Genomic DNA, 144,179 nt, shown 5'->3' on the forward strand with positions numbered 1-144,179 from the left:
CAATCTGAGCCTCTCAAAAATATTTTCAAACTATTTTTAAAAAAAAAACCTTTTTTCCAAAAATATTCCTAAAAATCATTTGCAAAACATGTCGCCCTTTATTTAGTTATTTTACATTATATTAATTCACTAACATTCATTCTCTTATTTTGGGAGGTACTCTTTATGAAAGCACTTCAAAAGGACGATGCTCGAAAAAATCAAAGACATACCCCCGACAAACCCCGCTTCGTACTGTCATGATCCAAAATTTCAACGTAAGGGTCATGATGACGCCTAGTACCTAAGACTAGGTAATCCTATCACTTGACAATATTGAACATAATATAACTTCAAAATGTAAATAAGAGATATGAAAAGCCATAATGTAGCCAAAATAGAGATACAACAGTCATTATCCCAAAAAACGGTCATAGTGAGTCATAAGCTCTACATAGAATACACAGGAAGTCTCCAAAAATACATCATTGTTAGGGATACAATAAACAGTAGCTACAATGAAATAAAAGGGTGACTCTGAGGCCTGCGAGCTGAACAACAAGTATACCTTGAAGTCTCCAGCAGCTGGGGATCAACTCACTAACCACCAGCACGACCAGAGGTACCTGGATCTGCACAAAGAATATGCAGAAGAGTAGTATGAGTACACCACAGTCGGTACCCAGTAAGTATCAAGACTAACCTCGGTGGAGTGGTGATGAGATTCAAGTTAATACACTCACTAGTCAAATAATCTTGTGCAAGATATAAACATAAAATTGACAACGAAAACATAATAGCATAAATATCAACCAAGAGTGGGCATATGATAACGGGGCAATTCAGCCAATAACTCATGAATACACAAATGGATATCATTTAAGGGAAACAAATAATGTTCAAAACATCAACCCGTTCTAACACATGAGTAACATCAAGGATCACCCCGAAATACCACAACACATCATCAACAAGCCACCCTTATGACGCCGCGTGAGCTTCACAATAAAATATTTCCTCTTATATAGCTACACGCGTATAAGCCCCCTTATCTCGTCGCGTGCACATCACAATGAAGTGTTCCAATTATTTGCAACACGCGTATAAGCCCCCTTATCTCATCGCATGTGCATCAATAAACACCACCCTTATGTCGTAACATGCGAATCTCGCCACCCTTATACTCCACACAATAACAAATCAACCCACACAACACAACCACATGTGCCACAACATCATCACAAAAAACAATACCAAAGTGTCACGACCCCAAATTAACCCTCCATAAGGTGTCGTGATGGCACCTAGTCTTTACGACTAGGTAAGCCTACTATTACGAAAAATATAAAGGAAACACAATATTTTTAAGATAAACAGTATATTTTAAATAGCCAAGAGTAGTACCACTCTGCATACACAAAATAATTTCCCAAGACCCGAAATATCACTAAGTCACAAGCTGCTATAATCTATGTAGCTCTATATAAAATTCTGAGGATAATAAAGAAAGTATTTAGGCGATAGAGTCGAAGGGGACTCCGAAGATCTGCGGACGCAAGCAGAAGTACCTTAAAGTCTCCTAGAATCAACAGCACATACTAACCCCGAGGCTGATAGCTCGCACTTGGATCTGCACACGAAAGCATGTGCAGGGAATGGCATGAGTACACCACAATGGTACCCAGTAAGTGCCAAGCCTAACCTCGGTCGAGTAGTGACGAGGTCAGGTCAAGGCCCAACCGGAGTAAATATAATAAATTAAGCAGTAAAAGATATAAGTAGAATTTACGGTAACACAGTTAAAAAAAATTTCGAAAATTTAACAGTTAAGGGAGCCCTCGGCTCAAAACAAGGTAAACACAGTGGGAAATCTCTCGGATTACCGTCCCGTAGTTTAAAATGAATATGCAGAACAGGGGGATCTCTCGGAATATGTCTGTAGTCCCAAAGTAAATATGCAGTGCTGGGGGATCTCCTGGAATAGGTCCGTAGTCCTCCCGGAATACGTCCGTAGTCCCAAAGTAAATATGCAGTACAGGGGGATCTCCCGGAATACGTCTGTAGTCCCAAAGTAAATATGCAGTACAGGGGGATCTCCCGGAGTACGTCCATAGTCCCAACTTAAATATGCAACGCAAGATGAAATGACAGTTATGACATCCTTTTATACAGTTTATACTGGACACAGATAAGGCAAATAAGGACTTAACTGAACATGACGCACAGAATGTCAATTAGGCAGTTAAAACATGTAAGCATGCTTTTCTAGTCTAAACTACACAATTAAACATATTAGTACAATTAATAAGAGAAGCAATTTATGATTTAAAAAGGTTAAACATGATTTTTGAAATAATAGCCTGTGTACGTGCTCGTCACCTCACGTACACGGCGCCCACACACCAAATAATATCAAGATATCCTAAGGGGAAGTGCCCAACATAAGGTTAGGCAAGCCACTTACCTCGAACCGCTCAAATCAACCTGATAATTAAGGTCAAATTGGAGTTGTTCTTTCTGTTTAAAGGTAAGGAACCTCTTACTCTATATATATTTAAGATTATCCAAGTTGCAGCTAAGTCGTTGAAGCTAGAACTTGTGAAATATATATCGAAAGGCTTGGTAGTAAATTGTTGGTTGGTGGACTAATTTGGCGGCTCAATATGATTATTAATGATGTTGTTTGGGCTGTTTGGGGATTGTATTGACTTGTGGAAAGTCATATAAATAGGGGAGGTGCTGTCCGTTTCATCGTAAAATAGGTTGCGGTCGATACATAATAGTTACGACGCTTAAACGATAATGATAGTGTCATTCGTCTTATTGTAGACTAAGGAGTCATGACATTTGCATAGCTTGAGGTTGGGCAGTATATACAAGGTATGTGAGGCTATCCCCTTCATTCTTTTGCACGACTCCGATTGTACATAATGTAATGAACGAGCTCCCAAAGATACTCTACTCTTAGAAGCTAGCAGTACTTACATTGCTGCCCTTCTTATGAAACGATTGATATTGATGTTACTTCTCTTATTCTTATATTATCAATGTTGTTGGTAGTTCCTTATTCTTATAAGATTCTTGATGAAGAGTTAATCCTAATAACATGTACGAAGGATACCGACCTTACGTCACTCCGAAAGGTTCAAAATGTGATTCCAATGAGTCCAGCATGCATCATATATATGTATCTATTTTACTCTACCGAGCCGCGCTATAGTCGGCCGGGTATGGCACCTATTGTGCAACCACTGATCAGTTGGGTTTTACCGAGCTCCACATGGCCGGGTACGATTCTACCGAGCCCTATGATGGCCGGGTACGTTTTACCGAGCCTATTACGGCCGGGTACGATATGATGATGGTGATGCCCACAAAGGCGTATGTTTTAAAAGTTTATGTATATATATGTATGTATCATGTATTTCATGTCAGTAGCCCTCAGAGGTACCCAGATGTCACAGGTTGTATATTCTTTATCCCTGTTTACATTACTGTTCTCACTTATGCTTTCCTGCCTTACATACTCAGTACTTTATTCGTACTGACATCCTTTTTATTTGTGGACGCTGCATGTCGTGCTGCAGGTCCTGATAGACGGGTAGACGCAGCTCCCCCATCACAGTAGGCTATCCGGTTCAGCGGTTATTGGCGAGATCCCTTCTCCGGACTTGTCGTGATCTTGGTATGCATTTTTGTTATAGACATTATGGGTATGTCGGGGCCCTGTTCCGGCAATGTTGTAGCATTTATGTTCTTTTAGAGGCTCATAGACAGGTGTCGACTTATGTATGGTTTAGAATGCCTTGTCGGCTGATTTTTGTTGTATAGTCTTTCATGGCATCATGGTAGCTCGTACCTTATATATAGTTTCTTGACAGTCTTGTCGTCCCATATTATGTATGTTCATGACATTATCTTTCATTGTTGGATGTTCATGATCCATGTCTACTATTTATATTGATCTTGTCGGCCCTTAAAGATAATAAGGAAGGTTAGATAAAATGTACGTTGGTGCTCGGCAAGTATGGCCCGGGTGCTAGTCATGACCCTCCAGTTGGGTCATGACAGGGGCGACAACCAGTCCATGCCCAAGATAACCTCAAAATCTACCATGCTGAGTAATAATAAGTCGGCTCTGGTCTCAAAACTACTAAGAGCAATCAAACAAGACTGATACACGTGGTCCACAACAAGAGAATCTCCCACAGGAATAGACACATAAACAGGGGAACTCAAAGAATCCCAAGATACGCCCAAATGTGGGGAAAAATAAGAGGACACATATGAATACGTAGAGCCTGGATCAAATAATACCGACGTATCTCTATGATAGACTGGAACAATACCTATAATGACAAAGTCAGAAGCAACTGCCTCTGTTCGAGCCGAAAGAGCATAATACATGGCCTGGCCTCCCCGTTTAGGGCAACCTCGACCTCCCCGACCTCCACCTTGAGCTGGCTGAGTAGGTGGGGCGGTAGCTGGTGCTGGAATCATGGCCTGAGGACCCGGTGGAGCACGTGATGGCTGAGAAGTCTGTGGAGGTGCAACCCTCCTAAGTTTGGGGCAATCCCTCACCATATGGCCGGTGTCTCCACACTCAAAACAACCCCTCGGAGGGCGTGGCTGCTGCGACTGACTCGGGCCAGGTCTGTTGGACTGGCTACTAAAAGCACCCCAAGCAGGAGGCACACTAGATACTGGCAGTGCATAATAAGGCTCCTGGGGCCTAGAAGGGGCTGGAACACCACTGGAAGATGGAAGAGCTTAATGAACGGGGCGACCTATATAACCCCTACCATGGCGGGCTGCTGGGGCACGAGCTCCAAAATAAGAACCAGTCTCTCAAGACCTCTTGGCCTCTCTCTCCTCTCGGTCTCGGGCAAGCATGCCCTCCAATCTCCTAGCAATACTCATAACCTGCTGGTAAGGAATATCCATCTCCAGCTCTCTGACCATACTAATCCTGATACTAGGGTGGAGTCCCTCAATAAATCGTCGAACCCTCTCTCGAACTGTGGCAACCAAGGCTGGTGCATGTCGGGCCAAATCACTGAAGCGAACTGCATACTCTGACACAGTCATAGCACCCTGGCGCAGCTACTCAAAATCCGCACGCCATGAGTCCTTGAGGCTCTGAGGGACATACTCTCTCAAAAACATGTCTGAAAACTGAGTCCATGTAAGTGAAGCTGCCTCATCCGGACTACTAAACTCATAAGCACGCCACCACTGATAGGCTGCTCCTCTAAGCTGGAAAGTGGTAAAAGAAACCCCACTAGTCTCCACTACGCCCATAGTACGGAGAATACGATGACACTCCTCCAGAAAACCCTGAGCATCATTTGTAGCCAATCCGCTGAAGGTAGGTGGGTGGTACTTCTGGTACCTCTCAAGTCTGAGCTGCTCTGCCTCAGAAGCGGATGTCCTAGTCTCATGCTGAACCAAGGCTACCGGCGGTACAGGAATGAACTCTGGGGCCTGATCAACCTGGACCCTCTGCTCAAGAGTGTGGTCTACGGGAGTCTGTGCCCCTCCCTCGGCCTGAGATGTGGAGGGAGCTAACGGAATCAATCCAGCCTGAGCTATGGTGCTGAACATGCTCATGAACTGGGCTAGAGTTTCCTGGAGAGCTGGTGCAGCAATTGGAACCTCCGATGCCTACCCTCCAGCTGGAACTGCTGGGGGCTCCTCTGTCGCAGCTCGCGCGGGTGCTCTGGCTGCATCGCGTGGCCGTACTCTACCCCGGCCCCGGCCTCTGGCGGCTCTAATAGGGGCGCGGGTGCCTGGTCGTCAGATCCTCCGGTATGGGTCCTCACCATCTTCGAGAAAGAATAGAATAAAGAATTTTTTAGAATTTGATGCCAATAACTCGCACGACAAGGAATCAAAGAAGTATGTTTGTTCCTAACAGTTCCATAACCCCCCGAAGATAAGTACAGACGTCTCCGTACTAATCCGCGAGACTCTAATAAACCGGCTTGTGACTCACGACTCCTATGAACCTACAGCTCTGATACAAACTTGTCACGACCCAATTTCTTCCTCCATGAACCGTCCTGACGGCACCTAGTCTCTACGACTAGGTAAGCCTAACACTTTTGCGGAAGTGAAACTAAAGCATGAACATTAACTACTAACAGTAACAAATATCTAATAAGCATCTGAATGCCACTTAACATATACAATTAACACCTCTAAAAATGTACAAAACAATTTCCCAAAACTCGGAATACCGTAAGTCACAAGCTACTAAGAAGTTTTAACCGTTCTATCCATCATTTCTACAGAAAGAAGGAAAAATGAACATAGGGGGATAGAGGGGGACTCCGAGGAACTGCGGGCGCGAGCAGATGTACCTTGAAGTCTCCAATAAGCAGCAGCTACTGCAATTAGTGATAAGGCTAGTAAGATAAACCTGGATCTGCAGACGAAAAACATGTGCAGGAAAGGGCGTGAGTACACCATAATGGTAACCAGTAAGTGCCAAGCCTAACCTCGATCGAGTAGTGATGAGATCAGATCAGGGCCCTACGGTTATAAATATAATAAAATAAGACAGAATGAAATATCGCAGTAAACTAAATATGGAAATCTAACAGGAATAGAATCAATGAAAGACTACAGCTCAGAACACAGTGATAACAACAGGGGATCTCCCGAGATACCGTCTCGTAGTCCCAAATGTAAATGTGCAGGGGGATCTCCCGGAATACCGTTCCGTAGTCCCAAAATAAATATGCAAAATAGGGGGATCTCCCGGTATACCGTTCCGTAGTCCCAAAGTAAATATGCAGTACAGGGGGATCTCCCGGAATACTATTCCATAGTCCCAAAATAAATATACAGCGCAACCAACCGAAATAACAATTACAACAAGAAATCCTACAGTTTAGATTAAGTTCAAGTCAAGGAAAGCAGGTAATTTCACCTAACATGTTGCACAGAGTTCAAATAGGCAGTTAAACAAGTAGGCATGATATTCTTGTCTAAACAGGATAGTTACATATGCTAGTGTGTTTCAAATAAAAATAAAACAAGTTATGACTTAGTGAAAAATAGAGTTTTACCACAAATAGCATGTGTACGTACTCGTCACCTCACGTACACGGCGCTCACATATCAAACAGTACCAAATCCTAAGGGGAGTTTTCCCCACACAAGGTTAGGCAAGCGACTTACCTCGAACCAAGCTCAATCAATCAGTCACAACGCCTTTCTCATGAATATCCGGCTCCGAGTGGCCCAAATCTAGCCAAAATCAATTACATTGCATAAATATAACTACAAGAAAGTAATCTAGCTAATGAACAAAGCTAATGCAAGAAATTGAAAAATCACTTAAAAAGTCTCCCCGGGCCCACATCTCGGAATCGGGTAAAAGTCACAAAATACAATCATCCATTCACTCACGAGTTCACTCGTACCAAAGTTACTCAAATTCGATGCCATAATCTTGATCAAAACACCAAAATTCGGCCTAAGAATGTTTCTCAATGTTTTCCAAATTTTCACCCCAAATACGAAATTAAATGATAAAATTTATGATAGATTAGTGGGATATAACCATAAAGGAGTTAGGAATCATTACCCAATAACTTCCTCTGAAAATCTCTCGAAATTTTGTCTTCTACCGAGCTCCCAATTCAATTTTTGTGATAACTCAAAACCCTCATTTTTGAACTTTAAATTCTGCCTATGTATGCCCTTCTTCGAGAACGCGGTCAAAGCCTCACGTTCGCAAAGCACAAGCTGCTTCAGACCAAAAATATACTCATCGCAAACGCGTAGGCTATTATGCCTGGAACCCATCTGACCGTTGACTCTGCGCGAACGCGAGGTCCTTATCGCGAACGCGTAGCCTTAGTGTTCCATACCTTCGCGAACGTGGGAACAACATCACGAACATGAAGAACAACTCAGCTGCCTTTCCCAGATGCTCTATGCGATCGTGAGACCTCTCACGCAAACGCGATGAAGGATTGTCTGCAACAAAAACACCAGAAATCTGCTATCTTTCAAGTCTAAAAACTAGTCTGCTAAGCGCCCAAAACTCACTCGAGGTCCCCGAGACCTCAATTAAACATACAACCAATCCTAAAACACCATACAAACTTAGTCGAGCCCTCAAATCACATCAAAAAATGCTAAAATCACGAATAATCCTCCAATTCAAACTTAAAGAACTTGAAACTTCAAAATTCTACAACCGATGCCAAAACCTATCAAACCATGTCCGATTGACCCCAAATTTTGCACACAAGTCAAAATCAATACTACGGACCTACTCCAACTTCCAGAATCGGATTCCGACCCCGATATCAAAAATTTCACTACCGGTCCAAAACTTTAAAAATTTAACTTTGGCCATTTCAACCCTAAATGAGCTACAGACCTCCAAAACACAATATGGACACTCTCCTAAATCCAAAATCACCCAACGGAGCTAACTAAATCGACGGAACTCCATTCTGGAGTCGTCTTCACACAGTTCTGACTACGGTCTAAATTCTAAGGCTTAAACCTCCATTTAGGGACTAAGTGTCCCAAACACTCCCCAAAAACCAAAAATGAAACCTCCTGGCAAGTCACAATAGCATAAATAGATATGGGGAAAGCAGTTAATATGGTATCGGGACTCTAACTCTCAAAACGACCGGCTGAGTCGTTACATTATCGTGCGGCACTGATTCAGCTTGAAGCATACATATTATATTCCTTTACATCCACTCGTATATGATGATGCGCACTCAGTGTCAGCTATGCTCCGACATTTCAGAATGATGTGAATGGGCTATGAGGGGGCCATGGATGCTTGATCATTATCTCGAAGTGTTGTAAAGACTGAGGACGCAGACGCGTTGGTAGATCTTTAGTTGTTCAGGTGTGGGATGCAACAGGTTCTTGTATCTGATTGGTGATGTACGAGCTTATGAAGGTTGGTATTGTGGATCATCAGACGTTGTGTCCTATGGATTCGCGCCAAGTGGGGGATTTTACTATTGACAATCAGATTGCATGGGCAAGTGTTATATCAGCTTTAAGTTTGAGGTATATATGCGGTATATTTGAATTACTGCTAATTCTACATTTCTATATCATATAGGTTAGGGAAGCATCTTCAGATTCATAGAAGGTCTCTTCAGAGTGGGTATCTCGGTTGCAGCATTGTTGGGTGCTTCAGAGAAAATTCAGCAGTTTATGGGCCTTCGGACGACGTGGTTCATGCCAGGATCTCCCGCAATGAGCTTTGATTTGGAATCATTGTGTACCGGCGAGGATAAGTGTTAACTTGAAGACAAGTCGAGGAAGATTCGAGGAAATAGGTCAGCTTGGTAGTGTTGGGTTAGCAGGGTAATAAAAGTAATTGGTTCTTTTGGTATGGCAATGCCTTATCGGCATTTTTGTGGTAGTACTCTTGGGTTTGATGGCTTGCGTGACTTGGTTGAGTTGGGGAAGTTCAGTTCTGATGGCTTGGTGGTGGCGGACGGGTCTCAAAAAGTTCTTGATATGTCGACCATGGTATGAACTAGATGTCTGCTACCGGCATAAGGAACATGTTGCGTGTTAGGATTTTCTCTTGGATGGGGTCACAAGTTTTAGATAGCATGGACGATTTCAGATGTTTAGAAGAATGCTAGCATCATTTGGCACCACTTGAGAAGGGTGCGCACTCTAGAAGGCACATTGTGCTTCGACTTGCGGATGCCTAATTAGTATTAAGGTAATCGCCTGATGGATCAAACCGTTGATGTTCAGATTTTGCTATATGGCACGAAGGAATTATGGAAGTATTTATCATGGGATGATCGTGTATGAGGAAGGTGTCAATCATTTGAGTAGTGCAGTTGGGATTGGATATAGATATTCTGGCATCTTAAGGATCAGAAGACTAAAAAGTTTCTCAAAGGCAGCTTATTCCATGGTTGCGGACGATAAAGGTATACTAAGAGGTTGGAGACTAATGATATGTGCTATAGATATGCTATTATGGGCTTTACGGAGGCTATCCACCTATTTTAGAAGGATCGGAATTGATTTGGAGGTCGCTGGTAGGCCTAATGAGAATGTATATTCTACACCGAGTTAGACTTGTTTACTCAGCACAGTATTGTAGTTGGTGGTATCATCGGGTACAGTTGACCTTTTTCGTGTTCTAATGTGTTCTATGTGTTACTCTTTGACGCCACGACAAGTTATGAGACTGTTGACTATTTACATACGATGTGGTTATGTTTGGGCCTCGTAGCAAAATTCGAGCGAGATTGCTTTTGGGGTATTGAATGATTGATTGTGCCTTGGTTATGGTCTTCCTGTTTCTGGTATATAGTGATATCCGTATCTACATGGTTATGGTCACGCGCTTCGTATGTTTGTTGTTGATATGCTTATGGTTGTTGATTGTGAGTATCATAGCTCAACGTATTCCAAGTGGACCGGTGTCGGATTGGGTCATGCATCGCAGTGGCGTTATGTTAGGATATGATCCTTTATGCTTATTTCGTCTGTTATATTTCCCCTTGTGTGGTGTATTGATAGCATTGCACTTCGTGGTGGTATTTGTTGAGCTGGCGAGACGATTCCTTCATTTCCATTCTCTTTCCATCATTGGTATATCTGAGTTATTGTTCGTTGGTGCACGGATTGCATGGTATGTGGCTCTAAGTAGGTGTAAGGCCCTGTAAATATTTCCTGTTGATTTAAGATTTAAAAATTTCACCGGCGGTATTTAAGAATAACGTATTCGAGTATAAAAGGAGACCTATGGGATAGAACCACGTCATTTTGAAATAAGAATATATATTTAAGGAGTGTTGGATCATATTAAGGAGTTTTGTGAATGGGAAGAATTTGTGTGTAACATGTTGGATACATTAAATGGAAAGGATTTTATTATGTAAACATGGTTTCATACTTATATGAAGGTTTGGAAGCCAATTCGGGTCTATATCATAGCAAGGTATCAATTGAGGATGAGTAGATAAGCAAGAAATGGAAAAGAAAATAACTGGGAGCGTGCTAGGGACAGTGCAACGCGCGGATTGTGGCACGCCAGCCCTCTCAGCAACTTTGAAAACCAGTGAAGTATAGGCATTTGGTGCTGGCACTGGCATGCTGCCCCCACCTAAAGATTCTCCCTTAAGTACTCACCTTGGGGGTTCATTTCCCCCATTTCACTTGGACGGATTTGGGAGCTCTTCTCCACTCTCTCAAGACCACCAAATCCTCTCATCTTCAAGGTAAGCAATCCGCATTATCTTAATGTGAAATCCCATCATTTCTACACTAGTATTGATGAAATCTACACATAAAATACATAGATCTTCAAGAAATTTCTTCAAGAACTCAAAGGAGGGTTTTGCAAGATTTCTTCCAAAAGGTAATCCTACACCCTTAGACTTACATGTATGGATATATTATGGGAATATGAGTATGAATTAAGTATTGGAACTTATGGTATGGTAATTGGAAGCCATAAGTTCCTAATTTAAATACATAACAATTGTAGAGATTGAAAGGTGATTATTTTGTTGGTTGGGTGTGGATAGATGGTCATGTATGTGATGTTGGAAGTTATAAAATGTTTAAGAATGATGGTGGGGTAAATTATTAGTTAATTATGGTAGTTGAATGAACTAATTCTATGAATATGAGATGTAGAGATTCATGCCTACAAGGTGTTTGATAAAATGCCTAAATTATGAAATTTGTTACTAATATTTGTCCCATTGGATGTTGTTATTGTATATTGAAGTGGCTTAGTGTAGTGGATCATTTTAGTATCATTAAGGGACAAATTTGAGGTATGTTGGCTAAACTTTCTCTCTTAGAATCGAATTCCATAATGTTCCCGTAAGTTTCAAAGTATGGGTTGCATATTGATATGTTATGGCTTTAAGTCGTGTTTCAAATGAAAGCTAGTATGCCAAATTGTGTGAAAAAAACTCGATGTGTTTAAGGCTCTAAATTTCTCATATGTGTATCTAAAGTCTTGATTGAAAATATCTTGTTGTTGATAATCTATAAAGATGCTTGAAAATGAAATAATTGAATTGGGGATATAGAGTGTGGCCAACGTGCCAAGAATTTAAGTTATAATTGTGGCTATTGGTGCCAATGAAATGAGAGGGTGTGATAAAGATTATGATATGGGCCTCGACTCAACTGTTTAAAATGATTTCGAAAATAGAATTGCCTAAAAGCCTTTGTACTCAATTCATGCCCATAAGTGACTATTTTAACTAATGCTTTGCTTTATAAATATATCCAGTGTGATTCGAGTTCTCACGTACTCAGGTGTTGAAATTGTATATTGTCATTCTAGGAAAGAGTATTGCGAGAATAAATGGTGTATTGATTGTTTATGATTTTGATGTGTGTTTCTATTGCTGGTCGGTATGCCCCATTCTTTGGGAAGAAACCTTTTGTTTTTAAACTTTCCATTACTAATGAATTTAAGGTATATGATTGCTGAAATATTCTATATGTTGATAATTGATGGTGATCTTTGAAACTGAAAGAGGTGAAAGTGTGGAATATGAAATACAGCCACCGTGCCAGGAATAAAGAATCTTGTGGATGGCCAAATGAGCCAAAGGAATATTGTTGTTGTGAGTGACTGGAAATAATAATGAGAATTTATACAAAGTGAAAGATGTTGAGGCGAGTACAATTGTATTTATGTTACCTTTGTGTGCAAATCAAATCAAAAAAATATTTTTGGGAGCATCATTAGCAAAACTAGGGAAGGGTGGGTGATAAGGCCCACACCTGAAACTACACGTGCCGGTATAGGAGTGGATTATGATTATTTTCCTTATTTAGGATGAAATTGAAATATTGGTGAAATTGTGATTATTCCCCATTATTTGGTATGAAATTGAAATATTGGTGAAATTGTGATTATTCCCCTTAATTGGGATAAAACTGGTAATAGTTGTGAATTGGAAAAGTCAACCCACACGGCATATGTGGGAAGGCGGCTTAGCTGATCGGGTGGAGATCGGATGCCATGTTGCGCACATGGTGGTACAACTCTTGGTAACAACTTTATTTCACATCACATGTCAAACCACATTGTTCGTGGTGAGATGGCCTAGCCGATCGGGCGTGATCAGACTCTATGCTAACAAATATGGTGGTATATCGGTACTAATGATGTCCCAACCAAAAATATATATTATTTTCGTATTTTAAAAATTGTTATGTTGCAATTGGGCATTTGGATATAGTTGATTGTGACTTGCTGTTTCTATGGATTTCCTATTCTTATATGGTCATTCTATTTTGAAAGAGGACTTTTAGCTTTACATACTAGTACTATTCCATATGTACTAACACCCCTTTTGCCGGGGGCACTGCATCTTCAATGGATGCAGGTGGTTCATTAGCGAGCAGCTTTGGTCCTCGTTAGCAGTCACTCTCTTTTGGTGAGCCCTACTCTATTCCGGGCTTGTTGTCATTTGATGTTGTACATTATGTTTTGAGGTATAGCTGGGGCCTTGTTGCCGGCACTTTCATTCTTCACTTTTGTTGTACTTAGAGGCTTCGTAGACAGGTTGTGGGTGGTGTTTGATGTGGGGAATTGAACTAGAAAAGTTGGTATTTAGAAAATATGGTTTTTATTATATCTATAAACTTGTAATATTTTGGAAATTATGAAGGAAGTTGCTAATGGAAATTAAATGGGAGTTGTTAATGAAATCTTTTTAGTGTTTGATTAATGGAGTGCATCTCCTCTTTATTCATGGATGAGTTTGGGTAGAAGGAAATCTAACAGGCTTGCTCGGCCTGGTTATCTCAGTTGAGTGGCGGTCACGCTCCCTGATTTTGGGGCATGACAAACTTGGTATAAGAGCCTAAGGTTTTAAAGTGTCCTAGGATGTCTCGGAGCCGTGTCTAGTAGAGTCCTTCTTATTGGTGTGTTATCGACCACATCTATAATGAAGAGGTTGCTCGGACATTTAGGAATTTCACACTTCTTTGATACTCCATATCGTGCAATAGATCTCAAGATAGGAAGCTAATTTCCTCGCCATGTCTCATTTTCCAGATGAGTAATCCACGAGTTCGAAGTAGCGAGGAGGGAATGACCGCGCCATTGAATCTGGGGGAGATTAAACAAGAGTTTGTTGGGAGAATGCGTCGAGCCGTGGAGGGATTGGAAGAACGTGTTTCTAGGGGAAGTATCATTGTTCCTACCAATGTCACTGCACCCCCGGATCATGTGGTGAGTGTATCTGAGAAACAAAAAAGGGTTGTTGGTACTAATGAGCTGGACTGTTTGGTTTGCAAGAAGCATCACTTGGGGAGATGTTGGATGACTCTTGAAATATGTTACGATTGTGGAAAGAGGGGGCACAAGAAGAACAAATGCCCTAGGTTGGGTACACCCATCTCGGTCTGCCCGATGTGCGGGAAGGAACATTTAGCATCGTGTGGTGAGTATGCTCAGTGTTAGGGGTGGCAGGTTTGGGAAATTCCAAAGGCCCACACAACAAACCGGTACGGAGTTTGTTACTACTGCATTGGAATCTTGGAGGGAGGATAAGGGGGATGCTTATGATGTATGCAAAAAGGATAAATATCAGGTCAGTGGGACGAGTTAATTTAGTGGACCTCATCCCCGTTGTGTGAAGTGTGGGAGATGTCATCCGGGAGTATGTCACTATGGTACCAATGTATGTTAGAAGTGTGGTATGAGGGGTCACATTCAGATGAATTGTCACTCGTCTCGCCAAAGCATGGGCGGGGGTGCGACACAACCATACAGTCTTGTAGCTACTACATCCACAGCGCCTCCACCGGCTAGAGGCACTATACCGCTCGTAGGGCATGGAGCAGCTAGGGGTGGTATTCAGAGCTCGGGAGGGCCCAGCAGGTTTTATGCTATGAGGAGGCGTCAAAAGTCAGAGGCTTCTCCAGATGTGGTTACAGGTATATTGACTGTCCAATCTCATTATGTGTATGCTCTTATTGATCCCGGTTTCACTTTATTATATGTCACTCCTTATGTTGCTATGGAAGTTGAGATAGAACCGGAATAACTTTATGAGTCATTCTCTGTATCTACTCTTTGAACGAGACGCAGTATTCGTGAAACCTCTTTATCATAATTTCTTATATTTACAACCTCTTGAGAAATTGAGTTCTATAATGATTTCCTTGAATTGGGTTATAACCCTAGGTTAATACTTCCCACTGCTTCCCTAAATTCTCAACAAGGGACTATACTTGATGAATTTCTTACAGAACATTTTGATTCAAATAGATAACATCTGCTCACTTGCGCCTATGCATGCACCACCATAATATTTACCTATGTGGTATCAAATCTAATGTAAAGCACCCTAGTGTTGAGATCCTTCTTAAGCCACTCTTTTTCTCTTCGGTGTATGTAGCTCCTATGGTTGGAACAGTCACTTTACTCCTTTGTGAATATTATCATGAATCCTTTTCAGTGTCTAGTAACATGAGAGCATACCCCAGCACCTATCATATATGTACCTGTCAATTTAAAGGTGTCACCCTTCCGCATAAAGTTTCTGAGAAATTTGAGATTTTCACAAATTCGTCACAGGAAGATCTTTTTGTTCGCCCATCTCATTATGACTTTCATATCCACCTAGATCATGCCTCAGTGAGTAATTCACTTTGTTCCTAGTATTGTAGTTGCCCATGAAGTGGCCTGGTATTACAGCTTGAGAGTTGTTATGGTAGAAACATGTCTAGCTCATAGCAAAGTGTTCATTCTCTCTAACCAATACATGATTTCACCCCAATATTAGGATATCCTAGCTATATGGTTTCACTCGTGAATGCTTTTAGATTTTGGCACATATCATGAGCATATTGATTTGAAAGACAAAGTTGTTGTATCTCTAGTCCTCTCATATAGGATCAACTATTGTGAAGGGTTAAGCTGTCAGAATGATAATAATCTCACAAGTGTTCAACTTCCTTTTTCATCCTAATGGGCTTGTGGCATAGATTCCTTGTGCTAGTTACTGTTAAGAGCATAATGCAAGTTCATGTATTTTGAAACCCATATCACATTCAGGGTGCTAGAATATTCTCATTTCGAGTTAAACTGATTTTCCCAACATTCCAAGAGGTGACTGGTGTCACGTACTTGGCTATTTCTCTTTGAGGTCTACTATTGCCGAACAAGGTACATATGGAATGAAACAATTGTTGTTGACCTTTTCATAACTCATAGTCTTCCAAGAATAACTGATGCTAATGTCTCTATCCTCCCGATCATGCCTCTCATATGTCACTTGTCTAAAAGGACTCATTTTTTTTACATCTCCGGATCATGTATATGTTTCCATGTTATCAATGTGTACTAGGAAACTCTATGCCTAATTTTTCAAATTGATGATGTCATCACAATGATTAATCATGTCAGCACTATTGGTAGTAACCTTCGTGTATCTTAAAACATAACTTCCTGAAATACCCTTCTCGGCACGTTGATGGATTCTTGAATAATTCAAGCGAAAGCTCGAACCTCGATGTTCCTGTTTTTAGAAAATATATCGAGAGTTGTAGGTTCAAACATATCAAAGAATGAGCATTATCCCGTGATCAAATATATTGGATAGGAAGTTTTATGGTCATATTCAAGCTAGCACATCTTAGAGTGATTGTTGGAGGTCGCCAAAGGTTTTGTTTGGGTGTTCGGCGTAGGGATTTAGAGTTAAAGAAAGTGAACGGGTTATTCTCAAGATTTTCTCTATGAATATATTGGGTGAATTGTTAAGGAAGGTAAAGTATGTGTAGTCCCATTAGGCCTTATGAAATCTTGAAGGAGATATGTCGAACTATGGTGTTTCATGTGTCTATGTCTAAGAAGGTAGTTGGAAATCCTTTGTCTATCATTCCGGTGAAAGCTAGTGAAGGTGAAGTTATTCGATAATTGGCCTATGAGAGGTACTTAATTTTTATCCTTATTAGATAAGTTCGGAAGTTGAGATTGCCTCCGTTGTGTGTTATGGTAAAGTCCGTGAGTTGAGGAGGCCACCTCGAATGCCGAAAATGTTAAGGAAAGAAAATGTTCTCACTTGATTGTATAGTCAAATGATTGTGGATCGAAAAGCACTTTATATGTGTTATGATTTAAATATGAGCAGCTCATGTCCAGATATCACTCTTGATAATACGATGCCTGTAATGTAGAGATTAATGTTATTGATGTATATTGTAATGCTTGTTGAATTGCGGACGTATGGTTAGGACTAGTTTTGGGATTCTCTGGAAGGTGGATAGGCCCAATTACAGGGAAGACTCTGGCGAATTCTTTGAAAATTTAAGGAGTTAGTCAAAATTTGGAACTGCTTGTGTGTGAAGTAACAGTTGGGTCACATTGGATGCTAATGGCGGATCTTGACCCTCATTCGAGGATGAATGATCCTAAGTAGGGGAGAATGTAAGGCCCCGTAAAAATTTCCTAATGATTTAAGATCTTAAAATTTTCACCAGCGGTATTTGGGAATAACGCAGTCGAGTATTAAAGGAGACCTATGGGATAGAACCACGTCATTTTGAAATAAGAATATATGTTTAAGGCGTGTTGGATCATATTAAGGAGTTTTGTGAATGGGAAGAATTTGTGTGTAACATGTTGGATACATTAAATGGAAAGGATGTTATTATGTAAACATGGTTTCATACTTATATGAAGGTTTAGAAGTCAATTCGGGCCTATATCATAGCAAGGTATCAATTGAGGGTGAGTGGATAAGCAAGAAATGGAAAAGAAAATAACTGGGAGCGTGCTAGGGACAGTGCAACGCGCGGATTATGGCACGCCAGCCCTCTCAGCAACTTTGAAAACCAGTGAAGTATAGGCATTTGGCGCTGGCACTGGCACACTACCCCCACCTGAAGATTTTCCCTTAAGTACTCACCTTGGGGGGTTCATTTTCCCCATTTCACTTGGACGGATTTGGGAGCTCTTCTTCACTCTCTCAAGACCACCAACTCCTCCCATATTCAAGGTAAGAAATTCCCCATTATCTTGGTGTGAAATCCCATCATTTCTACACTAGTATTGATGAAATCTACACATAAAATACATAGATCTTCAAGAAATTTCTTCTAGAATTCAAAGGAGGGTTTTGCAAGATTTCTTTCAAAATGTAATCCTACACCCTTAGACTTACATGTATGGATATATTATGGTAATATGAGTATGAATAAGTATTGGAACTTATGGTATGGTGATTGGAAGCCATAAGTTCCCAATTTAAATACATAACCATTGTAGAGATTGAAAAGTGATTATTTTGTTGGTTGGGTGTGTATGGATGGTCATGTATGTGATGTTGGAAATTATAAAATGCTTAAGAATGATGGTGGGGTAAATTATTTGTAAATGGTGGTAGTGGATGAACTAATTCTATGACTATGAGATGTAGAGATTCATGCCTACAAGATGTTTGATAAAATGCTTAAAGGGCTTAAATTATGGAATTTGTTACTAATATTGGTCCATTGGATGTTGTTATTGTAGATTGAAGTGGCTTAGTGTAGTGGATCGTTTTAGTATCATTAAGGGACGAATTTGAGGTATGTTGGCTAAACTTTCTCTCTTAGAATCGAATTCCATAATGTTCCCGTAAGTTTCAAAGTATGGGTTGCGTATTGAAATGTTATGGCTTTGAGTTATGTTTCAAATGAAAGCTAGTGTGCCAAATTGTGTGAGAAAAACTCGATGTGCTTAAGGCTCTAAATTTCTCATATGTGTACCTAAAGTCTTGATTGAAAATGTCTTGTTGTTGATAATCTATAAAGATGCTTGAAAATGAAATAAGTGAATTGGGGATATAAAGTGTGGCCAACGTGCCAAGAATTTAAGTTATAATTGTGGCTATTGGTGCCAATGAAATGAGAGGGTGTGATAAAGATTATGAAATGGGCCTCGACTCAACTGTTTAAAATGATTTCGAAAATATAATTGCCTAAAAGCCTTTGTACTCAATTCATGCCCATAAGTGACTATTTTAACTAATGCTTTGCTTTATAAATATATTCAGTGTGATTCGAGTTCTCACGTACTCAGGTGTTGAAATTGTATATTGTCATTTCTGGGAAAGAGTATTGCAAGAATAAATGGTGTATTGATTGTTTATGATTTTGATGTGTGTTTCTATTGCTGGTCGGTATGCCCCATTCTTTGGGAAGAAACCTTTTGTGTTTAAACTTTCCATTACTAATGTATTTGAGGTATATGATTGCTGAAATATTCTATATGTTGATAATTGATGGTGATCTTTGAAACTGAAAGAAGTGAAAGTGTGGAATATGAAATACGGCCACCGTGCCAGAAATAAAGAATCGTGTGAATGGCCAAATGAGCCAAAGGAATATTGTTATTGTGAGTGACTGGAAATAATAATGAGAATTTATACAAAGTGAAAGATGTTGAGACGAGTACAATTGTATTTATGTTACCTTTGTGTACAAATCAAATCAAAAAAATATTTTTGGGAGCATCATTAGCAAAACCGGGGAAGGGTGGATCATAAGGCCCACACCTGAAACTACACGTGCCGGTGTAGGGGTGGACTGTGATTATTCCCCTTATTTGGGATGAAATTGAAATATTGTTGAAATTGTGATTATTCCCCATTATTTGGGATGAAATTGAAATATTGGCAAAATTGTGATTATTCCCCTTAATTGGGATGAAACTGGTAATAGTTGTGAATTGGAAAAGTCAACTCACACGGCATATATGGGAAGGTGGCCTAGCTGATCAGGTGGAGATCGGACCCCATGTTGCGCACATGGTGGTACTACTCTTGGTAACAACTTTATTTCGCATCACATGTCAAACCACATTGTTCGTGGTGAGATGGACTAGTCGATCGGGCGTGATCGGACTCCGTACTAAAAATACGGTATATCGGTGCTAATGATCTCCCAACCAAAAATATATATTATTTTCGTATTTTGAAAATTGTTATGTTGCAATTGGGCATTTGGATATAGTTGATTGTGACTTGTTGTTTCTATGGTTTTCCTTTTCTTATATGGTCATTCTATTTTGAAAGAGGACTTTTAGTTTTACATACTAGTACTATTCTATCACGACCCAATTTCCTCCTCCGTGAACCATTGTGACGGAACCTACTCTCTACGACTAGGTAAGCCTAATACTTTGCAGAAATGAAACAAAAGAACGAACATTAACTACTAACAGTAACAATTATCTAATAAGCAACTGAATGCCACTCGGCATATACAATTATTACCTCTGAAAATATACAAAACAATTTTCAAAACCCGGAATATCATAAGTCACAAGCTACTAAGAAGTCTTAACCGTTCTATACATCATTTCTATAGAAATAAGGCAAAATAAACATAAAGGGATAGAGGGGGACTCCGAGGATCTGCGGACGCAGGCAGATGTACCTTGAAGTCTCCAATAAGCAGCAACAACTGCAACTAGTGATAAGGCTGGTAAGATGAACCTGGATCTGCACACGAAAAATATGTGCAGGAAAGGGCGTGAGTATACCACAACAATACCCAGTAAGTGCCAAGCCTAACATCGGTCGAGTAGTGACGAGATCAGGTCAGGGCCCTACTGGTATAAAATAATGAAATAAGACAGAACGAGATATCACAGTCAAAATAAATACGGAAATCTAACGGGAATAGAATCATAGCAAAACAACAGCTCAGAATACAGAGATAACAACAGGGGATCTCCAGAGATACCGTCTCGTAGTCCCAAATGTAAATGTGCAGGGGGATCTCCCGGAATACCGTTCTGTAGTCCCAAAATAAATATGCAGAACAGGGGGATCTTCCGGAATACCGTTCTATAGTCCCAAAGAAAATATGCAGTATAGGAGGATCTCCCGGAATACCGTTCCGTAGTCCCAAAGTAAATATGCAGCGCAACCAACAAGAAATAACAATTACAGCAAGAAATCCTACAGTTTAGACTAAGCTCAAGTCAAGGAAAGCAGTTAATTTCACTAAACATGTTGCACAGAGTTCAAATAGGCAGTTAAACAAGTAGGCATGCTATTCTAATCTAAACAGGATAGTTACATATGCTAGTGTGTTTAAAATAAGGAGAAACAAGTTATGACTTAGTGAAAACAGAGTTTTACAACAAATAGCCTGTGTACGTACTCGTCACCTCACATACACGGCACTCACATATCAAACAGTACCAAATCCTAAGGGGAGTTCCCACACACAAGGATAGGCAAGCCACTTACCTTGAACCAAGCTCAATCAATCAGTCACAATGCCTTTCCCACCAATATCCGGCTTCGAGTGGCCCAAATCTAGCCAAAATCAATTACATAGCATAAATATAACTACAAGAAAGCACTATCAGATTTGATTACGGTATGTTTGGAATAATAATATCAGAAGTCGGCTTAGAATTTGAGCTATGGTTCTGGTTGGGGCGTGAGAGCTCCATGACTTGCTAATCTGATGGGTGGTTATTAGTTTCTGTATGTTTCTTTTATCATCGACAATGTAAGAAGGTTTTGAATGATGTTTTATTTAATATGAGATTTATTACCGGTATTAGGTTTGTTTTGAGCAGCTACTGTGATCGGGAATTACTGCTACGAGTATGCGAGTTATGTGGTATATCATGTGATTGCATCTTGGGTTATGCTAATGACTTGATGCAGCTAGTTCAGACTTTTACAGTGTGTAGATGTGAGATTCGGGTCTTGTAAGGAATTTTAGATGTTGGAAATTGGGTTCTAAGGCTTACAGACTAAGGTTAAAGTAATGATCTTCAGTTATATTGTGTTGTCAGGCTTACATAGATTGGGGTGGCGTGGGATCTCCCCCAGGGTACATGCATGGTAAGATTACACAGCGATTTGATGGCTTTGGAATGACTCTTGGAACGTTCGAGGACAAACGTATATTTAAGTGGGGGAGGATGTAACGACCCGACCAGTCGTTTTGAGTATTTGCAATCCGTTCAGCTATTTGAAGTCTTGAGTAGCTTTGTATGATGTATTATGACTTGGGTGAATCATCGGTTTTGATTTTCAGGTTATTCAAAATTGATTTGGAAGAATGATTCTCAACTAGGAAGCTTTAAGTTGGAAGAGTTGACCAAGTTTGACTTTTGTATATTTGACCCCGGATCGGAGTTTCGATGGTTCCGTTAGGTCCGGATGGTGATTTTGGACTTGGGCGTATGCCCGTATTTGCATTTGGATATTTCTAGAAGGTTTCGGCACTAATTGGCGAAAATTAAAAGTTGAAGGTTTGGAATGTTCATAAGTTTGACCGGGAATTGACTTTGATGATATCGGGTTCGGATAATGGTTCTGGGAATTAGAATAGCTTCGTTATGTCATTTGGTACTTGTGTGCAAAATTTGAGTCCATTCCGGATTTGACTTGATAAGGTTCAGTACGAGTTTTGGAAGTTGAAAGATTCAAAGTTCATTAAGTTCGATTTGAGGCGCGATGCGTGGTTTTGATGTTGTTACGAGTGATTTGAGGCCTCGAGTAGGTCCGTGTTATTTTATGAGACTTATTGGCATGTTCAGACGGGGTTCCGAGGGGCTCAGGCGTGTTTCGGATTGCTTTCAGACCATCTCTAGGCCATTTTAGCTGCTGGTTTTTGGCTATAGGGGTGTACATTGCGATCGCGAAGAGTAAAATGGGAAAAATAGTCATGTGAATCGCGATCGTGGAAGCATTTTCGCAATCGCGTAGAGGAAATTCTGCTGTCACTGACCCAACTTTGGAAACTTATATCTTGCAATCTATAAGGAACTTAGAGATGATCCAAATATGAAAGATGTAGCCCTTTGAGTCTAATTTTCGAAAAATTAAACCATTTATCATTTGGAGTTATGTACAAAAAAAGTTGGATATACTACAGGCTGTCGGAGAAGAGTTTGGGAAGGGTTATGGAAGTTTGTTCATCACGATCGCGGGGAAATGACCGCGATCGCATAGGGTAAAAATTGTCCTGGAAAATTTTGTAATCGCGATCACAAGGTTTGTGACTGCGATCGTGAAGGGTACCCCTGGAATAGTGTATAAAGTACTCTATTTCGAAGGTTTCAGACATTTTAGCATATTTTGAGCTATGGAGCATGGATTAAGGCGATTTTCACTACATGGATTGGGGTAAGTGTTTCATACTCGGTTTTGATTATATTTTATGAATCCATATTCGATTTTGGCATTTGATTGATGATTATGAAAGAGAAATTGGGGGGGGGGGGTTGCCTAAAATTTCATAAAGTGAATTTTTGAGTTTTGAACGTCGATTCGGAGACGGATTTGAGTGAAAGTAGTATGGTTGGACTCGTAATTGAATGGGTTGTCGGATTTTATGAATTTTATCAGGTTCAGAGGTGCGGGCCCGGGTTTGACCTTTTGGTTGACTTTGGGCTTTTGATTAAAGATTCGACCTTTATCGATTGGGTTTGTTTGCTTTGGCATTATTTGATGTTCTTGAGTTTCTTTTAGCTAGTTTCGAGCCGTTCGGAGGTCGGTACGCGCGAGATGGCATTTCTAGAGTATTGTTTGGCTTGCTTGGTATTGGATTCAGTTTGTTCGAGGTAAGTAACACTTCTAAACTTGGTGTTGAGGGTATGAACCCCTGAATATACGTGCTATGTGTTTGGTGTTGAGGTGACGCACATGCTAGGTGACGGGCGTGTGGGCATGCACCGTGTGAATTATGACTCGGTTTATTCTGTGGTACTGTGTAGTTACCTAACCTTATTTCTGTCCATGAAATTTCTACGTGCTAGAGTAATTGAGCTGTGATCCATGTTAGAAACCATGTTTAGGCTATATGCTTATTCTGTTGGGACCCACTGAGGTCATTTATGGTGTTGAGTTATTTGCTTAAATTGTAATTCCATACTCAGTCATATTCATTCATTTGCATATCATATCTCAACCTCTATTATCACTTGTTGTCACATCATGTTATCATTGTTGGGCTGACTGGCATGAGATTTGTGAGGCCGAGAGACTGGAGAGAATGATGATTGAGTGAGGCCGAAGGCCTGAATGTGAGTAATATTTATGGGATCGGGCTGCACGCCGCAGTGGGATTTATTGATTCATGCCATGATTGGCTTATATTAGCGCTTGGGCAAGATCCGCCCCTTCGGAGTCTAACATACCAATAGTGAACGCAGACCTACTGAGTGCGAGTGCCGAGTGATTGAGCATGCTGAGTGAGGTTGACTGCTCCAAGTGCATGAGCACATGAGTTTATCACTGTGGTGCATTACACTTGACATGCATACTTGGCATGTAGGCATAAAGATGCATTTCCTCATGCTGTACGGTATTGTGACATTCATGACTTCACATGCACATTGTCATGTAGGCATAGAGATGTACTTTCCTCATGTTATCTGATAATGAAACATCTTATCTATTGTTGAATGTTTTGGGAAAAATCACAATTTTCTGAAATACTCACATTTTTGGTGATTTCGGTGAAAGATTTGGGTTTTACTATTATACCTGAGAAGCATGCCTATTTTCCATAACTGTGAACGAGCTGAGCATCATATCTTTGAGTATTATTTGTACGGTTTTCATTATATTTTTACGCGTTGTTCCAGGCTGTTGGAGTTGAACTCTGACCGTTGTCCAAGCTCATCGCTGCTTTCAACCTAAGGTTAGGTTTGTTACTTATTGAGTACATGGGGTCAGTTGTACTCATACTACACTTCTGCACCTTGCGTGCAAATTTTGGAGCTGATGTTGCTGTGTATGGAGGGAGCTGACATTTAAAATGTACCTGCGTTTCGATTGTAGCTGTCTCTTATTCTATCTACTCTTGTTCTCTTATAAATGGTGATGACACACACTGCATCCACAGTCGAGCAGAAGCCGGAGCCCCAGGTTGTAGCCGCTACCAGGGGTAGAGGCTGAGGAAGAGCCAGAGCTCAGCATAGAGCCCGTGCAACAACACCTATTGCAGAGCCACAGATCGAGCAGGAGGAGGAGATCTCTGCTCCAGCCATTCCACTTGAACCAGCTCTGTAAGGCCCCGTAAAATTTCGCAAAGGAAAATAATGTTTCATCATGCCAGACTAGGCTTACGTGTTTGAGGATTCTAGAACTCGGACTTCTTGGGTCGAACTATGCATTGAGGTGTAAAGGAAAATTTTTGGCAGAGAAATGCATTTCTGCGGTCCATTATGCGACCGCAGAATCACTCTGTGGGCCGCATAATGGCCGTAGAGTGAGGCAGGTATGGGCTGGGTTGGATGCCATTCTGCGATCGACTATGCGACCGCAAAACTATTTTGCGGTTCATTATGTGACCGCAGAACATGTATATGGGCCCCATAAAGACCGCAGACCCATGCAATTTTTTTTCCAGTTTTTGGCACCAAATTGTGCGGCCAATGTGCGGACCACATATCCATTCTGCGGTCGCATATGTGACCGCATACCCTGTTCTACAGCTTCATTTTTGAGTTTTTATAACCCGACCCTACTTCGATTAAATAGATGCAATGGACCATTTTTGAGCAAAAATCTGATATTTTGAGAGTGAGAGAGTGCTCTAGAGTGGGAGAGTGATCTTAAACAAATTGTCCTTCAATTATTGCTCAAATCTTTGAAGACTAACAAGGAAAACTCACTAGGTCTTCATCCTAGAGGTAAGATTCTACACCCTAGCCCTTAATTTCGAAATTTAGCTAAGGATGGGTAATTAGCAAAATAATTCTTGGGTATGGGAGTTGTTTATTTTGCATGCACATGTTATCAAAGGGTGTAGGAAGATTGTGAGCTAAAAATGGTAAAGAGTGGGTTGTGGGGTGATGGAATCCTCCATAAAAGGACCTTGAAACCTTAATGCACACCTATTGTTTGATAAAATGCTCAAATGAGCTAGAACCATGATCATCCTCCTAATTTTTGGTTCAATTTGTTATATTTCTAAAATAGATTGAAGTTGCTAAGAATTCCGGAATATTTTATAGTTTAAGGAAGCTAAATTGAGGTATGTTGGCTAAACGCTTCTTTAAGAATTGGAACCCTAATATCCTTGTAAGTTCCAAGATATTTATTGCAACTTGAGTATTCCGAATAAGTTTTGTGACAAAGATATATGTTTAATTTGCATTTCAAATTCTCTCATGATATTATATTATAAATTGAGGATGTGTTCCAAACTATGGATTGTGTATCTACGTGTTATGATTCCAAGTCGTGATTTATATGGAAAACTATTTTGCCAAATTGTGTAGAGATTGTGATTGGAGTTACACCTCTACCTGCATATATTGGGGTGAGGCGGCATGACCGCTTTGTGTAGGTATTTGTATCGTTGATGCATTTCCATCCGCATATATTGGGGTGAGGCGGCAGGGCCGCTTTATGTGAAAATGGGTATTGTGTTTACACCTCCACTCGCAAACATTGGGGTGAGGCGGCTGGGCCGCTTGAGTAGAGTTTTGGTATTGTGATTACACCTCCACCCGCATACATTGGGGTGAGGCGGCGGGGCCGCTTTGTGTGAAAATGGTTACAGAGGATCTCATCTTGAATTCTATAAATGTTAATGACAACTCTTGATAAGCTTGTTTTGGTTTAACCGGCTATCTATGCTATTCTATTGTCGCCCTGGTTCATCATGTTCATATTGTATTTCCGAGTTCTTAAATTGGTGTTTGGTTTTCATACTAGTACGATTCGACATGTACTAACGTCCCTTTCGCTGGGGGCGCTGCAAATTTAATGGATGCAGGTGGTTCCACAACGGAGGTTATTGACCACTGATAGCAGTGCTCATTCTTCCCAACTGACTTGGTGAGCCCCATCTCATTCCGGGGTTGTGCATCTTTTGTTTCGTATGTGTTATCGTGTTTTGAGGTATAGCCGGAGCCTTGTTGCCGGCACTATCATTGTACTCTTTGGTATTTTAGAGGCTCCGTAGACTAAGTGTGGGTTGTGTATGGGTGTTGGGAATGTTAAACTAGTTGTGTTGTGATTAAATCACTTGTTCCACTTTGAACCATGAAGGTGTGTGCATTTTTTTTTTAAAATTATTAAATGAGGTAACTAATGAAATGGTTTAGTATTATGTACATGATCTCCCTATTGTCTAATTAACGAAAATATGTATTATCCTTATTCATGGATGAGGTTTGGGTAGAAGGAAATCTAATTGGCTTGCTCGGCCGGGTTCACTCGGTTGAGCGCCGGTCGCGCTCCCCGAGTTTGGGGCGTGACAAACTTTGTATCGTAGCCTAAAGTTTTAAAGTGTCCTAGGATGTCTCGAAGCCGTATTTAGTAGAGTCCTCCTTATCGGTGTGTTGTTGACCACATCTATAAGTTCGAGGCTACTTGTGCATTTAGGAATAATACCCTTCTTTCATGCTCTCGATCGTGCGTCAAAGCTGATTGTAAGATTGTTCTTCCTTTAACTCGTGTGTTGCTCTAATTTTCAGTACATGGCACCTAAGAAGAGGGCAAAAACTGGCCAAAGAGCCAATATCACCTCGGGAGTGGCAGTTGATCCTATATTTGATGATGCTGGTGAGCACCGGAGGGGTGAGGATATTCCCCAGTTACTACACTGCCTGATTCTACCATTGATGATCAGACCGCACCTATCCCTACACCTACTGAGGGTGAAACGGTTCCTCCAACTGATATTCCAGTTCCACCTCCAGCTCTAGCTTCCGATTATGGTGTTTCTGATGTTGATCTTAGGGGAGCCATACAGATGTTGGCATAGATAGTGGCTTCTCAGGCCCAGAGATCGAGTGTTGGGCCTACTTCTTCAAGTCAGCCAGGGGAATCTGATAGTTCCAGGGCGAACAAGTTTCTTCAGTTAGATCTTCCGGTGTTTACGGGTACTAATCCCGAGGAGGACCGCCATGTGACGCCCCAAAACCGAGGAGCGCGACCGGCGCTCAACCGAGTGAACCCAACCGAGTAAGCCTGTTAGATTTCATTCTACCCAAACTCATCCATGAATGGAGATAATACATATTTTTATTAATTAGACAAAAATGGTGTTCACGTCTACAATACCAATTCATTTCTAATAGCTTCATCATTTTTAATGTCTTAAATGAACAAGTAATAAAACCACAACATAACATATTTTTTTTCTGTCCCAGCATCAATACACAACCCACACTATGTCTACGGAGCCTCTATGGATAAAGAAGAGTACAACGATAATGCCGGCAACAAGGCCCCGGCTATACCTCAAACGGAATACACAAGGTACAAAAGATACATGACCCCGGAATGAAGTGCGGCTCACCAAGTCAGCTGGGAAGAAGGTGCACTGCTATCACTGATCAATATTTCCTGCTGTGGAACCACCTGCATCCATTGAAAGATGCAGCGCCCTCGGCAAAAGGGACGTTAGTACCGTCGAATAGTACTAGTATGAAAACTAAACACCAATTTAAGAATTTAGAAATACAAGATAATTATGATGAACTAGTGCGGCAATAGAATAATGTAGATAACTGCCTCAACCATAGCAAGCTTATTAAAAACTATCAACAACATTTATAGGATTTAAGATGAGATCCTATATAACCATCTTCACACAAAGCGGCCCCGCCGCCTCACCCGATGTAGGCAGGTGGAGGTGTACGTACAATACCACAACTCTAATCAAGCGGCCTTGCCGCCTCACCTCAATGTATGCGGGTGGATGTATAACCACAGTACCAAGAACCTACATAAAGTAGTTATGCCGCCTCACCCCAATGTATGCGGGTGGTGGTGCCACAACAATACTAAAATCATACACAAAGCAGTCGTACCGCCTCACCCCAATGTATGCGGGTGGTGGTGCCACAATAATACCAAAACCATACACAAAGCGGTCATACCGCCTCACCCCAATGTATGCGGGTGGAGGTGCAGTCCCACAATATCAAAATCCCTACACAAAGCGGTCATGCCACCTCACCCCAATATATATGAGGGTGGAGGTGTATCACAATCACAATCTCTATACCATAATCCCCTACACAAAGCGGTCATGCCGCCTCACCCCAATATATATGTGGGTAGAGGTATATCACAATCACAATCTCTATACCATAATCTCCACACAAAGCGGTCATGTCGCCTCACCCCAATATATGCGGGTGGAGGTGTATCACAATCACAATCTCTACACAACTTGGCATAATAACTTTCACATAAATCACGACTTGAAATTATAACATATGGATACACAATCCATAGTTTGGAACACATCCTCAATTTATGATGCAATATGATAGTTTATTTGAAGACATTAACCTAAATATCAATTTCAATTACAATTTCTAGCACAATCACCACCATGTGTGCGACATGGTGTCCGATCACGACCCGATCGGCTAGGTTATCTTATTCGAGACATCAACCCTTTTATATCAATCAATCTTATCCCAATTAAGAGGAATAATTTTATCACATCAATCTCATCCCAAATAAGGGGAATAATTCACAAAAATAACATAGGTACAAATGTATTTACCTCATCATCTTCCACATTGTATAAATCTCCACTAGTATTTTCAACCATTAATAACAGCAATATTTCCTTGGCTATTTTGGCCATTCACAAGATTCTTTATTCAAGGCACGGTGGCCATATTTGTTATTCCATACTTTTATTTCTTTCCTTTCATGTATCATCATCATAAATATCAACATACATATAATATTCCGGAAATCACAACTTTAAGTTCATTTGAAATGACCAATTTAAGCACCATAGATTTCTTTCCAAGAAGTGGAGTAAAATGATTGGCAATTGATGCGCAAGTTTAAATCATCAGCAAATAACACACCATTTATTCTTGACACATTTCCCCCCATAAAGGGCAATGCACAATTCCCACTCACGAATATGTAAGAACGCAAAACACATTGGAAATACTCACAAAGCATAGTATTTGTTAAAACAGCCACTTATGGCATGACTTGAGTATGAAAGCTTTTAGGCAATTCTAATTTCGAAGTCATTTTAAAACATTTGAGTCGAGACTCATTTAGATAACCTTTCTCACATCATTTCATTTCATTTCATTGGCACCATTGTCCACAAGTATAACTTTCACTCTTGCACATTGGCCACACTTTATATCCCAATTCACTTATTTCATTTCCAACCACCTTTATAGGCTATCAACAATAATACATTTCCAATCCAGACTTTAGATACACATATGAGCAATTTAGAGTCTAAGGCACATAGAGATATTTCACAAAATTTGGCATATTAGCCTTCATTTGAACTTGACTTAAAGTCGAAAGATTATTAATGCACAACCCATGTTTTAGCACATCCTCAATTGATAACATAACATGAATAAAGCATTTGGGATTCTTGTTGAATATATATCTTTCAACCCAATCTTACTTGCATGTTGCCTAGTTTCATAATGAATCACTCGGGACTTACATAATTTACATGAATATCGTAGGATTCAATTCTAAGAGAAGAGTTTAGCCAACATACCTTGCTTTGAGCTTTCCTTAAATTACTACAACGTTCTGGAAATTCTAGCAATCCCAATCTATTTTGAGACATAACAAAATTGAACCATTATTAGGAAGATACTCATGGTCACAGCTCATTTGAGCATTTTATCTAACAATATATGTGCAAATTAGTTACAATATTCTTCCACAAGGTTTCTTTCACTTCACAAACCAATCTTTACCCATTTGAGCTCAACAATCTCCCCATAAAACTTATTGGTACATGAATGTATAAATAATACTCTCACACCCAAGAATCATACTCTAAATCAACCATCTTTTATCCAAATTCGAAATTGAAAACTAGGGTATGGAACCTTACCTCTTAGATAAAGAACTTGAGGGATTTCTTGTTGGATTTCAAGGCTTGGACAAGATCTTGATGAACAAAGAACTTGAGCTTCTTCCTCTCTCTATAACCCTCTCACTTCTCTCTAAAAAAATCAGATTTTTGCTCCAAAATGAGCTTCAAGGATTATTTATCAAAGTTGGGTCGGGTTATAACAATAAAAGGATGGATACTCCAAAAATTCCAGACCAGGCTACAGACCTGGCCTCAACGGGCTAAAGCCTGGTCTTAGCGCGCGACAGGCCTGGGCTCGCCAGGCTAAAGCCTGGTATTACACCTGGCCTCGCCAGGCTAAAGCCTGGTGTTACACCTGGCCTCGCGAGCTCTGTAGCGAGCTACAGGACGGCCTTTGGGTGTTTGATCATAACTTCTTGTAGGAATCTCTGAATGACAAACGGTTTGAAGCGTTAGAAACTAGACCCAAAGAGCTTTAATTTGATAGGTACATCACCTCATAGGTCGTTATAGTTTGGTAGAAGCATACATTTGAGTTAGGATCTTGTGCAAATTGGGACATCCTTTCCACTTAATGTATCCTACTTGTTCCACACGAATTCTTTCCATTCACAAAACTCCTTATCATGTTTCAACACACCTTAAACATATACTTTTCATTTCGAAATAATGTGGTTCTATCCCATGGGTCTCCTTTAATACTCTAACACGTTATTCCCAAATACCATTGGCGTACTTTAAAATATTAAATCGTTAGAAATTTTTTTCCGGCGCCTTACATTTTCCCCCGCTTTGGATTATTCGTCCTCGAATGAGGAGTGGTGTCCGTCCCAAACACTTAACATAATTTATCTCTTTTCTTACATACCTCAAGTCCCCAAATTGACTAACTCCTAAATTGTTTTTCAGAAAGTTTGGCAGAGTCTCCCCTGTATTTGGGCCTAACCACCTGTCAGAGTAACACGAAAACCACCCTAACATCACTTCCATAACTCGACAAAGCATAGCAATATATATCAACAACATTAATCTCAATATTACATACATCATATTATCAAGAGTGATATCTGGACATGAGCTGCACATATTTAAATCATAACACATATAAAGTGCCTTTCGATCTATAATCATTTGACTATACGCTCAAGTGAAAAACATTTTATTTCCTTAACACTTTTGGACCTCAAGGTGGCCTCCTCGACTTATAGACTTCGTCATAACACATTAACGGAGGCAATCTCAACTCTCGAACTTATCTTACAAGGATGGCACATAGATACCCCTCATAATCCAATTATCCATTAATTTCATCTTTACTAGCTTTCATCGGAACGATAGAAAAAGGATTTACGACTACCTTAATAGACATAGACACATGATACACCGGGTACATGGAGAACAATAATAGGGAAACATCATACTCTTAGTTTCTAGTATCGTTGACCTTGTCATGTATATTGCCACGTACGAAGAATTTGCATTTCCTAACCTTCCACATTATTTCCGTACTAGTGGTTTATCATTTGCCTACCCTCTCAGAGAATCACATTACCCCTTACCACTTTTCTATACTACACATGTCTTAAACAAAATATCCAAACATCATAGCTACATGGTCTTACTCTTGTTTCATTGTATTTAAGTGTCCTCTCTATGGCCCTTCCTCCCCTACTTGGGGTGAATGATTCACATTTTGACACAAGTCTTGAATTTAGCAATTTGAGGGAGACATGTTTCACATCTCTAGTCCTATTATATATGATTGACTATTAGGGAGATTTAAGTCCCCATGGTATTAACCTCATAAGTTCTCTACTCTTATTCAGCCACATAGGCTTGGGATCCAAATCCCTCGTGTCAATATCCTTTTTGGAGTGTAACACCACTTCACACATTCCTGGGATTTTTATAACATTCATAGTGCTAGGGTCTTCTCATTGTGGGTTCAATCAACTCTCCTTTCATAACTTCTTGTCTCCCATGAGAGACCTACACATTTATCATTACTCTCCAGGCCATGCCTTTCATATATCACGTGCCTATGTAACATGTTTACATCTTAGAATCATATACATGGTTCCCACACTATCCACATGTACTAGTTAAGCTTAGGTCTTATTTATCACGTCAATGCGTCTTTGGAGGTGGGTAATCACTTCTAGCACTCTTCTCATATAAAATATGCTCATGGTACTATATACTTGTCTTATATGGCTATACCATTCATTCAATATTATACATGTTCCATCTGTTTAATATTCAGGCCTTTACCCATTTGTCATGTCATATGACAACATTACTTGGAATAAACCAAAAGAACATTTAAACTTACCTTGAACCTCAACGCACAGGTTGGAGGAAGAACAGTTTCACAACCAGTTTCATCGCATGATTTAGAATATTAAAGAAGGGTATTATTCCTAAATGTCCAAGTAGCCTCCAACTTATAGATGTGGTCGACAACACATCAATAAGAAGGACTCTACTAGACACGGCTCCGAGACATCCTAGGACACTTTAAAACCTTAAGCTCTGATACCAAGTTTGTCACGCCCCAAAACCGAGGAGCGCGACCGACGCTCAACCGAGTAAACCCGACCGAGCAAGCATGTTAGATTTCATTCTACCCAAACTCATCCACGAATGGAGATAATACATATTTTCATTAATTAGACAAAAATGGTGTTCACGTATACAATTCCAATTCATTTCCAATAGCTTCATCATTTTTAATGTCTCAAATGGACAAGTAATACAACCACAACATAACATATTTTGTCTTTCCCAGCACCAATACACAACCCACACTATGTCTACGGAGCCTCTATGGATAAAGAAGAGTACAATGATAATGCCGGCAACAAGGCCCCGGCTATACCTCAAACGGAATACACAAGGTACAAAAGATACATGACTCCGGGAATAAAGTGGGGCTCACCAAGTCAGCTGGGAAGAAGGTGCACTGCTATCACTGATCAATATCTCCTGCTGTGGAACCACCTGCATCCATTGAAAGATGCAGCGCCCCCGGCAAAAGGGACGTTAGTACCGTCGAATAGAACTAGTATGAAAACTAAACACCAATTTAAGAATTTAGAAATACAAGATAATTATGATGAACCAGTGTGGCAATAGAATAATATAGATAACTTCCTCAACCATATCAAGCTTATTAAAAGCTATCAACAACATTTATAGGATTTAAGATGAGATCCTATATAACCATCTTCACACAAAGTGGCCCCGCCACCTCACCCGATGTAGGCAGGTGGATGTGTACGTACAATACCACAACTCTTATCAAGCGGCCCTGCCGCCTCACCTCAATGTATGCGGGTGGATGTATAACCACAGTATCAAGAACCTACACAAAGCGGTTATGCCGCCTCACCCCAATGTATGCGGGTGGTGGTGCCACAACAATACCAAAACCATACACAAAGCGGTCGTACCGCCTCACCCCAATGTATGGGGGTGGTGGTGCCACAACAATGCCAAAATCATACACAAAGCGGTCATACCGCCTCACCCCAATCTATGCGGCTGGAGGTGCAGTCCCACAATATTAAAATCCCTACACAAAGCGGTCATGCCGCCTCACCCCAATATATATGAGGGTGGAGGTATATCACAATCACAATCTCTATACCATAATCCCCACACAAAGCGGTCATGCCGCCTCACCCCAATATATGCGGGTGAAGGTGTATCAACAATCACCATCTCTATACCATAATCCCCACACAAAGCGGTCATGCCGCCTCACCCCAATATATGCGGGTGGAGGTGTATCACAATCTCAATCTCTACACAACTTGGCATAATAACTTTCACATAAATCACGACTTGAAATTATAACATATGGATACACAATCCATAGTTTGAAACACATCCTCAATTTATAATGCAATATGATAACTGTCTTATTTGAAGACATCAACCAAAATCTCAATTTCAATTACAATTTCCAGCACAATCACCACCATGTGTGCGACATGGTGTCCGATCACGACCCAATCGGCTAGGCTGTCTTATTCGAGATATCAACCCTTTTATATCAATCAATCTTATCCCAATTAAGAGGAATAATTTTATCACATCAATCTCATCCCAAATAAGGGGAATAATTCACAAAAATAACATAGGTGCAAATGTATTTACCCCATCATCTTCCACATTGTATAAATCTCCACTAGTATTTTCAACCAATAATAACAGCAATATTTCCTTGGCTCTTTTGGCCATTCACAAGATTCTTTATTCAAGGCACGGTGGCCATATTTGTTATTCCACACTTTTATTTCTTCCCTTTCATGTATCATCATCATAAATATCAACATACATATAATATTCTAGAAATCACAACTTTAAGTTCATTTGAAATGACCAATTTAAGTACCATAGATTTCTTTCCGAGAAGTGGAGTAAAATGATTGGCAATTGATGCGCAAGTTTAAATCATCACCAAATAACACACCATTTATTCTTGACACATTTTCCCCCACAAAGGGCAATACACAATTCCCACTCACGAATATGTAAGAACGCAAAACATATTGGAAATACTCACAAAGTATAGTATTTGTTAAAACAACCACTTATTGCATGACTTGAGTACGAAAACTTTTAGGCAATTCTATTTTCGAAGTCATTTTAAAACATTTGAGTCGAGACTCATTTAGATAACCTTTCTCACATCATTTCATTTCATTTCATTGGCACCATTTGCCACAAGTATAACTTTCACTCTTGCACATTGGCCACACTTTATATCCCAATTCACTTATTTTATTTCCAACCACCTTTATAGGCTATCAACAATAATACATTTCCAATCTAGACTTTAGATACACATATGAGCAATTTAGAGTCTAAGGCACATAGAGATATTTCACAAAATTTGGCATATTAGCCTTCATTTGAACTTGACTTAAAGTCGAAACATTATTAATGCACAACCCATGTTTTAACACATCCTCAATGGGTAACATAACATGAATAAAGCATTTGGGATGCTTGTTGAACATATATCTTTCAACCCAATCTTACTTGGAATAGCTAGTTTCATAATGAATCACTCGGGACTTACATAATTTACATGAATATCGTGGGATTCAATTCTAAGAGAAGAGTTTAGCCAACATACCTTGCTTTGAGCTTTTCTTAAATTACTACAACGTTCTGGAAATTCTAGCAATCCCAATCTATTTTGAGACATAACAAAATTGAACCATTATTAGGAAGATACTCATGGTCACAACTCATTTGAGCATTTTATCTAACAATATATGTGCAAATTAGTTACAATATTCTTCCACAAGGTTTCTTTCACTTCACAACCCAATCTTTACCCATTTGAGCTCAACAATCTCCCCATAAAACTTATTGGTACATGAATGTATAAATAATACTCTCACACCCAAGAATCATACTCCAAATCAACCATCTTTTACCCAAATTCGAAATTGAAAACTAGGGTATGGAACCTTACCTCTTAGATGAAGAACTTGAGAGATTTCTTGTTGGATTTCAAGGCTTGGACAAGATCTTGATGAACAAAGCACTTGAGCTTCTTCCTCTCTCTATAACCCTCTCACTTCTCTCTAAAAATATCATATTTTTGCTCCAAAATGAGCTTCAAGGATTATTTATCGAAGTTGGGTCGGGTTATAACAATAAAAGGATGGATACTCCAAAAATTCCAGACTAGGCTACAGACCTGGCCTCGCCAGGCTAAAGCCTAGTCTTAGCGCGCGACAGGCCTGGCCTCGCCAGGCTAAAGCCTGGTATTACACCTGGCCTCGCGAGCTCTGTAGCGAGCTATATGACAGCCTTTGGGTGTTTGATCATAACTTCTTGTAGGAATCTCTGAATGACAAATGGTTTGAAGCGTTAGAAACTAGACCCAAAGGGCTTTAATTTGATAGGTACATCACCTCATAGGTCGTTATAGTTTGGTAGAAGCATATGTTTGAAGTAGGATCTTGTGCAAATTGGGACATCCCTTCCGCTTAATGTATCCTACTTGTTCCACACGAATTCTTTCCATTCACAAAACTCCTTATCATGTTTCAACACACCTTAAACATATACTTTTCATTTCAAAATAATGTGGTTCTATCCCATGGGTCTCCTTTAATACTCTAACACGTTATATTCCCAAATACCATTGGCGTACTTTAAAATATTAAATCGTTAGAAAAGTTTTTTCGGGGCCTTACATTCTCCCCAAGACTTCATTGATGAGATGCATAGGACTCTCCGGGTTATGCATGCTACAGAGACGGAGGAAGTAGAGTTGGCCTACTACCGCCTAAAAGGGGTGGCCTATTCTTGGTTTGAGTTGTGGGAGGAATCCCGCGAGGAGGGAAGCTCTCCGGCAAGGTGGGGTGAGTTCACAGAAGCCTTTATGGATCATTTCTTGCTTTCCAAAACTAAGACAGCCCATGCTGCTGAGTTTGAAAGCCTAAAGCAGGGTAGTATGAATGTGTGGGAGTATCATATAGAGTTTGCGCGCCTGTCAAAGTATGCCATTCACATGTTGCCTACTATGGAGGCTTTAGTGCACCGGTTTGTAAAGGGCCTTAGCCCCTTGGTTATTAATGAGGCCTCTACAACTGCCTTGAATTCCGATATGAACTATGGTAAGATGGTGGCATTTGCTCAAGCCACAGAGACCCATAAATTGAAGAATAGAATGGAGCACCAGAGTAACAGCAAGGCCCGGTCCGCTGGCAACTTGGGTGGTGGTAGGTCGGCATTCAGGGGAGGGTCATCAGGGCCAGCTCAATCATTCACTCAGTCTTTGATGAGTGCACAGTCATCTGAACCCAGTCAGGGCAACATGGGACCCCACCAGTAGGGTCGGCCCAACAGAAGGTTTTAGCAGCGGAGGCTGCCATGCCCTAAGTGTGGGAGGATGAACTTTGGGGCTTGCTTCGTGGACCTACCTATATGCTATGGGTGCGGTGTGAGGGGTCACATTCGAGGGATTGCCGCTCATCCCGCCGAAATATGGGCAGAGGTGCGGCGCAACCAGCTAATTTTGCAGCTACTACACCCACAACACCTCCAGCCTGAGGCACCCTAGCACCCGCAGGGCGTAGTGCAGCTAGGGGTGGTGCACAAAATTCGAGAGGGCCCGACAGATTTTATGCTATGCAGAGGCGGCGGGATTCAGAGGTGTCGGGATTCAGAGGTTTCTCCAAATGTTGTCACATGTATATTGTCTGTCCAATCCCATGATGTATATGCTCTTATTGATCCCGGTTCCACTTTGTCATATGTCACCCCTTATGTTGCTATGGAATTTGGGATAGAACCAGAATAACTTCATGAGCCGTTCTCTGTATCTACTCCGGTTGGTGAGTCTATTTTGGCCGTGCGAGTTTATAGGGATTGTGTTGTCACGTTGCGTGGTCGGGACACCGTGGCCGATCTTATTGAATTGAGAATGGTCAATTTTGATGTGATAATGGGGATGGATTGGCTTTATTTGTGTTTTGCCAAGCTTGATTGCCGAACCAGAACTGTTAGGTTCGAATTTCCAAATGAGCCAGTTATTGAGTGGAAGGGTGATGATGTAGTACCGAAGGGTAGGTTTATTTCTTACCTTAAGGCCACGAAAATGATCAACAAGGGGTGTATTTACCATTTGGTCCTGGTTACGGACACCGATGCTGAGGCACTTACACTTGAGTCCGTGCATGTTATGAATGAATTTACGGGAGCCTTTCCGGATGAACTCCCTGGGATCCCACCAGACAGGGAGATTGATTTTGGGATTGATGTTATACCAGACATGCACCCTATATCTATTCCACCCTCCAGGATGGCACCAGCAGAATTGAAGGAGCTGAAGGAACAATTGAAGGATTTGTTAGAGAAGGGTTTCATCCGACCGAGTGTGTCACCATGGGTCGCACCGGATCTTTGTGAGGAAGAAAGATGGATCACTAAGGATGTGTGTGGACTACTGGCAACTTAACAAAGTCACAATCAAAAACAAATACCCATTACCAAGAATAGATGATTTGTTTGATCAGTTACATGGTGCTAGATACTTCTCCAAAATTGATTTACGGTCCGGATACCACCAATTGAAGATCAGGGAGCAGGATATTCCGAAAACAGGTTTTAGGACCCGGTATGGGCACTTTGAATTTTTTATAATGTCTTTTGGGCTAACAAATGCCCCGGAGACTTTCATGGATCTTATGAATTGGGTTTTCAAGTCTTTTCTCAATTCCTTTGTGATAGTGTTCATTGACGATATTCTTGTGTATTTACAAGGTCGAGAGGACCATGCCGATCATCTCAGGGCAGTTTTACAGACTCTTCATCAGCACCAATTGTATGTGAAATTTTCAAAATGTGAATTCTAGCTCGAATCTGTCACCTTCTTGGGTCATGTTGTCTCTAGAGAAGGAATTAAGGCCGATCCTCAAAAGATTGCAGTGGTGAAGAATTGTCCTAGACCTACAACGCCAACCGAGATTCACAGTTTCTTGGGATTAGCAGGGTATTACAGGAAGTTTGTGGAGGGGTTCTCTACTCTTGGTTCTCCGTTAACTAAATTGACTCAGAAAGCGGTTAAGTTCCAGTGGTCCGATGCTTGTGAAAGGAGCTTTCAGGAGTTGAAATCAAGATTGACTACGGCACCGGTGTTGACCTTACGAGAGGGTGCAGATGGATTTGTAGTATATTGTGATGCTTCAAGAATTGGGCTTGGTATGTATTAATGCACCAGGGCAAGGTGATAGCTTATGCTTCCAGGTAACTCAAGAATCATGAAAAGAATTATCCAACACATGACTTAGAATTTGCGGCGGTGGTTTTTGCATTAAAGATTTGGCATCATTATTTGTATGGGGTCCATATGGATGTATTCACGGACCACAAGAGTCTTCAATATATTTTCAAACAGAAGGAGCTGAATCTGAGGTAGAGAAGATGGCTTGAGTTACTTAAGGATTACGACATCGATATTCTGTATCACCCAGGGAAATCCAATATTGTGGCGGATGCTCTAAGCCGGAAATCTATGGGTAGTTTGGCTCACTTGGAGGCATGTGAAAGGCCGTTGGCCAAGGAAGTTGATCGATTGGCTAGCTTGGGAGTTCGTCTTGCGGACTCTAATGAAGGAGGGGTAATTGTACAAGATAGGGCTGAATCATCGCTTGTTGTGGAAGTCAAAGAGAAGCAATACAACGATCCATTTTTGGTGCAATTGAAGGAGGGGATTCAAAAACATAAAACTATGGATTTTACTCTTGGCATGGATGATGGTACACTAAGGTACCAAGGGTGGCTATGTGTTCCAAATGTAGATGATCTCCGGGAAAGAATCATGACCGAGGCTCACACTTCTAGGTATTCTGTGTGCCCAGGGTCTACGAAGATGTGTCATGATCTCAAGGAAGTCTATTGGTGGAATGACATGAAAAGGAATGTGGAGGACTTTGTGGCAAGGTGTCCGAATTGTCAGCAAGTAAAGGCCGAACACCAACAGCCTGGTGGGTTGGCACAAAACATAGAAATTCCAATGTGGAAGTGGGAAATGATTACTATGGATTTTTAGCAGGACTACCACGCACTCCGCGCAAGTTTGACTCAATTTGGGTGGTTGTGGATCGACTCATGAAATCAGCACACTTTTGCCGGTTAAGGCTACCGACACAGCAGAACAGTATGCTCAGTTGTATATCAAAGAAATAGTCAGGTTGCATGGCACTCCAGTTTCCATCATTTCTGATCGAGGGGCTCAGTTCACGGCAAATATTTGGAAGAAATTTCAGCAAGGTTTGGGTACGCAGGTGAATCTTAGTACAACCTTCCATCCACAGACCGACGGGCAAGCAGAGCGGACTATTCAAACGCTTGAGGACATGTTGTGTGCTTGTGTTCTCGACTTCAAGGGTAGCTGGGATGTTCATTTGCCACTCATAGAGTTTGCTTTTAACAACAACATTCATCCTAGTATTCAAATGGCACCATTTAAGGCATTATATGGTAGGAGATGTGGATCTCCCATTGGGTGGTTCGAGATTGGGGAAGCAGAGTTGATAGGGCCAGACCTTGTGTATCAGGCTATGGAAAAAGTTAAGATCATTAAGGAGCGGTTGAAGATTGTTCAGAGTCGTCAGAAGTCCTATTCGGATGTTCGTCGTAGGGATTTGGAGTTCAAAGAAGATGATTGGTTATTCTTGAAAATTTCCCCCATGAAAGGTGTAATGTGATTTGGTAAGAAAGGGACATTGAGTCCGAGGTATGTCGGACCGTACAGAATCATTTAGAGGATCGGTGAGGTGGCGTACAAGCTTGAGCTACCACCTGAGATGTCATTAGTGCACCCGGTATTCCATGTGTCTATGTTGAAGAAGGTAGTTAGAGATCCGTCAGCTATTGTGCCGGTTGAGACCATTGAGGTTAATGAAGAACTGTCATATGAAGAAATTCCAGTTGCCATTCTTGATAGCAAGTCCGAAAGTTGAGGAATAAAGAAATTGCCTCCGTGAAGGTGTTGTGGCGAAACCAACAGGTTGAAGAGGCTACTTGGGAGGCCGAGGAAGAGATAAAAAAGAAGTATCCTTACTTGTTTGTATATGCTATGTAACCTTTCTATAAAACTGTCGCCTATGGATTCTTGTATCACTTGTTCAGTTAATGTAAAGGTGCTTCTTTCTAAATATATTATATGTGAGGCCACGGTTGGTGTTGTTATGAGTTATGTTACGTCATTGGATTATATATATGTTTTGAGGATGTGTTTCTGGGTCTCTCTGATAGGTGGATAGGCCCAGTTACAGGGGATATTATGGCAAAACTTTTGGAAATTTAGGGAGTTAGCCAAATTTTAAAATGACTAGTGAGTGTGAATTAACAGTTGGTTGCATAAGATGCTAATAATAGATTGTTCTCTCATTCGAGGACGAATGATCCTAAGTGGGGGAGAATGTAAGGCCCCGTAAAATTTTGCAAAGGAAAATAATATTTCATGGTGTCGGACTAGGCTTATGCCGCGGCTCAGACTTTTTGGGTCGAACAATGCATTGGGGTGTAAAGAAAAATTTTTGGCAGAGAAATGCATTTTTGTGGTCTATTATGCGACTGCAGAATCACTCCGCAGGCCGCAGAGTGAGGCAGGTATGGGCTGGGTTGGATGCCATTCTATGATCGACTATGCAACCGTAGAAATGTTCTGCGGTTCGTTATGCAACTGCAGAACAGGTCTGCAGGCTGCATAGTGACCGCAGACCCATGCATATTGTTTTCCAGTTTTTGGCACTAAATTGTGAGGCCGATATGCGGACCGCATATCCATTCTGCGGTCGCAAATGCGATCGCATACCCTGTTCCAGAGCTTCATTTTTGGGTTTTTATAACACGACCCTACTTCGATTAAATAGACGCAATAGACCATTTTTGAGCTAAAACCTGATATTTTGAGAGTGAGATAGTGCCCTAGAGTGGGAGAGTGATCTTTAACAAATTGCCCTTCAATTCTTGCTCAAATCTTTGAAGACTAAAAAAGAAAACTCACTAGGTCTTCATCCTAGAGGTAAGATTCTACACTCTAGCCCTTAATTTTGAAATTTAGCTAAGGATGGGTAATTAGCAAAATAATTCTTGGGTATGAGAGTTGTTTATGTTGAATGCATGTGTTATCAAAGGGTGTAGGAAGATTGTGAGCTAAAAATGGTAAAGATTGGGTTGTGGGGTGATGGAATCCTCCATAAAAGGACCTTGAAACCTTAATGCACACCTAGTGTTTGATAAAATGCTCAAATGAGCTAGAACCAAAGGACCTTAATACAAAGGACCTTTAGTTTAATTTGTTATATTTCTAAAATAGATTTAAGTTGCTAAGAATTTCGGAATATTTTAGAGTTTAAGGAAGCTAAATTGAGGTATGTTGGCTAAACTCTTCTTTAAGAATTGGAACCCCAATATCCTTGTAAGTTCCAAGATATTTATTGCAAGTTGAGTATTTCGAATACGTTTTGTGACAAAGATATATGTTTAATTTGTGTTTCAAATGCTCTCATGATATTGTATTATAAATTGAGGATGTGTTCCAAACTATGGAATGTGTATCTACGTGTTATGATTCCAAGTCGTGATTTATGTGGAAAACTATTTTTCCAAATTGTGTAGAGATTGTGATTGGGGTTACACCTCCACCCGCATATATTGGGGTGAGGCGGCAGGGCCGCGCTGTGTATGATTTTGGTATGTTGTTGCACCACCACCCACATATATATATATTGGGGTGAGGCGGCATGTCCGCTTTGTGTAGGTATTGGTATCGTTGATGCATTTCCACCCGCATATATTGGGGTGAGGTGGCGGGGCCGCTTTGTGTGAAAATGGGTATTGTGTTTACACCTCCACCCGTATACATTGGGGTGAGGCAGTAGGGCCGCTTGAGTAGAGTTTTGGTATTTTGATTACACCTCTACCCGTATACATTGGGGTGTGGCGACGAGGCCGCTTTGTATGGAAATGGTTACAGAGGATCTCATCTTGAATTCTATAAATGTTAATGACAACTCTTGACAAGCTTGTTTTGGTTTAACCGGCTATTTATGCTATTCTATTGTCGCCATGGTTCATCATGTTCATATTGTATTTTCGAGTTCTTTAATTGGTGATTAGTTTTCATACTAGTACTATTCGACATGTACTAACGTCCCTTTTGCCGGGGGCGCTGCATCTTTAATGGATGCAGGTGGTTCCACAATGAAGGTTATTGACCAGTGATAGCGGTGCTTATTCTTCCCAGCTGACTTGGTGAGCCCCATCTCATTCCGGGGTTGTGCATCTTTTGTTTCGTATGTGTTATCGTGTTTTGAGGTATAGCCGGAGCCTTGTTGCCGGCACTATAATTGTACTCTTTGGTATTTTAGAGGCTCCGTAGACTAAATATAGGTTGTGTATAGGTGTTGGGAATGTTAAACTAGCTGTGTTGTTTTTAAATCACTTGTTTCACTTTGAACTATGAAGGTGTGTGTTTTTTTTTGTTGAGAATTATTAAATTAGGTAACTAATGAAATGGTTTAGTATTATGTACATGATCTCCCTACTGTCTAATTAATGAAAATATGTATTTTCCTTATTCATGGATGAGGTTTGGGTAGAAGGAAATCTAATAGGCTTGCTAGGCCGGGTTCACTCGGTTGAGCGCCGGTAGCGCTCCCCGAGTTTGGGGCATGACAAGCTCAGGTCCTAGAGGAGTTCATTTCCTCCCCTGTACTTCAAGACGCCCTAGTCTGCTTAGTGGGCCTTATGGAGAGTGTGGGCTAGGCCGGTGCATTTCCTGTAGCACCAGCCTTCTCTCAGGCTGGGGGAGAAGCCCAGACTCTCGCTACTCACACTCCATAGCAAATGGCTCCTATATACCAGACTCTGGCAGTTCCAGTAGTTGGAGCAGTTCAACCCGTTATTGCTACATAGTCCGGGGAGAGATTTGCTATGTCGACAGGGGGGTTGAAGAGGTTGGACAGTTTCACCAAGATATTCCCTATTCATTTTAGTGGTACACCTTCTGAGTACCCTTAAGATTTCTTGGACTGTTTCCATGAGGTGATGGGCAACATGGGCATAGTGGAGTCCAATGGAGTTAACTTCGCAGTGTTTCAGATGACTGGTTCTGCCAAGAGATGGTGGCAAGAGTATGTTCGGGGTAGACCCATAGGTTCACCTTCTCTTACTTGGGAGCAGTTCTCGCAGCTAGTTTTGGAGAAGTTCATCCGTTTTACTCAGAGAGAGGATCTATGCACTCAGTTTGAGCACCTCCAGTAGGGTAGCATGATTGTTACCCAGTATGAGACTAGATATGTGGACCTATCTTGCTATGCTGTTGTCTTGATCCCTACTAAGAGGGAGAGGGTGAGGAGATTTATATATGGCCTTACTTATGGTATCAGGTTGCAGATGGCCAGAGAGACCAAGGATGATATTTCTTTCAACCGGGTTGTAGAGATTTCTAGATGGATCAAGAGGATTCGTAATCAGGGCAGAGAGGCTGCATCTGAGAAGAGGCCTCGTCATTCCGGTGGTTTATGTGGTGCCTCATCTGGAGGCAAGGGTTTATTTGGTAGAGGCCATCCTATCAGGCCCGTACAGTCATCACTTTAGGTGTCTCATGGTTCTTCAGGTGGCTTCAGAGCAGCCAGTATTCAGTACACCTTTAGCTTCTATTAGTGCACCACCGCTACAGAGTTACTACGGTAGTCATTCTGGTCATTAGGGATCATCTCAAACTCAACAGTTATGCTAGTCACGAGGTTTCTTTGAGTGCGACGACGCATGTCATTTCAGGAGGTACTATCCTAGATTGAGGAGTAGTAGAACACATCAAGGTATTCGTGCCATGATTCCGGCATCGGTTGCTCCACCACCAGGTCAGCCAGGTAGAGGCGGGGGTCAGGCAGCCCGGGGTAGTGGTCAGGCTGTTAGAGGTGGAGGCCAGCCAGTTAGAGGTCATCCGAGAGGTGGAGATCAGAGTGGTGGGGCTCAGCCCCATTTCTATGCATTCCCAGCTAGACTTGAGGCAGAGTCGTTGGATGCAGTCATCACATGTATTGTTCCAGTTTTCCATAGAGATGCATCTGTTCTATTTGATCCGGGTTCCACTTATTCATATGTGTCATCCTATTTCGCTTCATATTTGGATATGTCTCATAATTCTTTGAGTTCTCCTATTTATGTGTCTACGCCTATTGGGGATTCTATTGTTGTAGACTAGGTATATCGTGCTTGTATGGTCACTATCGCGAGCTATGAGACTAGGGTTTTATTACTTGATATGGTGGATTTTGATGTGATCTTGGGCATGGATTGGTTGTCACCTTATCATGATATTTTGGGTTATCATGCCAAGATTGTGAAATTAGCAATGCCGGGGTTGCCTCGATTAGAGTGGAGAGGAGCTCATGGCCATTCTACTAGCAGGGTCATTTTCTCATGTGAAGGCTCGACGTATGGCCGAGAAGGGGTGTCTGGCATATTTGGCCTATATCTGTGATTCTAGTGCGGAGGTTCCTTCCATGGATTCGGTACCAGTTGTGAGCACGTTCCCAGAGGTGTTTCCTACATATTTTTCGGGGATGCCACCCGACAGAGATATCGACTTGGTTCCCGGAACTCAGCCTATTTCTACCACACCATACCGTGTGGCGCCAGTTGAGTTGAAATAATTGAAGGAGTAGTTGTAGGATTTACTTGGCAAGGGATTCATTAGACCCAGTGTCTCGCCTTGCGGTGCACCGGTGTTGTTTGTAAAGAAGAAAGACGGCTCTATGAGGATGTGTATTGACTACATGCAACTGAACAAGGTCACTATCAAGAATAAGTATCCGTTACTGAGGATTGATGACTTATTCGATCAACTTCAGGGTGCCAAGGTGTTTTCCAAGATTGATTTGAGATCTCACTACCATCAGGTGAATATTAGGGCATCAGATGTCCCTAAGATAGTTTTTCGGACTCGGTATGGTCACTACGAGTTTTTGGTGATGTCATTTGGCTTGACTAATGCCCCAACATCCTCTATGGATCTGATGAACCGAGTGTTCAAGCCCTATCTGGATTCTTTTGTGATTATCTTCATTGATGATATCTTGGTTTATTCCCGCAGTCGAGAGGAGCATGAGCAGCATCTTCGAATCGTACTTCAGACTTTGAGGGATCGTCAGTTATACGCCAAGTTTTTGAAGTGTGAGTTTTGGTTGGACTCGGTTGCCTTTCTGGGCCATGTTATATCTTCTGAGGGCATTGAGGTGGATTCTAAGAAGATTGAGGCAGTTCAAAACTAGCCTAGACCTACTTCAGCTATAGAGATTTAGAGCTTTTTGGGTTTGGCGGGTTATTATCTGCAGTTCGTAGAGGGTTTTGTTTATCTATCTCAGCCCTATTGACCAAGTTGACCTAGAAGGGTGCTCTTTTTAGATGGTTCGATGAGTGTGAGATGATCTTTCAGAAGCTCAAAACTGCATTGACTACAGTCCTAGTGTTGGTGTTGCCTACTGGTTTTGGATCTTACATCGTGTTTTGTGATGCGTCGCATATTGAACTTGGTGTGGTGTTGATGCAGAATGGTAGGGCGATTGCCTACCCGTCTCGGCAATTGAAGGTTCATGAAAAGAATTACCCTGTGCATAATTTGGAGTTGGCAGCCGTTGTTTACGCGCTAAAGATTTGGAGGCACTATTTATACGGCGTTCCATATGAGGTCTATACCGACCATCGGAGTCTCCAGTACCTCTTCAAGTAGAAAGACCTTAATTTGCGGTAGTAGAGATGGTTAGAGTTGTTGAAAGACTATGATATCACCATATTATATCACCCAGGGAAGGCCAATGTAGTGGCCGATGCATTGAGTAGGAAGGCTGAGAGCGTGGGCAGTTTGACATATTTACCAGTGGTAGAGAGGCCGCTAGCTATGGATGTTCAGGCCTTGGCCAATCGATTTGTGAGATTGAATGTTTCGGACCCTAGCCAGGTTCTTGCTTGTGTTATGGCACAATCCTCATTGTTGGAGCATATCAAGGCTCACCAGTTTGATGATCCTCACTTGTTGGTGTTGAAGGACACGGTGCAGCGGGGTGGTTCTAAGGAGGTTGTGATTGGAGATGATGGTGTTATACGGCTTCAAGGTTGGATGTGTGTTCCAAATGTTGATGGGTTGAGAGAGTTGATCCTTGAGAAGGCCCACAGTTCACACTATTCCATTCACCCAAGTGTCACAAAGATGTACCGTGACTTGAAACATCCCTATTGGTGGTGATGGATGAGGAAAGATATTGTTTCTTATGTCTCTCGGTGATTGAATTGTCAACAGGTGAAGTATGAGCATAAGAAATCGGATTGATTGGCCTAGAGATTGGAGATACTGGTGTGGAAGTAGGAGCGCATCACTATGGATTTTGTGGTAGGCTTACCATAGACCTTGAAGAAATATGGCGCATTCTGGGTTATTGTGGATCGGTTGACTAAGTCCGCACACTTCATTCGGTGATGACTTCCTATTCTTTAAAGTGGTTGGCTCAGATTTACATCCAAGAGATTATTTATTCACGACATGCCCATTTTTATCATTTTTGACCGAGACACACAGTTCACATCGCATTTTTGGAGAGCCGTGCAGTGTGAGTTGGGCTCACGGGTCGAGCTGAGTACAATGTTTCATCCTCAGACGAACGGACAATCCGAACGTACTATTCAGATCTTGGAGGGCATGTTACGTGCTTGTGTTATTGATTTTGAAGGTTCAAGGGACCAGTTTTTACTTCTAGAGGAGTTCACCTACAACAACAGCTATCAACCAAGCGTCCAGATGGCTCTGTATGAGGCCTTATATTGGATGCGATGTCGTTCGCTGTTTTGTTGGTTTGAGCCAGGAAAGGCTAGATTGTCGGGCACTGATTTGGTCCATGATTCTACGGAGAAGGTTAAGGTGATTCAGGAGCGACTTTGTACAACTTAGTCCAGGAGAAGAGTTATACGGACCGGAAGGTTTGAGATGTAGCATATATGGTGGGTGAGAAGATTCTTCTTCGAGTGTCGCCTATGAAGGGCGTGATGCGGTTTGGGAAGAAGGGCAAGTTGAGCCCGAGATTTATTGGCCTGTTTGAGATCTTGAAGAGAGTTGGGGAGGTTGCTTATAGGCTTGCATTGCCTCCTAGCCTAGCAGAAGTACATCCGGTATTTCACATTTCCATGCTTCAGAAGTATCATGAGGACAAATCACATGTTTTAGACTTCAACACAATTCAGCTTGACGAGAACTTGACCTATGAGGAAGAGGCGGTAGCTATTCTAAACCGGCATGTTCATAAGTTGAGATCCAAGAATTTTCCTTCTATGAAAGTTCAATAGAGAGGTGAGCCAATTGAGGAGGCTACATGGTCCTAGTCCGATATGCAGAGTAGATATCCCCACATTTTTACTAGTCTAGGTACTTTTCTATGTTTGTTCGAGAATGGACATTTCTTTTAGAGGTGGAGAATGTGACGACCCGATAGGTCGTTTTGAGTACTAGCTGTTATTTCTTTATTCTGAGACCTCCCATAGCTTTATTTGATATTTATCGATCTACGTGTGTGGCCCGTGTCATTTCCTGGAATGCTTTTACGTAAAAGCTTGATCAAAAAGTGATTTTTAACTTAAAATAAGGCTAGAGTTGACCACGATCAACATTTTGGGTAAACTTAGTGTTTTGACGATTCTGGGTAGATTCGAAAAATATTTTTGGACTTGTACGCATGTTTGGTTGGGGTCCAGGGCGACCCAAGCACATTTCGGTATGTTATGTAAAAAAGTGTGAAAATTTAGTTTTCAAGTGGAAATCTTGAGTTTTGAGGATCGATTCTTGTTAATTGATGTTATTTTGGTGATTTGAGGTAACAATCAAGTTTATATAATATTATTATACTTTTGTGCATGTTTGGTTTGGAACCCGAGGGCTCGGGTGAGTTTCAGAGGTGTTGCGTATTGATACGCGCACGCAAAGGCTTAAAGCCTCAACATTCGCAAATGCAAACCCTATAGTGCAAACACGAAGAAGACCAGCTCCCAGAACACTATACGAATGCGGATACACCTTCGCGATCACGAAGAACACTGGAGCATCAGGAACCAACTGAAAACCAACAGTACCAACAAGAGACAAAATGGTCTGAAACCACCCCGAAACTCACCCGAGCCCTCGGAACCCTGCCTGAAAATACCAACGGATCTACTCAAGGCCTCAAATCACATATTATAATATCAAAATCACGAATCGCACCTCAATTCAAGCTCAATGAATAATTTCAAGTTCCCAAATTCCAAACTTATGCCGAACACATCTAAAAAACTCGGAATCACCTCAAAATTTGCATATAAGTTCCCAATGTCATAATGAACCTATTCCAACTCCCGGAACAACAATCTGAACCCGATAATATCGAAGTCGACTCTTGGTCAAACTTATAAACTTTCCAAACTTTTAAATTGCCAAATTTTGCTAATTAGAGCCAAAACCTTCTAGAAACATCCAAATGTAAATACGGATATACGTCCAAGTACAAAATCACCATCCGGACCTAACAAAACCAGCAAATATCCAATCCAAGGTCAAATACACAAAAGTCAAACTTTGTCAACTCCTTCAATGTCACGATCCAAAATCCCAACCATAGGCCCGTGATAGCGCCTAACATCCACTTGCTAGGCAAGCCACCGTTAGCTAAAGAATTAACCAAATTTTAATAAGTTAAAAGTAGAAAAGTAATAATTAACGACTAATAAACTCTAAAATACATGAAATAAATACATATGTAACGCAGTCTATACTAATCCCATAAATCTGGAGTCACAAGTACATGAGCGACTAGAATACTACAAATATGGTCTAAAATGAAGTACAACTGTTTGACAATAAATGGTAAAACCAGGATATAAGGAGACTTCAAGGTTTGGGAACGTTGTACAGCTCTACCTTAAGTCTCCTGAATGATTCGGATCCGAGCAATCTCCTCTATGCGCCACTAGGACCAATACCGGGATCTGCACATAAAGTGCAGAAGTGTAGTATGAGTACAACACACCCCATGTACTCTATAAGTATCGAGCTTAACCTTGTCGAAGTAGTGATGAGGCTATGACAAGACACTCACTATAAACCTGTACAAATAATGATAAAAGACAACAAAAATATAGAGAAAGCAAGTAAACTCATAAGAACGGGACCCGAAGGTCAACTAATAGAGGGCCCCAGAATGACATCATCTCATATCCTCATATCATAGAGCAAAAATAGAGCACTACAACTACAAACTATTACAACACATCATACTCTATTGTGGCGTGCAACCCGATCCCAATATCAATTCAATATTTATTGCAACATGCAACCCGATCGCAATATCATATCAATATCTGTTGCGGAGTTCAACCCCATCCCTTTATCAATTCATTTTCATACTATTGTGGCGCACAGCCCGTTCACAATATCAACTCATTAACATGAACAACTCAACACAATCAAATTCCATAATCTCAATACAAAAGTTACTAAGCGTATAAAACATCCAGGAGCTGCTAGTACAAACAGAGAACAACCAATATCTCATATTCAAAAAACACAAAAATTTATTAACGCGAGAGTAGCCAAAGGACTTTATTAAGTAAGGTAAACTTTATTAAGTAAGGTAAAGACGATAAAGGTAAGTAAAGGCATGAAAAAATAGAAATATACAATTCTTACAGGTAGGAACATGTAGTAGGTGAGCCGATATTGATTGAGGAATGAATAAACCGAAATAAGTAACAACTAAATGACAATTAACAAATAAGGCATGAATGGCGAGCAAGGACATGTAGCAATCAAAACATGTAACGAGATATAACATGAAATAAATGATGACATAAAGGTGAATATCCCAACCTGCATGCTTTAACCCATGCTTTAACCCATGACAATGCATATATACTCGTCACATATAATTCACATAGAAATAGAAAAACAAGTCTTAATTTCTCAAGTCAAAGTTAAACACGATACTTACCTCTTTCTGCAATCAAATCAATAATCAACCATAGCTTTCCCTTTCGAACAAGCCTCCAAACCAACCGAATCTAGCCAATTATCGTTCAAACAATTCAAAATAATCGTTAGAAACAACCCCCGAATGAAAAAGGTTCAATCTTTAGCTAAATTGAAAAAGTCGACGAAAGTCAAACCCGGGCTCGCTTGGTCAAAATCTGAGATTTGGACCAAATCCCGATTATCCATTCACCCCCAGCCCAGTTATATGATCTATTTTGAAATTCGACCTCAATTTGAGGTCTAGATCTCAATTTTATAAAATCCCTAAATTCAACCCAAAACCCCTAATTTCTCCCTTGAAATTCATAGATTTGATGTTAGAAATTCATGAAAAGTAGTTGAAATTGATTAAAAACTAGTTAAAGATGCTTACCAGTGAATTTGGGAAGAAACTCCTCTTCAAGAACTGCCTCAGAGTGTTTAGGGTAGAAAAATGGTGTAAAATAAGCTAAATCCCGACTTTCCCATCATTTACCCAGCTGCAGGTATCTTAATTGCGAACTCTTGTTCGCAACTACGATGTTTGCAAGTGCGAACCATTGATCGCAATTGCGATCAGTTTCTGAGCCTCAAAAATTTTGAAAATGTGAAAACGCCTTCGCATTTGTGAAGGTCCATCCCTCCGCAAATGCGAACTAAGCTTCGCTTTTGCGAAGCTTCCCCAAAGCTGTAAGAGTAGCAAATGCCAGACTCCTGCCACAATTGCGATTCCCCAGCCTTCGCAAATGCGTTTCCTCCTTCGCAAATGAGAAGTTCCCCAATCCCAGGAGTTTTCGGATCCATTGATCTCAAATGCAAGCCAGACCTCGCAATTGAGAGATCTGGAGGCTACACCAGCAACAGTCTAGCACCAGCATTTCCAATTCCACCAAAACTCGTCTAAAACTCACCCAAGCCCCCAGACTCCAAACCAAACATGTACATTAGTGTAATAACATTATACAAACTCGCTCTCTAACTCAAATCATCAAAATAACATCAAACAACAAGAATCGATCATCAAAATTCAAGATTGTAACTTGAAAACTCATTTTTCACAATCTTTCACATAATGCGCCGAAACGCGCTTGCGTCACTCGGGACCCCAACCAAACGTGCGTACAAGTCCAAAAATGTCATACGAACCTCAAAATTGTCAAAACACCGATCCGAGGTCGTTTACCAAAAATGTTGACCGTGGTCAACTCTAGCCTCATTTTAAGTTAAAATCACTTTTTCTTCAAATTTTTAAGTAAAAACATTCTAGAAAATGACACGGACCATGCACACAAGTCATATAACATCAAATGGAGCTATGAAATGTCTCGGAATACAAAAGTTAAGGCTAGTACACAAAATGACCTATCAGGTCATCATATTTTCCACCTCTAAAAGAAACGTTCGTCCTCGAACGGATATAGAAAAGTGCCTGGACTGGTAAAAAGGTGGGGGGTATCTACTCCGCATATCAAACTTGAACTCCCATGTATCCTCCTCAATCAGATGACCTCTCCACTTCACATTCACAAAAGGAAAACTCCTGGTTCTCAACTTTTGAATCTGCGGGTCTAGAATAGCTATCGGCACTTCCTCGTAGGTCAAATTCTCATCAAGCTGCACCGTGCTGAAGTCTAAAACATGTGACCTATCCTCATGGTACTTCCGTAGAATGGAGACGTGTAATACCGGATGTACCCCTACAAGGCTAGGAGGTAATGCAAGCCTATAAGCAACCTCCCCAACTCTATTCAATATCTCAAACGAGCCAATAAACCTCGGGCTCAACTTGCCCTTTTTCCAAACTGCATCACGCCCTTCATAGGCAACACTCAAAGAAGAACTTTCTCATCAACCATATAAGCCACATCTCGAACCTTCCGGTCCACATTTCATCCTCCTGAATCCCTTAACATTTTCCAAAGCATCACAGACCAAATCAGTGCCCAACAATATTGCTTCACCGGGCTCAAACAGACCAATCGGCGAATGGCATCGCCTCCCATATAAAGACGCGTATAGAGCCATCTGAATGCTCGAGTGATAGATGTTGTTGTAGGTGAATTCCACTAGAGGTAAAAATTAGTCCCACTGACCCCCGAAATCCATAGAGCATGCGCGCAACATGTCTTCCAATATATAAATAGTGCGCTCAGAAAGTCCATCCATCTGAGGATGAAATGCAGTACTCAGATGGACACATGTGCCGAACTCACGTTACACGGCTCTCCAAAAATGCGATGTGAATCGCGTGCCTCAGTTAGAAATGATGGAAATGGGAACGCCATGCAGGCGAATAATCGTCCGGATGTAAATATGTGCCAACCGCTCTAAAGAATAGGAAGTCATCACCGGAATGAAGTGTGCGGACTTGGTCAACCATTCCACAATATCCTAGACCGCATCATATTTCTTCAAGGCCCGTGGTAAGCCTACCACAAAATTCATAGTGATGCACTCCCATTTTCACTCTGGTATCTCCAATCTCTGAGTCTACCCACTCGATTTCTGATGCTCATACTTCACCTATTGACAATTTAAACACCAGAGACATGATCAACAACTTCTTTCTTTGTGACACTTGGGTGTATGGAATAGCGCAAATTGTGAGCCTCTTCACGGATCAAATCTCTCAACCCATCAACATTTGGAACACAAATCCAGCCTTTACGCCACATAACACCATCATCTCCAATCACAATCTCCTTAGCACCACCCCGATGCACCGTGTATTTTAACACCAACAAGTGAGGATCATCAAACCGGCGAGCCTTGATACGCTCCAACAACGATGATTGTGCTACAACACAAGCAAGAACCTGGCTAAGCTACGAAACATCCAACCTCATAAACTGATTGGCCAAAGCCTGAACATCCATAGCTAGTGGCCTCTCCACTGTTGGTAAATATGCCAAACTGCCCATACTCTCAGCCTTCCTACTCAATGCATCGACCACTACATTGGCCTTACCCCGATGATATAATATGGTGATATCATAGCCTTTCATTAACTCTAACCATCTTTGCTGCCACAAATTAATGTTTTTCTGCTTGAACAAGTGTTGGAGACTCCAATGGTCATTATATACCTCACATGGAACGCCGTATAGATAGTGCCTCTAAATCTTCAGCACATGAACAATGACTGCCAACTCCTTATGCCTGTTGAAAATATCCGTCTCAAGTGGTAGTCAAAACCATCGACAACTCTTCGAAGCCCATTGGCACATAACTAAGCCATCAGAGCTGAATCCCTCTAACTCAACCAAGTTACGTAGATCGCTCAACCCAAGAGCATTGCCACAAACACCTGTAAAGTCTTACCACACCAAAGGAACCGATCGCTTCTATCACTATGCTAATCTAACCTACTACCAATATGTCCTAATTTTTCGAGTTCCTCTCTACATGCCTTCAAGTTAAAACCTCTCCTTGCCAATACACTACGATTCTTAATCCCAAGCTCACCACAAGAGATTCTAGAATGAAACAACATCATCCTAAGTCCCATAAGTGACTGTATTCCCTCTTAAGCACCCTGTCGCACCCAGTTTTCTCGCAAAAGTGGGCCTTGACGTGTGACAACTCTTTTAAAGGAGGTATTAAAAGTGAGAGTCGCCACCTAACAGTTTAAGATGCGTTAGGGCACCTATTTTGCAAATAACTCTGTATTAACCAGTTCGTGTCACTAAAGATCGGGTAAGGGCTCAAATTACCTCGAGGAGAAGGTGTTAGGCACTCCTCGAGGTCCACAATGGTGGGTCCTGACCGAACTTGAATTATATGAATTAGTCTAAGCAAAAGAGAAAAGACAAAATTGGGCAAATAAATAAAATGATTGATTTTAAAACAAAAAAGGGGTCCTAAGTTTTTTAGCCTAAAGGATACACCCCGTGCAACATAAATAATACTTCGTAACTCCCTCGAAATGGGGTGTTACTCGTATTATTCAGCAGGCACAGACTATCATCTCCTGCTACCCGATTACTATCTTTAAGTTGTTTACCTAAAGCGCACTAGTTAATTCTAAATCCTATCCTATGCGTGCACTACCCGTCCCGTGTCTATGGTCCATGAGGCATTTGGACCTCTATCTCAGGTGGTTCTAGACTTAACTTAGGTTTCTCAAAATTGAGAAAACTAGGCGACATACAAAACAATTTGGGCTTTCATGTATAAGCAAATAAGGGCTCAAGTTGGCCTCCGCATTTAGACAACAAATGCATGCAAACTAATTGCCACTGACAGTTGCATATTTTGAACAAGTTAAGGTTGTAGAATCCTATAGGCAGGATCTCTATGTGATTCTGAATTTTAATAAGCAGGCAGTTTGTGTGTTAAAAGCCACTTCCCTTAATACGATTTCTAAAGCCTACATAGTTGTCTACTGCTTACAAGTATAAGAGATTAAAACCTATAGGCATCATGTCTAGGTGATTCATGCAGTAACTAACAATGGTAATCACAGGAATATGTTCAGAATTGCTTAATCGAATCATATAGGCATGGTTCCTAATAATGATAATTAGCACAGTGTTGAAAACTCTTAAAAGAAACGACCAGGACAATAATTAAGACTGATTTTAGACCCTATAGGCAGAATTTCTATAGTCATAATTGAAACTAATTTTAGATCCTATAGGCATGATTTCTATATTTACAATTAGAACTGATTTTAGATGCTATAGGCATGGCATCTAAATTTGTAGATCAGGCAGTGTGTAAACAGAATCCTATGCGCACATTAAGATATTAATCATTCAATATCCTATAGGCATTGTTTCTAACAGGTAAAAATAGAGCACATTTGAACCAAATAGAGAACCTATAGGCAGGATTACTGACACATAATAATTGAACATGTTTGAGCATAATAACACATTTAAGCAAAATAGGATACCTATAGGCAGGATTTCTAACACATAATAACTGAATATGTTTGAGCATAACGACACATTTATGAGCAAAATAGAATACCTATAGGCAGGATTTCTACCCATTTCAATGCAAGTGTAAGATAAAACCACTTTTCCAATTTTACTAATACCCCAATTGTTATTACAACAATTATTATAGACCCAAAATGAATGGAATAAATTACATAAATAAATGACTATAGGGAGCCTACAGCAGGCCCAAAGATACACCCAGCTAGGCCATGCCTTCATTCCCATGGTTCACAATAGCCCAGAAATGACATCTTCATTGACATAAGGCAGCCAGAAATCAATTGGTTCACCCACTAGGTATAAAACATATAGAACCAAGACCCTAGTGTGTCAGAGTTCCCAAGGGCTTCAAGAACCCAGGGCAGTGCTCATACTAGGGAGGTCGAAGGGCAAAACCTAAGTAGCCTTGTCTTTCAGCTGGCTAAGGAATAAGAACTCAAAGAGACCAAGTAGTAAAGGAATAGAATGAGGTTAAGGGACAACACTGAAGGACAGAATCAAATTGAGCACGTAAAAAAATAGGTAACAGAACATGCTTAGATTTAAGACCGACTTAACCAAGTTTCAGAAAACGAGGTTAATCACATAATGCACATATTAACAAGACAAGTTGCAAGACAGACTTATAGTAAGAAGAAGACAAGATTTTAGATTATGCTATGTGCGGAAGGCTAGTGTCACAAGAAGGAATCATATCAATTGGCAATAGAACCTAACATGCTGAGAACTAATTAGGGCAGTTATTGGAGAAGTTAAGACATGATGAAAATAGGATCAAAACAGGCTACATTTCAGCAATTCAGAAACAGACTTGTTATTTACTTAATGAATACACTCATACTTAATCAACTAATCCATAGAAAGATATAGGAGAGCATGTTCCAGTAGAAATTTTAAACAGTAGAGGGGTGGCTATCAATAACACATAGGCTAGGCTGAATTAAAACAAATTAATCAACTCAGGTCTAAACATGTCTCAAACTACAAACGTAATGGCATTCAGATTAGCAAAGCCTAAAATTGAAGTAACACATGGAATAAAAATCTTTAGAAGTGAAAACTCATGTTAATGACATGTAAATAATAATGAAATGACAAAGGTTTGGTAACTCACCTATTAAATAAAACAAGAAAGAAAGGAAGCCCGCAGTGTTATGATTATCAACGAAAGAGCAAGAACCCAGAATTTCTGGCCTTGGCTTTCAGCCGACCAGGAATCAAAGTGCAGAACAAGATTTTTAAAGAGTAAAGAGCACACAACTTTAATTTTTAGTAATTTTCTTAATGATTCGAGAGCCGTTTCAAAGGGGAGTGGGGAGGGGTTTATATAGTGGAGAAATCGAACACATAAACATGGAAAAAATCAGCCAAACACTTAGAAAGGAAAGCAATCAAAATCAGTAAGGAAAAGAGAAAATTTCAAAACCCTAATTTTAGGTAAAGTACACAAATCGGCAGAAATCTAAAATAAATAAAAGGTAAAAATTACATGCTGCATAGAATAAGATGAACATAGACAGAAATACCTTTTAAAATCAAAGAATCAAACCAGATTTGGTTCGATTTAAAAGAATCTGAAACCCTAATTTTAGGGTGAGTAGGAATCACAGAAATACATAGAGATTCATACCATAAAAGAACAAGAATGAACATAGACGGAAAAGTTCAAGGAACTGAACCAACTTTGGTTCGAAGTTGATGAGATCCGCTTGCCATGTTTAGGCAAGCGGTATATAGAAGGTCCCAGTACCAGGGGGAAGTAGAATATGGCAAGAAACAGTTATGTAATCCTATATCCGGTGGGATTAGGGGAGCAAATTGGGGGTAAGACGGCTAAGGTTTGAGAGATGAGAGGATTCAAGGGCGGCGGGCGGTGAGGAATGATTTAGGGTTAGGGGGTTTGGGTTAATTAAAAGGGTAGGAGTAATATGGGCCGTTGATCTCAGAGATCAACGGCCACGATTAGTTGGGGGTTCTGGGTAGGATTAGTTTAATTGGTTGGGCTGGGGGTTATTTGGTTTGGGCTCAGGTTTTAATGGGCTGGGGCTGGGTAATTTAGGTCCGAAATTAAGGTGAATTTGGGGCCAGAGTTTAAATACCCAATGTTTAACAAATAAATAATTTATAAAAGTAATTAATAAATAATAAAAATATTATTTGTGCATGAAAATGATTAAAAATAATTATTTAACATTATAAAATAAAAAAAATTATTTTATGCATAAATAATGTAATTATATATGCATATGGGCTATTATTGCAAAAATATGCAAATTAGCCTTAAAATGCAAATGTAATTATAAGAAATGCACTGAAAATATTTAAAAATTTATATTGGTATAAATGGTAAATTTAGATGATTAAATCATCATAAAAATAATTTGTAGGGTAATTATTGGATATTTATATAATAAAAAATACATAAATAAATTGATTTAAAGTCTTTAAAAATTATGAAAAGTACTTGTGTATGCTTGTAAATAAAATGATATGCATATGCGCTATTTTGAAGGTATATATATATATATATATATATATATATATATATATATATATATATATATATATATATATTTGAAAAATATAGAAAAAAATTGAGTATCAATAGTTGCCCCTCTTTACCCGGGAAGGATGAAAGAGTTGTCGGGGAAGGAAATGATGATCGATTTTGACCGAACGGGGTGATTTTGAAAAATATAGGCCGGACCCTGGTTTCTGAGCTGCCTACATATCCCTGATTTTACAGGAATCAGGCCATGTGAATAAACCGATGGAGTTATTGTAAGAACGAACAAGATATTCTGGGTAGGACGATATCGGGATTGTAAACATATGTATTTGGGAATGGTTATGGATATTTGAATGGTTATCAGATGGAAATGGGTAACAGACAGTAGTTGGTTACGTTTGAAATAATTGCTGGACATGAACGTTGAATGGAAACCGGAGCGAAGATTGCTCCAGTTAAGAGAACGGTTACTTCTTGGATCACCTGCAAACTCAAAATATGATGCATACAAATACATATAGATTATTGCATAAATTTAAGCATGATGCGAATTCCCTCTGGACTATGGAGATCGTCTTTCGACGGTGAGGATGATGTCTTTAGACCGTGATGTCTTAAAGAAGGAATTTCAACCTTGGCAGGAATGACAGCTTCAGTACCGTAGACCAGCAAATAGGGAGTTGCCTCGGTTGATGTGTGGACTGTGGTCCGGTACCCCAATAAGGCAAATGGTAACCTCTCGTGCCATTGCTTGTGGTTGTCTACCATCTTCCTCAGTATTTTCTTGATATTCTTATTTATGGTCTCCACGTCTCCATTCATTTGAGGCATGTATGCTGTGGAATTTTTGTGCTTGATTTTGAAGGTCTCGCACATAGCTTTCATTAGGTCACTGTTGAGATTGGCGGCGTTGTCGGTGATGATGGACTCTGGAACCCCGAATTGGCAAATAATACGATCTCTGACAAAATCTGTGATGACTTTCTTGGTTACAGCTTTGTAGGATGCAGCTTCGACCCATTTTGTGAACTAGTCTATGGCCACTAAAATGAACCTGTGCCCGTTTGAAGCGGCGGGCTCGATTGGTCCAATGACGTCCATTCCCCAAGCAGCAAAAGGCCAAGGTGCACTCGTTGCATTGAGTTCATTTGGCGGCACCCGTATCATATATGTGTGTATTTGGCACTGATGACATTTCTGGACATACCTGATGCAGTCTGTTTTCATAGTTATCCAAAAATAACCTGCCCTTAGTATCTTCTTGGCTAAAATGAAACCATTCATGTGTGGTCCGCAAGTTCCAGAGTATATCTCTTCAAGCAGTTTGGAAGCTTCCTTGGCGTCAACACACCGTAATAATCCTAAGTTTGGAGTCCTTCTGTACATAATTCCTCCATTTTGGAAGAAATGGTTGGACAATCTCTGGAGTGTGCGTTTTTGAGTATGATTTGCATACTCCGGGTACTCTCCTTTTGCCTAGTACTCCTTGATATAATGGAACCATGGATTCCCGTCTACTTCTTCTTCAAAATGAGCGCAGTAACCTGGCTGATTATGAATCCTTACCGGAATGGGGTCGATGAAATTCTTATCCGGATGCTGTATCATGGAGGACAAAGTGGCCAATGCGTCTGCGAACTCATTCTGGATTCTCGGGACATGTCTAAACTCTATCTTCGTGAACCTCATCATCATCTCTTGCACATGATATAGATATGGTAATATCTTGGTATTCTTTGTAGCCCATTCTCCCTGCACCTGATGTACCAAAAGATTTGAATCACCAATTACTAGTAATTCCTGGATATTCATGTCAACGGCCAAATTGAGCCCCAATATGCAAGCCTCATATTTTGCCATATTATTGGTGCACAGAAATTTGAGTTTCACGGATACCGGATAATGTTGACATGTTTCTGACACCAAAACGGCTCCAATACCCACTCCTTTGAAGTTTGCCGCTCCATCGAAAAACATTCTCCACCCGTCGTAGGCTTCGGCGATATATTCTCCTACGAATGATACTTCTTCATCAGGAAAATACATTTTTAGTGGTTCATATTCTCCTTCTACAGGAGTTTCTGCAAGATGATCCGCTAATGCTTGTCCCTTAACCGCCTTCTGAGTCACATAGACGATGTCGAATTCACTCAATAATATCTGCCATTTTGCCAGCTTCCCTGTAGGCATGGGTTTCTGGAAGATGTAATTCAGAGGATCTATCCTTGATATGCGATATGTGGTATAGGCACAGAAGTAGTACCTTAGTTTGTGGGCTATCCAGGTCAAAGCACAGCAAGTGCGTTCCAGCAAAGAATACTGTGCTTCGTAGGGTGTGAACTTCTTACTCAGATAGTATATGGCCTGTTCTTTCCTTCCCGTCTCGTCGTGTTGTCCCAATACACAACCGAAAGCCCCATTTAATACGGAGAGATAGAGTAGCAGTGGTCTACCAGGTTCTGGCAGTACCAAGACTGGCGGTGTGGACAAATATTCTTTGATTATGTCAAAAGCGTTCTGGCAGTCTTTAGTCCAATTGGTTGCGGCATCCTTCCTTATGTCACGCCCCAAAACCGAGGAGCGCGACCGGCGCTCAATCGAGTGAACCCAGTCGAGCAAGCCTAGGTTACATCAACCTCTCATCATAACTCATGCATGATTTAACAAAACATAATTAGATCATGACTTTCATATTGAATACATTTGGCTCAATGGCCCATAATTGTTTTTTCTTTTTCACTCGTGATGGGTACATATCTTCATAAATATCCGTGAACATAAATACATGACAAAACTCAAAACTTAAGTACATGACCCATAGTGTACATAGAGCTTCTATGACAATAGATACCTAAGTACATAATACCAACTAGACTCGAGTGCCCACTGGAATTGTAGCAGGCTTACCATAATCTGATGCACAGAAGATCCCTACCAAAGACCCATATCATCCTGTAGAAGTATACCTGCATCCATTAAAAGATGCAGCGCCCCCGGCAAAAGGGACGTTAGTACTGTCGAATAGTACTAGTATGTATAACTAAACACCCTCTCAATAGAACAATTAATATTACAAGGAGAAATAATCACAAAATCAATGAAAGTCTCGAGCAATAACAAAACATCAAGTAGGTTGAAATATCAAGCCTTATTATACTTGCATCATTCTAAACTTCTTTTAGGGTCAATTGAGCCATATGATCTATACGCGGAACACATAATATAAAGTAATTGAAACAACATGTACAAACAAGGCCAATGAAAATGGCTCATAATGTCTGCGTTGACAATGCGTCTTACTTGACCGCCCATATCCCTCTCTTATCTTACCCCTATGCATTTCATAGACCGTCCCTAGTGTTCACATATCATATTATACACCTATGCGTTTCATAGACCGTTCATAGGATTCCATACACAATACACCTATACATTTCATAGACCGTTCATAGGATTAACATATACCATACGATACACCTATGCGTTTCATAGACAGTTCACAGTATTTACTTACACAATACACCTGTGCTTTTCATAGACCGTTCACAGTGTTTACTAACACAATACACATGTGCGTTTCATAGACCGTTCACAGTGTTTACTTACACAATACACCTGTGCGTTTCCTAGACCGTTCACAGTGTTTACTTACACAATACACCTGTGCGTTTCATAGACCGTTCATAGTGTTTACTTACACAATACACCTGTGCGTTTCATAGATCATTCACAGTGTTTACTTACACAATACACCTGTGTGTTTCATAGACCGTTCACAGTGTTTACTTACACAATACACCTATACATTTCATTTACCGTTCACAGTGTTTACTTACACAATACACCTGTGCGTTTCATAGACCGTTCATAGTGTTTACTTACACAATACACCTGTGCGTTTCATAGACCGTTCATAGGATTTGATAACACAATATACCAATGTGTTTCATAGACCGTCCATAGGATTTCATAACACGATATACCTATGCGTTTCATAGACCGTCCATAGGGTTCATAACACATCATTATACATATAACCATGTATAAACTCAAAGCGACATGATTAACATTACATTAAGGTCGTAAGTTCTCGGATCATTGGAACACTTCATTTTGATGCCCATCATGGAGAAATATAGCACATTACATTAGCACATGCATGGTGAATCTATAAGTCAATTTCAATGGAACATAAGCCCAATTTCCTTTCTTAAGGTTCATCATCATTTAGCATAGGACATCTCCCTTCCATCTCGTTATTCACTCACTTGACATCTTGAAGTCATTAGCTAAGTTCATGATTCTTGAGGACTTAACATCGAAGTCATTTACATACATTATTTCAGAAGCATACAACTATAGTTGAAACCATTGGGACATACAATACCTCATAATTCTCATTTAGGCGAACAACCACATTTCATCTCCATACTATCACTTTATTAGTACTTTCAATTACATACAACATTATTATTTCATTGGTTCCCTTTTTGCCATACATATCATTCTTCATTCATGGTACGGTGGTCGTATCTTATATTCCATACTTTCATTTCATTACTTTCAATACTCATCATCAAATTTCACACATCATTTCATTTCATTGGCTCTATTGGCCACAATCAAAACTTTCATTATTGGCACGGTGTCTACACTTTATATCCCCAACTCACTACTTTTACTTTCAAGAATCTTTATAAATTATCAACAACAAAGAATCTCAAATCACGACTTTTAATACACCTATGAGCAAATAAGAGTCTTAGGTACATTGAGACTTCTTATACAATTTGGCATAATAGCATTCACTTCAAACGCTACTTGGAGTCATAATATTTTTATACCCAACTCATGCTTTGAACACATTCCCGAAGGATAACATCATATGATAAGAGTATCCGAAAATACATTTTGAATATATACCTTTCAACACAAAGCTTATTTGGAATAATTGATTTATAAAGAATAACTCGAGACTTACAAGAGCATCATGGAATTCAATTTTATGAAAGAAGTTTAGCCAACATACCTCGCTTTGAGCTTTCCTTAAATTACTACAAGGTTCTGGAAATTCTAGCAATTCCAATCTACTTTGAGACATAACAAAATTGGACCATAATTAGGAAGATATTCATGGTATCAGCTCGTTTGAGCATTTTATCAAACACTAGGTATGCAAATTTAACTACAAGGTTCTTCTACAAGATTTCCTTCACTCCATAACTCAATCTTTACTTATTTGAGCTCAACAATCTTCCCACAAATCTTATTGGTACAAGCATATATACATACTACTCTTACACCCAAGAATCATACTCTTAATCACCAATCTTTTACCCCAAACTCGAAATTGAAGATTAAGCGTTTGAATCTTACCTCTTAAATGAAGATCTTGTGATTAGCTTCCTTGATTCTTGAAGATTGGTGCAAGATTGGATGATTATAATATTAGGTTCCATCCTTCTCTCTCTAAAATGCTCTTACCTCTCTCTAAAACCCTCAGAAATACACCTCAAAATAAGCCCCAAAGCATATTTATCAAAATGGGGTCGGGTTATGAAAATAGGAAAATTGACCCACCGAACTCAGCTATGCGGTCGCACAATGGACCGCACAATTGGTGTACGGGTCGCATAATGGTTGCAAAATTTGGTGCCCAGAACTGGGCTTCACTGGACAGGTCTACGACCATTTTGCGGTCACATAACTACTTATGCGATCGCATAATGGTTCTGCGATCGCAGAATTGGTCGCAGAATCGCATTTTTCCAGCCTTTGGTAATTTGGTCATAACTTCTTGTAGGAATATCCAAATGAGGTATGCTTGTTTCCAGCCTTTGGTAATTTGGTCATAACTTCTTCAAGAGAGGTATGCTCGTTTGAAGTTAGGTCTTGTGCGAACTCACTTGAAACTTTATTCTATCATGAAATTTTCAACTTACCTTAGCCTTGGGGCTCTTCTTAGACCATAAACCATTCTTAGTGCACTTCATACATATATTATCAAGATCAATTGATATCATTCTTATAATAGCCCTTGCCTGCACATAAAATAATATAATTAGCGCACATCAACTTTCTTACTAGCGCTCAAGTACTTCATAATTTTCCGGGGTGTTACACCTTAACATTTTGAAAATCGGCTCACAAATCACGGTTGATTGTGATATGAAGTGGTTGATGTAATTAAGACGTCCTAAGAAGCTCATCACGTCTTTCTTGTTCTTTGGAGGTGGCAAATCCTGGATAGCCTTGACCTTTGATGGGTCAAGCTCAATTCCTCGGCGGCTGACGATGAATCCTAATAATTTTCCTGTGGGGACCCCGAAGGCACATTTTGTGGGATTCAATTTCAAATTGTACCTCCGAAGCCGATCAAAGAATTTCCTCAAGTCTGCTATGTGATCTATACTTTTCTTGGATTTGATGATGACGTCATCCACATATACCTCTATCTCCTTGTGTATCATGTTGTGGAAAATAGTTGTCATGACCCTCATATAAGTGGCCCCAGCATTCTTCAGACCAAGCAACATCATTTTATAGCAGTACACCCCCCATGGTCTGATAAAAGCTGTCTTTTAGGCATCCTCTTCATCCATCCAGATCTGATGATATCCCGTGAAGAATCCACAAAGGATTGGAGTTCATGCTTAGCGCAGTTGTCGATCAGTATGTGTATGTTGGGTAACGGGAAATCATCTTTGGGACTTGCTTTGTTTAGGTCCCGATAATCGACGCATACTCTGACTTTCCCATCCTTCTTCGGAACTGGCACGATGTTAGCCAACCAAGTTGGATATTAAACCACTCTAAGAACCTTAGCTTTGATCTGCTTGGTGACTTCATCTTTGATTTACAAACTCATATCTGGCTTGAACTTTCTGAGCTTCTGCTTTACTGGCGGACACATTGGGTTGGTAGGTAGTTTATGAGCCACTATGGACGTGCTCAAACCAGTCATATCATCATAGGACCATGCAAAGATATCCTCATATTCCTTCAGGAAACGAGTGTATTCTTCTTTCTCTGATGGTGACAGGTGAATGCTTACACGTGTTTCTTTGATTGTTTCGGAGTCTCCTAGATTAACTATTTCAGTCTCATCCAAATTGGACTTAGGCTTGTTTTCAAAGTTTTCCACTTCTCTGACAATTTCCTCGGGTATTATATCCTCTTCCAGATCCTCTGAATCATTATCCTTATGTTGCGTTGTCTCATTACATGTCACGGTTGTAAGTTCATCGGGATAGGTAATAATAATGCTGTAGAGAAAAATGTAAAAATAATAATAAATACGAAAAGCAGTAATGCATTAAAAAAAATCTTAAAAACGTCAACAAGTGCGGCTTGATGGCTCGAGCAATTATTTCAAAACAGAATACTAAAAAATGTCTCAAATGCTCAAAACTATTTTTTAAAGTAATTCATGCTGATTTGCCAGGCTACCCAGGAACTCGACGGGCCCGGGATGATGCAGCAGTCTAGTTCTTGAGAAGATACCAGTATGCACGAACCAACCTTTGGGAATGTGAATAATCAAAAGAAAGAAAAATCAAAAGGTAACTAAGTTAGTAAGGAAGATTAAAATAGTGTTTGTGATATTAAAACATATTTCACGAAGTCATGCAATAATTCACGTCCTAATTTGGGGACCTCATTGTGCCCGAGGTAGGCCTAAGCGACACGTAGTCTTGGAGAAAATTGATGCCAACATTTGCGTCATTTCATTAATGCCAAAAATGTTTACGCAATAATGATCAACACTTTGGCATATTTTTCTCCAAGTAATACACATTGTATGATAGCGTCCATTGGGATTGTGGAAATCCCATCGGACTTTTGACGAGGTTCATCTTAGCAGGTTGTTACGTTAATAACGCTTCAACCCGTACTAGGTTTAGCATGATGCATGTACATTTCAAGTTGGAGTAGGGTTTCTATAATGGTCTAGATTGGTACTCCCAAGTGGACAACTTGAGAGGGAAAGGCGCAAATAAGCCTTTCCGATTTAAAAGGGTAATTTTCGGAAGAGCACAGACACTCATCAAGTGCCGCTATGATGATAGTTGGCACGAGTGGAGTATGATGTGGAGCATGCTTTATGCAGCAATAATAACATGTTGTCAAGTATTTGCATGATATGTAAAAGCAGTAAATAATATAGCAAAGGTAAACATGGAAAGAATATAGAAGAAAGACAAAAGAAAGGAGTTATTTTAGTTCATAAAAATATATGCGGGAATGTAATAAAGTAGGTAAGGAAGTAGGCATGATATAGCAATTTTGACAAGATAAAAGAGCGGTCATAGCAAGTAAAGGTGAATAGGGGGAAGGGATGTGCCTGTCATAGCAGATTTAAACAAATAAAGGTGAGTAGGGGAAGGGATGTGCATGTCGTAGCGGGCTTCGACGTGTGACAACTCTTTTAAAGGAGGTATTAAAAGAGAGAAGTATCCCACATAAGCCAAGTTCATTATGGTAAGAGCCTAAGGGTAAATCCCCAGCAGAGTCGCCATGCTGTCGCACCCCGTTTTCTCGGAAAAGTGGGCCTTGACGTGTGACAACTCTTTTAAAGGAGGTATTAAAAGAGAGATTCGCCACCTAACAGATTAAGGTGCGTTAGGGCACCTATTTTGCAAATAACTCTGTATTAACCAGTTCGTGTCACTAAAGATCGGGTAAGGGCTCAAACTACCTCGAGGAGAAGGTGTTAGGCACTCCTCGAGGTCCACAACGGTGGGTCCCGACCGAACTTGAATTATATGAATTAGTCTAAGCAAAAGAGAAAAGACAAAATTGGGCAAATAAATAAAATGATTGATTTTAAAACAAAAAGGGGGTCCTAAGTTTTTTAGCCTAAAGGATCACCCCGTGCAACATAAATAATACTTCGTAACTCCCTCGAAATGGGGTGTTACTCGTATTATTCAGCATGCACAGACTATCATCTCCTGCTACCCGATTACTATCTTTAAGTTGTTTATCTAAAGCGCACTAGTTAATTCTAAATCCTATCCTATGCGTGCATTACCCGTCCCATGTCTATGGTCCATGAGGCATTTGGACCTCTATCTCGGGTGGTTCTAGACTTAACTTAGGTTTCTCAAAATTGAGAAAAACTAGGCGACATACAAAACAATTTGGGCTTTCATGTATAAGCAAATAAGGGCTCAAGTTGGCCTCCGCATTTAGACAACAAATGCATGCAAACTAATTGCCACTGACAGTTGCATATTTTAAACAAGTTAAGGTTGTAGAATCCTATAGGCAGGATCTCTATGTGATTCTGAATTTTAATAAGTAGGCAGTTTGTGTGTTAAAAGCCACTTCCCTTAATACGATTTCTAAAGCCTACATAGTTGTCTACTGATTACAAGTATAAGAGATTAAAACCTATAGGCATCATGTCTAGGTGATTCACGCAGTAACCAACTATGGTAATCACAGGAATATGTTCAGAATTGCTTAATCGAGTCATATAGGCATGGTTCCTAATAATGATAATTAGCACAGTGTTGAAAACTCTTAAAAGAAACGAGCAGGACAATAATTAAGACTGATTTTAGACCCTATAGGCAGAATTTCTATAGTCATAATTGAAACTAATTTTAGATCCTATAGGCATGATTTCTATAGTTACAATTAGAACTGATTTTAGATCCTATAGGCATGGCATCTAAATTTGTAGATCAGGCAGTGTGTAAACAGAATCCTATGCGCACATTGAGATATTAATCATTCAATATCCTATAGGCATTGTTTCTAACAGGTAAAAACAGAGCACATTTGAACCAAATAGAGAACCTATAGGCAGGATTACTGACACATAATAATTGAACATGTTTGAGCATAATAACACATTTAAGCAAAATAGGATACCTATAGGCAGGATTTCTAACACATAATAACTGAATATGTTTGAGCATAATGACACATTTAAGAGCAAAATAGAATACATATAGGCAGGATTTCTACCCATTTCAATGCAAGTGTAAGATAAAACCTCTTTCCCAATTTTACTAATACCCCAATTGTTATTACAACAATTATTACAGACCCAAAATGAATGAAATAAATTACATAAATAAATGACTATAAGGAGCCTACAGCAGGCCCAAAGATACACCCGGCCAGGCCAGGCCTTCAATCCCATGGTTCACAATAGCCCAGAAATGACATCTTCATTGACATAAGGTAGCCATAAATCAATTAATTCACCCACTAGGTATAAAACATATAGAACCAAGACCCTAGTGTTTCAGAGTTCCCAAGGGCTTCAAGAACTCAGGGCAGTGCTCACACTAGGGAGGTCAAAGGGCAAAACCTAAGTAGCCTTGGCTTTCAGCTGGCTAAGGAATAAGAACTCAAAGAGATCAAGTAGTAAAGGAATAGAATGAGGTTAAGGGACAACACTGAAGGACAGAATCAAATTAAGCATGTAAAAAAATAGGTAACAAAACATGCTTAGATTTAAGACTGACTTAACCAAGTTTCAGAAAACGAGTTCAATCACATAATGCGCATATTAACAAGACAAGTTGCAAGACAGACTTATAGTAAGAAGAAAAAGAGATTTCAGATTATGCTAAGTGCAGAAGGCTAGTGTCACAAGAAGGAATCATATCAATTGGCAATAGAACCTAACATGCTGAGAACTAATTAGGGTAACTACTGGAGAAGTCAAGACATGATGAAAACAAGATCAAAACAGGCTACATTGTAGCAATTCAGAAACAGACTTGTTATTTACTTAATGAATACACTCATACTTAATCAACTAATACATAGAAGGAGATAGGAGAGAATGTTCCAGTAGCAATTTTAAACAGTAGAGGGGTGGCTATCAATAACACATAGGCTAGGCAGAATTAAAACAAATTAATCAACTCAGGTCTAAACATGCCTCAAACTACAAACGTAATGGCATTCAGATTAGCAAATCCTAAAACAGAAGTAACACATGGAATAAAAATCTTTAGAATGAAAACTCATGTTAATGACAGGTAAATCAGAATGAAATGACAAAGGTTTGGTAACTTACCAGTTAAATGAAACAAGAAAGAAAAGAAGCCCGCAGTGTTATGAATATCAACGAAAGAGCAAGAACCCAGAATTTCTGGCCTTGGCTTTCAGCCGGCCAGGAATCAAAGTGCAGAACAAGATTGTTAAAGAGCAAAGAGCACACAACTTTAATTTTTAGTAATTTTCTTAATGATTCGAGAGCCGTTTCAAAGGGGAGTGGGGAGGGGTTTATATAGTGGAGAAATAAAACACATAAACATGGAAAAACATCAGCCAAACACTTAGAAAGGAAAGCAATGGAAATCAGTAAGGAAAAGAGAAAATTTCAAAACCCTAATTTTAGGTAAAGTACACAAATCGGCAGAAATCTAAAATAAAATGTGAAAATTACATGCTGCATAGAATAAGATGAACATAGACATAAATACCTTTTAAAATCAAAGAATCGAACCAGATTTGGTTCAATTTAAAAGAATCTGAAACCCTAATTTTAGGGTGAGTAGGAATCACAGAAATACATAGAGATATACTATAAAAGAACAAGAATGAACATAGACGGAAAAGTTCAAGGAACTGAACCAGCATTGGTTCGAAGTTGATGAGATCCGCTTGCCATGTTTAGGCAAGCAGTATATAGAAGGTTCCAGTACTAGGGGGAAGTAGAATATGGCAAGAAACAGTTATGTAATCTCATGTCCGGTGGGATTAGGAGAAACAATTGGGGGAGACGGCTAGGGTTTGGGCAGAGAGATGAGTGAATCATAAGGCGGCGGATGGTGGAGAATAGTTTAGGGTTTAGGGGAGTTTGGTTAATTAAAAGGGTAGGAGTAATATGGGCCGTTGATCTCAGAGATCAACGACCACGATTAGTTGGGGGTTCTGGGCCGGGTTAGTTTAATTGATTGGGCTGGGGGTTATTTGGTTTGGGCTCAAGTATTAATTGGCTGGGGCTGGGTAATTTAGGTCCGAAATTAAGGTGAATTTGGGGCCAGATTTTAAATACCCAATGTTTAATAAATAAATAATTTATAAAAGTAATTAATAAATAACAAAAATATCATCTATGCATGAAAATGATTAAAAATAATTACTTAACATTATAAAAAATAAAAAGTCATTTTCTGCATAAATAATATAATTATATATGCATATGGGCTATTATTGCAAAATATGCAATTTAGCCTTAAAAATGCAAATCTAATTATAAGAAATGCACTGGAAATATTTAAAAACTCATATTGGTATATATGGTAAATTTAGATGATTAAATAATCATAAAAATAATTTATAGGGTAATTATTGGATATTTATATAATTACAAATGCAGAAATAAATTGATTTAAAGTTTTTAAAAATTATGGAAAATTATGAAAAATACTTGTGTATGCTTGTAAATCAAATGATGATGCATATGCACTATTTTGAAGGTGTGTGTATATATATATATATATATATATATATATATATATATATATATATATATATATATATATATATATATATATATATATATATATATATATATATATATGAAATATATGAGGAAAATATTGGGTATCAACACACCCAAAATGTAATGTTACAGAAATATCGTAAGTCTCAATACCATCTGTTGCAAATCTTAGATCTTAGCCATATACAAAATTCAGGGAAACCCTCAAATACCACATATGAATCATGAACTCATTAGAATCTTTTCGAAAGTCATTCACTCTGCTCCAATCTCCAATGTACCGCCTATACTAGCCGAACGACTTGTGCCCCATTAGCACACAAATACCTAAACAAGTAACCTTTCTTCTTGCACATCGTATCCACCATGAATATCCAACCCGAATCATTCCAATATTTCCACATGCCCATATAGTATAGCACATCATGCATCCAGTAATTCCCTTGCTCAAGTCATAACTGATCCACAAATATGCCTCAGACCCAAATCAATATAACACATGACCATGCAATCTGATTGTCGATAGCAGACTCCTCCACTTGGCTCGAAGCCATAAAACAAAACATCCAATAACCCACAATACCCCTTACTTCATACTGCCATGATCTCGCACTATAATTCAACTAAATCCTTCATAAGCTTATGTTGCACTAGTTATAAAATACCTCAAATCATCTACTAAGCGCATATCCAACCTCGTGAAAGTCGTGAAAACTTCTACAAGTGATCCGAACTCAAATTGCAGGACATACACATCCCACTGGTAGAAAGGAAACTCTTCACAGAAACACTGTAGGGATCACACAACCTCAGAACATACCGCAGGAGATAACCCACCTGCTTAGCCCCCAATCTGTCATTTCTCTATGACCCTATCATGGTCACAACCACTATGCAATTGCTAAATCCCCCCGAGTCTGAACTCGTCAACAAGACATAAGAATCTACTTCGTTCCACAAATGTACACCTGAAGGATCCCTAACACACTCGTAACTCAAGACTGTAGAACACATCAAGATAGAAATCAAGCATCCATAGTCCTTTACGCCCCTAGCAAATTCTTCTCATCATATTTAAAGCATCTAAGCATAGTTCTCAGTCACAAAATGCTCATCATCTAGCTATCCAACCACTCAATGAGCCATCAATGCCACTCCTAAGGACACTACCAGACATATAAGTCCAAATGCACATACTCACACAACTAAAACTACCAAGCCAAAGCTGCGGTCTAAACCTGGCCTCAAGTCCCCCAGACTGGTCTATCTCCATAACATAGAGAACACATCTCGCACCTAATCCATGACATCACAAGTCGCCGATGCACAACTGATACTGAGTGCTCAACATAACATACGAGTGGATGTAAGCAAATCAAAGATATACGTGTCAAGCTAAATCAAGGCCACACGATAAGAAAGAATGGTGGGAAGTTTCCTAGATGCTCTATAGACTCTCAAATATAGGTATGGACGTCATCATACCGATCCGCAAGACTCTACTGGATACTTTCTCATGACTCGTAGAACCTATAAACCTAGAGCTTTGATACCAAACTGTCACAACCCAAAATCCTCCTAGTTGTCAACAAACCTAACCCGCTAGGTAAGCCAAACAATAGTCAATTCAATTCTAATAAAAATAATAAGAAATTAATAAGTGAAATAACTAAATATTCATACAATAACCCAGGGATTGGTAGTACAAGTCATGAGCCATTAAGACTTAGATTTACAAAGCTGGTATGTCAATACATACAACATTTGTTTGGAATGTACATAAACATATCACAAATCTAAAAATACCAAGGACAAGTGGTAGCTATATTCGAGAAGCAGGTACATTTTCAATGCCACCTTCTGCCATCAACAACAACTCAGCTCCAAGATCTGCACGCAAGGTGCAGAAGTGTAGTATGCATACAATCGACCCCATGTACTGAGCAAGTATTATAACTAACCTCGACGAGGTAATAAAAGCAAGAATTATAAATGATAGTCGCTAATCACCTGTACAATTCATAATTTTAACAAGCACATAACAGTAATATGGTCAAGTTATGAATCACAATAAGAACTATCTTGGTGCGGACAATTTCTTAACATACTCTGCCCAGTCAACAATCTAGCATATAAGGAAGATATGTAAATAAATCAGGTAAACATCTAAGGAAATTGCAAGTAAATATGAAATCCAATAACCAAATATCAATTCATTGCGGTGCACAACCCGATTCAAATAGAAATCACAAACAACTCTAAGGCCTACATCAAAATTTCAATAATCGAACCAAAACACAGATCTACTTTCCCAAATCCCACATTAACAAGAAACATGTCGGTTTCTCACAATTCGCGTGTACACCATCAAGAAGACACATGAGATGGTGTTCCTAGGGGGATAGACCCATATCAACACGTTGCACGGCGTAGTCACGTGCAATTCGCCCGGCATGATCACATGCTGAATATCATAATCCGCCTGGCGTGGTCACATGCTCAATATCAGAATCTGCCCGGCATGGTCACATGCTAAATATTAGAATCCGCCCGGCATGGTCACAAGCTCAATATCATAATCCACCCCATGTGGTCACATACTACCAGTCCAAATCCATTTGACGTAGAAAATAGATATACAAGAATACATGTACATGATCAATGAACATCAAATCTCATACTCCTGCACTGGTATAAGTGACATGCTAAAGTGTATGCATGTGCAAGATATGATATCATAACTCAAATTAGGACATTACATCACGAAAGTAGCAATTATCAGGTTCAACCAGGAGAATAGCCTCTATGCAACCTCAAATATGGCTCAAATATCTCATAACAGGGGTACAAATATAAGAATCATCACAGCATAAAGGTTAGCAATCAATCCAAGGTATATCATAGCCTAAACACTATCCCGAGCATAAAACAATACTCTGATGCACCCACATGGGCTTAACCCCATACATGTGCGCCACCCATAGCATGTAGCTATCATAAATAACTCAGGAACTAGTGCCTCAATTAAGTTTAGATAAGATACTTACCTCAAGCAAGTCAAATTGATACTCTAGAAGTGACAATCCATATGAGTTGACCTCCGAACAGCTCGAAACTAGCCAAAAGCAACTCAAAAACATCAAATAATTCCATAAGAATGAAACCCAAGCGATAAAGGTCAAATCTTTAATCAAATACTCAAAGTCAATCAAAAATTCAACCTTATTTTCCACCCTGGAGCTCACCAAAATCCACAAATTCCAACAACCCATTCGAATACGAGTCCAACCATACTAATTTCACTCAAATTCGACTCCGAATCGATGTTCAAATCTCAAATATTTGCTTTAGAAAAGTTTTGACAAAAACTCCCAATTTCTCTTTTAGATTCATCAACCTAATGCCAAAATCAAAGATAGAATCATGTAAAATAATCAAATCCGAGTAAATAATACTTACCCCAATCCAAATCGTGAAAATCCCCTCCAAAATCGCCCAAATCTGAGCCCTAAATCTCAAATTTAGGTAAAAATGAACTCAAAGTATGAAAATGATAACTTATATGCACTGCCTAGGTAAACTCTTCGTGATTGCGGGACCAACTTCGCGATCACAAAACACAAAACCGAACTGCCTCGAAGACACCCTACACGAATACGGCCCCAGACACGCGAATGTTATTCATATCAGCAGATACCCATGCAAATACGGAGACCTCACGCGAACGTGAAGGTCCACCAATCATAATAAACCTAGTCTAGCTCAACACTACGCGAACGCGTAGTCCTCTCGGGCCCTAATCCGAACATCACACAAGTGTAATAATATCATACAAACTCGCTCGTAAGCTCAAATCATCAAAATTACATCTAAAATCAAGAATCGATCATTAAAACATAAGATTTCAAAGTTAAATTAATTTTCCAACTTTCCACATAAAGTGCAAAAATGACCTCGGGTCACCCGGGACCCCGACCAAATATTTTTAAAAGTAAAAAATTACCATATGAACCTATCGAAATCATCAAAATACCGATCTGAGGTTGTTTACACAAAACTATTGACTGTGATCAACTCTAGCCATTTTATAAGTCAAAAATCACATTTTCTTTAAAAGTTCACATTTAAACTTTCCGGAAGTCGACACGGACCACACACAGAATTAGAGGTAAGGTAAATAAAAATTATTAAATTATAGAGCTACATTCATAATCCTAGCATACTACAATCAATAAAATCATAATTTCGGTGAGCAGTTGAAAGCGGATAATAATTGACCATAGTTTTATTATAGAACTTACATCGAGGTAGCTATGGTAATTAAAAATACAAAGCCCCAAAATTAGATCAAATAGGACCAATATAGATCATCGCTACAAAATATATGGTTTTACAAAACCAGCTATAGATAGCAGCAACATATATTTCACTTCAAACAACTTATTCCTTAAACACAAAATAACACTTCTAAAAAAAAGTAAAAGATGAATTTGAAGTTACCTAAAAATTATTAAAATTAGAAACACTACACAGTTCTGGGTCTATATAAATACAAGAGAGTTAATGGTGGCTTGCTTTTAGTCCGAAATCAACATTTGGTACACCAAAACTCACATAGTGGAGTGGGTCTACGATGAAGTTCTTGAGGGAGGGGAAGAGAGAGAGAGAGAGAGAGAGAGAGAGAGAGAGAGAGAGAGAGAGAGAGAGAGAGAGAGAGAGAGGAGAGAGAGAGAGAGAGAGAGAGAGAGAGAGAGTTTTTCTAACTTTAATAGATAAGCCCACATTTTGATAATGTTAAATTGGATCTTACCATTAAACCATGTGTTAGGAATTTTTGGGCCCAAAAATAATTGAATAAAATGGAGATCATTTCTGTAACGACCCAATCGACCGTTTTGAGCTTTAGCATTCTATTCGGTGATTTGAGACTATGAGTAGCTTCATATAATATATTTATGACATGAGTGTATGGTCGGTTTTGGTTTTTGAGTGATTCAGAATTGACTTGGAAGAATGACTCTTGATTTGGAAGCTTTAAGTTGGAAGAGTTGACCAATGTTTGACTTTTGGATAAACAGACTCGGAATCGGGTTTTGATTGCTCCGATAGATTCGTATGATGATTTTGGACTTGTACGTATGTTCGGATTTGGTTTCGGAGGTTCCTAGAAGAATTCGACTCTATTTGTCAAAAGCTGGCAATTTGAAGAATTTAAGAGTTCATATGTTTGACCAAGAGTTGGCTTTGATGTTATTGGACTTCAATTGGTGTTCCTAGAATTTAGATAGGTCTATATAGTTGAATTGAACTTGTGTGCAAAGTTTGGAAGTAATCCAAAGTGTTTAAGAGTGATTCAGACACTCTTTTGAAAGAATAAAGATTTAACAACTTAAGAGAAATTCTATTCGGTTTGAGCCTCGATTCTTTGTTTTGATGTTCCCGTAGGTATTTTTAGGTTTTGGATAAGTTTGGATAATGTATTTGTACTTGCTGGTATGATTGGATTGGTCCCGAGGGGCTCAGGTGGTATTTTGGATCATTGGTTAAGAAAGTAGTTAAGTTAAGGATTTGGATCATATTTTATGATTGAAATGTATATATGGTTTGTGTCCGGGAGGTTCCGAATGAATTTTGGGTGCTAAAATGAAGATTTTTTAATTTCTAATTTTTTTGGTGTAAATAATTACAAAAATACCATTTATGTCCCTTAAATTTTCAGACTTTCGTTAAAACTTCAAAACACCATATTATCTCAATCATTTTAAGGCCAAATTGAGTTAATATAAAAGCTATCTTGGGTGTAATCTCATAAGGATCATGTTGGGCTTATCAAACGTGAGTATAAGGATCATATATGATATGATTCGGGCTAGGACAACTGCTACATTCTTGCTTGTTTTGGAATTTAGTTACTTTTTTCACAAGATTTTGGAGCTTGGATTTGGGTGATTTTGGAGGAATTTTCACCATTTGGATTGGAGTAAGTATTTTTGACCCGGATTTGATTATTTTACATGATTCTATCTTCAATTTTGGCATTTGATTAACGAATCTAATTGAGAAATTGGGGGTTTTTTGTCAAAACTTCTCTAAAGTGAATAACTAGGTTTTAAACATCGATTCAAAGTCGAATTTGAATGAAACTAGTATGGTTGGACTCGTATTCATATAGGTTATCGAAATATTTGAGTTTTGTCGGGTTTTGAGGTATGTGTCTAGGTTGACTTTTTGGTTGACTTTGAGTATTTGATTAAAGATTCAACCTTTATCGTTTGGGTTTGTTTCCTATGGCATTATTTGACATTTTTGAGTTGCTTTTGGCTAGTTTCGAGCCGTTCGGAGGTCGATTCGTGGGGGATGGGCATTCTAGAGTATCGATTTGGCTTGTTGGAGGTAAGTATCACACCTAAACTTGGTTGAGGCACTAGTTGCCTGGGTTCTTTGTGATAGCTACGTGCTATGTGTGGCGCACGTGTGTGGGGTTGAGCCCATGTGCGTGCACCGGGGTATTTTTCATGCGCGAGGTAGTGTTTAGGCTATGATATGCCTATGATAGATTGTTAAGCTTCATGCTGTGATGGTTCTTATATTTGTATCACTGTTGTGAGCTATTTGAGCCATGTTAGAGGTTACATAGAGGTTAATCCTCTTATTGAACCTGATAATTGTTACTTTCGTGATGTAATTGCCTGATTTGAGCTATGATAGCACACTTTGCACATGCCTACACTTTAGCATGTCACTTATACCAGTCCAGGAGTATGAAATTTGATGTTCTCTGATCATGTACATGCATTCTTGTATATCTACTTTCTGTGTGATATGGATTGGAGTAGTAGCTTATGACCACGCTGGTGGATTGTGATATTGAGCATGTGACCACGCTAGGCGGATTGTGATATTGAGCATATGACCATGTCGATCGGATTCTGATATTGAGCATGTGACCATGCCAGGCGGATTCTGATATTGAGCCTATGACCACGCCGTGCAGATTGTGATATTGAGCTTGTGACCACGCCTGGCGGATCCTGATATTGAGCTTGTTACCATGCCGGGCAAATTGTAATATATAGCCTCTGACCACACCAGGCGAATTACACGTGATTATGCCATGCATCGTATGGATATGGATTCATCCCCCTAGGGTCACCCTCTCATGTGTCTTCTTGATGGTGTACACGCGGATTGTGAGAAACCGACGGGTTTATGGTTGAGGTGGTCCTTAGGAAGGCTGATCAGTGGTTTGGTTTGGTTATTGAGATTCTGATATAGGCCATAGAGTCATATTGTGATTTCTATTTGGATCGGGTTGCGCGTTGCAACGTATTGATATTTGGATATTACATTTCATCTTTACTTGCATTTTCCTTGGTTGTTTACCTGATTTATTTGCATTTCTTCTTTATATGGTAGATTGTTGACTGAGTAGAGTACGTTAAGTTATTGTGTGCACCAAGGTGGTTTTATTTGTGACCCGTGACTTGATCATATTATTGTTTTGTACTTGTTAGATTTATGAACTGTATAGGTAATTAGCTAGTATTATTTATAATTCTTGCCACTATTACCTTGCAGAGGTTAGTTATGATACTTGCCGAGTACATGGGGTCGGTTGTACTTATACTACACTTCTGCACCTTGTGTGTAGATTTTGGAGCTGAGATGTTGTAGATGACGGGAGCTGGCATTGAAGATGCACTTATTTTCCGGATATAGCTACCACTTGTCTTTGGTAGTTTTAGATTAAAATTTTGTTCATGTATATTCCAAACAGATGTATTTATTTTCAAACTAGCTTTGTAAATCTATGTCTTAGTGGCTCAAGACTTATACTATTAGTGTAACTGTTGTTTGGCTTACCTAGCGGGTTGAGTTAGGTGCCATCATGACTAGGTGGATTTTGGATCGTGACAAGTTGGTATCAGAACCCTCAGTTCAGAGGTTCTACGAGTCATGAGCAAGTGTCTAGTAGAGTCTTGCAGAACGGTATGATGACGCCCATACATATCTTCGAGAGGTTGTAGGGCATATAGGAAAATTTTCCATCTTTCTTTCCTTATTGTGCAACATTGATTCAGCTTGAAGCGTATATCTTTGAATTCCTTCCATCAACTCGTATGTTATGTTGAGCACTCAGTATCAACTGTGCATCGATGGTTTATGGTGTCATGGATGTGGTGCAAGATGTGTTCTCTGTGATTGTGGAGGTAGGCCATCCCGGAGAACCTCAGGTCAGGTTCTGACTGCAGCTAGGGCTCAGTGGTTTCAGTTATTTGAGTATGTGTTTTTGGACTTATATGTCTGGTAGTGCCCCTTGGAGTGGGATTGATGGCTCAATGAGTACTTGGATAGCTATATGAAGAGTATTATGTGACTGAAGACTATGCTTAGATGATTTGGATGTGACGAGAAGAATTTTGCTTAGGATACGAAAGGAATATGGATGCTCGATTTCTATCTTGATGTGTTATACAGTCTCGAGTTAGGAGTGTTTTAGGGATCTTTCAGTTGCTTATTTGTGGAATGAAGTAGATTCTTGTGTCTTGCCGATGAGATAAGACTTGGGAGGATTAAGTGATTACATAGTGGTTGTGGCCACGAAAGGGCATAGAGAGATGTTAGTTTGAGGTTAAGTAGGTAGATTATCTTATGCGGGTTGTTTTGAGGTTGTGTGATCCCTATTGATGATTCTGTGAAGAGTTTTCTTTCTAACCAGTGGGATGTGTATGTGTTGGAATTTGAGTTTGGATAGCTTGAAGGAGTTTGCACAACTGTCACGAGGATGTAGATGCGCTTAGCAGAAGATTTGAGGTATCCTATGGCCGGTGCTACATGAGTGTATGTAGGATTTAGTTGAATTATAGTAAGGGATATGGCAGTTATGGAGTAATGATATTGTGGGTTATCAGATGTTATGTTCTATGGCTTCGAGCCAAGTGGGAGAGTCTGTTATCGATGATCAAATTACATAGTCATGTGTTATGTTAGTTTTGGTCTGAGGCATACTTGTGGATCGGTTGTGACTTGGAGAGGTTGATTTCGAGGATGACTCCAGTAAGGAAATTTATGGATGGATGATCTTGGAATGATTCAGGTTTTCTATTTGTTGTGGACATAGTGTGCAAGGAGAAGGGATTTGCTCGGTTGCTTAAGAGATGTGAGTTACTTCTTTAGGTGTTTGTGTGCTAATGGGGCACAAGTATTTTGGCTCGTATACATTGGAGATTGGCGCAGAGTGGATGACTCTCGAGAAGATTCTCATGAGTTCACGATTCATTTGTGGTATTTGAGGGTTTCCCCTGATTTTGTATATGTATATGATCTGAGATTTGCAGTGGGTGGTGTCGAGACTTGCAGTATTTCTTTAAAATTAGTGATTCTACATTTCAGTATCAGAGAGGTTAAAGAAGCAGTTTGAGATTCACAGAAGGTCTCTTCTGAGTGGGTATCTCGGTTGCGGCATTATTGAGTGATTGTGTGTGATGAGTCTGACATACCAGCAGTGAGCGCAGGCATCATACAGTGCTGAGTGATTGTGTGTGATGAGTGGGAGTTTGAGACAGGTAGATTGAGTTCTCTGAGAGTGTGAGTATCTAGGATTAACATTGTGAAATCATTCATTTGACATGCGCACTTGGCATGTAGGCATAGAGATGCATTTTTCCTCATGCTACACAGTGTTGTGACATTCATGATTTGACATGTACATTGACATGTAGGCATTGTGATGTATATTCCTCATGCTAGACGATATATGATAAGTGATGACTTGATATGCGTATTGACATGTAGGCATAGAGATGTACTTTCCTCATGCTATCTGATAATGAAATATCTTATCTATTGTTGAAAGTTTGGGAAAAATCATAGTTTTCTGATATACTCATATTTTGGTGATTCTGGTAAAAGATTTGGGTTTTTCTATTATACCTGAAAGGCATGTCTATTCTTCTGTAACTGTGAACGAGCTGAGCATGAGATCTTTTAAGTTTTTACATGTACTGCTTTCATTATATTTTTATGAGTTGTTTTCGGCTATTGGTGTTAGACTCTGACCATTTTTTCGAGCTCGTCACTGCTTCAATCTAAGGTTAGGTTTGTTACTTATTGGGTACATGGAGTCAGTTGTAGTCATACTACACTTCTGCACCTTGTATGCATATTTTGGAGATGATGTTGCTGTGTATGGCGGGAGCTGGCACTGATGATGTACCTGCGTTCCAGTTATAACTGCCTCTTGTTCTTGGTGGCTTTAGATTTATAAATCTGATTATGTATATTTCAAATAGATGATGTATTTATTTCATACTAGCTTTGTAAACTCTATGTCTTAGAAGCTCTTGATTTGTACTACCAATCCTTGGGAATTTTGTATACAAGTTCAGCTATTTCATATTTTTTTTCTCAGTAAATCTCATTTGAACTGGATTATTATTAATTAACTTACCTAGCGGGTTGAGTTAGGTGCCATCACGACTAGTGAATTTTGTGTCGTGACACATATAAGGAAGTTATGCAAATAATTCAGGTAAACAACTAAGGAAATTTCAACTAAAGATGAAATGCAATAACCAAATATCAATCAGTTGAGGCGTGCAACATGATCCAAATAGAAATCACAACACGACTCTAAGACCCACATAAAAATTTCAATAATCAAACCAAAATGCTGATCATCTTTCCCAAAGCCTACATCAACCAAACTCGTCGGTTTCTCACAATCCGCGTGTACACCATCAAGAAGACACATGAGAGGGTGATCCTAAGGGGATAGATCCATATTCCCATGCTGCATGGCGTAGTCACGTGCAATTCGCCTGATGTGATCATAGTCTTAATACATAATCCACCTAGCATGGTCACAAGCTCAATATCACAATTCGCCCGGCGTGGTCACATGCTCAATATCACAATCCACCCGGGGTGCTCAATATCACAATTCGTCTGGCGTGGTCACAAGTTCAATATCACAATTCGCCTGGCGTAATCACTTGCTCAATATCACAATCCGCCCGGCATAGTCACAGGCTACCAGTCCAAATCCATTTCACACAGAAAACATATATACAAGAATACATCTACATGATCATTGAACATCAAATCTCATACTCCTAGACTGGTATAAGTGACATGCTAAGGTGTATGCATGTGCAAAGTGTGCTATCAAAGCTCAAATCAGGCAATTACATCATGAAAGTAGCAATTATCAGGTTCAATCAGGAGATTAGCCTCTATGTAACCTCAAATATGGCACGAATAGCTCACAACAGGGGAACAAATATAAGAATCATCACACCATGGAACTTAGCAATCAATCCAAGGCATATCATAGCCTAAATACTACCACGAGCATGAAAAATACCCCGGTGCACACACATGGGCTCAACCCCACACATGTGCGCCAACCATAGTACGTAGATATCACAAATAACTCAGGAAACTAGTTCCTCAATAAATATTAGGTAAGATACCTCAAGCAAGCCAAATCGATACTCTAGAAGCACTATCCCGCACGATTCGACCTCCGAACAACTTGAAACTAGCCAAAAGCAACTCAAAAACATCAAATAATACCGTAGGAATCAAACCCAAACGATAAAGGTGGAATCTTTAATCAAATACTCAAAGTCAACCAAAATGGCAACCCCAGCCCGCACCCTGAAACCCGACAAAATCCACAAATTCCAACAACCAATTCAAATACGAGTCCAGCCATACTAATTTCACTCAAATCCAACTCCGAATCGATGTTCAAATCTCAAATATCTGCTTTAGAAAAGTTTTGACAAAACCCCCCAATTTCTCTTTAGATTCATTAACCCAATGCCAAAATAAAAGATAGAATCATGTAAAATAATCAAATCCGAGTAAAAAAATACTTACCCCAATCCAAATCATGAATATCCCCTCAAAATTGCCCAAATCTGAGCCCCAAATTTTAAATTATGTAAAAATGAATTCAAAGACCGAAAATAAAAACTTATATGCACTGCCTAGGTAAACCCTTCGCGATCGCGAAGCACAAATCTGAACTGCCTCGATGACATCTTACGCAAATGCGGCCCCAGGCACGCGATTGCGATTCCCATCAGCATAGCACGTGAACGCGGAGACATCAAGTGAACACGAAGTTCCACCAATCATGACCTGCCCAGCCTAGCTCAACACTATGCAAACGCGTAGTTCTAGACGCGCACGCAAAGGCTTAAAGCCTCAACATTCGCAAACGCAAACCCTATAGCGCAAACACGAAGAAGACCAGCTCCCAGAACACTATACGAATGCGGATACACCTTCGCGATCACGAAGAACACTGGAGCATCAGGAACCAACAAAAAACCAACAGTACCAATAAGAGACAAAATGGTCTGAAACCACCCTGAAACTCGCCCGAGCCCTCGGAACCCTGCCTGAAAATACCAACAAGCCCCAAAACATAATACGGATCTACTCAAGGCCTCAAATCACATATTATAATATCAAAATCACGAATCGCACCTCAATTCAAGCCTAATGAATAATTTCAAGTTCCCAAATTCCAAACTTATGCCGAACACATCTAAAAAACTCGGAATCACCTCAAAATTTGCATATAAGTTCCCAATGTCATAATGAACCTATTCCAACTCCCGGAACAACAATCTGAACCCGATAATATCGAAGTCGACTCTTGGTCAAACTTATAAACTTTCCAAACCTTTAAATTGCCAAATTTTGCTAATTAGAGCCAAAACCTTCTAGAAATATCCAAATGTAAATACGGATATACGTCCAAGTACAAAATCACCATCCGGACCTAACAAAACCAGCAAATATCGAATCCAAGGTCAAATACACAAAAGTCAAACTTTGTCAACTCCTTCAGTCTCACGATCCAAAATTCCCAACCATAGGCCCGTGATAGCGCCTAACATCCACTTGCTAGGCAAGCCACCGTTAGCTAAAGAATTAACCAAATTTTAATAAGTTAAAAGTAGAAAAGTAATAATTAACGACTAATAAAATCTAAAATACATGAAATAAATACATATGTAACGCAGTCTATACTAATCCCATAAATCTGGAGTCACAAGTACATGAGCGACTAGAATACTACAAATATGGTCTAAAATGAAGTATAACTGTTTGACACTAAATAGTAAAACTAGGATATAAGGGGACTTCAAGGACTCGGAACGTTGTACAGCTCTACCTTAAGTCTCCTGAATGATTTGGATCCGAGCAATCTCCTCTATGCGCCACTAGGACCAATACCAGGATCTGTACATAAAGTGCAGAAGTGTAGTATGAGTACAACACACCCCATGTACTCTATAAGTATCGAGCCTAACCTTGTCGAAGTAGTGATGAGGCTATGACAAGACACTCACTATAAACCTGTACAAATAATGATAAAAGACAACAAAAATATAGAGAAAGCAAGTAAACTCATAAGAACGGGACCCGAAGGTCAACTAATAGAGGGCCCCAGAATGACATCATCTCATATCCTCATATCATAGAGCAAAAATAGAGCACTACAACTACAAACTATTACAACACATCATACTCTATTGTGGCGTGCAACCCAATCCCAATATCAAGTCAATATTTGTTGCAACATGCAACCCGATCGCAATATCATATCAATATTTGTTGCGGAGTTCAACCCCATCCCATTATCAATTCATTTTCATACTATTGTGGCGCACAGCCCTTTCACAATATCAACTCATTAACATGAACAACTCAACACAATCAAATTCCATAATCTCAACACAAAAGTTACTAAGCGTATAAAACATCCAGGAGCTGCTAGTACAAACAGAGAACAACCAATATCTCATATTCAAAAAACACAAAAATTTATTAACGCGAGAGTAGCCAAAGGACTCACACAATCAGATATAACATAATAATGTATAACAAGTAAGGTAAACTTTATTAAGTAAGGTAAAGACGATAAAGGTAAGTAAAGGCATGAAACAATGGAAATATACAATTCTTACAGGTAGGAACATGTAGTAGGTGAGCAGATATTGATTGAGGAATGAATAAACCGAAATAAGTAACAACTAAATGACAATTTACAAATAAGGCATGAATGACGAGCAAGGACATGTAGCAATCAAAACATGTAACGAGATATAACATGAAATAAATGATGACATAAAGGTGAATATCCTAACCTGCATGCTTTAACCCATGACAATGCATATATACTCGTCACATATAATTCACATAGAAATAGAAAAACAAGTCTTAATTTCTCAAGTCAAAGTTAAACACGACACTTACCTCTTTCTGCAATCAAATCAATAATCAACCACAGCTTTCCCTTTCGAACAAGCCTCCAAACCAACCGAATCTAGCCAATTATCATTCAAACAATTCAAAATAATCGTTAGAAACAACCCCCGAATGAAAAAGGTTCAATCTTTAGCTAAATTGAAAAAGTCGACGAAAGTCAAACCCGGGCTCGCTTGGTCAAAATCTGAGATTTGGACCAAATCACGATTATCCATTCACCCCCAGCCCAGTTATATGATCTATTTTGAAATCTGACCTCAATTTGAGGTCTAGATCTCAATTTTATAAAATCCCTAAATTCAACCTAAAACCCCTAATTTCTCCCTTGAAATTCATAGATTTGATGTTAAAAATTCATGAAAAGTAGTTGAAATTGATTAAAAACTAGTTAAAGATGCTTACCAATAAATTTGGGAAGAAACTCCTCTTCAAGAATTGCCTCAGAGTGTTTAGGGTAGAAAAATGGTGTAAAATAAGCTAAATCCCGACTTTCCCATCATTTACCCAGCTGCAGGTATCTCAATTGCGAACTCTTGTTCGCAACTACGATGTTTGCAAGTGCGAACCATTGATCGCAATTGCGATCAGTTTCTAAGCCTCAGAAATTTCGAAAATGCAAAAACGCCTTCGTATTTGTGAAGGTCCATCCCTCCGCAAATGCGAACTAAGCTTCGCTTTTGCGAAGCTTCCCCCAAGCTATAAGAGTAGCAAATGCCAGACTCCTGCCGCAATTGCGATTCCCCAGCCTTCGCAAATGCGGCTCCTCCTTCGCAAATGAGAAGTTCCCCAATCCCAGGAGTTTTCGGATCCATTGATTGCAAATGCAAGCCAGACCTCGCAAATGAGAGATCTGGAGGCTACACCAGCAACAGTCTAGCACCAGCAATTCCAATTCCACCAAAACTCGTCTAAAACTCACCCAAGCCCCCAGACTCCAAACCAAATATGTACATTAGTGTAATAACATTATACAAACTCGCTCTCTAACTTAAATCATCAAAATAACATCAAATAACAAGAATCGATCATCAAAATTCAAGATTGCAACTTGAAAACTCATTTTTCACAATCTTTCACATAATGCGCCGAAACGCGCTTGGGTCAACCGGGACCCCAACCAAACGTGCGTACAAGTCCAAAAATGTCATACAAACCTACCAAAATTGTCAAAACACCGATCCGAGGTCGTTTACCAAAAATGTTGACCGTGGTCAACTCTAGCCTCATTTTAAGTTAAAATCACTTTTTCTTCAAAATTTTAAGTAAAAACATTCCAAAAAATTACACGGACCATGCACACAAGTCATATAACATCAAATGGAGCTATGAAATGTCTCGGAATACAAAAATTAAGGCTAGTACACAAAATGACCTATCAGGTCGTCATATTTTCCATCTCTAAAAGAAACGTTCGTCCTCGAACGGATATAGAAAAGTGCCTGGACTAGTAAAAAGGTGGGGGGTATCTACTCCGCATATCGAACTTGAACTCCCATGTATCCTCCTCAATCAGATGACCTCTCCACTTCACATTCACAAAAGGAAAACTCCTGGTTCTCAACTTTTGAATCTGCGGGTCTAGAATAGCCATCGGCTCTTCCTCATAGGTCAAATTCTCATCAAGTTGCACCGTGCTGAAGTCTAAAACATGTGACCTATCCTCATGGTACTTCCGTAGAATGGAGACGTGTAATACCGGATGTACCTCTACAAGGCTAGGAGGTAATGCAAGCCTATAAGCAACCTCCCCAACTCTATTCAATATCTCAAACGAGCCAATAAACCTCGGGCTCAACTTGCCCTTCTTCGAAACCGCATCACGCCCTTCATAGGCAACACTCAAAGAAGAACTTTCTCATCAACCATATAAGCCACATCTCGAACCTTCCGGTCCACATTTTATCCTCCTGAATCCCTTAACGTTTTCGAAAGCATCACAGACCAAATCAGTGCCCAATAATATTGCCTCACCGGGCTCAAACCAACCAATCGGCGAATGGCATCGCCTCCCATATAAAGACACGTATAGAGCCATCTGAATGCTCGAGTGATAGATGTTGTTGTAGGTGAATTCCACTAGAGGTAAAAATTAGTCCCACTGACCCCCGAAATCCATAGAGCATGCGCGCAACATGTCCTCCAATATATAAATAGTGCGCTCAGAAAGTCCATCCATCTGAGGATGAAATGCAGTACTCAGATGGACCCACATGCCGAACTCACGTTACACGGCTCTCCAAAAATGCGATGTGAATCACGTGCCTCGGTTAGAAATGATGGAAATGGGAATGCCATGCAGGCGAATAATCTCCCGGATGTAAATATGTGCCAACCGCTCTAAAGAATAGGAAGTCATCACCGGAATGAAGTGTGCGGACTTGGTCAACCATTCCACAATATCCTAGACCGCATCATATTTCTTCAAGGTCCGTGGTAAGCCTACCATTAAATTCATAGTGATGCACTCCCATTTTCACTCTGGTATCTCCAATCTCTGAGTCTACCCACTCGATTTCTGATGCTCATACTTCACCTATTGACAATTTAAACACCGAGAGACATGATCAACAACATCTTTCTTTGTGACACTTGGGTGTATGGAATAGCGCAAATTGTGAGCCTCTTCAAGGATCAAAACTCTCAACCCATCAACATTTGGAACACAAATCCAGCCTTTACGCCGCATAACACCATCATCTCCAATCACAATCTCCTTAGCACCACCCCGATGCACCGTGTATTTTAACACCAACAAATGAGGATCATCAAACTGGCGAGCCTTGATACGCTCCAACAATGATGATTGTGCCACAACACAAGCAAGAACCTGGCTAAGCTACGAAGCATCCAACCTCATAAACTGATTGGCCAAAGCCTGAACATCCATAGCTAGTGGCCTCTCCACTGCTGGTAAATATGCCAAACTGCCCATGCTCTCAGCCTTCCTACTCAATGCATCGACCACTACATTGGCCTTACCCCGATGATATAATATGGTGATATCATAGCCTTTCATTAACTCTAACCATCTTTGCTGCCGCAAATTAATGTTTTTCTGCTTGAACAAGTGTTGGAGACTCCAATGGTCATTATATACCTCACATGGAATGCCGTATAGATAGTGCCTCCAAATCTTCAGCACATGAACAATGACTGCCAACTCCTTATGCCTGTTGAAAATATCCGTCTCAAGCGGTAGTCAAAACCATCGACAACTCTTCGAAGCCCATTGGCACATAACTAAGCCATCAGAACTGAATCCTTCTAACTCAACCAAGTTACGTAGATCGCTCAACCCAAGAGCATTGCCACAAACACCTGTAAAGTCTTACCACACCAAAGGAACCGATCGCTTCTATCACTATGCTAATCTAACCTACTACCAATATGTCCTAATTTTTTGAGTTCCTCTCTACATGCCTTCAAGTTAAAACCTCTCCTTGCCAATACACTACGATCCTTAATCCCAAGCTCACCACAAGAGATCCTAGAATGAAACGACATCGTCCTAAGTCCCATAAGCGACTGTATTTCCTCTTAAGCACCCTGTCGCACCTAGCTTTCTTGCGAAAGTGGGCCTTGACGTGTGACAACTCTTTTAAAGGAGGTATTAAAAGAGAGAGTCGCCACCTAACAGATTAAGGTGCGTTAGGGCACCTATTTTGCAAATAACTCTATATTAACTAGTTCGTGTCACTAAAGATCGGGTAAGGGCTCAAACTACCTCGAGGAGAAGGTGTTAGGCACTCCTCGAGGTCCACAACGGTGGGTCCCGACCGAACTTGAATTATATGAATTAGTCTAAGCAAAAGAGAAAAGACAAAATTGGGCAAATAAATAAAATGATTGATTTTAAAACAAAAAGGGGGTCCTAAGTTTTTTAGCCTAAAGGATCACCCCGTGCAACATAAATAATACTTCGTAACTCCCTCGAAATGGGGTGTTACTCGTATTATTCAGCAGGCACAGACTATCATCTCCTGCTACCCGATTACTATCTTTAAGTTGTTTATCTAAAGCGCACTAGTTAATTCTAAATCCTATCCTATGCGTGCATTACCCGTCCCATGTCTATGGTCCATGAGGCATTTGGACCTCTATCTCGGGTGGTTCTAGACTTAACTTAGGTTTCTCAAAATTGAGAAAAACTAGGCGACATACAAAACAATTTGGGCTTTCATGTATAAGCAAATAAGGGCTCAAGTTGGCCTCCGCATTTAGACAACAAATGCATGCAAACTAATTGCCACGGACAGTTGCATATTTTAAACAAGTTAAGGTTGTAGAATCCTATAGGCAGGATCTCTATGTGATTCTGAATTTTAATAAGCAGGCAGTTTGTGTGTTAAAAGCCACTTCCCTTAATTCAATTTCTAAAGCCTACATAGTTGTCTACTAATTAAAGTATAAGAGATTAAAACCTATAGGCATCATGTCTAGGTGATTCACGCAGTAACTAACAATGGTAATCATAGGAATATGTTCAGAATTGCTTAATCGAGTCATATAGGCATGGTTCCTAATAATGATAATTAGCACAGTGTTGAAAACTCTTAAAAGAAACGAGCAGGACAATAATTAAGACTGATTTTAGACCCTATAGGCAGAATTTCTATAGTCATAATTGAAACTAATTTTAGATCCTATAGGCATGATTTCTATAGTTACAATTAGAACTGATTTTAGATCCTATAGGCATGGCATCTAAATTTGTAGATCAGGCAGTGTGTAAACAGAATCCTATGCGCACATTGAACAGGTAAAAATAGAGCACATTTGAACCAAATAGAGAACCTATAGGCAGGATTACTGACACATAATAATTGAACATGTTTGAGCATAATAACACATTTAAGCAAAATAGGATACCTATAGGCAGGATTTCTAACACATAATAACTGAATATGTTTGAGCATAACGACACATTTATGAGCAAAATAGAATACCTATAGGCAGGATTTCTACCCATTTCAATGCAAGTGTACGATAAAACCACTTTTCCAATTTTACTAATACCCCAATTGTTATTACAACAATTATTATAGACCCAAAATGAATGGAATAAATTACATAAATAAATGACTATAGGGAGCCTACAGCAGGCCCAAAGATACACCCGGCTAGGCCATGCCTTCATTCCTATGGTTCACAATAGCCCAGAAATGACATCTTCATTGACATAAGGCAGCCAGAAATCAATTGGTTCACCCACTAGGTATAAAACATATAGAACCAAGACCCTAGTGTGTCAGAGTTCCCAAGGGCTTCAAGAACCCAGGGCAGTGCTCACACTAGGGAGGTCAAAGGGCAAAACCTAAGTAGCCTTGTCTTTCAACTGGCTAAGGAATAAGAACTCAAAGAGACCAAGTAGTAAAGGAATAGAATGAGGTTAAGGGACAACACTGAAGGACAGAATCAAATTGAGCATGTAAAAAAATAGGTAACAGAACATGCTTAGATTTAAGACTGACTTAACCAAGTTTCAGAAAACGAGTTCAATCACATAATGCACATATTAACAAGACAAGTTGCAAGACAGACTTATAGTAAGAAGATAAAGAGATTTCAGATTATGCTATGTGCGGAAGGCTAGTGTCACAAGAAGGAATCATATCAATTTGCAATAGAACCTAACATGCTGAGAACTAATTAGGGCAATTACTGGAGAAGTCAAGACATGATGAAAACAGGATCAAAACAGGCTACATTGCAGCAATTCAGAAACAGACTTGTTATTTACTTAATGAATACACTCATACTTAATCAACTAAACCATAGAAAGATATAGGAGAGCATGTTCCAGTAGAAATTTTAAACAGTAGAGGGGTGGCTATCAATAACACATAGGCTAGGCTGAATTAAAACAAATTAATCAACTCAGGTCTAAACATGCCTCAAACTACAAACGTAATGGCATTTAGATTAGCAAATCCTAAAACAGAAGTAGCACATGGGATAAAAATCATTAGAAGTGAAAACTCATGTTAATGACAGGTAAATAAGAATGAAATGACAAAGGTTTGGTAACTCACCTATTAAATGAAACAAGAAAGAAAGGAAGCCCGCAGTGTTATGAATATCAACGAAAGAGCAAGAACCCAGAATTTCTGGCCTTGGCTTTCAGCCGACCAGGAATCAAAGTGCAGAACAAGATTTTTAAGGAGGAAAGAGCACACAACTTTAATTTTTAGTAATTTTCTTAATGATTCGAGAGCCGTTTCAAAGGGGAGTGGGGAGGGATTTATATAGTGGAGAAATCGAACACATAAACATGGAAAAACGTCAGCCAAACACTTAGAAAGGAAAGCAATCAAAATCAGTAAGGAAAAGAGAAAATTTCAAAACCTTAATTTTAGGTAAAGTACACAAATCGGCAAAAATCTAAAATAAAATGTAAAAATTACATGCTGCATAGAATAAGATGAACATAGACATAAATACCTTTTAAAATCAAAGAATCGAACTAGATTTGGTTCGATTTAAAAGAATCTGAAACCCTAATTTTAGGGTGAGTAGGAATCACAGAAATACATAGAGATTCATACCATAAAAGAACAAGAATGAACATAGACGGAAAAGGTCAAGGAACTGAACTAGCTTTAGTTCGAAGTTGATGAGATCTGCTTGCCATGTTTAGGCAAGCGGTATATAGAAGGTTCCAGTACTAGGGGGAAGTAGAATATGGCAAGAAACAGCTATGTAATCCCATGTCCGGTGGGATTAGGAGAGAAAATTAGGGGAGACGGCTAGGGTTTGGGCAGAGAGATGAGAGAATCCAAAGGCGGCAGATGGTGGAGAATAGTTTTGGGTTTAGGGGAGTTTTGTTAATTAAAAGAGTAGGAGTAATATGGGCCGTTGATCTCTGACACGATTAGTTGGGGGTTCTGGGTCAGATTAGTTTAATTGGTTGGGCTGGGGGTTATTTGGTTTGGGCTCAGGTTTTAATGGGCTGGGGCTGGGTAATTTAGGTCCGAAATTAAGGTGAATTTGGGGCCAGAGTTTAAATACCCAATGTTTAACAAATAAATAATTTATAAAAGTAATTAATAAATAACAAAAATATCATTTGTGCATGAAAATGATTAAAAATAATTACTTAACATTATAAAATATAAAAAGTCATTTTCTGCATAAATAATGTAATTATATATGCATATGGGCTATTATTGCAAAAATATGCAAATTAGCCTTAAAAATGCAAATGTAATTATAAGAAATGCACTGAAAATATTTAAAAATTTATATAGGTATAAATGGTAAATTTAGATGATTAAATCATCATAAAAATAATTTGTATGGTAATTATTGGATATTTATATAATAAAAAATGCATAAATAAATTGATTTAAAGTCTTTAAAAATTATGAAAAATTATGAAAAGTACTTGTGTATGCTTGTAAATAAAATGATATGCATATGCGCTATTTTGAATATATATATATATATATATATATATATATATATATATATATATATATATATATATATATATATATATATGTTAAAAAATATGAGGGAAAAATTGAGTATCAATAGTTGCCCCTCTTTACCCGGGAAGGATGAAAGAGTTGTCGGGTAAAGAAATGATGATCGATTTTGACCGAAAGGGGTGATTTTGAAAAATATAGGCCGGACCCTGGTTTCTGAGCTGCCTACATATCCCTGGTTTTACAGGAATCAGGCCATGTGAATAAACCGATGGAGTTATTGTAAGAACGAACAAGATATTCTGGGTAGGACGATATCGGGATTGTAAACGGATGTATTTGGGAATGGTTATGGATATTTGAATGGTTATCAGATGGAAATGGGTAACAGACAGTAGTTGGTTATGTTTGAAATAATTGCTGGATATGAACGTTGAATGGAAACCGGAGCGAAGATTGCTCCAGTTAAGAGAACAGTTACTTCTTGGATCACCTGCAAACTCAAAATATGATGCATTCAAATACATATATATTATTGCATAAATTTAAGCATGATGCAAATTCCCTCTGGACTATGGAGATCGTCTTTCGACGGTGAGGATGATGTCCTTAGACCGTGATGTCTCGAGCCATGAATTGTGAGATAGGGGATTCGCAGGCCATGAAATGATGTTCTCGGGCTATGAAGATGGTGTCTCCGAACTATGATGCCTTTGAATAATGATATACAATATTGAGAGATCCTCAGGTCATGGCATGGTGTCTTCCGTCTATGAGGATGATGCCTTCGGAAAATTTGGCTATGCTTCAGCCCATGAGATGCAAAGACATGATGCTTGAGATGAAACAAGACAGAGCTTAGTCTTGTGTAGAGTCGGGGGCAGCGCTTAGCCCCGAGAGAAGAGAATAATGCAAGGTTTTGAACGGCGCAACATTTGTGGTTATGCAAGGAGAGACAATGCTTAGTCTTGTGCAAGATTGGAGACAATGCTTAGTCTTGTGAAAGGTTGGAGACGATGCTTAGTCTCATGCAGGATTGGAGACAATGCTTAGTCTCGTGCATTGGGAAGGCAGAGCTTAGCTTTATGCAATCGAGAGGGCATGGCTTAGCCTCATGCAAAATGGAGACAATGCTTAGTCTCGTGCAATTGGAAAGGCAGATCTTAGCCTTATGCAATTAAGGAGGCAGAGCTTAGCCTCATGCAATATGGGAGACAATGCTTAGTCTCATGCAATAGGAAAGGTAGAGCTTAGCCTTGTGCAATTAAGGAGGCAGAGCTTAGCCTCATGAAAAATGGAGACAATGCTTAGTCTCATGCAATAGGAAAGGCAGAGCTTAGCCTTATGCAATTGAGGAGGCAGCGCTTAGCCTCATGCAATATGGGAGACAATGCTTAGTCTCATGCAATAGGAAAGGCAGAGCTTAGCCTTGCGTAATTAAGGAGGCAGAGCTTAGCCTCATGCAAAATGGAGACAATGTTTAGTCTCATGAAATGAATAGATAATAAGTGATAGCAGAGTATTTCTTAGCTGGAGATATGTTTGCGTTCGGTGGCTTTGTTGTTACGAAGATAGTGATTCTAAGGTGCGCACATACTCGCGGCTATTCCTTGTTCCTGTATCCAAAGGAAAATTGTGAGTTTTACGGGGAGGTCGGTTTATGCATCCGCCTTCTTGCTTTGCTTTGATCTGCATTGAAATCCTGCTCGAGTTACCATGGGTAGCATCTGGCTAAAAATAAAGCTTTCCGAAAAATATGTGTGCATAGTTATTTAAAAAATAGTTATATTAAATAAATTAGATGAACCAGTAACTGTGACATTATCAGAGACATTGTGACCTTCTTGCCATAGAATTTTGATGGTCCTCCTCAAAATTCTGCCCCAGTTATTCAGACGATTTTCTGGATATTCCGCACATGGTGCCGTTGGCTGAACTTGCCCCGCAATATTGAGGGTCCTCCTCAAAATTCTACCCCAGTTTCTGATTGTGGGGAAAAATGAGAACTTTATTGAATTGTGACCAAACCCACAGGGCTGCCTATGTATCCCCTCTTAAACAGGAATCAGGTCAGGCGTAGTTCAATTACATCAGATGAAGAAATGCGAACATTCTAAACATAATATCTTTTGACTGTGTTTGAATTGATAGGCTTTGGCCAAACCTCTCTGTCCATTTCTGCGAGTATGAGTGCTCCTCCTATTAGTACTCGGTGAACCATGTAGGGCCCTAGCCAATTGGGCGAAAATTTCCCTTTGGCTTCATCTTGATGCGGGAAGATCCGCTTCAGTACCAGCTGCCCCGGTGCGAACTGTCTAGGTTTGACCATTTCATTGAAAGCTCTGGACATCCTATTCTGTTAGAGTTGACCATGACACACTGTATTCATTCTTTTCTGTCAATGAGAGCTAATTGTTCATAGCGGCTTATTATCCATTCTGCATCACTGAGTTCAGCTTCTTGTATAATTCTTAAAGAAGGAATTTCAACCTTGGCAGGAATGACAGCTTCAGTACCGTAGACCAGCAAATAGGGAGTTGCCTCGGTTGATGTGTGGACTGTGGTCCGGTACCCCAATAAGGCAAATGGTAACCTCTCGTGCCATTGCTTGTGGTTGTCTACCATCTTCCTCAGTATTTTCTTGATATTCTTGTTTGTGACCTCCATGTCTCCATTCATTTGAGGCATGCATGCTGTGGAATTCTTGTGCTTGATTTTGAAGGTCTCGCACATAGCTTTCATTAGGTCACTGTTGAGATTGGCGGCGTTGTCGGTGATGATGGACTCTGGAACCCCGAATTGGCAAATAATACGATCTCTGACAAAATCTGTGATGACTTTCTTGGTTACAGCTTTGTAGGATGCAGCTTCGACCTATTTTGTGAACTAGTCTATGGCCACTAAAATGAACCTGTGCCTGTTTAAAGCGGCGGGCTCGATTGGTCCAATGACGTCCATTCCCCAAGCAGCAAAAGGCCAAGGTGCACTCGTTGCATTGAGTTCATTTGGCAGCACCCGTATCATATATGTGTGTATTTGGCACTGATGACATTTCTGGACATACCCGATGTAGTCTGTTTTCATAGTCATCCAAAAATAACCTGCCCTTAGTATCTTCTTGGCTAAAATGAAACCATTCATGTATGGTCTGCAAGTTCCAGAGTGTATCTCTTCAAGCAGTTTGGAAGCTTCCTTGGCGTCAACACACCGTAATAATCCTCAGTTTGGAGTCCTTCTGTACATAATTCCTCCACTTTGGAAGAAATGGTTGGACAATCTCTGGAGTGTGCATTTTTGAGTATGATTTGCATACTCCGGGTACTCTCCTTTTGCCTAGTACTCCTTGATATAATGGAACCATGGATTCCCGTCTACTTCTTCTTCAACATGAGCGCAGTAAGCTGGCTGATTATGAATGCTTACCGGAATGGGGTCGATGAAATTCTTGTCCGGATGCTGTATCATGGAGGACAAAGTGGCCAATGCGTCTGCGAACTCATTCTGGATTCTCGGGACATGTCTAAACTCTATCTTCGTGAACCTCATCATCATCTCTTGCACATGATATAGATATGGTAATATCTTGGTATTCTTTGTAGCCCATTCTCCCTGCACCTTATGTACCAGAAGATTTGAATCACTAATTACTAGTAATTCCTGGATATTCATGTCAACGGCCAAATTGAGCCCCAATATGCAAGCCTCATATTCTGCCATATTATTGGTGCACAGAAATTTGAGTTTCACAGATACCGGATAATGTTGACCTGTTTCTGACACCAAAACGGCTCCAATACCCACTCCTTTGAAGTTTGCCGCTCCATCGAAAAACATTCTCCACCCGTCGTAGGCTTCAGCGATATATTCTCCTACGAATGATACTTCTTCATCAGGAAAATACATTTTTAGTGGTTCATATTCTCCTCCTACAGGAGTTTCTGCAAGATGATCCGCTAATGCTTGTCCCTTAACCGCCTTCTAAGTCACATAGACGATGTCGAATTCACTCAATAATATCTGCCATTTTGCCAGCTTCCCTGTAGGCATGGGTTTCTGGAAGATATACTTCAGAGGATCCATCCTTGATATGAGATATGTGTTATAAGCACAAAAGTAGTACCTTAGTTTGTGGGCTATCCAGGTCAAAGCACAGCAAGTGCGTTCCAGCAAAGAATACTGTGCTTCATAGGGTGTGAACTTCTTACTCAGATAGTATATGGCCTGTTCTTTCCTTCCCGTCTCGTCGTGTTGTCCCAAGACACAACCGAAAGCCCCATTTAATACGGAGAGATAGAGTAGCAGTGGTCTACCAGGTTCTGGCGGTACCAAGACTTGCGGTGTGGACAAATATTCTTTGATTATGTCAAAAGCGTTCTGGCAGTCTTTAGTCCAATTGGTTGCGGCATCCTTCCTTATGTCACGCCCCAAAACCGAGGAGCGCGACCGGCGCTCAATCGAGTGAACCCAGTCGAGCAAGCCTAGGTTACATCAACCTCTCATCATAACTCATGCATGATTTAACAAAACATAATTAGATCATGACTTTCATATTGAATACATTTGGCTCAATGGCCCATAATTTTTTTTTTCTTTTTCACTCATGATGGGTACATAGCTTCATAAATATCCGTGAACATAAATACATGACGAAACTCAAAACTTAAGTACATGACCCACAGTGTACATAGAGCTTCTATGACAATAGATACCTAAGTACATAATACCAACTAGACTCGAGTGCCCACTGGAATTGTAGCAGGCTTACCATAATCTGATGCATAGAAGATCCCTACCAAAGATCCATATCATCTTGTAGAAGTATACCTGCATCCATTAAAAGATGCAGCGCCCCGGGCAAAAGGGACGTTAGTACTGTCGAATAGTACTAGTATGTATAACTAAACACCCTCTCAATAGAACAATTAATATTACAAGGAGGAATAATCACAAAATCAATGAAAGTCTCGAGCAATACCAAAACATCAAGTAGGTTGAAATATCAAGCCTTATTATACTTGCATCATTCTAAACTTCTTTTAGGTCAATTGAGCCATATGATCTATACACGGAACACATAATATAAAGTAATTGAAACAACATGTACAAACAAGGCCAATGAAAATGGCTCATAATGTCTGCGTTGACAATGCGTCTTACTTGACCGCCCATATCCCTCTCTTATCTTACCCCTATGCATTTCATAGACCGTCCCTAGTGTTCACATATCATATTATACACCTATGCGTTTCATAGACCGTTCATAGGATTCCATACACAATACACCTATACATTTCATAGACCGTTCATAGGATTAACATATACCATACGATACACCCATGCATTTCATAGACAGTTCACAGTATTTACTTACACAATACACCTGTGCTTTTCATAGACCGTTCACAGTGTTTACTAACACAATACACATGTGCGTTTCATAGACCGTTCACAGTGTTTACTTACACAATACACCTGTGCGTTTCATAGACCGTTCACAGTGTTTACTTACACAATACACCTGTGCGTTTCATAGACCGTTCACAGTGTTTACTTACACAATACACCTGTGCGTTTCATAGACCGTTCACAGTGTTTACTTACACAATACACCTGTGTGTTTCATAGACCGTTCACAGTGTTTACTTACACAATACACCTATACATTTCATTTACCGTTCACAGTGTTTACTTACACAATACACATGTGCGTTTCATAGACCGTTCATAGTGTTTACTTACACAATACACTTGTGCGTTTCATAGACCGTTCACAGGATTTGATAACACAATATACCAATGTGTTTCATAGACCGTCCATAGGATTTCATAACACGATATACCTATGCGTTTCATAGACCGTCCATAGGGTTCATAACACATCATTATACATATAACCATGTATAAACTCAAAGCGACATGATTAACATTACATTAAGGTCGTAAGTTCTCGGATCATTGGAACACTTCATTTTCATGCCCATCATGGAGAAATATAGCACATTACATTAGCACATGCATGGTGAATCAATAAGTCAATTTCAATGGAACATAAGCCCAATTTCCTTTCTTAAGGTTCATCATCATTTAGCATAGGACATCTCCCTTCCATCTCGTTATTCACTCACTTGACATCATGAAGTCATTAGCTAAGTTCATGATTCTTGAGGACTTAACATCGAAGTCATTTACATACATTATTTCAGAAGCATACAACTATAGTTGAAACCATTGGGACATACAATACCTCATAATTCTCATTTAGGCGAACAACCACATTCCATCTCCATACTATCACTTCATTAGTACTTTCAATTACATACAATATTATTATTTCATTGGTTCCCTTTTTGCCATACATATCATTCTTCATTCATGGTACGGTGGTCGTATCTTATATTCCATACTTTTATTTCATTACTTTCAATACTCATCATCAAATTTCACACATCATTTCATTTCATTGGCTCTATTGGCCACAATCAAAACTTTCATTATTGGCACGGTGTCTACACTTTATATCCCCAACTCACTACTTTTACTTTCAAGAATCTTTATAAATTATCAACAACAAAGAATCTCAAATCACGACTTTTAATACACCTATGAGCAAATAAGAGTCTTAGGTACATTGAGACTTCTTATACAATTTGGCATAATAGCATTCACTTCAAACGCTACTTGGAGTCATAATATTTTTATACCCAACTCATGCTTTGAACACATTCCCGAAGGATAACATCATATGATAAGAGTATCCGAAAATACATTTTGAATATATACCTTTCAACATAAAGCTTATTTGGAATAATTGATTTATAAAGAATAACTCGAGACTTACAAGAGCATCATGGAATTCAATTTTATGAAAGAAGTTTAGCCAACATACCTCGCTTTGAGCTTTTCTTAAATTACTACAACGTTCTGGAAATTCTAGCAATTCCAATCTACTTTGAGACATAACAAAATTGGACCATAATTAGGAAGATATTCATGGTCTCAACTCGTTTGAGCATTTTATCAAACACTAGGTGTGTAAATTTAACTACAAGGTTCTTCTACAAGATTTCCTTCACTCCATAACTCAATCTTTACTTATTTGAGCTCAACAATCTTCCCACAAATCTTATTGGTACAAGCATATATACATAATACTCTTACACCCAAGAATCATACTCCCAATCACCAATCTTTTACCCCAAACTCGAAATTGAAGATTAAGGGTTTGAATCTTACCTCTTAAATGAAGATCTTGTGATTAGCTTCCTTGATTCTTGAAGATTAGTGCAAGATTGGATGATTATAATATTAGGTTCCATCCTTCTCTCTCTAAAATGCTCTTACCTCTCTCTACAACCCTCAGAAAAACACCCCAAAATAAGCCCCAAAGCCTATTTATCAAAATGGGGTCGGGTTATGAAAATAGGAAAATTGACCCACTGAACTCAGCTATGCGGTCGCACAATGGACCGCACAATTGGTGTGCGGGTCGCATAATGGTCGCACAATTCGGTGCCCAGAACTGGGCTTCACTGGAAAGGTCTGCGACCATTTTGCGGTCGCATAACTACTTCTGCGATCGCATAATGGTTTTGCGATCGCAGAATTGGTCGCAGAATCGCATTTTTCTAGCCTTTGGTAATTTCGTCATAACTTCTTGTAGGAATATCCAAATGAGGTATGCTCGTTTCCAGCCTTTGGTAATTTGGTCACAACTTCTTCAAGAGAGGTATGCTCGTTTGAAGTTAGGTCTTGTGCGAACTCACTTGAAACTTTATTCTATCATGAAATTCTCAACTTGCCTTAGCCTTGGGGCTCTTCTTAGACCATAAACCATTCTTAGTGCACTTCATACATATATTATCAAGATCAATTGATATCATTCTTATAATAGCCCTTGTCTGCACATAAAATAATATAATTAGCGCACATCAACTTTCTTACTAGCGCTCAAGTACTTCATAATTTTCTGGGGTGTTACACCTTAACATTTTGAAAATCGGCTCACAATTCATGGTTGATTGTGATATGAAGTGGTTGATGTAATTAAGACGTCCCAAGAAGCTCATCACGTCTTTCTTGTTCTTTGGAGGTGGCAAATCCTGGATAGCCTTGACCTTTGATGGGTCAAGCTCAATTCCTCGGCGGCTGACGATGAATCCTAATAATTTTCCTGTGGGGACCTCGAAGGCACATTTTGCGGGATTCAATTTCAAATTGTACCTCCGAAGCCGATCAAAGAATTTCCTCAAGTCTGCTATGTGATCTATACTTTTCTTGGATTTGATGATGACGTCATCCACATATACCTTTATCTCCTTGTGTATCATGTTGTGGAAAATAGTTGTCATAACCCTCATATAAGTGGCCCCAGCATTCTTCAGACCAAGCAACATCATTTTATAGCAGTACACCCCCCATGGTCTGATAAAAGCTGTCTTTTCGGCATCCTCTTCATCCATCCAGATCTGATGATATCCCGTGAAGAATCCACAAAGGATTGGACTTCATGCTTGGCGCAGTTGTCGATCAATATGTGTATGTTGGGTAACGGGAAATCATCTTTGGGACTTGCTTTGTTTAGGTCCCGATAATCGACGCATACTCTGACTTTCCCATCCTTCTTCGGAACTGGCACGATGTTAGCCAACCAAGTTGGATATTAAACCACTCTAAGAACCTTAGCTTTGATCTGCTTGGTGACTTCATCTTTGATTTACAAACTCATATCTGGCTTGAACTTTCTGAGCTTCTGCTTTACTGGCGGACACATTGGGTTGGTAGGTAGTTTATGAGCCACTATGGACGTGCTCAAACCGGTCATATCATCATAGGACCATGCAAAGATATCCTTATATTCCTTCAGGAAACGAGTGTATTCTTCTTTCTCTGATGGTGACAGGTGAATGCTTACACGTGTTTCTTTGATTGTTTCGGAGTCTCCTAGATTAACTATTTCAGTCTCATCCAAATTGGACTTAGGCTTGTTTTCAAAGTTTTCCACTTCTCTGACAATTTCCTCGGGTATTATATCCTCTTCCAGATCCTCTGAATCATTATCCTTATGTTGCGTTGTCTCATTACATGTCACAGTTGTAAGTTCATCGGGATAGGTAATAATAATGCTGTAGAGAAAAATGTAAAAATAATAATAAATACAAAAAGCAGTAATGCATTAAAAAAATCTTAAAAACGTCAACAAGTGCGGCTTGATGGCTCGAGCAATTATTTCAAAACAGAATACTAAAAAATGTCTCAAATGCTCAAAACTATTTTTTAAAGTAATTCATGCTGATTTGCCAGGCTACCCAGGAACTCGACGGGCCTGGGATGATGCAGCAGTCTAGTTCTTGAGAAGATACCAGTATGCACGAACCAACCTTTGGGAATGTGAATAATCAAAAGAAAGAAAAAGCAAAAGGTAACTAAGTTAGTAAGGAATATTAAAATAGTGTTTGTGATATTAAAACATGTTTCACGAAGTCATGCAATAATTCACGTCCTAATTTGGGGACCTCATTGTGGCCTAGGTAGGCCTAAGCGACACGTAGTCTTGGAGAAAATTGATGCCAACATTTGCGTCATTTCATTAATGCCAAAAATGTTTACGCAATAATGATCAACACTTTGGCATATTTTTCTCCAAGTAATACACATTGTATGATAGCGTCCATTGGGATTGTGGAAATCCCATCAGACTTTGGACGAGGTTCATCTTAGCAGGTTGTTACGTTAATAACGCTTCAACCCGTACTAGGTTTAGCATGATGCATGTACATTTCAAGTTGGAGTAGGGTTTCTATAATGGTCTAGACTGGTACTCCCAAGTGGACAACTTGAGAGGGAAAAGCACGGAACTGTCGATTGCACCGCTGATCGACTAGTCTACCACAAATAAGCCTTTCCGATTTAAAAGGGTAATTTTCGGAAGAGCGCGGACACTCATCAAGTGCCGCTATGATGATAGTTGGCACGAGTGGAGTATGATGTGGAGCATGCTTTATGCAGCAATAATAACATGTTGTCAAGTATTTGCATGATATGTAAAAGCAATAAATAATATAGCAAAGATAAACTTGGAAAGAATATAGAAGAAAGACAAAAGAAAGGAGTTATTTTAGTTCATAAAAATATATGCGGGAATGTAATAAAGCAGGTAAGGAAGTAGGCATGATATAGCAATTTTGACAAGATAAAAGAGCGGTCATAGCAAGTAAAGGTGAATAGGGGGAAGGGATGTGCCTGTCATAGCAGATTTAAACAAATAAAGGTGAGTAGGGGAAGGGATGTGCATGTCGTAGCGGGCTTCGACGTGTGACAACTCTTTTAAAGGAGGTATTAAAAGAGAGAGTCGCCACCTAACGGATTAAGATGCGTTAGGGCACCTATTTTGCAAATAACTCTGGATTAACCAGTTCGCATCACCAAAGATCGGATAAGGGCTCAAATTACCTCGAGGAGAAGGTGTTAGGCACTCCTCGAGGTCCACAACAGTGGGTCCCGGCCGAACTCGAATTATATGAATTAGTCTAAGCTAAAGAGAAAAGACAAAATTGGGCAAATAAATAAAATGATTGATTTTAAAACAAAAGGGGGGTCCTAAGTTTTTTAGCCTAAAGGATCACCCCGTGCAACATAAATAATACTTCGTAACTCCCTCGAAATGGGGTGTTACTCGTATTATTCAGCAGGCACATACTATCATCTCCTGCTACCCGATTACTATCTTTAAGTTGTTTACCTAAAGCGCACTAGTTAATTCTAAATCCTATCCTATGCGTGCACTACCCGTCCCGTGTCTATGGTCCATGAGGCATTTGGACCTCTATCTCGGGTGGTTCTAGACTTAACTTAGGTTTCTCAAAATTGAGAAAAACTAGGTGACATACAAAACAATTTGGGCTTTCATGTATAAGCAAATAAGGGCTCAAGTTGGCCTCCGCATTTAGACAATAAATGCATGCAAACTAATTGCCACTGACAGTTGCATATTTTAAACAAGTTAAGGTTGTAGAATCCTATAGGCAGGATCTCTATTGATTTGGAATTTTAATAAGCAGACAGTTCCTGTGTTAAAAGCCACTTCCCTTAATACGATTTCTAAAGCCTACATAGTTGCCTACTGATTACAAGTATAAGAGATTAAAACCTATAGGCATCATGTTTAGGTGATTCACGCAGTAACTAACAATGGTAATCACATGAATATGTTCAGAATTGCTTAATCGAGTCCTATAGGCATGGTTCCTAATAATGATAATTAGCACAGTGTTGAAAACACTTAAAAGAAACGAGCAGGACTATAATTAAGACTGATTTTAGACCCTATAGGCAGAATTTCTATAGTCATAATTGAAACTGATTTTAGATCATATAGGCATGATTTCTATAGTTACAATTAGAACTGATTTTAGATCCTATAGGCATGACATCTAAATTTGTAGATCAGGCAGTGTGTAAACAGAATCCTATGCGCACATTGAGATATTAATCATTCAATATCCTATAGGCATTGTTTATAACAGGTAAAAACATAGCACATTTGAACCAAATAGAGAACCTATAGGCAAGATTACTGACACATAATAATTGAACATGTTTGAGCATAATAACACATTTAAGCAAAATAGGATACCTATAGGCAGGATTTCTAACACATAATAACTGAATATGTTTGAGCATAATGACATATTTAAGAGCAAAATAGAATACATATAGGCAGGATTTCTACCCATTTCAATGCAAGTGTAAGATAAAACCCCTTTCCCAATTTTACTAATACCCCAATTGTTATTACAACAATTATTACAGACCCAAAATGAATGAAATAAATTACATAAATAAATGACTATAAGGAGCCTACAACAGGCACAAAGATACACCCGACCAGGCCAGACCTTCAATTCCATGGTTCACAATAGCCCAGAAATGACATCTTCATTGACATAAGGTAGCCATAAATCAATTAATTCACCCACTAGGTATAAAACATATAGAACCAAGACCCTAGTGTGTCAGAGTTCCCAAGGGCTTCAAGAACTCAGGGCAGTGCTCACACTAGGGAGGTCAAAGGGAAAAACCTAAGTAGCCTTGGCTTTCAGCTGGCTAAGGAATAAGAACTCAAAGAGATCAAGTAGTAAAGGAATAGAATGAGGTTAAGAGACAACACTGAAGGACAGAATCAAATTGAGCATGTAAAAAAATAGGTAACAGAACATGCTTAGATTTAAGACTGACTTAACCAAGTTTCAGAAAACGAGTTCAATCACATAATGCACATATTAACAAGACAAGTTGCAAGACAGACTTATAGTAAGAAGAAAAAGAGATTTTAGATTATGCTAAGTGCAGAAGGCTAGTGTCACAAGAAGGAATCATATCAATTGGCAATAGAACCTAACATGCTGAGAACTAATTAGGGCAATTACTGGAAAAGTCAAGACATGATGAAAATAGGATCAAAACAGGCTACATTGCAGCAATTCAGAAACAGACTTGTTATTTACTTAATGAATACACTCATACTTAATCAACTAATCCATAGAAGGAGATAGGAGAGAATGTTCCAGTAGCAATTTTAAACAGTAGAGGGGTGGCTATCAATAACACATAGGCTAGGCAGAATTAAAATAAATTAATCAACTCAGGTCTAAACATGCTTCAAACTACAAACGTAATGGCATTCAGATTAGCAAATCCTAAAACATAAGTAACACATGGAATAAAAATCTTTAGAAGTGAAAACTTATGTTAATGACAGGTAAATTAGAATGAAATGACAAAGGTTTGGTAACTCAACAGTTAAATGAAACAAGAAAGAAAGGAAGCCCGCAGTGTTATGAATATCAATGAAAGAGCAAGAATCCAGAATTTCTGGCCTTGGCTTTCAACCGGCCAGGAATCAAAGTGCAGAACAAGATTGTTAAAGAGCAAAGAGCACATAACTTTAATTTTTAGTAATTTTCTTAATGATTCGAGAGCCGTTTCAAAGGGGAGTGGGGAGGGGTTTATATAGTGGAGAAATAAAACACATAAACATGGAAAAACATCAGCCAAACACTTAGAAAGGAAAGCAATCGAAATCAGTAAGGAAAAGAGAAAATTTCAAAACCCCAATTTTAGGTAAAGTACACAAATCGGTAGAAATCTAAAATAAATAAAAGGTAAAAATCACATGCTGTATAGAATAAGATGAACATAGACAGAAATACCTTTTAAAATTGAAGAATCGAACTAGATTTGGTTCGATTTAAAAGAATCTGAAACCCTAATTTTAGGGTGAGTAGGAATCACGGAAATACACAGAGATTCATACTATAAAAGAACAAGAATGAACATAGACGGAAAAGGTCAAGGAACTGAACCAGCATTGGTTCGAAGTTGATGAGATCCGCTTGCCATGTTTAGGCAAGCAGTATATAGAAGGTTCCAGTACTAGGGGAAAGTAGAATATGGCAAGAAACAGCTATGTAATCTCATGTCCGGTGGGATTAGGAGAAACAATTGGGGGAGACGGCTAGGGTTTGGGCAGAGAGATGAGTGAATCATAAGGCGGCGGATGGTGGAGAATAGTTTAGGGTTTAGGGGAGTTTGGTTAATTAAAAGGGTAGGAGTAATATGGGCCGTTGATCTCAGAGATCAACGACCACGATTAGTTGGGGGTTCTGGGCCGGGTTAGTTTAATTGATTGGGCTGGGGGTTATTTGGTTTGGGCTCAAGTATTAATTGGCTGGGGCTGGGTAATTTAGGTCCGAAATTAAGGTGAATTTGGGGCCAGATTTTAAATACCCAATGTTTAATAAATAAATAATTTATAAAAGTAATTAATAAATAACAAAAATATCATCTATGCATGAAAATGATTAAAAATAATTACTTAACATTATAAAAATATAAAAAGTCATTTTCTGCATAAATAATATAATTATATATGTATATGGGCTATTATTGCAAAATATGCAATTTAGCTTTAAAAATGTAAATGTATTTATAAGAAATGCACTGGAAATATTTAAAAACTCATATTGGTATATATGGTAAATTTAGATGATTAAATAATCATAAAAATAATTTATAGGGTAATTATTGGATATTTATATAATTACAAATGCAGAAATAAATTGATTTAAAGTCTTTAAAAATTATGGATATATATATATATATATATATATATATATATATATATATATATATATATATATATATATATATATATATATATATATATATATATATATATATATATATATATATATATATATATATATATATATATATATATATATATATATATATATATATATATATATATATATATATATATATATATATATATATATATATATATATATATATATATATATATATATAATGTTACAGAAATATCGTAAGTCTCAATACCATCTGTTGCAAATCTTAGATCTTAGCCATATACAAAATTCGGGGAAACCCTAAAATATCACATATGAATCATGAACTCATTAGAATCTTTTCGAAAGTCATCCACTCTGCTCCAATCTCCAATGCACCGCCTATACTAGCCGAACGACTTGTGCCCCATTATCACACAAATACCTAAACAAGTAACCTTTCTTCTTGCACATCGTATCCACCATGAATATCTAACCCGAATCATTCCAATATTTCCACATGCCCATATAGTATAGCACATCATGCATCCAGTAATTCCCTTGCTCAAGTCATAACTGATCCACAAATATGCCTCAGACCCAAATCAATATAACACATAACCATGCAATCTGATCATCGATAGCAGACTCCTCCACTTGGCTCGAAGCCATAAAACAAAACATCCAATAACCCACAATACCCCTTACTTCATACTGCCATAATCTCGCACTATAATTCAACTAAATCCTTCATAAGCTTATGTTGCACTAGTTATAAAATACCTCAAATCATCTACTAAGCGCATATCCAACCTCGTGAAAGTCGTGCAAACTTCTTCAAGTTATCCGAACTCAAATTGCAGGACATACACATCCCACTGGTAGAAAGGAAACTCTTCACAGAAACACTGTAGGGATCACACAACCTCAGAACATACCGCAAGAGATAACCTACCTGCTTAGCCCCCAATCTGTTATTTCTCTATGACCCTATCATGGTCACAACCACTATGAAATTGCTAAATCCCCCCGAGTCTGAACTCGTCAACAAGACATAAGAATCTACTTCGTTCCACAAATGTGCACCTGAAGGATCCCTAACACACTCGTAACTCAAGACTGTAGAACACATCAAGATAGAAATCAAGCATCCATAGTCCTTTACGCCCCTAGCAAATTCTTCTCATCATATTTAAAGCATCTAAGCATAGTTCTCAGTCACAAAATACTCATCATATAGCTATCCAACCACTCAATGAGCCATCAATGCCACTCCTAAGGACACTACCAGACATATAAGTCCAAATGCACATACTCACACAACTAAAACTACCAAGCCCAAGCTGCGGTCTAAACCTGGCCTCAAGTCCCCCAGACTGGTCTATCTCCATAACATAGAGAACATATCTCGCACCTAATCCATGACATCACAAGTCGCCGATGCACAACTGATACTGAGTGCTCAACATATCATACGAGTGGATGTAAGGAAATCAAAGATATACATGTCAAGCTAAATCAAGGCCACACGATAAGAAAGAATGGTGGGAAGTTTCCTAGATGCTCTATAGACTCTCAAATATAGGTATGTACGTCATCATACCGATCCGCAAGACTCTACTGGACACTTTCTCATGACTCGTAGAACCTATAAACCTAGAGCTTTGATACCAAACTGTCACAACCCGAAATCCTCCTAGTTGTCAACAAACCTAACCCGCTAGGTAAGCCAAACAATAGTCAATTCAATTTTAATAAAAATAATAAGAAATTAATAAGTGAAATAACTAAATATTCATACAATAACCCAGGGATTGGTAGTACAAGTCATGAGCCACTAAGACTTAGATTTACAAAGCTGGTATGTCAATACATACAACATTTGTTTGGAATGTACATAAACATATCACAAATCTAAAAATACTAAGGACAAGTGGTAGCTATATTCGAGAAGCAGGTACATTTTCAATGCCACCTTCTGCCATCAACAACAACTCAGCTCCAAGATATGCACGCAAGGTGCAGAAGTGTAGTATGCATACAATCGACCCCATGTACTGAGCAAGTATTATAACTAACCTCGACGAGGTAATAAAAGCAAGAATTATAAATGATAGTCGCTAATCACCTGTACAATTCATAATTTTAACAAGCACATAACAGTAATATGGTCAAGTTATGAATCACAAAAAGAACTATCTTGATGCGGACAATTTCTTAACATACTCTGCCCAGTCAACAATCTAGCATATAAGGAAGATATGTAAATAAATTAGGTAAACATCCAAGGAAATTGCAAGTAAATATGAAATCCAATAACCAAATATCAATTCATTGCGGTGCACAACCCGATTCAAATAGAAATCACAAACAACTCTAAGGCCTACATCAAAATTTCAATAATCGAACCAAAACATAGATCTACTTTCCCAAATCCCACATTAACAAGAAACATGTCGGTTTCTCACAATTCGCGTGTACACCATCAAGAAGACACATGAGATGGTGTTCCTAGGGGGATAGACCCATATCAACACGTTGCACGGCGTAGTCACGTGCAATTCGCCCGGCATGATCACATGCTGAATATCATAATCCGCCTGGCGTGGTCACATGCTCAATATCAGAATCTGCCCGGCATGGTCACATGCTAAATATTAGAATCCGCCCGGCATGGTCACAAGCTCAATATCATAATCCACCCCATGTGGTCACATACTACCAGTCCAAATCCATTTGACGTAGAAAATAGATATACAAGAATACATGTACATGATCAATGAACAACAAATCTCATACTCCTGCACTGGTATAAGTGACATGCTAAAGTGTATGCATGTGCAAGGTGTGATATCATAACTCAAATTAGGACATTACATCACGAAAGTAGCAATTATCAGGTTCAACCAGGAGAATAGCCTCTATGTAACCTCAAATATGGCTCAAATATCTCATAACAGGGGTACAAATATAAGAATCATCACAGTATAAAGCTTAGCAATCAATCCAAGGTATATCATAGCCTAAACACTATCCCGAGCATAAAACAATACTCCGATGCACCCACATGGGCTCAACCCCATACATGTGCGCCACCCATAGCATGTAGCTATCATAAATAACTCAGGAACTAGTGCCTCAATTAAGTTTAGATAAGATACTTACCTCAAGCAAGTCAAATTGATACTCTAGAAGTGACAACCCACACGAGTTGACCTCCGAACAACTCGAAACTAGCCAAAAGCAACTCAAAAACATCAAATAATTTCATAAGAATCAAACCCAAGCGATAAAGGTCAAATCTTTAATCAAATACTCAAAGTCAACCAAAAATTCAACCTTAGCTCCCACCCCGGAACCCGCCAAAACCCACAAATTCCAACAACCCATTCGAATACGAGTCCAACCATACTAATTTCACTCAAATTCGACTCCGAATCGATGTTCAAATCTCAAATATTTGCTTTAGAAAAGTTTTGACAAAAACTCCCAATTTCTCTTTTAGATTCATCAACCTAATGCCAAAATCAAAGATAGAATCATGTAAAATAATCAAATCCGAGTAAATAATACTTACCCCAATCCAAATCGTGAAAATCCCCTCCAAAATCACCCAAATCTGAGCCCCAAATCTCAAATTTAGGTAAAAATGAACTCAAAGTATGAAAATGATAACTTATATGCACTGCCTAGGTAAACCCTTCGCGATTGCGGGACCAACTTCGCTATCACAAAACACAAAACTGAACTGCCTCGAAGACACCCTACACGAATGCAGCCCCAGACACGCGAATGTTATTCACATCAGCAGATACCCACGCAAATGCGGAGACCTCACACGAACGTGAAGGTCCACCAATCATAACAAACCTAGTCTAGCTCAACACTACGCGAACGCGTAGCCCAAGATGCGAACGCGAAGGCTTAAATCATCAACCATCGCAAATGCGAACCCTATAGCACAAACGCGAAGAAGACCAGCTCACAGAAAACTATGCGATCATGGGTACAGCTTCACGATTGCAAAGAACACTGAAGCATCAGGAACTAGCAGAAAACCAACAATACCAACAAGAGACAAAATGGCCGAAACCACCCTGAAACTCGCCTGAGCCCCTTGGGACCTCGTCCGAACATACCAACAAGCTCCAAAACATAACACTGACATACTCAAGGCCTCAAATAACACATAATAACATCAAAATCACGAATCGCACCTCAATTCAAGCTCAATGAACTATTTCAAGTTTCCAAATTCCAAACTTACGTCGAACACATCTAAACAACTCGGAATCTCCTCAAATTCTGCACACATATTCCAAATGATAAAACAAACTTATTCAACCCCCGGAACAACAATCTGAACTCGATAACATCAAAGTCAGCTCACAGTCAAACCTATGAACTTTGCAAACCTTAAAATTGCCAACGTTCGCCAATTAGAACCAAAACCTTCTAGAAACATCCAAATGCAAATCTGGGCATACGTTCAAGTCTAAAATCACCATCTAGACCTAACTGAACCATCAAAACTATTTTTCTAGGGGTTAAATAGATAAAAGTCAAACACTCTTCCAACTTAAAGCTTCTAAAATGAGAATCATTAATTCCAAATCAATCCCTAACACCTCAAAAACCAAAAATAACCACACACGCAAGCCATACTACATCATATGAAGCCACTCAAGACTTCAAACCCCTAAACAGAATGCAAATGCTCTAAATAATCGGTCGGGTCATTACAAGTTTATTGAAATATAAATTCCAGAATTAGAGGTAAGGTAAATAAAAATTATTAAATTATAGAGCTACATTCATAATCCTAGCATACTACAATCAATAAAATCATAATTTCGGTGAGCAGTTGAAAGCGGATAATAATTGACCATAGTTTTATTATAGAACTTACATCGAGGTAGCTATGGTAATTAAAAATACAAAGCCCCAAATTAGATCAACTAGGACCAATATAGATCATCACTACAAAATATATGGTTTTACAAAACCAGCTACAGATAGCAGCAACACATATTTCACTTCAAACAACTTATTCCTTAAACACGAAATAACACTTCTAAAAAAAAAGTAAAAGATGAATTTGAAGTTACCTAAAAATTATTAAAATTAGAAAAACTACACAATTCTGGGCCTATATAAATACAAGAGAGTTAATGGTGGCTTACTTTTAGTCCGAAATCAACATTTGGTACACCAAAACTCACATAGTGGAGTGGGTCTACGATGACGTTCTTGAGGGAGGGGAGAGATAGAGAGAGAGAGAGAGAGAGAGAGAGAGAGAGAGAGAGAGAGAGAGAGAGAGAGAGAGAGATAGATAGATAGAGAGAGAGAGAGAGAGAGAGAGAGAGAGAGAGAGAGAGAGAGAGAGGGAAGAGAGATGAAGTGCGGAAAAATAAAGTTTTTCTAACTTTAATAGATAACCCCATATTTTGATAATGTTAAATTGGATCTTACCATTAAACCATGTGTTAGGAATTTTTGGGCCCAAAAATAATTGAATAAAATGGAGATCATTTCTGTAACGACCCAATCGACCATTTTGAGCTTTAGCATTCTATACGGTGATTTGAGACTATGGGTAGCTTCATATAATATATTTATGACATGAGTGTATGGTCGGTTTTGGTTTTTGAGTGGTTCAGAATTGACTTGGAAGAATGACTCTTGATTTGGAAGCTTTAAGTTGGAAGAGTTGACCAATATTTGACTTTTGGGTAAACAGACTCGAAATCCGGTTTTGATTGCTCCGATAGGTTCGTATGATGATTTTGGACTTGTACGTATGTTCGGATTTGGTTTCGGAGGTTCCTAGAAGAATTCGACTCTATTTGTCAAAAGCTGGCAATTTGAAGAATTTAAGAGTTCATAAGTTTGACCAAGAGTTGGCTTTTATGTTATTGGACTTAAATTGGTGTTCCTAGAATTTAGATAGGTCTATATAGTTGAATTGAACTTGTGTGCAAAGTTTGGAAGTAATCCAAAGTGTTTAAGAGTGATTCAGATACTCTTTTGAAAGAATAAAGATTTAACAACTTAAGAGAAATTCTATTCGGTTTGAGCCTCGATTCTTTGTTGTGATGTTCCCGTAGGTATTTTTAGGTTTTGGATAAGTTTGGATAATGTATTTGTACTTGCTGGTATGATTGGATTGGTCCCGAGGGGCTCAGGTGGTATTTTGGATCATTGGTTAAGAAAGTAGTTAAGTTAAGGATTTGGATCATATTTTATGATTGAAATGCATATATGGTTTGTTTCCGGGATGTTCCGAATGAGTTTTGGGTGCTAAAACGAAGATTTTTTAATTTCTGATTTTTTTTGTGTAAATAATTACGAAAATACCATTTATGTCCCTTAAATTTTCAGACTTTCGTTAAAACTTCAAAACACCATATTATCTCAATCATTTTAAGGCCAAATTGGGTTAATATAAAAGCTATCTTGGGTGTAATCTCATAAGAATCATGTTGGGCTTATCAAACGTGAGTATAAGGATCATATATGATATGATTCGGGCTAGGACAACTGCTACATTCTTGCTTGTTTTGGAATTTAGTTACTTTTTTCACAAGATTTTGGAGCTTGGATTTGGGTGATTTTGGAGGAATTTTTACCATTTGGATTGGAGTAAGTATTTTTGACCCGGATTTGATTATTTTACATGATTCTATCTTCAATTTTGGCATTTGATTAACGAATCTAAATGAGAAATTGGGGGTTTTTTGTCAAAACTTCTCTAAAGTGAATAATTAGGTTTTAAACGTCGATTCAAAGTCAAATTTGAATGAAACTAGTATGGTTGGACTCGTATTCATATGGGTTATCGAAATATTTGAGTTTTGTCGGGTTTTGAGGTATGTGTCTAGGTTGACTTTTTGGTTGACTTTGAGTATTTGATTAAAGATTCAACCTTTATCGTTTGGGTTTGTTTCCTATGGTATTATTTGATATTTTTGAGTTGCTTTTGGCTAGTTTCGAGCCGTTCGGAGGTCGATTCATGGGGGATGGGGATTCTAGAGTATCGATTTGGCTTGCTGGAGGTAAGTATCACACCTAAACTTGGTTGAGGCAATAGTTGCCTGGGTTCTTTGTGATAGCTACGTGCTATGGGTGGCGCACGTGTGTGGGGTTGAGCCCATGTGCGTGCACCGGGGTATTTTTCATGCGCGAGGTAGTGTTTAGGCTATGATATGCCTATGATTGATTGCTAAGCTTCATGCTGTGATGGTTCTTATATTTGTATCACTGTTGTGAGCTATTTGAGCCATGTTAGAGGTTACATAGAGGTTAATCCTCTTATTGAACCTAATAATTGTTACTTTCGTGATGTAATTGCCTGATTTGAGCTATGATAGCACACTTTGCACATGCCTTCACTTTAGCATGTCACTTATACCAGTCCAGGAGTATGAAATTTGATTTTCTCTGATCATGTATGTGTATTCTTGTATATCTACTTTCTGTGTGATATGGATTGGAGTAGTAGCTTATGACCACGCTGGTGGATTGTGATATTGAGCATGTGACCACGCTAGGCGGATTGTGATATTGAGCATATGACCATGTCGATCGGATTCTGATATTGAGCATATGACCACGCCAAGCGGATTCTGATATTTAGCCTATGACCACGCCGTGCAGATTGTGATATTGAGCTTGTGACCATGCCTGACGGATCCTGATATTGAGCTTGTTACCATGCCGGGCGAATTGTAATATATAGCCTCTAACCACGCCAGGCGAATTACACGTGATTATGCCATGCATCGAATGGATATGGATTCATCCCCCTAGGGTCACCCTCTCATGTGTCTTCTTGATGGTGTACACGCGGATTGTGAGAAACCGATGGGTTTCTGGTTGAGGTGGTCCTTAGGAAGGCTGATCAGTAGTTTGGTTTGGTTATTGAGATTCTAATATAGGCCATAGAGTCATATTGTGATTTCTATTTGGATCGGGTTGCGCGTTGCAACATATTGATATTTGGATATTACATTTCATCTTTACTTGCATTTTCCTTGGTTGTTTACCTGATTTATTTGCATTTCTTCTTTATATGGTAGATTGTTGACTGAGTAGAGTACGTTAAGTTATTGTGTGCACCAAGGTGGTTTTATTTGTGACCCGTGACTTGATCATATTATTGTTTTGTACTTGTTAGATTTATGAACTGTATAGGTAATTAGCTAGTATTATTTATAATTCTTGCCACTATTACCTTGCAGAGGTTAGTTATGATACTTGCCGAGTACATGGGGTCGGTTGTACTCATACTACACTTCTGCACCTTGTGTGCAGATTTTGGAGCTGAGATGCTGTAGATGACGGGAGCTAGCATTGAAGATGCACTTATTTTCTGGATATAGCTACCACGTGTCCTTGGTAGTTTTAGATTCAAATTTTGTTCATGTATATTCCAAACAGATGTATTTATTTTCAAACTAGCTTTGTAAATCTAAGTCTTAGTGGCTCAAGACTTATACTATTAGTGTAACTGTTGTTTGGCTTACCTAGCGGGTTGAGTTAGGTGCCATCACGACTAGGTGGATTTTGGATCGTGACAAGTTGGTATCAGAACCCTCAGTTCAGAGGTTCTACGAGTCATGAGCAAGTGTCTAGTAGAGTCTTGTAGAACGGTATGATAACGCCCATACATATCTTCGAGAGGCTGTAGGGCATGTAGGAAAATTTTCCATCTTTCTTTCCTTATTGTGCGACATTGATTTAGCTTTAAGCGTATATCATTGAATTCCTTCCATCAACTCGTATGTTATGTTGAGCACTCAGTATCAGTTGTGCATCGATGGCTTATGATGTCATGGATGTGGTGCAAGATGTGTTCTCTGTGATTGTGGAGGTAGGCCATCCCGGAGAACCTCAGTTCAGGTTCTGACTGCAGCTAGGGCTCAGTAGTTTCAGTTATGTGAATATGTGTTTTTGGACTTATATGTCTGGTAGTGCCCCTAGGAGTGGGATTGATGGCTCAATGAGTAGTTGGATAGCTATATGAAGAGTATTATGTGACTGAAGACTATGCTTAGATGATTTGGATGTGACGAGAAGAATTTTGCTTCGGATACGAAAGGACTATGGATGCTTGATTTCTATCTTGATGTGTTATACAGTCTCGAGTTATGAGTGTTTTAGGGATCTTTCAGTTGCTTATTTGTGGAATGAAGTAGATTCTTGTGTCTTGCCGACGAGATAAGACTTGGGAGGATTAAGTGATTACATAGTGGTTGTGGCCACGAAAGGGCATAGAGAGATGTTAGTTTGAGGTTAAGTAGGTGGATTATCTTATGCGGGTTATTCTGAGGTTGTGTGATCCCTATGATGATTCTGTGAAGAGTTTTCTTTCTAACCAGTGGGATGTGTATGTGTTGCAATTTGAGTTTGGATAGCTTGAAGGAGTTTGCACAACTGTCACGAGGATGGAGATGCGCTTAGCAGAAGATTTGAGGTATCCTATGGCCGGTGCTACATGAGTGTATGTAGGATTTAGTTGAATTTTAGTACAGGGATATGGCAGTTATGGAGTAATGGTATTGTGGGTTATCAGATGTTATGTTCTATGGCTTCGAGCCAAGTGGGGGAGTCTGTTATCGATGATCAGATTGCATGGTCATGTGTTATGTTAGTTTTGGTCTGAGGCATACTTGTGGATCGGTTGTGACTTGGAGAGGTTGATTTCGAGGATGACTCCAGTAAGGAAATTTATGGATGGATGATCTTGGAATGATTCAGGTTTGCTATTTGTGGTGGACATAGTGTGCAAGGAGAAGGGATTTGCTCGGTTGCTTAAGAGATGTGGGTTACTTCTTTAGGTGTTTGTGTGCTAATGGGGCACAAGTATTTTGGCTCATATACATTGGAGATTGGAGCAGAGTGGATGACTCTCGAGAAGATTCTCATGAGTTCACGATTCATTTGTGGTATTTGAGGGTTTCCCCTGATTTTGTATATTTCTATGATCTGAGATTTGCAGTGGGTGGTGTCGAGACTTGCAGTATTTCTTTAAAATTAGTGATTCTACATTTCAGTATCAGAGAGGTTAAAGAAGCAGTTTGAGATTCACAGAAGGTCTCTTCTGAGTGGGTATCTCGGTTGCGGCATTATTGAGTGATTGTGTGTGATGAGTCTGACATACCAGCAGTGAGCGCAGGCATCATACAGTGCTGTGGGTGGTGTCGAGGCTTGCGGTATTTCTTTAAAATTAGTGATTCTACATTTCAGTATCAGAGAGGTTAAAGAAGCAGTTTGAGATTCACAGAAGGTCTCTTCTGAGTGGGTATCTCGGTTGCGACATTATTGGGTGCTTAAGAGGGAATACAGTAGCTTATGGGCCTTAGGACGACGTGGTGTCATGCTATGATATCTTGGGGTGAGCTTGGGGTTAAGGACCATAATGGACTAATAGGTAGAGGTGTTAACTTGAAAGCAATTCGAGTGGAACTCGAAGAAATGGGACAGCTTTGTAGTGGGGTGGATCAACATAATAATAAAAGCGATCGGTTCCTTTAGTATGGTAACACTCTAAAGGTGTTTTGTGGCAATACTCTTGGGCTTCCCGACCTGCGTGACTTGTTTGAGTTAGAGGAATTCAGTTCTAATAGCATGGTTATGTGCAAATGGGTTTCGAAGAGTTCTCGATGGTTTCTACCATGACTTGAGATGGATATTTTCTAAAGGCATGGGGAGTTTGTTGCGCGTTGTGATTTCCTCCTCGACGGGGTCAAGTGTGAGGTTTTTGGCTGATTAAGTATGTATCCTGCTTGTCACTCATAGTTGATAATGAGATTCTCATGTTTTTCTTATGATGGCATGATAGATGAGGTGTGTCGTATGAGACTGGGGTTCACATGTGCAAGTTTGCGGTTCAGTTGCGATGGGAATTTCATGAGTTCTAAATAATATAGACGGTTTCTAATGTTTAGAAGTTAGCTAGAACTATCTGGTATCACCCAAGAAGAGTGCGCATTTTAGAAGGCACGTTGTGTTTTGACTTAAGGGTGCTTCATTGGTATTGTGGTACTCGCCTGGTTGGTCGACTACTGATATTCAGATTTTGATATGTGGCATGGAAGAATTATGGAAGTATTTATTGTGAGATGATTATGTATGAGGGATGTGTCAGTCATTTGAGTGGGAGAGTTGGGAACATGGAGATTCTTGTATTCTAGGGATTGGAAGACTAGAAGGGTTCTCAAAGGCAGATTGTTCCGTGGTTGCTGACAGTGAAGGTATGTTAAGAGCTTAACTGTTACACCCTATATTTTCGTACGTAAAAATGCGTCGTAAGCAAACTAATGTAGGACCAAAAAAGAGATAATATTTAAAAGTATATAAAGTAAGTTAATCATGTTACCTCTGAGGTTACAAATATTGAAGATCATGAACAACAAGTACAAAGAGGGTTGGACAGTTCAGAAGCTAAAGCAATTGAAGAAAATAATGTTTCGTCGAAAGTCGACAAGTTGGGAATGTTATAACATATACCTTTGGGGTGAGACTAGGGTGCTTAACATGATAAGGAGATTATGTTATGATTTATATTAGTCGTATGACATCCGTGTGTTATGTTTTGAAGTCAAGAGAGTTGTGGAACAAAAGTCGATGAAAGTCATCACAAGTTACATTCATAAGTTTTACTGAAACTTTGGGTCAAATGTAACTGCAATTTTCTCCCAATATACTTAGAGTTATGGTGTGTTCCACCCATCAAATTAAAGATCTATGAGTCTATTTTCCAACGCATTAAACCATTTGTCAATACGACATCGGAGTAGAGAGGTATGTGCATTTTTGCGATACTGCGCAAGCTGCTAGGTGACAAGTAGGTGTGTCACCTACTTGCTTAAATGAAAGCCCAAAAATGGGCCATTTCGGGTCGTCCAAAGAGGCCTTTTAAGGGCCTATTTTCTTCATATATTAGACTTAAAATAGAGCATAATAACCAGACATAAGCTCTGCAAAGAATCCTCCCAAAAATTTCCCACAAACCCTAATTGATTTTCTCTCCCTTTCAAGTTCCAATTGGAGGTAAAACTTAGAGTTTGAAGAACCAAGATAGGAGCTGAGTTATCCAACAAATAAGGTGAGTTTACTGCTCTCTTTCATCCATTTTTTCTTCTGTAAATTCATGGTAAGTCGTTCTATACTTGTAAGAACTCACGGGATGGTGATCGGAAGCCGTGAGTTCGAGTTATTCACTTGTAGCGGACTGTTTTGTGGACTGTTTTGTGTTGCTGTTGGGCTGCGTGTTTTATTACTATTTTGTGGAGTTTTGGAGGAGGAAGGGGGTTTATAAACACCATATAAATGTAGGGTGGTTGGCTGGTCGTTCGTCATAACATTTTCGGGTCGTTTGACACTACTACGGTGGTCGTTTTGTGTACGAAGAGATTGGGGTGTGTTGGGCTGTTTTGTAGTATTTGATGGTGTATATAGGGCTGGAAAATGATGTATATATGTTGTTATTGTTCTGTCCTTGTATTGTTGGTGTTATCTTGAAGTTGGAGGAAGGGCATATTATAGGGGAGATGCTGCCCGTTTTAATACAAAATAGGTTTGTCGTTCGTTGTGCGATAGTTGTACCTTTCGTAACTTAACGATAGTATTATTATCATTCTTGTAGATTAAGGTGCGAAGAGGTGAGTTCAACTTGGTGATTGAAAAGATTGTGATAAGGTATGTTAAGGCTAAGCCTTCCTTCATTTTGGCATGATCTCGTAGCTACATGTGTTAGTAATGAGACAAAGAGAGAAGTTCATATTCATGAATTTATTCACACTATTCTAGTCTCATAAGTTACAATATTATTCCTTATCGAGACTCTATATTCAATTTTAGTATTGTCTTCTTTCAGTCAAGAGAGCAGCAAGCCTATATATACAGTATTACAGTATTTTCATTACCATCGAGCTATAATCGATGGGCAGGTCCCTATTGGGCAACCTCTGATCAGATGGAAAGTTATATACCGAGCCTACTGTGGCCGAGCGCCTATGAGCGAGCCCAGCATGGTCGAGATACATAGCCTAGTATGGCCGAGCGCCTAGAAGCGAGCCTACTATGGCAGAGCAGTTATATATACCGAGCCTTATAAGGCCGTACAATTATTTTACTTACTATATTGTAGGAGTTGAGTCAGTATCAGCAGGTAAGTATATCTCCAGATCATCTTTGACTCCCAGTTAATTTCAGTTACCATATTATCAGTTCAGTTTCAGATTTCAGTTATTTTATTGCCTTACATACTCGGTACATTATTTCGTACTGACGTCCCTTTTTGGGGGCGCTGCATTTCATGCGTGCAGGTTCAGACAGACAGACGGGTAGACCTCCTCAGTAGGTGTTTCCCGAGTTCCGCCTGATCGGTAAGCTCCACGTCTTTCGGAGTTGCCAGGACTAGAGTTTTGTGTACATCTTATGTATATCTGTATATATGTTATGGGTAGGTCAGGGCCCTGTTCCGATCACGGTACATCTATCAGTAGAGGCTTGTAGGCATATCCTGTTGGTTAGTGCATTATGTTGGATTTGTATAAATTGGTGGTTTGTCAGCTGTAGTAGCTATGACGGCCTTGTCGGCCTAGCTTTATATTGATATTTAGTTAGTGCTAGTTTCCATTCAGTTTTATATTTTGCTTCGCAAATTGTCTTGCAAGGTGGCCCCATGGCCAAAGTATGACATTATGTGTTCAGAGTCCCTTAGTCGCAATTTGGTACGCCAGGTTAGGTGAGGCACGGGGTGCTTGTCTCGCTCCTAGGTTCGGGGCGTGACAAACTTGGTATCAGAGCAGTTCTGTCCTAGGGAGTCTACAAGCCGTGTCTAGTAGGGTCTTGTTTATAGATGTGTTGTGCACCACATTATATAAGCAAGGAACTACAGGGCATTTAGGAGTTGGTTACACTTCTTTGAAATCTAAATCGTGCTATAGAACTGAGTTATAGGAAATTTGAATTAAACTTATGTGTTGGTGTTTGCATGCACAGATGACGGTGACTAGGAAGACTACGGCTAGCCAGAGGAGAGATACAGTAGTAGGTGAGGGGACTAACAGGGTACCTCCAGTAGATGGGGCCCAGTCTGAGGCTCAAGGGGAGACCCCTACTCAGCCATTACCGGCTCCTCCACCAACTACGGAGATTCCTAGGGAAACCGCACATCCAGTTCCCCCTCCACTTCCATCAGATCAGGACTTAAGGAGTGCGGTGCATTTGTTGACACAGTTGGTAGCTACCCAGCAACATGCTAGGGCATCAGCTAGTGCAGGAACTTCTGAGGGGTCTGGGAGTTCAAGGGTCCGAGAGTTTATTGCTTTGAGTCCCCCAGAGTTCACGGGGACAGATCAGAGGGAGGACCCGCAGGATTTCATAGATCAGCTTCACAGGATCTTTCGTGTTATGCATGCCACGGAGAAAGAGGCAGTTGAGCTAGCAGCTTTTCGACTCCGAGATATAGCCATCCTTTGGTATGAGGGATGGGAGAGGTCCAGGGGACGTGATACACCTCCAGCTATTTGGGAGAATTTTTCAGATGCTTTCCTTGACCAGTACTTACCGCGGGAGATCCGACAGGCTCGAGTCGATCAGTTTCTAGCCCTCAAGCAGGGTAATATGAGTGTTCGAGAGTATAGTCTCCGTTTTGACTCATTGGCCAGATATGCACCATCCATAGTTTCTACTATGCGGGACAGGATTCACAGGTTTATAGCAGGGTTAGCCCCAGAGTTAACCGAGGCATGTGCCACCGCTGCATTGCAGGATAGTATAGATATCTCCCGGATTCAGGCATTCGCCCAGAATATAGAAAGGGGTAGGCGTCGGCAGCAGGGTACAGAGAGGGCTGAGCAAGGGCAACGTAAGAGGATGAGATTTCCCAGGTCTCAGGAGCAATATCAGGGTAGTTATAGGACCCAGTACTTCGGACGGCCACCTAGGCCTCCGCCACCTCAGTTACAGGGTTACGGGTATGACCGCTATACTCAGTCAGGACCAGGTGAGAGCTCACGGGCGTCGGGTTTGCAGCGACAACGAGGTTCTGCGCAGACATGGTCATTTCCTCCGCGGTGTGACATCTGTGGTAGAGGACACTTGGGTCAATGCCGAGCAGGTTCTGATGCTTGTTATACATGTGGGCGTCCGGGGCATATGATGCGAGATTGCCCAAATAGAGATTCTGGGGGAATGGCACAACCAGCGAGTTCAGCAACAGGATCGTCTATGTCCGTGCATCCTTCAAGGCGTGAGTCTCAGTCTTCGGCTGGTAGAGGTCGAGGCAGAGGTAGAGGTTCCAGTTCAAGTGGTAATCAGAACCGTATCTATGCTTTAGCGGGTCGACAGGACCAGGAGTCTTCACCAGACGTTGTGACAGGTATATTAACCATTTTCTCTCACGATGCTTATGCTTTGATAGACCCAGGATCTACTTTATCGTATATTACCCCATTTGTCGCGAGGAAGTTTGGTATAGTGCCTGAAATACTAAGTGATCCTTTTGCGGTATCTACACCGGTTGGAGAATCGATTATTGCTAGACGGGTTTACCGAGGTTGTACGGTGACAATTTGTAGTCGTCAGACCTCAGCTTACCTAGTTGAGCTAGAGATGATGGACTTTGATGCTATCATGGGCATGGACTGGTTGGCAGCTTGCTATGCCACAGTTGATTGCCGAGCAAAGGTAGCCAAATTTCATTTTCCGGGTGAGCCAGTCCTTGAATGGGTAGGTAATACACCAACACCCAGAGGTAGGTTTATTTCCTATCTGAAGGCGAGGAAAATGATCGCAAAAGGGTGCATTTATCATATTGTGCGAGTTAGAGATGCAGATGCTGAGATACCTACACTTCAGTCTATTCCCATAGTCAAAGAGTATGCAGATGTGTTTCCAGATGAGCTTCCAGGTATTCCTCCAGAGCGAGAGATTGATTTTAGCATCGATTTGCTTCCAGGAACTCAACCAATATCCGTCCCTCCGTATAGAATGGCACCTGCCGAATTGAAGGAGTTGAAGGAGCAGTTAAAAGATTTGCTGGAGAAAGGTTACATTAGGCCCAGTACCTCACCTTGGGGTGCACCGGTACTATTTGTGCGGAAGAAAGACGGCTCGCTGAGGATGTGTATCGATTATAGGCAGTTGAACAAGGTAACTATTAAGAATAAGTATCCACTTCCAAGGATCGATGACTTGTTTGATCAGTTGCAGGGAGCTAGATGCTTTTCCAAGATTGATTTGAGGTCGGGGTACCACCAGGTCAGAGTTCGGGAAAAAGATATTCCGAAGACAGCCTTCAGGACCCGATATGGCCACTTCGAGTTCCTTGTCATGTCCTTCGGGTTGACTAATGCACCCGCTGTATTTATGGACTTGATGAATAGCCTATTCCGGCCATTTTTAGATCTGTTCGTGATAGTATTTATTGATGATATTCTGGTTTATTCCCGTTCAGAGGATGAGCATGCGGACCACCTGCGAGCGGTACTCCAAACCCTCCGTGATCGTAAGTTGTATGCTAAGTTTTCTAAATGTGAGTTCTGGTTGAAGTCTGTAGCATTCTTGGGGCATATTGTATCAGATGAAGGGATAAAGGTGGACACTCAGAAGATTGAGGCCGTGAAATCTTGGCCTAGACCTACCACTCCGACAGAGGTTCGTAGCTTTCTAGGCTTAGCAGGATACTATCGGAGGTTCGTAGAGGGTTTTTCTTCCCTTTCGGCACCATTGACGAAGTTGACACAGAAAGAAACTAAGTTTCAATGGACAGAGGCTTGTGAGCGGAGTTTCAAAGAGCTTAAGAACAAGTTGACCTCAGCTCCAGTTCTAACACTTCCAGAGGGTCTAGAGGGTTATGCCGTGTATTGTGATGCATCAGGTGTCGGGTTAGGATGTGTCCTGATGCAACATGGGAAGGTAATTGCATATGCTTCAAGGCAGTTGAGGAAGCACGAGAGGAATTATCCGACCCACGACCTCGAGTTAGCTGCGGTTGTCCATGCACTTAAGATATGGCGGCATTATTTATATGGTGTTCATGTTGATATATTTACTGATCATAAAAGCCTACAATATATTTTCAAGCAGAAAGAGTTGAATTTGCGACAGAGGCGATGGCTTGAGTTATTGAAAGATTACGATGTTAACATTCTCTACCATCCAGGGAAAGCTAATGTTGTAGCAGATGCCTTAAGTCGCCGATCTATGGGTAGCTTAGCACATGTAGAGCCCGAGAAAAGACAATTAGCTAGAGATATTCATCAATTGGCTTCATTGGGGGTTCGGTTAGTAGATTCTGAGGATGGTGGAGTTGTAATCCAAAACACTGCAAAATCATCCCTCATAGCTGAAGTCAAGGAAAGGCAGTACGAGGACCCAGAGTTGGTCGAGTTGAGAGAGCGAGTTCTGCAGCAGAAGAAGCCATTGTTAGAGCTCAAGGGAGATGGGGTTCTCAGATACAAGGGTCGTTTGTGTGTTCCAGATGTAGCAGGGCTACGAGACAGGATTATGTCAGAGGCACATTATTCATGGTATTCCATCCACCCTGGATCGACGAAGATGTATCATGACATTAAGGATATGTACTGGTGGAATGATATGAAGAAGAACATTGCTGAGTTTGTCGCCCAATGTACTAGTTGCCAGCAAGTGAAGGTAGAACACCAGAAGCCCGGAGGGCTAATGCAGACTATAGAGATCCCGACATGGAAATGGGAGGCGATAAACATGGACTTTATCATGGGTTTACCTCGTTCTAATCGTAAGTTCGATTCCATATGGGTGATAGTCGATAGGCTCACGAAATCAGCTCACTTCCTACCGGTCAGATCTACATATACAGCAGAAGATTATGCAAAGTTATATATTAAGGAGATAGTGCGGCTACACGGAGTACCAGTTTCTATTATATCTGACCGTGGGGCTCAGTTTACAGCACATTTTTGGAGGTCATTTCAGAGAGGTCTAGGGACTCAGGTGAATCTCAGCACAGCTTTTCATCCACAGACTGATGGACAAGCCGAGCGCACAATTCAGACGCTCGAGGATATGTTACGAGTATGTGTGTTGGATTTTAAAAGAAGTTGGGATGAACATCTACCTCTTATCGAGTTTGCATATAATAACAGTTACCACTCCAGTATCCAGATGGCTCCGTACGAGGCTTTGTATGGGCGTAAGTGCAGATCTCCTATAGGGTGGTTTGATGTTGGAGAATCTGGGTTACATGGGCCAGACCTGGTTCAGCAGGCCATAGAGAAAGTAAAGGTTATCCGGGAGCGACTGTTGACAGCTCAGAGTCGTCAGAAGTCATATTTTGACGTGCGGCGACGAGACTTAGAGTTCAGGATTAATGACTGGGAATTCTTAAAGGTATCACCTATGAAGGGCGTGATGAGGTTTGGCAAGAAAGGAAAGCTTAGCCCACGGTATATTGGGCCTTATAGGATCATTCGGAGAGTGGGCCAACTAGCTTATGAGTTAGAGTTGCCCTCAGAATTGGAGTCTGTCCATCCGGTTTTTCACGTATCTATGCTACGGAAGTGCATTGGCGATCCTACCCGAGTGGTGCCCACGGATGATGTACAGATTACAGAGGACTTGTCATACGAGGAAATTCCAGTTGCCATCCTAGACCGACAAATCCGCAATCTACGAAATAAGGAGGTAGCTTCCGTAAAGGTTTTATGGAGGAGCAAGAATGTAGAAGAGATGACGTGGGAATCGGAGGAAGAAATGAAGTCTAAATACCCCCACCTATTTCAAACTGAAGATATGGTTCGAGATGGGACGCTACAACATAGCTCTATGTAGGCTAGCAGGTCATCAGGTAAGCTTTTATTTTTCACTTTCAATATTTATGATTTACGGTCGGTGAGGCAAATTGCTGCTATTTATAAAGATTGGCCATGTGTGGCATGCATAGTATGTTTCTGGCTACGTGCAGGTTGGTTTTAACCTAGTGTACGAAGGATACTCTGGAAAAAGTTTCCAAAGTCTCCAAGAGTAAACATTCGAGGACGAATGTTCCCAAGGGGGAGTGATGTTACACCCTATATTTTCGTACGTAAAAATGCGTCGTAAGCAAACTAATGTAGGACCAAAAAAGAGATAATATTTAAAAGTATATAAAGTAAGTTAATCATGTTACCTCTGAGGTTACAAATATTGAAGATCATGAACAACAAGTACAAAGAGGGTTGGACAGTTCAGAAGCTAAAGCAATTGAAGAAAATAATGTTTCGTCGAAAGTCGACAAGTTGGGAATGTTATAACATATACCTTTGGGGTGAGACTAGGGTGCTTAACATGATAAGGAGATTATGTTATGATTTATATTAGTCGTATGACATCCGTGTGTTATGTTTTGAAGTCAAGAGAGTTGTGGAACAAAAGTCGATGAAAGTCATCACAAGTTACATTCATAAGTTTTACTGAAACTTTGGGTCAAATGTAACTGCAATTTTCTCCCAATATACTTAGAGTTATGGTGTGTTCCACCCATCAAATTAAAGATCTATGAGTCTATTTTCCAACGCATTAAACCATTTGTCAATACGACATCGGAGTAGAGAGGTATGTGCATTTTTGCGATACTGCGCAAGCTGCTAGGTGACAAGTAGGTGTGTCACCTACTTGCTTAAATGAAAGCCCAAAAATGGGCCATTTCGGGTCGTCCAAAGAGGCCTTTTAAGGGCCTATTTTCTTCATATATTAGACTTAAAATAGAGCATAATAACCAGACATAAGCTCTGCAAAGAATCCTCCCAAAAATTTCCCACAAACCCTAATTGATTTTCTCTCCCTTTCAAGTTCCAATTGGAGGTAAAACTTAGAGTTTGAAGAACCAAGATAGGAGCTGAGTTATCCAACAAATAAGGTGAGTTTACTGCTCTCTTTCATCCATTTTTTCTTCTGTAAATTCATGGTAAGTCGTTCTATACTTGTAAGAACTCACGGGATGGTAATCGGAAGCCGTGAGTTCGAGTTATTCACTTGTAGCGGACTGTTTTGTGGACTGTTTTGTGTTGCTGTTGGGCTGCGTGTTTTATTACTATTTTGTGGAGTTTTGGAGGAGGAAGAGGGTTTATAAACACCATATAAATGTAGGGTGGTTGGCTGGTCGTTCGTCATAACATTTTCGGGTCGTTTGACACTACTACGGTGGTCGTTTTGTGTACGAAGAGATTGGGGTGTGTTGGGCTGTTTTGTAGTATTTGATGGTGTATATAGGGCTGGAAAATGATGTATATATGTTGTTATTGTTCTGTCCTTGTATTGTTGGTGTTATCTTGAAGTTGGAGGAAGGGCATATTATAGGGGAGATACTGCCCGTTTTAATACAAAATAGGTTTGTCGTTCGTTGTGCGATAGTTGTACCTTTCGTAACTTAACGATAGTATTATTATCATTCTTGTAGATTAAGGTGCGAAGAGGTGAGTTCAACTTGGTAATTGAAAAGATTGTGATAAGGTATGTTAAGGCTAAGCCTTCCTTCATTTTGGCATGATCTCGTAGCTACATGTGTTAGTAATGAGACAAAGAGAGAAGTTCATATTCATGAATTTATTCACACTATTCTAGTCTCATAAGTTACAATATTATTCCTTATCGAGACTCTATATTCAATTTTAGTATTGTCTTCTTTTAGTCAAGAGAGCAGCAAGCCTATATATACAGTATTACAGTATTTTCATTACCATCGAGCTATAATCGATGGGCAGGTCCCTATTGGGCAACCTCTGATCAGATGGAAAGTTATATACCGAGCCTACTGTGGCCGAGCGCCTATGAGCGAGCCCAGCATGGTCGAGATACATAGCCTAGTATGGCCGAGCGCCTAGAAGCGAGCCTACTATGGCAGAGCAGTTATATATACCGAGCCTTATAAGGCCGTACAATTATTTTACTTACTATATTGTAGGAGTTGAGTCAGTATCAGCAGGTAAGTATATCTCCAGATCATCTTTGACTCCCAGTTAATTTCAGTTATCATATTATCAGTTCAGTTTCAGATTTCAGTTATTTTATTGCCTTACATACTCGGTACATTATTTCGTACTGACGTCCCTTTTTGGGGGCGCTGCATTTCATGCGTGCAGGTTCAGACAGACAGACGGGTAGACCTCCTCAGTAGGTGTTTCCCGAGTTCCGCCTGATCGGTAAGCTCCACGTCTTTCGGAGTTGCCAGGACTAGAGTTTTGTGTACATCTTATGTATATCTGTATATATGTTATGGGTAGGTCGGGGCCCTGTTCCGATCACAGTACATCTATCAGTAGAGGCTTGTAGGCATATCCTGTTGGTTAGTGCATTATGTTGGGTTTGTATAAATTGGTGGTTTGTCAGCTGTAGTAGCTATGACGGCCTTGTCGGCCTAGCTTTATATTGATATTTAGTTAGTGCTAGTTTCCATTCAGTTTTATATTTTGCTTCGCAAATTGTCTTGCAAGGTGGCCCCATGGCCAAAGTATGACATTATGTGTTCAGAGTCCCTTAGTCGCAATTTGGTACGCCAGGTTAGGTGAGGCACGGGGTGCTTGTCTCGCTCCTAGGTTCGGGGCGTGACATTAACGACTGATTATATGTGTTATAGATAGGTCATTGTGGATTTTTGGAAGGTTATTCATCTATTTTGGGATGATCGGAATTTGTTTGGGGGCCCATTGGCAGGCCTAATGAGAATATGTGTTCTATGTCGAATCGGGTTAATTTAGTTAGAATAGTTATGGTTGAGGGGTGTGCCATCGGTTAGACTGGATCTTATTCATGTTATGATATGTTCCATGTGTTACTCTTCTATGATACAATGAGTTATGAGACTATTGGCTATTTACACACATGATGCGGTTCTGTTTGGGACATGTGGTAGAATTCGAGCGAGATGGCTCTTGGGGTGTTGAATGGTTGGTGGTGCCTTGGTTATGTTCTTCTGGTTGGCGGTATATTGTGCTATCAATTTCTCCATAGTTATGGTCGTGCACTTCGCGTGTTTTGTTGTTGACATGTATATGGTTGTCGATTGTGAGCATCATGGCTCGAGGTATTCCATGTGGACCAGTGTGTTTGGATTGGGTCATGCATCGTAGAGGAGTTATGTTGGGAGATGATCCTTTGTACTTATTTCGAGTGCTTTGTTTCTCCTCTATGAGATGGGTTCATAGCATTGTGCATTGTGGTGGTATCTTTTGGGCTTGCGAGAAAGTTCTTGTCACACCCTAAACTCGGGGAGCGCGACCGGCGCTCAACTGAGAGAACCCGGCTGAGCAATCCTATTAGATTTTCTTCTACCCAAACTAATCCATGTATAAAGAGGAGATGTACTCCATTAACAACTTCCTTTTCATTCCCATTAGTAGCTTCATTCATAATTTCCAAAATATTACGAGTTTATAGAATTTATGAAAAACATGATTTCCAAATACCAACATTTCTAGTTCAATTCCCAATATCAACCACAACCCACAACCTGTCTACGGAGCCTCTAAGTACAATAGAAGAGTAATATGGAAATGCCGGCAACAAGGCCCCGGCTATACCTCAAAACACAGTACATGAGAAACAAAAGATACATGACCCCAAAATGAAGTAGGGCTCACCAAATCAGCTAAAAAGAGTGTACTGCTATCATTGATTAATGCCGCCTTCTGTAGAACCACCTGCATCCATTAAAGATGCAGTGCCCCCGGCAAAAGGGACGTTAGTACTGTCGAATAGATCTAGTATGTATAGCTAAAAGTACTCTTTTAAAATAGAATGCCCATATAAGAAAAGACAACACATAGAAACAGTAAGTCACAATCAACAATATCCAAATGTCTAGTTGAAACATAATAATTTTCAAAATACGAACTTCATATACATTTTTGGTTGGGCAATCATTAGTACCGATATATCACTGTTCACAATTTCACCTTTTACAATACTAATATTCGCAATACCAATACCATAGTTCACAATACTAATATTTACAATAGCAATACCACCGTACTTTTAGCACGGAGTCCGATCAAGACCCGATCGGCTAGGCTATCTCATTAGAGACATCAACCACAATCACTATCAATACCAATACCACCGTACTTTTAGCACGGAGTCCGATCACGACCCGATCGGCTAGGCCATCCTATTTGAAGACATCAACCACAATCTCTGTGCAAATATACCACCGTTAATCTAGCATGGAGTCCGATCATGACCCGATCGGTTAGGCTGTCTTATTTGATGACATCAACCAAATTCACAATTTCAATTATAATTTTCAGCACAATCACCACCATGTGTGCGACATGGTGTCCGATCACGACCCGATCGGCTAGGCTGTCTTATTCGAGACATTGATCCTTTTATATCAATCAATATCATCCCAATTAAGAGGACTAATTTTATCACATCAATCTCATCCCAAATAAGAGAAATAATTTTATCACATCAATCTCATCCCAAATAAGGGGAATAATTCACAAAAATAACATAGGTGCAAATTTATTTACCTGATCATCTTCCACATTGTATAAATCTCCACTAATATTTTCAACCAATAACAATAACAATATTTCTTTGGTTCTTTTGGCCATTCACAAGATTCTTTATTCAAGGCACAATGGCCATATTTGATATTCCACACTTTCATTTCTTCCCTCTCACGTGTCATCATCATAAATATCAACATACATATAATATTCCGAAAATCACAACTTTAAGTTCATTAGAAATGAACAATTTAAGCACAATAGATTTCTTTCCGAGAAATGGAATAAAATAATTGGCAATTGATCCGCAAGTTAAAATCATCAACAAATAACACACCATTTATTCTTGACATATTTTCCCCCAAAAGGGCAATACACAATTTTCACTCACGAATATGTATGAACGCAAAACACATTGAAAATACTCACAAATCATAGCGTCTGTTAAAACATCCACATATAGGCATGACTTGAGTTTATAAGCTTTTAGGCAATTCTATTTTCAAAGTTAATTTGGAATAGTTGAATCAAGGCTCATTTCATAACCTTTCTCACATCATTTCATTTTATTGGCACCATTGGCCACAAGTATAACTTTCACTTATATCAATCATCGCATTTCATACTTCTTTCACATCTTTTAATTCCATTGGCACCATTGGCCACAAGTATAACTTTCACTCTTGCACATTGGACACACTTTATATCCCAATTCACTTTTTTCACTTCCAACCATCTTTATAGGTTATCAACAGTAAGACATTTCCAATCAAGATTTTAGGTACACATATGAGCAATTAAGAGTCTTAAGCATATTGAGTTTTCTCACACAATTTGGAATCATAACCTTCATTTGAAACACAACTCAAAGACATAGCATTTTAATACACAAATCATTCCTGAACACATTCCCAAAGGATAACATAATGTGTTAGGAACATTCGGAACACGTTTTGAATACTTAATTTTCGACACTTTGCTTATTCGGGACAATCGAATTTATTGGGAACAACTCGGAACATAGAATAAGGAACTTGAGACAACCATACTTGAAACTTATGAGAACATCATTGAATTCAATTCTAAGGGAGTAGTTTAGCCAACATACCTTGTTTTGAGCTTTCCTTAAATTACTACAACGTTCCGAAAATTCTAGCAATCCCAATCTATTTTGAGACATAACAAAATTGAACTATTATTAGGAAGATATTTATGGTCTTAGCTCATTTGAACATTTTATCAAACACTAGATGTGCAAATTTAACTACAAGGTTCTTCTACAAGATTTCCTTCACTCCACAACTTAATATTTACTTATTTGAGCTCAAAAATCTTTTCACAAACCTTATTAGTACAAGCATGTATAAATAATACTCTTATACCCATGAATCATACTCTAAATCAATCATATTTTACCCAAATTCGAAATTGAAAACTAGGGTATGGAACCTTACCTCTTAGATGAAGATCTTGTGAGATTTCCTTGTTGGATTTCAAAGCTTGGGCAAGATCTTGATGAACAAAACACTTCCTCTAATTTCTCTCTCTAGAATACTCTCACTTCTCTCTAAAAAGCCTCAAATAATTATCCCAAAATAATCCCCAAAGCCTATTTATCAAAATGGGGTCGGGTCATGAAAATAGAAAAATTAACCCTCCAAAAGCATGTCTGTGGTCGCATAATGGACCGCAGAATGGGTATGCGGGTCGCAAAATGCACCGCAAAATTGATGCCCAGAAATGGGCTTCACTGGACAGGTCTGCGACCATTTTGCGGCCGCATAACTACTTCTGCGATCGCATAATGGTTCTGCGATCGCATAATTGGTCGCAGAATTGCATTTTTCCAGCCTTTGGTAATTCGGTCATAACTTCTTGTAGGAATGTCCAAATGATGAACGGGTTGAAGCGTTAGAAACTAGACTCGAAGAGACTTCATTTGATAGGTAGATAATCACATAAATCCCTGCATATAGGTAGATATTCTTGTTCAAAGTTTGGTCTTGTGCGTATCCATTTGAAACTTTAGTCTATCATGAAATTTCCAACTTGACTTGAACTTAGAGCTCTTCTTAGACCATAAACCATTCTTAATGCACCTCATACATATATTATCATGATCAATTAATATAATTCATATAATAGTCCTTGTCTACGCACAAAATAATATAATTAGCGCACATCAACTTTTTTAATAGCGCTTAATTACTTCAAAATTTTCGGGGTGTTACAGTTCTCTCATTTGATTATCATTCCATCATTGGGTACATTCGAGTTGTTGCTTGTTTGGTGCACAGATTGCACTATATGTGGCTCGAGGTGGTGCTGGTGTGGCGTGTAAGTCGACCAGCTTGTACTAGATGAGGTGAGGTTATTGGACATAGAATGAGTGTTATCAGACTTGATTAAAGTATGTTTGGAAGAATAACATCATTAGTCAGCTCAGAATTTGGCAATGGTTCTTATCGGGCGAGAGAGCTCTACAACTTATTGATATGATGGGTGGTTATGAGTTTATGCGTGTTTCTTTCATCATTGGTAGTGTACAAAAGTTTGGGACAAGGTCTTATTTGATATGAGGTATGTCGTCGGTACCGGGTTTGTTAATGGGAAGCTATTGTGGTCGGGAGTTATTGCTAAGAGTACGTGAGTTATGTGGTATATCATGTGATTATATTTTGAAATATGGTTATGGCTTGATACAACTTGTACAGCCCTATACAGTGTATAGATACGAGAATCTAGTATTATAATGAATTCCAGATGTTGGAGATGGGGTTCCAAGGTTTATGGAATAAGAGTGAAGAAAGAATCTTTATTGGGTGGTGTTGACGGGCTTATGTGGATTGAGGTGACGTGGGATCACCCATGAGTAAATATATGGTGAGTTTATACGGAGTTTTGATGGCTTTAGAACGACTCTTGGCACGTTCGAGGATGAACATATGTTTAAGTAGGGGAGATGTAACGACCCGACCGGTCGTTTTAAGCTTTAACATTCTATTCGGTGGTTTGAGACTTTGAGTAGATTCATATAATATATTATGACTTGAGTATATGATCGTTTTTTTATTTTCGAGTGGTTCGGGATTGACTTGGAAGAATGACTTTGGAAGCTTTAAGTTGGAAGAGTTGACCAAGGTTTGACTTTTGGGTAAACGGACTCGGAATCAGGTTTTGATTATTACGATAGGTTCGTATGATGATTTTGGACTTGTACATATGTTAGGATTTGGTTTCGGAGGTTCCTAGAAGAATTCGACACTATTTGTTAAAAGTTGGCAATTTGAAGAACTTAAGAGTTCATAAATTTGACCAAGAGTTGACTTTGATGTTATTGGACTTCAATTTGTGTTCTGAGATTTTAGATAGGTCTATATAGTTTAAATTAAACTTGTGTGAAAATTTTGAAAGCAATCCAAAGTGTTTAAGTGTGATTCTGACACTCTTTTGAAAGAATGAAGATTTAACAACTTAAGAGAAATTCTATTCGGTTTGAGTCTCGATTCTTTGTTGTGATATTCCCGTAGGTGTTTTGTGTCCTTGGATAAGTTTGGATAATGTATTTGTACTTTGGATTGGGTCCCAAAGGGCTCAGGTGGTATTTTGGATCATCGGTTAAGAAACTAGTTAAGGATTTTGAGTTTGATCATGGTCAATATCAGGTAAAAATAACCTCTTTTCGATTTTTTCGGTGCGTGAGCAGCTTCGTAGCATATTTTATGATTGAAATGCATATATGATTTGTGTCTGGGAGGTTCCGAAAGAGTTTTGGATGCTAAAACAAAGATCTTTTAATTGCTGATTTTTTTGGTGTATTGATGTATTTGGGCCTGTAATTACCCTATTAAGTCTATAATTGTTTTATTATTCTATTTTGGGCATGTAATAATCTGTAACAACGAATGATGGGAAAATTAGTGGAAAAGGGGGATGGGATACTTTAAGTTTCCCATGAATGGGTAGATAACATGATTATTGGGTCTACATGCTTGTGTGTTACTTTGTTTGACGTGCCTATTTTTATACACTAATAGAAATCATGCCTATAGGAATTCAAACACTTCACCTATTCAACTTGTCTAATGCCCGCACATTATCAGAAGCATGAGTTTAAGTGCTTTACTTGTTCACGTGTCTACTTCTATGCGCTATTAGATAGCATGCCAATAGGAATCAAACGTCAATAATTATTTTCTCAACTTGTGCAATTGCAGCGTGATTATTAGAAAGCATGCCTATAGGATCATATTAATATATAGTAATACTCATCTAGATACCATGTCTATAGGGCCTTAATCGATCAACTGATTGGATGTTTCTATTGTTCCTATCACACTGCCGCCTAGATAACATGCCTATAGGAATTGCTCATATTCTGCGTTTAAATATCAACTATTAGAGAACCCGCCTATAAAATACTGCTACTAGCTTAGAAAGCATGCCAATAGGATCAAACACAAGTAATTCTGAGTTTTCCCATGGCTTTCATTGCCCCCATTGCGCAAATCACTTAGAGATCATGTCTATAGATTTTTATAACTTGTAATTTGTAATCTTGATAATCTGAATAGCAGCGCTGCCCATGAGATATTCTTAAAATGTGCGGTCACTTAGAAGTCATGCCTATAGGTTTTGAACAATTTCAATTTACCTTGATTCTAAAACTGCCTAGTGCATAATATATCTGTCTGCGTGCTTTTAGTTGCTTATGTGTGGAGGCTAACTTGAGCCATTCATTGTCTTTATGTGTAGTCCTACCTGTTTTGAATGTGCACCTAGTTTTATCATTTTGAGCACCCTAAGTAAAGTCTAGAACCATCCAAATAGTAGGTTCAAAGCTTCCTGCACCATAGGTATAGGACGGGTAGTGCACGCATAGGACACGGTTTAGAATTGAACTAGCGCGGTTTAGGTAAACAACTTTAACATAGTAATTGGGTAGCATGAGATGATAGTCTGTGCCCACTGAATAATATGAGTAACCCCTACTCTAAGGGAGTTGCGAAGTATTATTTATGTTGCACGGGGTGATCCTTTAAGCTAAAAAACTTAGGACCCCCCTTTTATATGTTTGTTTCTCACGCCTTTATTTCTTTAAACTTAGGGAAATTAAGTTATACCTTGTAACCTCCAAAGACTCGTATTGATCATTTATATATAGTTTGATTCCTTTACATGTGAAATCTGCTTTACACTTGTTTATATCATAGTTGAACATTTGAACTCTCTATCTTCCATCACTTGCATTATCACATAGGACAATTACAATCCAATAATCCCACGTAGCATTAATTTCAGCCGGGACCGACAATTGTGGACCTCGAAAAGTGCCTAACACCTTCTCTTCGAGGTAATTTGAGCCCTTACCCGATCTTTGGTAACACGGACTAGTTAAAATAGAGTTATTGTACAAATAGGTGCCCTAACACACCTTAAAATTATTAGGTGGCGACTCTTTTCTTTTAATACCCACTTAAAGAGTTGTCACATGTCGAAACTCACTTTCGTGTGAAAATGGGGCGTGACAAGGAGATACCAGATAGTGCCAGCATTCCTCTAAACATCTGAAACCATCCATGCTATCTAGAAATCATGACCTTCCCTTCCATACTGAACCACAAACTTGTACATGCACATCTCAATCCCACACGATGCATCGCCTCTATCATACCATCATATGAAAGCACGAGAATCCCATTATCACTCTGAGTCACCAGCAGAATACATACTCAATCAGCCAGAAACCTTCCACTTGACTCTTATCCAAGATAAAATCACAACATACTCCTCATACCTGTAGAAGAGTTCTATCTCAAGTCGTGGTTGACACCATCGAGAACTCTTTGAAACCCATTTACACATAACTAAGCCATCAGAACTAAATTCTTCTAACTCAACCAAGTCATGCAGATTGCCAAGCCCAAGAACATTGCTACAACACACCTACAAAGCCTCACCACACCAAAAGAACCAAAAGAACTGATCATTTCTATTGCTATATTGATGCAACCACTACCAAGTTGACCTATTTCATCGAGTTCCTCCCGACTTGCCTTCAAGTTAACACTCCTCCTTGCCAGTACACTGTGATCCTTAACCCCAAGCTTATCCCAAGAGATCCTAGCATGAAATCACATCGTCTTAAGACCCATAAGCCGTTATATTCCCTCTTAAGCACCCAAAAATTCCACATCCGAGATACCCACTCTATAGAGACCTTCTGTGAATTGAAGTTGTTTCTCCAACCTCTATGATACTTAAATGTAGAACCACTAATGATACAGAAATACCGCAAGTCTCAACACTATCCAATGCAAATCCCAGATCTTAGCCATATACAAGTCCAAAAGAATCCTCAAATACCACATATGAAGCTTGAACTCATTAGAACCTTCTCGAAGTTATCCACTCTACTCTAATCTCAAATGCACTACCAATACGAGCCGAATAATTTGTACTCCATTAGCACACAAACACCTCAAGAAAATAACCCACACCTCTAAGTAACCGAGTGAATCCCTACCTCATGCACACCATCTCCACTACGAATAAAAAACCTAAACCATTCAAAGATTTTCATATATCCATAAAGTGTAATACATCATGCATCCAGCAATTCCATTGCTCAAGTCACCCTCAAAGCCAACCTCCTCAAGTCACAACCGATCCTCAAATATGCCTCATACCAAACCTAATGTAGCGCATAACCATGAACCTGGTCCTTAATAGTAGACTCCCCCACTTGGCTCGAAGCCATAGAACATGACATCCGATGACCACAATACACTTACTAAATTACCGCCATAATACCGAACTACAATTCAACAAAATCCTTCATATGCTCATGTAGCACCAGCCATAGAATACTTCAAATCTTCTGCTAAGCGCATATCCATCCTCATAACAGGAGTGAAAACTCCTTCAAGCGATCCAAACTCAAATTGCAACACATGTAACCCTCCGGAAGAAAGAAACTCTCCACAGAATCATCCTAAGTATGTGTCTGTAAACCACCCCGCAAGAGATAACCCACCTGCTTAGCCTCAAACTGGCATCTCACTACTTCCTACCATGGTCACAACCACTATGCAATGGCTAAATCTCCCCGAGTGCAAGACATAAGAATCCACTTTATTCCATAAATGAGTAACTAAAGGGTCCTTTCACACACACGACTCGAGATTGTATGACACATCAAGATAGAAATCAAGCATTCATAGTCCTTTCACATCCCAAGCGAAATTCCCGCTTTCCATATCCAAACCATTTAAGCATATGCACAATCGTATAATACTCACTATATAGCTATCCAACCACTCACTGAGCTACCAATCCCACTCCTAGGGACACTACCGGACATATAAGTCCAAAAGCACATACCCACACAGTTGAAACTACCGAACCCAAGCTGCAATCTGAACCTGGCCTAAAGTCCTCAAGACAGGCCAATCACCAAAATACAGAAAATATATCTCGCACCTCATCCATGGAATCACAAGCCAGTGATGCACAAATGATACTGAGTGCTCACGTAACATACGAGTGAGTGAAAGGAATTTAAAAGATACGCTTCAAGATGAAACAATGTCGCACGATAAGGAAACAAATATGGAAAGTTTATCCTAGGTGCCATGTAGCCTCTCGAAGATAGGTATGGACATCATCATACCGATCCGCAAGATTCTACTAGACACTTGATCATGACACGTAGTACCTATAAACCTAGAGCTCTGACACCAACTTGTCACGACCCAAAATCTAACTAGTCGTGATGGCACTTAACCCAACCTGCTAGGTAACCCAGCTAACAGTCAACGCGATCCAAATGAGATTAATAAGAAAACAATGATGAATAAACTGAACTTTATATAATAGCCCAAGGACTGGTAGTACAAGTCACGAGCCACTAAAACTTAGATTTACAAAGTTGGTATGAAATAAAACATCATCTATTTGGAATATACATAAACAGAACTTAAAATATAAAACTACCAAGGAAAAGTGGTAGTTATATCTGGAAGGTAGGTACATCTTCAATGCCAACTCCTGCCACACACAACAGTATCAGATCCCAAATCTGCACGCAAGGTGCAGAAGTGTAGTATGACTACAACCGACCCCATGTACTCAATAAGTATCATAACTAACCTTGCTCATGTAGCAGAAGCAAGAATTATAAATGATACTCGCTATCACATGTACATTTCATAAATTCCAACAAGTATAGAACAGAAATATAATAAAATCATGAAATCACAAATAAAACCATCTTGGTGCTCGCATATTTTCTCAATGTATTCAGCTCAGTCAACAATCCAACATATAAAGAAGATATGCAAATGAATCAGCTAAACAGCCAAGGAAATTGCAAGTAAAGAAGAAATGCAATAACCAAATATCAACATGTAGCGGCGCGCAACCCGATCCAAATAGAAATCGCATCACGGTCAGGTCCACATCAGAATCTCAGTAACCGAACCAAATCAATAACCAGCTCTCCCAGAGCTCACATCAACCAGAAACCCATCGATTTCTCACAATCCGCGTGTACACCATCAAAAGAGAAACATTAGAGGGTGACCCTAGGGGGATGGATACATATCCACATGCTGCATGGACAACTCACGTGCTGCACCGACAACTAACGTGCCAATAATATCAATAATTATGTCTGCACGGACAACTCACATGCCAATATCACAATTCGCTCAGCGCGGTCACATGCTCGATAACACGATCCGCCTGGCATGGTCACAAGCATATATCATAATCTACCCAGCGTGGTCACAGGCGTAACAACACAATCCGCCCGGTGTGGTCACCGGCTTAAAAACATAATTCGCCCAGCATGGTCACAAGCATAACAACACAATCTGGCCGGTATGGTCACCGGCTTAACAACATAATTTGCCTGGCATGGTCACAGGCATAACAAAACAATCCGTCCAGCGTGATCACAGGCATAACAACACAATCCTCCCGGCGTAGTCACAGGCTTCCAGTCCAAATCATATCACACAGAAGCAAATATACAAGAATACATGTATATGATCAATGAATATTAGATTTCATGCTCCTGGACTGGTATAAATGACATGCTAAACTGTATGCATGTGCAAAGTATGCTATCATAGCTCAAATCGATAATTTCATCACGGAAATAGCAATTATCAAGTTCATTCAGGGGAATAACCTCTATGTAACCTCAAACATGGATCAAATAGTTCACAACTGGGTTACAAATATGAGAAACATCATAGCATAAAGCTTAACAAGCAATTCAAGGTATGTCATAGCCTAAGCACTACCCCGAGCATGAATAAATACCCCGGTGCTTGCACATGGGCTCAAACCCCACACATATGCGTACCCATAGCACGTAGCTATCACAAATAACTCAGGCAACTAGTGCCTCAACCAAGTTTAGGTAAGATACTTACCTCAAGAAATCTAAATCAAATACCGAGCAAGCATAACAATACTCTAGAAATGCCATCCCAAACAAATTGAAATTCGAACGGCTTAAAACTAGCCAAAAGCAGTTTAAAAATATCAAATTATGCCTTAGGAAACAAACCCAAGTGATAAAGGTCAAATCTTTAATCAGAAACTCAAAGTTAACCAAAATGTCAACCCAGGCCCGCACCTCGGAACCTGAAAAACTAATAAATTCTAAAAACCCATTCGAATACGAGTCCATTCCGACTCTGAATCGATGTTCAAATTCCAATTATTCTCTTTAGAAAAGTTTTTTATTAAAAAAAACCCCAATTCTCCAATTAAAATATGGATTAATTCACAAATGAACTACTTTAATCATGTTAAAATACAAAAATTTAGGTTAGATACCGACCCCCATGAAAAGATGAGAAGAACGAAACAAAAATCACCTCAATTGGAGCTCTTCTAACTCTTTATTTTCTCTGAATTATTATTTTCCGATTCGGCGGTTCGATCTATGATTTATCATTCATGTATGTTGATAAGATTCATCCATTTAGCAGCACTTTAGGATGGCATAGCCTTAAAAGTGAAGGACGAGGTTCAAACGAGGAAAGGTGGGCAGTCAGGGTCGGAGAAAGGCAATGACTCATTCTTAGTTAGAATGGGATTCCAACTTAGCACCTTTTGAGTGAGATTTTGAGAACCAAAAGAACGTAGTCTGATTTTCTTATACATAGGGATTTCCGCTTTTTATACAAAGATTCCGCACCTGCGATTTTCCAGCTGTCATTTCCACTTTTGCGTACCATTTTTCGCACCTGCGGGGTAGCAGATGTGGACCCAACTTCGCATCTGCAAAACACCACTACCAGCTTTCTTCTCTGACACTAAAACGAGCATAACTCCCTCATACGGTGTCCATATTTGACGATTCATTTTGATATGGCTCCGTAATTACAATACGGATCTAATGCATCAATAAAAACAGAATTTGGAGCTTATTTTCTTAATGTTGTACCATTTATTCTTGAAGAAATGATGTTAAAACATCAAAAACGAGCGCAACACAACTCAAACTTATCTGAAACTCACTCGAGCCCCTCGGGACCCCATCCGAACATACCATTAAGTCCACAATAAAATACGGACCTGATTGAGGCATCAAATCCCACATAACAATATAAAAATCACGAATAGCACCTCAAATCAAAACTTAATATAATTATTGGCGGCTTTTACAGACTCGTTCATCTGTGGCCTATATGCAGTAGAATTTCGGTATTTGATTTTGAATGTTTCATACATGGCCTTCATCAGATCATTGTTGAGATTGGCGGCATTGTCAGTAATGATCGACTCAAGCATCCCGAGTCAAAACACAATACGGTCCCAAACAAAATCTGTTATGGCCTTCATTGTTATAGCTTTGTAGGAGGCGGCTTCAACCCATTTGGTGAAGTAATCAATGGTCACCAAGATAAATTTGTGTCCGTTGGAGGCAGCAGGCTCGATTGGGCCAATGAAATCCATGTCCTAAGCGGTAAAAGGCCAAGGTTAACTCGTCACATTGAGTTCATTAGGTGGTACTTTTATCATGTTGGCGTGTATTTGACACTAGTGACACTTCTGTACTTACTTGATGCAACCAGTTTCCATAGTCATCCAAAAGTATCATGCCCTTAATATCTTCTAGGCTAGAACGAACCAGTTTATGTGAGGTTTGCATGTCCCAACATGTATCTCTTCAAGCATTCTGGATGCTTCCTTAGCGTCAACATATCTTAGTAGTCCAATATCGGGAGTTCTTCTATACAGAATCCCTCCTCTCTAAAAAAATGGTTAGCTAACCTCCCTAATGTGCGCTTTTGCGTATGTGTAGCATTTTTTGGGTACTCCCCCTTTTCTAGATACTCCTTCATATCGTGAAACCATGGGTTCCCATAAAAGTTTTCTTCAACATGAGCATAGTAGGCAGGCTTCTTGCGAATCTCTATTGGTATGGGGTCAAAATAATTCTTGTCAAGATGTTGTATCATGGAAGACAGGGTGGCCAATGCGTATGCAAACTCATTCTAAATCCGGGTAACATGCTTGAACTCTATCTTCATGAACCTCTTGATCAGATCCTGGACACAGTGTAAGTACGGCAATATCTTAGTATTCTTGGTCGCCCATTCTCCGAGCACCTGATATATCAGCAAGTCTGAATCTCTGATTTCTAGTAGTTCCTGGATGTTCTTGCCAATGGCTAACCTAAGTCTTAGAATGCAAGCCTCATATTCTGCCATATTGTTGGTACATGGGAACCTGAGCTTAGCGGATACCGGATAATGTTGGCTAGTTTCCAATACTAGGACAGCTCCAATGCCTACCCCCCTTGAATTTTGCAGCTCTATCAAAGAACATTCTCCAGCCATCGTAAGCTTCATCGATATCTTCTCCTACGAAAGATACTTCCTCGTCGGGAAAAGTTGTTTTCAATGGTTTGTAATCTCGTCCCACTGGGTTTTCTACCATGTGATCGGTCAATGCTTGTCCCTTAACCGCCTACTAAGTCACATAGACGATGTCGAACTCATGTAATAATATTTACCATTTTGCCAACTTGCGGTAGATAGATTTCTGGAAAATGTACTTTAAGGGGTCCAATTTTGATATTCGGTATGTGGTGTATGCGCAGAAAAAATGCCTCAACTTTTGGGCTATCCATGCCAGAGTGCAACAGGTACGTTCTAACAAAAAATACCGAGCTTCGTAAGGTGTGAACTTCTTACTCAGATAATTTATTTCTTGCTCTTTCTTTCCAATCTCATCATGTTGTCACAAGATGCATCCAGAGGCTCTATCCAACACTGACAGGTACAGCAGTAGAGGTCTCCCAGGCTCTGGTGGAACCAGCACAGGAGGTTTGGACATATACTCCTTGATTTTATCGAAGGCCTTTTGACATTCCTCAGTCCAACTCGTTGAAGCGTCCTTTCTCACCATCTTGAAGATCGGCTCACATAATACCATCGACTGAGCTATGAAACAACTGATGTAATAAAGATGTGATGAGCGCAAAACATAACACGAAATTGATGCTCGCTAGACAAAGATAGTATAATTTAATTATCGTCTCCACATGGATTGGATTTAAATAATGTTGAAGTAATTTCTAGTTTAACACTATTCTGGATGATTAACACTTTGATTGGAATGATTATGAACTAAAACTAACTATTAAAACTAAAGAAATTAACAATTGATCAGAGAGAACTAGAGAGTAGAGCAATGAGTTATTATCAAGACGAAGAATAAGGGTCTTGACATGATAGGTGGAAGACTGCTATCCTGAATTTGACATTGTTATATTTCACTTTTAAGGTTCTATAGATTCTCACGAATTCAATAGGTGATTAGCTTATACTTCCGATTCAGATTCCTCTCTCGATTAAATCTAAATCTTTTAAATAAATTAATGTGAAGTGCAGTGAAACTTGCAAGAATCTATTGGTAGGAATGATCTAAGAGAAATTTCTCGTAGATATTTCTCAATCTTAATTTAAACGGTAACTCAAAAAGCTCTCTCCATTACTTCAAAGAATCACCAAAATACACTAAGGCATACGATGCAATAACATTCAATAAGATATTCCTTTTTCGATTAAACACTATAAAAAATAAAATCACAACCAATATTAAACCTTCTCCAATAAATTCAAGCAATTAAACAGTAGTCAAATCCATAAACAACAACCAAGCCACCAAATCATGTCAAACCCTAAGGTAAACTACTCCGTAGATATAAAGAAAGTTATCACAAATAGAGTTAAAGAATAAGAAAATATTAATCCAACGTTACAATCAAAACTCGCGTATTGAATTGGTAGATGGAAGATGAAATCTTGTGTCTTGAAGCCTCCAGGGTCAACATTCCTCTAAAAATTGTGTTTTAGGTGTATTTATACCATATAAGAATGGGGCCAGACAAAACTACCCTTTCCAAGCCGAAGTGGGAAAATTGGACAGCAAAAATACACAGTCGCGCCGCGCCCTGCGACGCTCTAGTGGAGAAATTTAGAGAGCAGATTTTCTGTCAGACAGACCACCCAGCAATGCCGC

This window comes from Nicotiana tabacum, chromosome 14, assembly GCF_000715075.1.
Source record: "Nicotiana tabacum cultivar K326 chromosome 14, ASM71507v2, whole genome shotgun sequence".
Lineage (NCBI taxonomy): Eukaryota > Viridiplantae > Streptophyta > Magnoliopsida > Solanales > Solanaceae > Nicotiana > Nicotiana tabacum.